This window comes from Diospyros lotus, chromosome 3 (assembly GCF_014633365.1).
Source record: "Diospyros lotus cultivar Yz01 chromosome 3, ASM1463336v1, whole genome shotgun sequence".
Classification (NCBI taxonomy): domain Eukaryota; kingdom Viridiplantae; phylum Streptophyta; class Magnoliopsida; order Ericales; family Ebenaceae; genus Diospyros; species Diospyros lotus.
In genome coordinates, this window is record NC_068340.1 from 31,506,813 (window position 1) to 31,616,275 (window position 109,463).

General features: G+C 35.7%; 7 protein-coding genes across 20 annotated transcripts; 3 read left to right on the forward strand and 4 right to left on the reverse strand.

The window, feature by feature from the left end:
- Nucleotides 1-974: 974 nt before the first annotated feature.
- On the reverse strand, nt 975-7,103 carry LOC127797463 (LOB domain-containing protein 15-like). Of its 4 annotated transcripts, none has more exons than XR_008022227.1 (4): nt 6,726-7,103; nt 6,376-6,631; nt 4,909-5,935; nt 975-1,759 (listed from the first exon to the last, which is right to left on the reverse strand). XR_008022227.1 is itself a non-coding variant. In XM_052330384.1 (3 exons), the coding sequence occupies exons 1-3, from the start codon at nt 6,737-6,739 to the stop codon at nt 5,540-5,542; spliced, it is 675 nt and encodes a 224-aa protein (XP_052186344.1). In that variant the 5' UTR covers nt 6,740-7,088; the 3' UTR covers nt 4,618-5,539. The 4 variants fall into 4 exon arrangements, 1 of the variants encoding a protein (XP_052186344.1); XR_008022226.1 differs by having other exon boundaries at nt 981-1,730; nt 6,376-6,640; nt 6,726-7,088; XR_008022225.1 differs by having other exon boundaries at nt 981-1,759; nt 6,376-6,640; nt 6,726-7,088.
- Nucleotides 7,104-28,778: 21,675 nt separating this feature from the next.
- Nucleotides 28,779-30,467, forward strand: LOC127798125 (CBL-interacting protein kinase 2-like). Its single transcript, XM_052331459.1, has one exon. It carries the CDS (start codon nt 28,779-28,781, stop codon nt 30,186-30,188), a length of 1,410 nt encoding a protein of 469 aa, XP_052187419.1. The 3' UTR covers nt 30,189-30,467.
- A 2,206-nt stretch (nt 30,468-32,673) lies between these two features.
- Nucleotides 32,674-58,981, forward strand: LOC127798126 (protein RMD5 homolog). Of its 5 annotated transcripts, XM_052331462.1 has the most exons (3): nt 32,674-32,977; nt 53,207-54,624; nt 57,548-58,981. In XM_052331462.1, the coding sequence occupies exon 3, from the start codon at nt 57,607-57,609 to the stop codon at nt 58,765-58,767; it is 1,161 nt and encodes a 386-aa protein (XP_052187422.1). In that variant the 5' UTR covers nt 32,674-32,977; nt 53,207-54,624; nt 57,548-57,606; the 3' UTR covers nt 58,768-58,981. The 5 variants fall into 5 exon arrangements, with proteins under 5 accessions (XP_052187422.1, XP_052187420.1, XP_052187423.1 ...); XM_052331460.1 differs by lacking the exon at nt 53,207-54,624; XM_052331463.1 differs by lacking the exon at nt 53,207-54,624 and having other exon boundaries at nt 57,589-58,981.
- A 553-nt stretch (nt 58,982-59,534) lies between these two features.
- Nucleotides 59,535-62,017, reverse strand: LOC127798127 (uncharacterized). The gene is made up of 4 exons (XM_052331465.1): nt 61,399-62,017; nt 61,018-61,156; nt 60,474-60,607; nt 59,535-60,379 (listed from the first exon to the last, which is right to left on the reverse strand). Exons 1-4 carry the CDS (start codon nt 61,551-61,553, stop codon nt 59,764-59,766), a joined length of 1,044 nt encoding a protein of 347 aa, XP_052187425.1. The 5' UTR covers nt 61,554-62,017; the 3' UTR covers nt 59,535-59,763.
- Nucleotides 62,018-65,915: 3,898 nt separating this feature from the next.
- LOC127796938 (uncharacterized) lies at nt 65,916-66,890 on the reverse strand. The gene is made up of 2 exons (XM_052329339.1): nt 66,458-66,890; nt 65,916-66,346 (listed from the first exon to the last, which is right to left on the reverse strand). Exons 1-2 carry the CDS (start codon nt 66,599-66,601, stop codon nt 66,212-66,214), a joined length of 279 nt encoding a protein of 92 aa, XP_052185299.1. The 5' UTR covers nt 66,602-66,890; the 3' UTR covers nt 65,916-66,211.
- LOC127798124 (uncharacterized) lies at nt 66,198-74,410 on the reverse strand. Of its 7 annotated transcripts, none has more exons than XR_008022337.1 (14): nt 74,339-74,410; nt 74,157-74,204; nt 73,238-74,079; nt 72,568-72,686; nt 72,336-72,455; nt 72,000-72,087; nt 71,108-71,199; nt 70,930-71,034; nt 69,439-69,548; nt 68,840-68,927; nt 68,712-68,747; nt 68,537-68,623; nt 67,576-67,725; nt 66,198-66,346 (listed from the first exon to the last, which is right to left on the reverse strand). XR_008022337.1 is itself a non-coding variant. In XM_052331456.1 (12 exons), the coding sequence occupies exons 1-12, from the start codon at nt 74,401-74,403 to the stop codon at nt 68,540-68,542; spliced, it is 1,785 nt and encodes a 594-aa protein (XP_052187416.1). In that variant the 5' UTR covers nt 74,404-74,410; the 3' UTR covers nt 68,092-68,539. The 7 variants fall into 7 exon arrangements, 3 of the variants coding, with proteins under 3 accessions (XP_052187416.1, XP_052187415.1, XP_052187418.1); XR_008022338.1 differs by having other exon boundaries at nt 67,576-67,766; XR_008022336.1 differs by having other exon boundaries at nt 67,576-68,047.
- A 766-nt stretch (nt 74,411-75,176) lies between these two features.
- Nucleotides 75,177-76,657, forward strand: LOC127796940 (pectinesterase 1-like). Its single transcript, XM_052329340.1, has 4 exons — nt 75,177-75,686; nt 75,798-76,004; nt 76,137-76,378; nt 76,498-76,657. Exons 1-4 carry the CDS (start codon nt 75,177-75,179, stop codon nt 76,655-76,657), a joined length of 1,119 nt encoding a protein of 372 aa, XP_052185300.1.
- Nucleotides 76,658-109,463: the final 32,806 nt, after the last annotated feature.

Sequence of the window (109,463 nt, forward strand, 5' to 3'; positions counted from 1 at the left end):
TTAAATCAAAATAAAAATAAAAAATAATTTAAAAAATATTATCGACTGAAATCCTTTAACAGAAGGTTTTAGGAGCCCATTGCTGATAGGTGCAAACCTATTAGCAACAAGGTAGTCATCTGTGAGCTCTAAAACACGAAAATGGCTCGGAACACGATTTCCAAATGATTTCTTGTTTTGAAAATGGAAAAAATAACTTGAAACGTTTTTCAAACCATTTTTGTAATTTACGAAACATTCCGAGACCATTTTGTAAATTACACAAAATGGCCGAAAACGTGTTTTTGGTGACGAAGTTCACAAATCCCCCTCAATTGTTTTGTAGCGATAACAACAAAGGAAAGGGTGTGCAACAGTTGTAGAGAGGGAGGATGCAATAATGGTTGATAGTAAGAGATGAGGCAACAATGACAATAAGGCAGAGGCGAGGCAACATGCAAGAAGAAGGTGGTGATAGGTATTTGCTAGAGAAGAAGAGGTACGGGCAACCAAGGGATGGGGAGAAAGAAAAGATAGGCAGTTACTTATTTTATTTTTAATTATTAAATTTAATTTGCTTACTGTATATTCACTTTTGGTTTACTGTATATGTCAAATAATATCCTTTACTTATATATATTTGTTTTTGGTTTTTCATTTTTTTTATTGAAAAAAATATTGACTATTAATTATTATAAAACTTTTGTCTATTGTTTATGTTTATTTATATTATATTTGAATTATTTTTATATTAAAAATTATATTTACAAAAAAAATCTCTATATTTTTTTAATTTACACTTTACTTCACATTTTCGTTTTCTACTTTTTTGAAAAAATACCATTTTTCTATTTTTGTTTTGTATTAGAAATGTTTCTCATATTCATTCTCGTGCAACCTAATTTGTGAATTATAATATACAAAGAAAAAGGAAAAAGAAGAAAAAGGCAAAAAAAAAAGAAGAATATACACAAGGAGAAGATGAAAAATGACCACAGAACTTTGATCATTCCAAATTAGATCATGCTAGATAACAACTCTTGACAACTTTGTTGACAACTCATGCCAAAATTACACCTTTACCCCAATTCCCAATTACAGATCTACCCTTGCCAAGCTTTCTTTCTCATTTTCTCTAATCTCACCTACTCGGATGCCCAAGCCTTCTTTGTCATCAACATACTCTTTCTCGTTCTTGTTCATGGCCTGCTAGACCTCCATCGCGTAATGCGTGACTAGACCTTCATCGTGGCTGACCGAACATCCATCGTTGTAGCCATTGTCGTTCACCGTTGGTGTACTTTCTTTTTCTTTCTCTCTCTCTTCACCATTGTCGCCTTCTTCCTCATTCTCACTAACCCAGGAGCTCTTGAAATCTGGAATCGACTTTTGCAAACTGCATTCGTATCTCTCTCTACATTCATATCTCTTCGGCTAGATCTAGGCAAATCATTTTTTCAGCCAAATTCCGGTGGCACTTGATCTGGATCTAACTTCTTCAGCGTATTTTCTCCCTCTCTCTCTCTTGTTCTTGCCTGCGATAGTCCAATCCTCTATCGTGCAATGTGTGACCAGCAGTCGATCTCACGCTCTCGCCGTCAATCTCTCACTCTCATCGTCCGCCCGGTACTCCATCTCGTTGTCAATCTACTTCTTTACTCTTTCTCTCTCCTTCCCCTTATTTCTCTCTTTTCTCAATCTATCTATCCGGTATTCCATTTCACTACTGGTAGTGCGTCGATCATCGTTCCCTGCAGTTGCCCTCCATTTTCAATATATTCTATAAAATATAAATATACACAAACTAATTATATATATTACATAAAAGATTTACATAAATATAAATATACACAAATATATATTTTTTAAATACAACTTTAAACAAAAAATGTATTATATAAAATTATTTGGACCAAATTAAATTTATTTTGTAACTTTTAAAAATTTTAAGAGCATATTACAATATGTTGAACTTTTTACGAGCATAGTTTGGCTTCCTATTTTTAAAAAAATATTTTGTAGTTTTATTTCATTTTTTAAGTTATAAAATGAAATCAAACTATAAGCTATAATATTATAATATTTATTTTTAATAAAAAAATATATTCATATATATCAATCACAATACAATTATATTTCTTCTCTTTACCATTCATACAAAACATAAAATTTTATATATTTTATAATTATCTTATGTATAAATAATTATATATTTTTTATTTTTTTATTTATTTATATTGTTAGAATTAAAAGGTTAAAAATTGTATGTATAATTATACAAATCATAATATCACATTTTCAAAAGTAAAATATTATATGTAAAGTTATACAATATCATAGTATTATATTTCACGTTATGCAAATAATAACAAAACATTTTTTTAACTCAAAATATGCTATTTATTTGTATCTCTATTTAGTTTATATTTTTATTTAAAAATATGTACGTTAAACCCAAAGTTATATTCAAATATATTTTCAATAAATATACTATATATATGTGTGTGTGTGTGTTAGTTTAATTTTTTAAAAATTAGAAGCAAAATGAAGCTGGTCGTCCAACAGATGTGAAATGGCGACAAAGAAAGAGTGAAGATCCAGAGAGAAAGAAGGCCTAGAGAAAGAGGAGGGAAGAAGAGCGAGAGCGAGAGACTAGGAAGAAGAGCAAGAGATAAAGAGTAGGCGAGAGACGAGTAGAGGAGATTGAAATATATATTACATTTATATATATATATACATGAGGAGAGAGAGAGAGAATGAGGCTAGAGAAGGGGAAGGAGAAAGATAGAGAGGGAGGGGGGAGGAAGGATAAAGAGAGTATGAGAAAGAAGACATGATTTCGGGCGGGCATCAAAAAATTTGGATACAAAATGTCACTATATTTTAATTATCATCAACTTCTTGCTATAAAATTGTCCATGTAACATTATCCTTCCAAATTTGTTAGTTCATTTCGTCTTTTTTGCTTTGAATCTAGAATTGATGGTCAAATATCTACTGTTTCGTTGAACCCCAGAATCGATGGTTAATTTTTTTTTTTTTTTTTTCTTCTTCACTCTGCCTCTCTTTCTCTATGTGAGTGTGTACAGAACTCACTGTAGACGAGTTCTAAGAGCCCATGACCAATGGGTTTTGGTAGTGGGTTTGATTTTTGGTAGTGGGTTTGATGGGCTCTGGAACCCACCACTGGAACATTTCCAGTTGTCACGAGATTTTTTAAAATTTTTATTACTTTTTTAGTTTGATTTAATTAAGACTTATTTTAATTTATAATTAAAATAAAATTTAGGTTAATTTAACAGAGTTAGCCATGAATCGTGAGTGTCTTTTCTAAAAAAATAAATCACATAAACTAGTAGAAATATTTTCAAAACACAAGAAGTGTCTCGACAAATGATTTAAGCAATAGAAGGTTTGGGTGTATTTTATTCTTTTTTTATAAATAATATTATATAAATATCATTTTTAATTAAACTTATTAGAGATAGGGTTTTGGGTACTGGAGTGCACATTTTCGATCTACATTGTAAGGAAGGAATTGTGGATTTGGTCACATAGGAGAGATCGTTTTTGGAGCTGCAGAGGCTCACTTTTCCCTAATTATTAGCTGGTTCTCAACAATGACAACTGTTGTTCTAAAACAGATTTAGCTCCTCCCATCAAGTTCTAAAATTTGCAATAGAGCTGAGGTTGAGCCGGCCGCTATCACCTTGAGACTCAGGGAAATGAGCCTCCAATGAACATATTACATAGTACTAGGATATTTGCTTAACTTCATTCTTTCTTATTTATATAGTAATTCCTTTTATACAGTGCAAATAACAAAGATTACCCTTCAAATTTATTTTAATTGTATAAAAAACTCCTCATATTTTATAATGTAAAAATTATAATAGTTTACTAACACCTTCTGCGTACGTAGGGATTAATAAATGCTCCTAAAATAAATTGATGATTTTTAATTGGAAGTGTTACCATGAGTTCTCTCTCTATATATATATGCTTTTTGTTTTTGTTTTGTATATGATAAGTGAGTTTTATGTTATGAAATAGATTATTTTAAAAGAAAAAAAATAACACAACCACACCTGATCAAATACTAAATTTAAATAATTAAAGATTGGAGTGAAGGCTGAAAGGGAAATCTGATCCAAGAATTAATGCTTTTGGGGAGAAATCAAATTAATTAAACTAATTAAGGTTGAAAGGGATCGCAATCTAATCCAAAACACTTATTTGGGGGAAAACAATTAAACTTGGATTGGAACACTTGAACTTGAAGTGGCTAACAAAACCTTAGCAATCCTTTTCTCAGTGGTAGTTTAAGATGATGGTGCTGTGTTCCAGCAATAGATTCCATTGTCGATGGAAACTAGAAGAGACGCATATATATTAATAATAACGTTATTATTCAATTACAGTATGACAACAATGGCCTACCAGTCGTTGATGTATATATGTTCTAATCCCTCAGCGCCGGAAGACAACAATAAACAATAAAGATGCAAACACTAACAAGTTTGTACGTAGTTGCAGATATTGTAAATATATACTACAAAATGCAAGATCTGAATGAACAAAACAGTATTACTAGCTATAAGAATTGATCTTTTATACCCCCCCCCCCCCCCCCCCCCAAAAAAAAACAAAGTGTAAATAATTTATATATATATATATCTGTAAACTACTGTAATTATATCATTACAACTCTCTTGGGGATTTTACCTCACTTGGGGTGATGCAATCGGCTCACTCTTTCATTGAGAGATCATACCCTTATCTATTAGAAAGATTACAGGGACCCAGTTTTGTTATATCATTTACCTTTTTATTAAAACTACAACTAATATATCTATTCATTCTTGAGGTTCTTTAGGACTCCGATTAACTTTTAGGATCATTTCACCTAGCAAAGATAGCATAGCATACCTTGAAAATCAAAACGCGAAATTCCTAATTAAGTAGAATGCCTTGCATGCTCGCAGTCGCCGCCATGGGGACACCGTCGACCGATCAATTTCTACCCCTCCCCACCACACCTTCGCCTCTTTATTTGCATCGATGGTTCCTCTTCGGATGTTAGTTTCGGTTCTGGAATTTTTCTTTTGCTTAACTTTCTCACTATAGCTATCTGTTTTTCTTGGGTGTTGGCCTCATTACATATTTCCTCTGATTTTACAATCCCAAAGATCGATATTAGGAAAGCTACTGGCAAAATAGCTAGAGAATTCATGATGCTCCCCATACATATATATATATGTATGTATGTATGTATGTACTGGCACAAGTAAGAGGAATAATCAAAGAAGATTCAAAAAGATTTTCTAGTCGTGCTCCGTTCGGCACCTGAGAAATTGTAAAAAAAAAAAAATGAAAACTTCAAAACCTTTTGAAGAGGTCTCTGATCCCAAGCTTTTCTTTTTCGTTTCTCTAGGCTTCTCTGCTTCAAATAGAGTTTCAACTAAACGAACAGTAAGGCCGACCACGTTGTTAAAAAGAAACATCAACAATTAACCTTATCAAACAAATTAAACAAGAAAAGATATATATGTAGCTGATATTAATCAAAATATGAAACACTGTCAGTCGAAATGGAATTGTACCCCACTCTACTAGCCACTGATGAGTACAAAGAAGCCGCAGTAGAAGAAGAAACGACGACAGATGCCGGCGGCGGAGTGGCCGGAGTTGGAAATGGTGGCAGCACAGCAACGGAAACCGGGCCGGAAGAGGCCAAAGCGACCTGAGAAGAACCGATGAAATTACTAGCAGCCTCCCTATATTTGTACTTCAAAATCTCCGCCCTCACGGCGTTCAACTCAGCCTGTAAATATTGAACCCGCTGTTGCAAGGTTGAAATCGCGCCCATGCAGCCATATACTGGATCTCTAAGCCTCACGTTCGCTTCATAGACCAAGCTGTTGGCTGCATCTGTCCTTTGGCTCTCTGGAACCTCCTAAATCAACCACAATCAGATGAAAGAAAAAGGAAATCAATTAAGAATGAGTTCATCTTTAAAAATAAACTAGGGTTTTGAAAAGGAATTACAGGGACAGTTTTTTTTTTCTGTAAATTACAGGGTCAGTTCTTAGGTGAATGCAAAAGGTTCCGAAATACTGTTCACGGAAAAGTTAAATCTCAAAAGAATTTGTTTTAGTAAAAGACTGCGATTTTGATGTGGACTCAATCACCTGATTGACCAACCCAATCAACTCAGTTGATTTTCGAGCCAACTCAATCGTTGCGATGAAAAGTATTCAGAAAATTGCCCTTATCAGACAACCCATCAAAGATTATCTAGTTACGAGGGCACACACAGACTTCTAATTACTTGTTTTGGTACCCATGTTCTAAGATAGCAAAAAAGAAGAAAGGGAGAGAAGCAAAGGGTATCACCATCAGCATCTTGGAGACATTGCTTGCGCCAAAGACTTTGTGAACCGCAGCGAATTTCTGGGGTTCTTGAGGGGGAAAATAGGGGGAAAAGGGGCATTCTTCTGCGGCGCATCTTCTTCTCAAGAGCTTACAGGCAGCACAAGGGGTGACGGTGTTCGAGCTTGTTCCTGGAGGCCCCAAACTTTGTACTCTCCTTCCCATTTGAGACGACGCATCGATCTCTCTCTTAATCTTCTTCCCTATCTCATGATCAAATCTGATCTCCCTAACAAAGTCAATCAAATTAAAACCGTTAAGAATCATAAATTAGTAAATAAGGATCAGTGATTTTGTTGGGATATCATTATTACCTTTCTTTGGACATTCAAGCATGCCGAGTTGGTTTCTGGGTTGAAGGATCTTCGACGCAGAGATATTGGAGAGGGTTTCGAAGGGCGAAGGAAAGAAGAATCAGAATGGGGAAGAGGAGTGCTTAAAAGGCAAGGCAACAAGGGAAAGTAGGTGTGGGCAAGTGAGATATATAACTTTTTTTTCTAGGAAACAAACAAAAAGAGGTATATTACGATGAGATTGTGTTATATATTGCACTGGATTAAAATGACGGTGGAAACGCTTGGAACACAAGACATCAAAACTGACTCACAGAGACGAAAAGAGAGAAACATTGCCAGCTCTGTCAAAGCTTGCCCACGTGTGAGTTCGTGAAGCGATGTATATATTGACTTTTGACAGCAAGCTAGCGATCGACAGGGATTGCTTCCCAAGTAGAGCAGCAATGGGTTCCTGATTTTCCACTTCTTGGAACTTTGTTATATGGTTTTCACATTAAGATTTGGAATTCAGGATAATAGAGCTGAATAATGTCGCCTACGTACGTAGTCACTTCTATTTTAATACGATCGTATTAATGGCGGCCAGATAAGGTTGAGTTGTCGGATGGAAGCGTGAGAAGCAGTACATCGATCAGCTACGCGCATAGAGATATATATATATATATAGAGAGAGAGAGAGAGAGAGAGAGAGAGAGAGATTCCGCCCACATTACAGAAAACGCGCGGCTTGAACAAAAACTATTTTCTACAACTTCTTTCCTGCTTCTGTTATCGTTTTTTCATACATTGTTTTTGTGTTTGCTGAGAGAACAAAAGGTGTTTTAGTTTCAGTGAACATCATGAACCCTTGTCCTGTGTGCAGCAATGGCAAGCTAATTGGTGAGTGCCCTTTCATTTTTTCCCCCTCTAATTGGATTGGGAAATAAACTCCATGAAATGGAAGATCGGATGTAAGCAGGCGGAAAGGTTGTCTTGGCGAGATTATATATTTTGCTCCTCTGTGTGTGTATAATATAGTATTTTGACATTTATAGAATTATAAATATTTGATGACAACACTCATCATAAATTATTACTTACTTTTAAAAATTATAAACTTTTTAAGATTTATAAATTAGAAATTTTGTTAATTTTTAAAGTGTTTATAATTTTTAAAAAATAAATAATAAAGTTATAAAAAAATTCCTAATTCTTTAAAAAATACTTATAATCTTATGAATATCAAAAAACTATGTACAAATAGCATTGTAGTGTGCATATATATATATATATATATTCTTAGATTACTTAAGCCATATATATATATATATATATTACGGCATTCTACAGAATTTGACAAAAAAGCTTTACCATGTGACATTTATTAGTAGCTACTACTTTTTCACATTATGAATTGTTGATTTAATTAAAACGGAAAGTATTTATCGGTACGTAGGAAAGGGCAACATCCAAAGATAAAAGTATTTGTCTATACGTAGATTAAATTAAATAAGTACAGAATATAGCTAATAATTTTTTTTTTTTTTTTTTCTGTTTGTAGGAAAGGGCTATTCAGCTTCGGATGGTAAATCCAGCTCTCAACCTAAGGCAAATTGTCAAAAAAAAATTAAATAAATAAATAAACAAAGAGTGATTTGAGTTAATTTGTTTTGGTCTTGTGTCTCTACCTGATATATATATATATATATATATAGTTCATGAAATGAATGAAGGAGAGTAACACTATATATATATACATTAATTTTGTCTCGAATTAAGAAGCAACACTATACATAGATTGAGAGAAAACTAATGAAACGATCACAAGACAGTAATTAAGCAGATGAAGCCTAGTGATGTATATAAATGAATATTAGATAAGTTCACAAATTAAATGATATGATAGATAGGATGATGAGATGCTATTCACTGGGAGTGTTGATATCAAGGCAGGTGAGGAAAATGAGAGAAACCTAAAAAAAATGGTATATTTGGAGCATTGGAGGTACAACCATTTTTAGTTTTTGTTTTTTTACTTTTAAAGTAGAGAGGCTTGCTTTAAATGCAAGGCAATCAGGCCATCAGTTTTGGTTTGACCCGTATTCTAAGGCTTAAAACTCGCCCTGTTGTCTTGTACTTCTTCTATTTGCTCTTCATTTTCATCTTCCAGTTGTCGCTGGCTTCCAATTCCAGTGATAGAAGGGATGGAAGGAGAGGGGTTCTTGAAGTCTCTCCTGTTGTTGTAGTTTAAATTTTTTCTAAAAGTAAATTCACACACACATAACATAAAAGTGATTTATGGGCATAGCTCTTTTCTTTGGGTAATTAAGAAGGTGAGCCTGATACTTGTTCCAAGGCATAATGTAAAAATACCCTAATTAACAACTCCAATTAGTCCTATAGTTGAAAGATAATAAAAATACTATGAACCCATTTGGTTATATAGTCTCTGTATATCTTTCGAACTGAAAATAATAAAAATATTTTTTTTTAAAACTGATTAAAAGTAGAGAATTTTCAGAATTTGGTTAATTAACTATATATGTCACTCCTTTCAGGACTAGGACATATATTTTGCTTAGGTAGCATTCTACGTGACACTTGGGCCTGTGTGAGGCCCATTTTTTTTTACTTATTTTCTCCTGCTAAGCTTTGTATTCTGGTGTGCGTCAGGCCCAAATGTCTTTCTATATCAAAATGTTATAACCATGATTAAATTTAATAAACCATTCTCAAAAACTAATAAAATTCTCAATAGTTTTATTTAGAGTAGAATTGTTATGAACTATTATTAATTTTAAGTAAAATTATTATAATCTATTATTATGATATTATCTTTTGAATGTTTTGTTCATTAAAAAAATCTTAACAGTTTAGCCCGCCATAATCTTCGTCGAATTGAAATATGAATATAACAAAGATGATTATTTAAAACTTATTTAGATTTAAATTTCATTTTTAGTTTTTAAAATTATTTTAACCAAAAAAAAACATAATTCAAAATGTGTAATTTGGGTCTAAGTCGTAATTTTAGGGGAAGGAGCTGAGCTTAGCCCATGACATGAACAGATGAAGAAGGGTGGTTCGAAGCAAAAATAAAAGCATGTTGAGTGACTTGATCGAGATAGAGGTGAAGATGTGCACAAAAATACTTAACCCTTGTGGTTTCCATTAGAGCTATGCATTCAGCTATAATCAAATTAAATTAATCAAAAAAATTAACTAAATAAAATCGAACTATATATAATAATTGAACCGAACCAACCGATTAATCCCAACTAACTGAAACCAAACTAATCAAAATTTAAACTAAGTTAATCGAACTGATAATCGAAAATTGATCGTGCAAAATCAGAAATTGATACATAAATTGATATAAAAACAAACCGATTTATAGAAACAACAACAACATATTCAGCCTTTATCCCACTATATGGGGTCGGCTACATGAATTCTAGACTTCCATGTATTTCTATCTTTTGTCATATTTTCATTGAGATCCATACACTTCATATCAAACTTTAATGTCTCCCTCAAAGTCTTTTTAGATCTACCTCTACCTCTTTTTTTGATTAATTGTTTTATTTCATCAACTCTCCTCACAGGAGCATCTCTTGGTCTCCTTCTTACATGACCAAACCATCTTAGTCTAGTCTCTCTCATCTTCTCCTCTATTAGCACTATTTATATCTTATTACGAATAACTTTATAGAAATTGATACAAAAATAAAGAAACAACATCAATTGATACCAAAAAAAAAAAATGCAAATCCATTTACAATGAAGAAAAACAAAAAAGAAATACACATGAGAGAATACAAATTCGTTTGAGCAAACAAAGGAAATACAAATGAATAACCCATAATGCAAACAAAGAAATACATCAAGAAACTAACCTAAATGAAAGTCAAAAAAAATGAAAAATCTTACAAAACTCTAATCTAACTGTTGATACTAACCTTTGTCAATGGTCAGTCGTCATTGATGTGGGTCAATCGTCCAAACACAAAGAAGGAAAGGAAGAAACAAGTGAATGAACGATTAGAACAGTCGTCGGTGTGGGTCTAACGAAAGAGAAGGTCGAACGACAAAGGGAAAGATGGACGCTACCGACTGCCAACGGCAAAGGCATTGAAGATGAAGGTCACCATCATTGATGGTGACAAATCGAAGGACATAATCGATCGATTTGTGCTGATCTGCTAGACACACTCTCTCTCTATTGGTCTTGGTCTCTAAACTCCAAATGAGTGGCTACCTCAGGGGGCTGGGGAAGAATTGGGTCACACGTAATAAAGTTTGGGGGAGGGGAAAGATTCAATTATTTATGTCAAAATAATCAAACTTATCAATTCATTTCGATTAGTTTGATTTATCTAACTTCTCATCACCCCACTTTCCATCCCAAATTTAGGGTCACAGATTAAAGAAAATGCTCAGATGCCTTAGTACATGCAAATGGGTGCATTTCAATTATGTGCCAGTAAGTATATATGCATTTAAATTCTTGAGTGCAAAAAGTGAAATTCCTCACTTTAAGGCCTTCCACACATTGCCCCACGTACGTGGGAGGGGTTAATCATGATACACGACAGTGCACCAGGTAGAAGATACAATACATGATGTCCACAAAGAGGCACCCCTACAGAAGAATGAAACTTTCACACTGCCACTACCATAATTCGAATATACATCCTTAAATGTAATTTGATATTTAAAAATCAACCATGCTATGCCCGCAGTGCTATATGTATTTAAATCATGGCTTATTATTAAACAGCCATTGGAAGCTTCCTCACTTTGACTTGATCGCTCGGTCTTCACTCGCATTCACGTGGTTGATGGCCAACAATTACTGCGAACAGAGATTCTCCATGATAAACAATCCCGTTGACTACATGCATAGACTTTCACCATCATATAACAATGAAAATTTTTACGGTACAATACAAAGGTGTGAGTGACATGTAATAAGTATTTGGGTGCAGTACACCTTTTGTATTACCTAGGATACCAATATACCCGTAGATACCACATAATTTTCTTAAAATAATGCAGTCTAACTCTATAAAATAATTAGAATTAAGTGCATCGTCTTCTAATGATGCACAGATTTAATTCAAGTAAAGAGTATAAATAGTATTGAATTTTAATTTAATATGTAATTTTATAATTACCGTTAAAAGAAACTAATGAAATGTTAACATGAATAATAAGGTAGACAATTAAATAGTATAAATGATCGCTAAACTTTACATAAAAGTATAAAAAAATTACTAAATTTTATATTAAAATATAAAAATGTCAACATTTCATTAGTCTTTTAATGACAATTGACGATAATTATGAAATTATATACTAAATTAAAATTTAGTGATTTTTTTATTATTAATTATAATTCAATGATCTTTTTATACCTAAATATAAAATTCAACAATTATTTATGCTATTTAACCGATCTAATTCATCTACATGATTCCCAAAACCCAACAACCCATGTCTATTTTCTTGGGATGCCCTCTCTTGTGAGAGGTCTCCGTCCATTGGCCCTACGATTCTTAACATGAGAGGTAAATTTGAATTTGATTCACACTAACGGCACATAAAATGAATTCAAATCTAGGAATCCAAATCGTCCACCACTCCCTAAAAATTAGGACAAGTTCCGAGTGTTTTGTTTTTGGTTTTATCAGGGAGCATACCCAGAGGCTATAAATCCAAAGTGCTTAATTTGAAAGCTTCACAAAGAGACATGTGGATAGCAGCATATATAAGCAACATGATTTGGAGCAGCTATTGAAGAATGTACTTGTTTCATAAATGTAATTATTAACTTACAATATTAACACATCCTGCACCAATCTATGCCCTCGTTTTACATGACACAATAGGATTCTAGGAAAAGGTTATTGCAAGCCAATCAGGAAACAGTGGCTCTCCAAACTTCCGAAACAACAACAGTCAATACCTTGATCATGCTTGAAGAGCAGCCGTAAGACCGAGACCAATCCCAACAAACTGCATGCTGAAACAAGTGATCCATATTCACGCTACTCATATGCCTTTGAATCAGAAGAGTCTTGGGCTTCAGATGTGAAACCGCCCATGAATATTACTGGAGAAGGCACAGAGCGTCAGGATGAGGATGACCAAGACGACAAAGATAATGAGGAAACAGGAGACGCTAGGCGATCAGTTTCCTCAGATTGAGCCTAGAGAGAATCATGTTGAAAATGTTGGGTATCCAGCACCTTTTGGGGGGCTTGTTTCTAGCTGATTTTGAATGGAAGGAAGGCGGAGGCCTGAGTGGAGGAAGTGATCTCTCATTGAGCTTGACCCTAGGCGTTCCCGGCTGAGCTTCCCACGTGAATGGTACACGAACAGAAGCTCCAGTATAGTAGACATCAACAGGGGAGTCACTCGGTGAGCTCTCCATGGATAGGTACCTAGACAAAAATATGTTATCCTGCCTAACTTGGATGGACTTCACAGAAAGATCCGAAGTGCTTGAAAGCATCTTCTTCCAGGTGCAAGTGCAACTGACAACAAATATCGGAAAGGGGTTGGGGTTGGGGTTGGGTTGGGGTAGATGGTAGTCTTTTTATGAGGAAGCTACAAATTCCATCCTCTGTACTTAGTTTGGTTCAAATTGATCTATCTTCTGGATGTTTCAACAATAAATTAGTTTCACGAGTCAAGCGGAGAAGATTAAGAAAATTGAGAAGACGTTGCACGTTAAATCTTAATCACATGCCTCTCCAAGAACTGGACGAACTAAAGCTTAAAAAATGCTTGAACCGAACTGCTCAAGATATATATATATATATATAAACATTCAGGAGGAAACACAGTGGAGACACATATTTTACGGGTCCGCAGTTCTAAACCTGGGGATGGCACATGTTCTGCTCAATGGATTAGAATATTCTAACCAACTACAGTTTGACATTTTCAGAAAGACACTAATGAACTACCAATAAAACCATAACTTACAGCAGCATTAACTTCCAACGTTTATGAATAGCCCCACCATGAAAATAGATATTAATTTGAACCCCCACCTAAACAGACACCCCCAGCACCCATCATCATACCATGTTGTGTAACTCAAAACAGATATTATTTTTGCACTTGAAGTTGAAAATAGATGATAAAGTAGAAGCCACCATGAGGATTAACCTGAAAAATTATACTCGAAGAAAATAAATGAACTAGTGAAACAAAAACCTCTATGAAACTCGATTTTGTGAGTGACATGAAAAATTGTTGATAAATTAGTTTGAATTTGGTTGGTTGCTTAAACTAAAACACACAATTCAATTGGAAAAACTCCCTCCCTGAACCCTAATGAATTGTGAAATCCAAAGTCAGAATTTACTAACACTGCTCTGAACCACTATGCCATGAATTCATAACCTTAAGAAGCTATATAAAAATAATAATAATTAAAAAGTGTTTAGGATGGGATCAGGCTGAGAAGCTCTGTTGAAGGCTGTGGACCATACTAGCCCAAATCAATACCATCCAGTCCAGTTTCATCTTGGCCCACGATTCAATCTCGGTCACATCTCGGCTCGATTTTGGCCCTGTACTAGTATGCAACAATCATCATTATAAGTTGGATACTCTCGCACCCATTCCAAATCCCATTTTCATTAATAGCAGATCTTATTCTTATTTAATAAAAGTCCCGTTGGTACTGGATATCCAGTCCCATCACCTTACAACGTCCGATGCAAGCATGCATGCAGGAGGAACTTTCCTTCTTCTATATAAACTAATTCTATCAAGAGTCAAGGTATGTTATTTTCTAACCTATCGATATTCTATAAATTTACTCTTTTACTTACTTGAGTGTCAAAGTACTTGTAAGTGCCAGCCACCCCTCGACAAAACAGTCACCAGAGCCTATTCTATGTCGTTGCAAACCCACACCCGACCATATTTTTAGGCTGAAAGGAACATGCCGGGATTCAGAAAGGCTAATAACTAGGGAAGCCCTGTTGACAACCGATGTTCAAGAATGCCAACGTGTTAGGGTGGAATCAGACTCATTGCAATAGTTAGATTATTTCCCTTGATGTTTGGGCAATCTGTTTTCTGTTTGTCTTTAATGAATTTTACTCTGGAAAAAAGGTTTTATAATGAGATAGGTGACCTATTAATAAAGTACAAAACTCTAACCATGCTCACACATTCGCACTGTCAACAACATCCTCAAAGTTTACCAACTGTTAGGTCCAAGGTCATGCTATGCTTGAAGACACCATCCAAACTAATAACACAAGAAGATATCCTGCGAACCAGAGTCATCTGGATATCCTTTTCACTACCCCGATTACTTTCTTTTTTTTTTATATCATATAGGAGCATCAAATCTTATATTTATAAGAAAAAGTAGATTTTATTCTTTTGTTTGCCTGTATCGAAGACAGACAGCCTAGAAATAGACAAATACAAATGTTTACTTGCCCAGAAAAAAAAAAAAAAACAGAAAAGACAAATACCGGATTCAATTTCCAACGAAGTTCACTTCATTTGTTAATCAATCAGCTTCATCATCCCCACCTCCATTGTCACCATTTACTCACTCAAATCTTTACCGATCAGAACAACATATAATAAGATGAACAGTGAGCAAAAATTCTACGACATATAAAAAAGGTACGTTGATATTTAATTTTTGTATGACTTATTGCACAAAATACTGTTGGGAGAAAAGAGATGTCAAATCATTAACTTCATATAAACATCTCTAAATATCAGCAATGCTATGTTGCCCCGCCAGTGGGCCACATAGCATTGGTGCTCTAAATATTTTGTTTTCTTTTTTTGTTGTGTAAACTTAATATCAGTTAAATTAAACAGATATAAAATAATATGGAATAAGTGTACTAATCAATCAATCACAATAATATTAAAAAATCTATGTGAAAAACCCCTTTCAATACAATAAGTAAAAATCACGATACCGAAATCCACCCAAATATTTCACTATCAAACAAATAATAAAAATATACCAAAATTTTCTTTAGCTATCAATAACTGGTGGCACATATTAATATCTCTTCAAAAATAATTATTCTTGAAATCAAACAATTACAATAAGAAATAAAAGAGTTTTTATCGAATAGAAACTCAACAACTATTGTAAAAATCTATTAACATAGTGCTTAAAAACTTATCTCCACTGTTCAGATTATAGAGTTGTGTGTTATAAACATGTTAATCAAATTTTAACTAAATCGGACCACTGGTCAAATTCCAAAGAACATCTTGATCAAAATTAGACTGCACCTTTTTTTTTAAATTTTGTACTTTTCTTCACACTTTTTCTCTTGGTGTGTATGACCACAACATTAGAGAGAGCTTTAATACTTGATACTTTTTAGGATAAAAATGTCCCTAAATCTTCCATATAAACCTAACTCATATGGACTTTACTTTATTAATTAATGATTAAATAGTAACTAATGGGCCATCTCAATAAAGGAGGAACCGAGCCCAACAAATATCTCAATGTTTCTTGGCATCCACTTGATTTTGAAGGCAAAAGAAAATAACTACTTGCAGAATCACAGAAACATTGGCTCAATTGTTAGGTTAAGGGTTCATCTCAATATGGCGTTGAAAACATAAATATTACCATCTTCAGAATAGAACCCCCTGGAGAATTCAATTCTAATACATTTTTCTTGGTCTTTTTTGCCTCTTTTGCTAAAAATTTACTCCATTGCATCTACTCTTCTCACGAGCATTTATTGATCTTTTCTCACATCACCAGACTATTTTAATTAGTTCTTAGATATTTACTTTACTTCAATAGGAGCCATTCCAACTCTATAGCATATAACCTCGTTGTTTCTCGCAGGAGCATCTATCCTATCCTCTGATCAATTTCTGTCAATATTTCTGAGTTAAATTGTTTGGAAAAAACCTCCAGAAGAATTCTAAAAGGCCAAACACCCATAGATAATAGGACATCAGAGACAAAATAACAAATAACCTGAGTGATGATGATTTTTGGGATCGACCACCACGTGTCACCTCTGTAAATGGACCTCGAACTTGGCGATGTCAGACCTCGGTGATAGGACCTGCAAGACAACGGAGTGGCAGGGCTAGGGTGCCCCGGGATGGACTCCGACGCTCAAATCAGTAGAATAAATGCAAGTCGTCATAACTGTGAGAGCTGTAGAGCTTTTTATATTTGATGAGGACCGGCCCGGATCTTTCGAACTCCGCACAAGATTGTTAACTTGTCACGTGTCAGTCTCTCGGGTAATCCATGTGACGAGCGAGGCCACTAACACGTAGGGGTATTCTTGTAATTTTAGATAATGCCACATCACTTGCCCCCCACTCCTTGAGCTGAGCTGAGAATCACGCTGGGTCGAGGAGTAACTTAATTTCTGAGGCTATTTAACTGTAGATTTTTCTCGAGATGTGCAGGAGTATTTTTAAGTATGAGACAACTAAGTCCCAAACTCTTGAGGTTAGTTTTTTCCTCTCTCTTTTTTATTTTTATTTCTTCCATTGCTTCTTTTTATTTTTATTTTATTTTATTATTTTTTGCTTTTATCTTTCTTTCTCTATTTTTTTTTTAAAAAAAAATTGCATCTTCTTCCTCGGCCAGGTAAAGGTCTGCCTAGCCGAGGTCGGCCTGGCCAAGCCTCGGCCATGGCCGAGCGCCTGGTCGAGCTCGGCCAAGGCCGAGACCAGATCTTGGCATGGCCAAGCTCGGCCATGGCTGAGGCGCGGCCAGGACTGACTTGGCCGCCCTCAGTCAGGGCTGGCCTGGCTGAGATCGGCCATGGCCAGCCTCCCTTAGGGTGCTTGCCCCCTGCTCGTTTTACTTATTTTTTTTCTTTTTTTAATACATATATATATATAGATATATTGGGTCGGCCATGGCCGACCCTTGGGGCTCTTGTCCCCCTTCCTTACTTTTTTGTTTTTTTTTTTTTTTTGTCTGTTTGCTTTTTTTTTTTTGAGATATATATATATATAAATATATATATAGGCGCACATTGGGTCGACCATGGCCGACCCTTGGGGCTTTTGTCCTTTTTTTTAATATATATAAATATATATGTTTTTTTTTTTTGTTAATAATAACAAAATAAGCCTTAACTTGACTAACCCGTTTCTTTGGCTTTTCTTTGTCACAGGTGTGGCTCGAGATTTTCCAAGGTAGGTCGCGCCTATTAAGCTCCATTTGGTTTGCGTCTAGCTGTAGTTTTTCTTCTCTAACCTTTTGCATTCCTTTAATTCGAGAACGAGTCAGGGCTCTTGACCCTTGGATTTTAGCTATTTCCGTGAGGGTGTTGATTTCCTTCCGGCCACTAGTTCGCCTTCGTCTTGGGGACAACCTAGGGCTCTTAACCCTTGGATTGTCGCCACTCCCACGCGAATGAGGGTGTTGAGTTTCTTCTGGCCATTAGTCCATCTTTGGCTTGTGAACGGCCTAGGGTACTTGACCCTTGGATTGTCGTCACTCTCACGCGAAGGAGGGTGTTGAGTTTCTTCCGGCCATTAGTCCATCTTTGGCTTGTAGACGGCCTAGGGCACTTGACCCTTGAATTTTCGTCACTCCCTCACCGAGGAGGGTGTTGAGTTTCTTCCGGCCATTAGTCCCTCTTTGTCTTGGGGACGGCCTAGGGCTATTGACCCTTGGATTGTCGCCATTCCCACGCGAAAAAGGGTGTTAGGCTCTGAATTTTTTTCTTGGCCATTAGTCCACATTTGGGGACGGCTTAAGGTTCGTAACCCTTAGATTTTAGCCACTCTCTCGCGGAGGAGGGTGTTGGGCTAGAATTTTTCCTTGGCCATTAGTCCATCTTCGGCTTGTGGACGGCCTAGGGCTCGTGACCTTTGAATTTTAGCCACTTCCTCGCGAAGAAGAGTGTCGGGCTAGAGTTTTTCCTTGGCCATTAGTCCATCTTTGGCTTGTGGACGGCCTAGGGCATTTGACCCTTGGATTGTCGTCACTCCCATGCGAATGAGGGTGTTGAGTTTCTTCCGGCCATTAGTCCATCTTTGGCTTGTGGATGGCCTAGGGCACTTGACCCTTGGATTTTCGTCACTCCCTCACCGAGGAGAGTGTTGAGTTTCTTCCGGCCATTAGTCCCTCTTTGTCTTAAGGACGGCCTAGGGCTATTGACCCTTGGATTGTCGCCACTCCCACGCGAAAGAGGGTGTTGGGCTAGAGTTTTTCCTTGGCCATTAGTCCACATTTGGGGACAGCCTAAGGCTCATGACCCTTGGATGAGTTTTTTTGTGGCCATTAGTCCACCTTTGGGGACGGCGTAGAGCTCGTAACCCTTGGATTTTTCTTTAGCCAAGTGTTGGCCTTCGTGAGATTGCTATTAGATGGAGAGAATCCGAAGTCTTGCCATTAGTCGTAAAAAAAAAGAGTACAAAGAGGTTCGAGGAAGTCCCTTCCTCATTGAAAAAACTTCCTTAAGTTTTGGACATTCCAGGTATGCTTCAAGGACTTGCTTTCCATGTCTTCTAGTCGATATACCCCCCGAACTTAAGGATTCTATCACTCGATACGGTCCTTCCCAATTCGGAGTTAGTTTATTTGGGTCTCGAGGATGGCTCACGTCGAACCGTCGCAATACAAGATCTCATGGCATGAAACTCCTAGCGTGGACTCATCGGTTATAGTACATAGTAATGCGGCTTTTTGGATTTACGACAGGTCTCGGAGCTCATCCATCCCCAGCGAGCTGTTTTCCTTCTCTCCGGGACGGTGTCCAACTTCGCTCTCGGAAGCGATCCCAAGTAGGAGACCTTCTCCTATTATCCGACTTGGACTCAACTCTACCCGAACTCACGCCTTCTTAGCCAACGAAATCTCGGAGGTAACCCCGGTTGATAAGCTCCTGAATCTCTTCTTTTAACTGGATGCAGTCCTCTATAACATGACTATGGTTGCGGTGGAAGCGACAATACTTTCTTTTGCTTCTAGTGTTGGGTGGAGACCTCAGCGGTGGAGGACGCCGCAGATAATCCTTATCCTCTAATGCCAGTAAAATCTCTGCTCGACTGGCGTTGAGGGGAGTATAACTCACTGAGCTGCCATGGGCACCCCCAAAGCCCAGGCGATCTTGAGTTCGAGAGGGGCGATAGTCCATCTTCTGTTCCATCACTGGCTTTTTCTTCTCCTTTTCTCATTCTTTCTTGTCAGGTTGTTCAGCTCGCTTCACCTTCATCACCTCTTCCGCATTGATGTACTTATTAGCCCATGTAAAGGCTTCTATGAAAGTACGAGGTGGAGTCTTGGCCAAGGACTGAGCGAATGGTCCCGCCCTCAAGCCATTCTGGAGAGCCACCATTGCGATCCGTTGATCGAACTCGTCAATGCTCAACGCCTCCTCATTGAATCTAGCCACGAAGTCCCTTAAGGATTCACCCTGGTTTTACTTGATGTTCACCAGAGCCATGGAAGACTTCTGGTGGCACTTCAAATGAGCATAATGGGCTAGGAAACAGGTCTTTAGCTCTTCCCAACTGTTGATGGAACGATGGGGAAGACAAGAGTACCAAGTCCGGGCATGACCTCCCAAAGTAATCGAAAATGCCCGGCACCACATCGCGTCAGACCCCGATTGCACCAGCATATGAGAGGAGAAAAGTTCTACATGATCATAGGGGTCGGTGCTTCCTTCATAGAGCTTGATGGATGGGATACGAAACCTTTCTGGTGGAACCTCTGACATGATGCCCTTGCTCAAGGGTTGGTTAGAGCCGAGGTAGGGCAGCTCTTCCTTTCCCTTTTTGAGTTCTTGGATTTGCCTCTCTAGGAAACGCAGTCGCCTCTCCTGCGAAGTTCCTCCTTCTCGTGAGGGGGAAGAAGTAGATCCTGTCGCCTCAGAGGGGTGGATTTCCTGGCCCGACTGACGGGATTGACGAGGCTCCCAAGTAGGAGGAGGTGACTGGTGCTCCACCCGTTGATAGGGAACATGTGGACGAGGTTGTTCATTCTGGTGTAAATAACCAGTCAACAACTTAGTTAACCGTTGGACTTGATTCTCCAGTTTGGTGAGTCGGTCCTCTGGTATTGGATTGACCGAAGGTAGTGGATTCTCCCCTTGTAGTGGGGCCTCTAAATTAGCACCAGCTTGTCTACGAGTCACATCCCTACGAGGAGCCATGTAGTTAATTATGGCCAGGAGTGAAAGTCGTGTGATACTTGTGGAAAGACCGAGGTCCGACATGAGGAGTTGAAGTTCGATGCACGAGGTAGGGAAAGAAGAGGCTGGCGAGTCTAGACGTCGGCCCCACAATGGGCACCAAATGATGATGGTTTTTGGGACCGACCACCACGTGCCACCTCTGCGAATGGACCTCGGGAATCGTACTTCAGACTTGGCAATGTCGGACCTCGGTGATAGGACCTGCAAGACAACGGAGTGGTGGGGCTAGGGTCCCCCGGGGTGGACTCCGATGCTCAAATCAGTAGAATAAATGGAAGTCGTCATAACTGTGAGAGTTGTAGAGCTTTTTATACTTGATGAGGACCGGCCCGGATCTTTCGGACTCCGCATAAGATTGTTAATTTGCCACGTGTCAGCCTCTCGGGTAATCCATGTGGCGAGCGAGGCCACTAGCGCGTAGGGGTATTCTTGTAATTTTAGATAATGCCACATCATTTGGGGCCCACCGTGGGGCCAACATCGAGACTCGCCAGCCAAAAAACTAACCTCAAGAGTTTGGGGCTTAGTTGTCTCATACTTAAAAATACTCCTGCACATCTCGAGAAAAATCTATAGTTAAATAGCCTCAGAAATTAAGTTACTCCTCGACCCAGCGTGATTCTCAGCTCAGCTCAAAGAGTGGGGGGCAAGTGATGTGGCATTATCTAAAATTACAAGAATACCCCTACGTGCTAGTGGCCTCGCTCTCCACATGGATTACTCGAGAGGCTGACACGTGGCAAGTTAACATTCTTGTGCGGAGTCCGAAAGATCCGGGCCGGTCCTCATCAGGTATAAAAAGCTCTACAACTCTCACAGTTATGACGACTTGCATTTATCTACTGATTTGAGTGTCAGAGTCCACTCCGAGGGACCCTAACCTCGCCACTCCGTTGTCTTGCAGGTCCTATCACCGAGGTCCGACATTGCCAAGTCCGAGATCCAATTCCCGAGATCCATTCACAGAGGTGGCACGTGGTGGTTGATCCCAAAAACCATCATCACTGAGCTAATATCCTTAGATTTCAAATGTAAGAAACAATCCTATGCTGCAACATCACCAAGGTACCCTCAGTTCAACATATTCACTATATTTAGCAGTTTGCTATTTTTATCTAAAACTTGCTCCGGTCCATATCTTGTTGGAGAGATTTTTAAAAGAATGATTGTAACCTTTCACTTGTATGGGAAGAAATCCAAGTCAAGGAATTAGAGGTTGTAACCTTTCAAATTCTATTCACACATGAATGGTTGTAACTTTTAGTAAAGAATTGTGTCTCACTTGTTTTAAATTTAATTTAAGTGGTTATAACATTTGGTGAAGGGGTGTACCTTTGAAAAGGGTTGTAACACATAAGAATTAGTTATATTCTTTTGTGAAGAATTGTAATATATGTGAATGGTCGTACCATTAGTGAGGGTTGTAACATTATCTATAAATAGATTGGTATCTTGTTGGATAAAAACAATTTTGAGAATTCATATGGTTTCTCTCTCCTTGTTTTTTTCTTACATTCTTACATAAAACTTCATAATATTTGTGCATACAAAAACTTATTATTTGTATTCTTTTACTACAGAATTAGAATACAAAGCTTCTTGTGTTTGTTATTAGTTCCGTGTGTTCGGGTTTGTTTTCGAAAGTTGCACATTCGTTAACAAACGTTGTTCTTGATTCTATTATATCTTAGAGGCTTGTTTGGATCCATTGTGCATTGTGTTTTGAGACAAATAAAGTCTTAAGGAAAATGAGTTTTCGTACCTTAAAATCTTTGAGTTATTTCAACATATTTATCATTATACCACCATCATTTTTTCTAAATATCTTTCATAGATCTAGAAATTCAAGCATTTTCAATCAAATGTGTACCTTCTGTGACATTGATATTACCGATAGGAAGGACATTGAGAATATTGCAGCAAACAAACTTGGTTGAGTCACTCCAGTCAGTTAAAAAGGGAAGGGAGTGGGAAAGCAGACCTCTAGAGTGTTGTGAAAGAATGTTAATGCATCCAGTCCCTAATTATTCAGGAAGCATGCAACATGAACATCCATGGCCTAAAAGTGTGTATCAAGGACTCTCTCTCTCTGGCTATATATATATATATATATAATTTACAACCAATTTTATCTGTCCTAATTACCTAGATCTGCTGCATTGATTCTATCTATATAAATATATATATATATATGGTGGGAAAATTGGGCTATTTTTTTAAAATTTAACTTAATCGTGAATAGTATCATATTGATGATCAATACTGTATAGGTGAATAGTGTATGAATAATTGTACTAAAAATTATATTAAAAAAAATATTAAGAAAGACTGGAGAGGTCACAAGCAATCCCATTTAGGATCTAGACTTCTAAGATAGATTTTTTCTAAATATGCACTTAATAGCACAATATATTACTAACACCATTACAAATATACTTGATAAAAAATTATTAAATAAACAATAAATAGAACACACAGAATTTAACAAGATTTGGCCAATTTAACCTTTGTCTTCAAACACCATTAAAAATACTTCATTAATTTTTAAAAAAAGAAATACAAATAATATAGAAGAAAGCAAATTATTAGAATGATAACAAATGAGGTGAGAAGGCCAATTTATAAGCGTCCATATCAATGATCGCTACAACTTGTTTAAAAATGGCTGCTCCTTATTTAAAAGAAAAAAAACTACACCTTTTGACATTCTTGTTTTCCCTTTCACAAAAGAGCCACCAAGTCAACAATCAACAATATATTTAAAAGTCACCATGTTCCTTGGCTTTCCTTCACTTGGATCAAGCATCACAAGCCATGCCAGCTCAACACGGTTATTGCCTTTTGATAACGTTTTGTATAAGATTCATGCTATTCTTACATCATTGTGTATATTTTAGATTATATAATGGTATAAAAAAGTCTAAAATATCTTGTGTCTCATGACGTCTCACAGACACATGGATATTTTGAACATTCTTATACTATTGTGTAGTCTAAGATATACACAATAGTGTAATATATAGTATTTTTCTTTATATAATATATAGCATAAGATTCCAAATGATGGGACATTCTTAGCATAAACAGCAAGATATATGTATATCTCTTAAATTAACTATAACTGAAATGAAAACCGTATCTTTAGAATTAAACAGAACGAAAAAACATGGCTTGTGTCAAGACTTGCTTCATCAAGTGACATAAAATTTAACAGATTAAGAAGTCATGGCTTGTTTGAATTACTCAGTGACGGCAGCATCGAATTGTTTCGAATGACATCTCTTTCAGGCATTTCCACGAACACCCGCTTCGCGGACTTCATATCTCCAAACTCGGCATACAAAATAAGCAAAGCTACCCAATCTGCAAAACCATATCAGAAACAGAAACTTTACAGGGTATCACATTATTTTCTCAGAACCCACTGTAGGAACCTAGACTTTTTTTTTACACAAACCAGAAAGGGATATTTTCAATTTCGAAGAATACTTCAAGGACTGCCGGAGTCAGTTCCACGTGGAGATCAGGAGGAAAACTTAACGTTATTTCCTAGTCCGACCAATCCTAAAGAGAAAGATTTCACTAGATTCATTAAATTTATGTGATAACATCATTAAAATTAAACATTGAATAAATAAATGTGAAAATTTTCTTTAACCCCTGAGATTGAAATTTTGGCACGAGGGAATTTAACGAAAACCCAAGTAAAAAATTTCACATCGTCAAGGTGATTTAAGGCACAAAAATGATGTTAATGTTGGGATCAATGTACCAAATCCCTTGTGAAAACTTGTAAGAAAACAAAACAATTGATCAAATACTAAATGCAATCATAAAAGTAAAGAAAACAACTAATTTACGTGAAAAACCCCCTCAATGTAAAGAGTAAAAATTATGGAACCGAAGTCCACTCAAAAATTTCACTAATATCATCAAATTCAGATTACAAAATCCTCTTAATAGTCACAAGAAATAAGAAATAAAACAAAATCAATCTTATCTCAAATCAATGAAATAACTAAAAAGATAATGAAGAATAAATCGAACTATGAAGCAATATAAAAGACAGCTCGATTCCCAAGGATCCTGGCCTCCAAAATAGATTTACACCGTTCAGATCTTAGAACCACGAGTCCATAACGTACCTTCCAAATTTCAGCTCAATGAACCCATAATAGATCATTCGATCGCCGCTATGTAAACAAAAATAAAAATTCTAACCAAACCACAAACCAAAACGAAAAATGACTCAATTTTTAAGAATTCAGGCCATCAAATAAAATCTTCACTATCCAGATCTTATAACAAGGAGTCTCAAACATACTCTTAAAAGTTTAGATCAATCGGGGCACAAACGACCATCTGATCGACTGTTCAATTATAGTTGTGCAAGCAAAAATGAAAATTTGAATTTCTCTTAGAAGTTTGCCATTTTTCTTCTATTATTTTTTTTCTATTTTTCCCCTCTTGTTATGCATGAATTTTAGACTAGACTAAAAAAAACTCTAATTCATTAAGGATATTTTGATTATGTGAAATAAAGATATTGGTAAAAGAAATCGAGATATTCTTTTATAAAACACCTCAACTATTATCGAGTCATTATTGGACCATTTTCCAGCTAAAAAAAAACTCAACCCAATAGTTAACCTGCCAAAATATTTGAGAAATACAAAAATACCTTTCTTTCCAAAAAAACCCATTGGAGGAATAGATTAAATAAAAAGCAAGAAATATATTTTTGTTTTTTAATATTTTAGTTTGATAATATCATCACCAAAAAATATATAATCTATATATCTAGAAGTCCATCTTGTATTATTTTTCTCATACTTATATATGAAAATGTTACTTGGCAAAATAAGAGAAAAAAAATATAAATAGAGAAAAGAAATGTGAGACTAAAAATAATTTAACTTAAAATTACTTCTATTTTCAAATTACATTAATTGAGAAGCATATAATGTTGAACCAGCTTTTACCTTTGGACTTCGGTAATGGGTCAAATATATATTATTAAAATGATGATCTTGAAAATATAAAGAAAGTTCAAGAATCAAACCATAATTATTAGAAAGTCATGATTGCAAATAGAAAGACAGCAAAATGGATCAGTAACACGTAAACCCCCAAAAATGTTCCAAATTAATCCCTCGATTATGATAATTGATTGTATATATGTACACTTCACGCACGCGCGCACACATATATATGACTTCTTTACTCTTTTAGCTGCCCTTTCCCTCCCTGAGGTCAAACAAAATAATTGGAAAAATAAGGTAATGCAATTTCAGCTCGTTGATCTTGCTTTGGTTTTGATTCTCATCATCGTTCTATAATTTCGATTTATTACGTTCGATCTGATAGATTTTTGAGCTGCAAAAGATAGAATGCTGTTCAGAAACTGTTTCCTGTTATTCTGACGATGTTCATCGATTTGTATGCTTCCTTGATGTTTAGTTTCGTACTCTACTAATCGGAGATTATGGGTTCAGGGTGAAAAACTGAAAATTGGTTCTGGGTTTTGCTGATATTATATATTGCAATTGAATTTTCGTCTTAGGGTAAAAGTTATCTATTGAATGCTGATACTGAGAGCACTAAGAATTGGGTGCTTTTGTTTTCGAGTGATGGTTGCAAGAAATATTTTCAGGAAACGATCTTATGGGTTGTTATTTTAATTCTCAATTGGCAACTACAAGTTGACGGCCTAAAAGGGAATCTGAATTGACCACCAATATCTTCTCTGTTTGCAAGCTAAGAAACAGAATGGAAGACAAGCCTTAGTTGAATATTTAATAAAATGAGAGTGGAAGCTTCAAAGACGCTCTTGTAGTATGGAAGCAAATGACCTAGTGAAACAGAATGATTCACAACAGTGTTAAGGTTGCCTTGTTACCTACACTCTTTGGCATGGCTCCAGTCTCCCTGTCTTAGGCTGCCAAAGTTTCCTTTCTAGTGTTTCTAGCCATTCTAACTTTCTCGGAAGCCAAACTACTCAAATTCAGAACAACAAACATGGTTCTGTGTATGCAAGACTACCAAACAGGCTATAACATCACCTCTATACCAGTTGCCGGAAATGCTCTTACAGAAGGGTTCGAATGAAACTTGAGCCAATGTCAGGACCTTACGTGGAACTTGGGGTAAAATTATATTTTGTTTCCTATGGTTGTAACAATAGGCGGGTAAATGTCGTAGATTGTAACGGTAGGCAAATAAGCAGTTAGTAGGCAGTTGGGAGGGTGTAGTAAGCTGTTAGTCTGTTGGAGGATGTAACCATCAGATTGTTAAGATTGTAACCTCCAAGGATTGGCAGGAAAGGGGCTGTATAAGAGCTCCCTATTCAATAATGGTGGTAACGAATTTCATAACCATATACTCTCTTCTCTCTCTCTTTGACTTCTCTCATTCGTTCTCTTCTCTCTCTCTTTCCTAACCCTAATTTCCCTCGCCATTGGAGAAACTCCCTGTCAGGACACGAGGTCCTAACAGCCAAGTTGGCTTGTAACAAGATGGGTAGAGGTGTGTGACACCGTATGTCCCTAAACTTAAGAATAGTTTCCACCTCCTCAATAAACGGTGCAAGCACTCAGGTGGTTATCTCTCAAGATACAACAAGCTCTTCCAAACTTGTGTCACTCATAGGTTTCGGGGACAAAAAGTGTCAAGGAAACAATGTCCACTCTAACTTGCACCGGGGGGGGGGGGGGGGATCCAACCAATGTGGGACAAAGACTCTATATAGACCATTTGAAATACCACTTGATTTACAACAGTTGGGAGGGCTCATGGCATCTATGTGAGCTGGTCTTTGGATGGCAGTGACTTGAACCTTCTGCCCTCAATTGTGTTCACAAACAAGGAGTATAATGGCAGCACACTTGAGATCCAAGGTGCTGACAGGCTTTATAGGGAGGTGTCTGTGGTTTCTGGCACCGGCAAGCTAAGAGTTTCTAGGGGTTATGCTACATTGGAGACTGCTTATGTGGATTTTTTTTTTTTTTTTTGGGGGGGGGGGGGGGGGTGGCACGTGCTGTTTCATAAAATAAAAACCAGTGGTAGTAGTACTACTTGGTTTTAGGATGGTAATTATATTTTAATTCCACCTCGAACATAATAGTAATTATAAAATAATGAAGCTGTATGTTTAGCCGTTAAATTTTTTCTGATGTGTATATGTACTTGTTTATTTATTTTGAATATCTGTTTGCAGTTTGCTGGGCTAAAATCTGAAGCACCAGTTAAGTAATCTTGCTGTCAGTGTAATGTTTTGTTTGCTTGCACGAGCCAGAACAGTATGATGAAGTTCACAATTGCTCGCTGGAATCTGATAATTGCATAAAAATTGGTGTCCAATTGCATATTTCATTTGAACCAACATCTTCTGATGACTTCTTTTGTTTCCAGTTTTTTGCCTTCTATTTTTTGTGGAGTCATAAGTGTGCACCTTGTTTTTTAAAGTTCGGGCCTGAGAGTCATGTTTGCATTAGAAATTAATTCTCAACAGTGGTCTGCTTGATCTTTGAAAATTCTACTAAGGTTCGCAAGCTGGTCTTATAAATATATTTTAGTATTCCTGTTGAACTTTGAAGAGAAACCAGGGAACACTGAGATGTGCTTGAGCACTCAGAAGCTTTTTCTGAAGTTCACAAGGTTTTGGCCTCAGAAAAGTGGCTTCTGTTCATCTTTGATGAGACTGGGCCTTTACATCTACCTCATCTATTCAACATGTCCCAAATGTGTAGTGTGATAATTTTTTACAAAGTGCAACATACTAGTGTATGGCATGTGTGAAAGATGGTTGAGGTGATGCTGCCATTAATTTCTGCAAGATAGGTCCCGAACATCACATAAGCAGGAGACAGTGAGGTTTTGAAAATCCGGAATGGATAAAGAAGGGAACATGTTGCTGCAAAGATATGAATTAGGGAGACTACTCGGTGAAGGAACCTTTGCCAAGGTTTACCATTCAAAATGTACCAAAACTGGCCAGTGTGTGGCCATTAAAGTGATAGACAAAGAGAAAGTTTTGAGGGTTGGGATCATTGATCAGATTAAACGAGAAATATCTGTTATGAGATTGCTCAGGCACCCTAATATTGTGCAGCTTTATGAAGTCATGGCCACCAAAACTAAGATTTATTTTGTGTTAGAATATGCTAAAGGAGGTGAGCTTTTTAATAAGGTGGCTAAAAGAAAGCTGAAAGAGAATGTTGCTCGAAAGTACTTTCAGCAGTTGGTCAATGCTGTTGATTTCTGCCACAGCAGGGGTATCTATCACCGAGACCTGAAACCAGAAAATTTACTGTTAGATGAGAATGAGAATATTAAGGTTTCCGATTTTGGCTTAAGCGCCCTTGCCAAGTCAAAGCATCAAGACGGGCTTCTTCACACCATTTGTGGTACTCCTGTGTATGTTGCTCCTGAGGTGATTAACAGGAAAGGATATGACGGGGCCAAAGCTGACATCTGGTCGTGTGGGGTTATCCTATTTGTTCTTTTGGCTGGTTATCTCCCATTTCATGATCCAAACTTGATGGAAATGTATAGCAAGATTGAAAAAGCAGAGTATAAATGCCCCAGTTGGTTTCCGGCAGAAGTACGGAAATTATTGTCAAGGATATTGGATCCAAATCCCAGGACTAGAATTTCCATTGCCTTAATCAAGGAAAACCCTTGGTTTAAGAGGGGATTGAACTCTAAAGCAACAAAAATTGATACAGATAGCAAGCAAACTTCTTCTCTGCATACAGGTATAGCTACTGGTCCCTGTGAATTTAATAGTGTGGCTGCTGAGGAAAAGCAAGAAATTGTACAACCCACTTGCTTGAATGCTTTCGAAATCATCTCTCATTCTCCTGGATTTGATCTATCTAGCTTGTTCGAGGATCCTCATTTAAAGAAAGAAGCAAGATTTTCTTCCAGGCAACGTGCCTCAGTCATCATATCTAAGCTAGAGGAAATGGCAAAGCATCTGAATCTTAAAGTGAAGAAAAAGGTTGGAGGCTTACTGGAATATGAGGGAGCGAAGGAAGGTAGAAAGGGCATCTTGTGCATCCATGCAGAGATTTACGAAATCACTCCATCCTTTCATTTAGTGGAGGTGAAGAAATCTGCTGGGGATACGCTGGAATATCGAAAGATTCTGCAAGAGGGTATTAGACCGGCTCTTGAAGATATTGTCTGGGCTTGGCAAGGCGACCATCACCAGCATCTACAAATGGAACTACAGCCACAACCCCTCCCAGAGAAGCAGCGACGGCAGCAAGAACAGCTGCATGAGCAATTACCTTGATGGCTTGATCATAATTCATTGCCCAATCTCCGTGCTTTGTATGGCTTGTCAATATGTTTATAACCTGTGGTTTCACTTTCACCCAATCTGTTGATCAGTTGATGGGTCCTAGTTTGTGTTGTTAACATTTCCCTGTCTGTGTACATGTGTATCACGAGTTTAATCATCTCATCAGATGCTAGTCATGAACCAGTCCAGCACTTTTGATGGTTGCTTATGTTACTTCCAGTTCCAGGATTGCTTTGATTGGTAATGGAGTTCTCTTATGGTTGCCTCTCATTTTGAACCGCCCCTTTGGTTTGTGTTTTTGTTTGTATTCGTCAAAGATAAAAGCTAGAATCCAGGTGACATCATGTGTAATGACCACCAATGGTTGGCAACTCAAGGGAAATGATAGGTCATTCACCACTTGAGTCTCTTCCACGGGTCTTACAATGCTTTGTTAGGCTTTCTGAGAAACGCATTAACTTTTTCACCTTTTAAATTTGGATAAATGCAAGGCATGGTACCATTTTGAGGTATAATAGGAGAGCAACACAAATTTACAAGGCGCCCCGCTAAAATCTTGAGTTGGCAAGTGCTCGGGGGATCAAGGAATCTATGTTGGGGAGGTTGAAATTTTAAAAAATTAATGTAATAAAATTCTTATATAATTAATGTTAAGATTTGGGTTTGAAATTAATAATAAAAGTTAATTTTAAAAAGTTATTATTTGGATTTATTTGAAATTAATAATAAGATTTGGGTGAATTTAGTTTTGAAATTATAATTTTTACGAAGAATCACACATTTTGTGAGAAGTTGTAATTTTTTTGAGTTAGGTTGTTATTAAAAAACTTTTATACTAAAAAATTAAATTTTGTAGTGGGTTATCCTAAACTTTAACTCTGGACAATTCACTAGTAAATCTGTCGTTGCAAGTACTTTATCTATCCCAATAAACTGTCATTGGATGATGGTTTAGTTTCAATTAAATGGATAATATTTGTATTTATATTTAAAATTGGTTAACACCAACTTTAAGGTTACAAATCAAGAATAGTCTAACGAAATCAATCAATTTCTTCAAACAAGGGGCTGAATGCAGCACTTTGTCAAACGAGGTGAATGGTAAATTCACCCTCTCATCTAACAAAATTGATTAATTCTATGGCTCTGCCCAACACACTCTTTTGTAAAAAAGTTACTTGTTTTGCTAGATTTTAGTTTTGAATATAAGAAAAATACAATTTTAACCTCAAACAAGTTAAGAAATTTTTTAATTACTTTTTAGGTGAACACTAACTTTATAACTATAGATCAATATTTTTTAAAAAAGTCATCTTATTTGATTAGACTTAAATAGTCAAAATGCTACTTAGCTTACAAGTCTTTATTCTAACATTTTAAAAAAGTTATAAGGGTAACTTTTTGTTTTTTAAATTTAAAACTACACACAAAATAATTAAGGATGTGTTTGATTGTACAAGAAAAAAAATAAAAAAAATTCCATTGTTTAAAAAAAAATCAAAACCAACCCCCTCTAAAAATTGATTTCCCTTGATTTTAAAGAAAATATGGTATTTTTGTACTTATGAAAAAAATTACCAATCAAACACTTAAAATTAAAATTTAACTGAAAAATATTTTATTTTATATGTTAATCAAACACATCCTAAAGTTGATGAATAAAAAGACAAATGTACACTCAAACAAACTTGAAATCCCAACAAGGTGCTCTATCTTCCTTCTTGTTCATTGTTTGCCATTTGTGACTTACCAGTCAATGGTCACCTGCTCTGGTCGCTATTATCTCCTTCTTCACATTGTTTGCCAAAAACATAAAAAGTAGCAAAATCATATCATCGTTGCCTTTCTTTATATTGTCATCACTTTATCTCCAGCAAATCTCTATCTCTCTCACCCTTCTAAGTTTTGGATTGTTCAATTTGTTTTTAGACAGTGAGTTTCAACAATTTAAATTTATTATCGTGATAATTTTTAGATCTCTAATCTATCACTTTAGATTCTATATTGGTGATATTTGTCAGTCATTAAATTTTTTGTCAATGACACGAATGCTCCTTTTAGTCTTCTAAAATTGAGGATTTTTTTATTTTTTTAATTATATATTTATATAACACAATAGTTTATAAATAATTTATTTATAACAGTGTATATATAGTTTATACAACAAAAATAAATTATAAACTATATAAATATATAGTCTATTAGTTATGTTTTTTTATCACACTAAGTGCCTTTTTAATGAATTTATTTATTTAAGTGATGTGTTATTTTTTTAACATTTTACAACTTATCACAACTTATAACATTTGTTTTAATTAAATACACAATTTTTTAATTAATAACTTAAAATAAATCTTATCAAAACATTTCATTAACTTAACACACACTGTGTATTGTGTAATTTAAAATTTTAAAAAACTTAAAATTAAAAATAATTTAATACTCTCTTCAGAAAATGCATAAGCAAACGGCCCCTTAAAGTTTCATCACCAAAACTCCCCAAATCCCTAACCCAAAATCCATCCCCAATCTGCTCCCCATAATCCCATATCATTCCTCTGTTCTCTCTTTCTCCTTCGTCCCTCTTGTCGGTCGCCCTATCATCGTTGGTGCCCCCGTCCGTCGTCGCTGCTCCGGCCTCTCTTTTCTTTCTCACATTCCTCCCTCTCGTCGTTCGCCCTATCATCTTCGGCGTCGCTGCTCCGGCGTCCCTGTTCGTCGTCGCTGCTGCGGCCTCACTCGATCTTTGCTCCTCCAGAATTTTCAGAGTCCATTATCTGGTTTGTGATTTTTACTGTGAACAAGTTTGTGGTTGGATGTTGATTATTTGCTGTGGCTGTGTGTTTTGTTGGGGTTTTCTAGATCTGGATTATTTGTTGGATATAATTCGTATATGTTAGATCTGACTCATATAATGTCAATGTTGATTATATGTTAGATCTCTGTGTGTATATAAGTTGTGTTAGTTTCAGCAACTTGAGAATAAACAGAAGAAAAGAGAAAGGGATCTTGTTGCCTTGAAACTGACATCATGGTCATTGTTTATATTTCAATAATTTGATATTTGCTTATAATCTCAATTGGTTTCATATAATCTGTTTTGTTGGATATGCAACAAGATGGCACTAATAAGGCTGGCTGGTTCACTAATGAAAAAGGAAACAGAGAGGGGATGAATGATGTTCCTGATAAGGGTCGGACCTCCACTGGTTGGGATGACTTAGTGCACTTTCAGTTTATAGAGTTGATAGAAAAAGAAATTGAGAAAGGAAATAGGCCGTGGTCTTTCATAAAAAAGATGGTTGGAAAAATTTGGTCAAAATTTTTAATGAGGGTTTCACGAAAGAAGGATAATGGAATTCTTCGTTATTGTCTTATTCACTTCCAAAGAGGCTGATTTGATTTATACACCAGCTTCCTATTAGAATTAGGAAGTTGCCAAAAACATTTAAAGAAAGATTCTAAAACCTAGATTAGGAAACCTACACAACTTTAGGATACAACAACTTATAGAAACAATTAATCTAAATCTACAAGATACACAAGATATATTCCTTATAAATCAATCAATCAATCATAATCTATAGGATTGGAAACCATATTTGCTGACACTCCCCCTTAAGATTGGGAGTAGATATCCTTCATTCCAATCTTGCTTGTCATCTTCTTGAACACGGTTGTTGGAAGGCCCTTGGTTAGCATATCTGCAACTTGATCTCCCGAGGAGATATAGGGCGTACAAATCATCCCACCATCCAACTTCTCTTTTATAAAATGTCTATCCACTTCAACATGCTTTGTTCCATCATGTTGAATTGGATTATATGCGATACTAATGGCTGATTTGTTATCACAATAGAGTCTCATAGGTGTTGTCCACTCAACCTTGAGATCCTCCAATAATATTTTTAACTATAATAGCTCACACATACCTAGGGCCATAGATTGAAACTCGGCTTCAACACTTGACCGAGTAACCACATTTTGTTTTTTGCTCCTCCATGTGATCAAGTTACCCCCCAGTAAGGTACAATAGTCAGAGGTTGACCTTCTATCCACCACTCATCCTGCATAGTTAGCATTTTTGTATGCTTCTAGTAACATAGCTTCACCTTTTTTAAATAGAATGCCCTTCCCAGGTGTGCCCTTCAGATAGTGTAGGATTCTATAGACAGCTTTCAGATGAGATTTCCTTGGAGTATGCATGAATTGGCTGACAACTCCCACAACATTTACTATGTCTGGCGAGTATGAGCCAAGTATATCAACCGCCCAACTAGCCTTTGGTAGGCCTCTTTATCAACCAAATCATCCTCTAATGCCTCACTTAGCTTATGGTTTGGATCAATGGGGTTTTCCACTGCTTTGCAACCGAGAAGCCCTCTTTCTCTTAGGAGATCCAGTACATATTTTTGTTGAGAGATAAAAATACCTTCTTTGGAATGAGCCACATTTATTCCCAAAAAATATTTCAACCTCCCCAAATCTTTAATTTCAAACTCTTTCACCAAACATTTCTGTAGCTGTTGTATGCCGTCTTCATTGTTACCAATGACTACTATGTCATCCACGTAAACGAGCAGAACTGTGACTCCCCCTGTGGCCGAGTGGTGGAAGAAAAGAGTGTGATCGCCTTGACTTTGCCGGTACCCCATATGAAGCATCACACCTGTAAACCTCCCAAACCACACCCTTGGTGACTGTTTTAAGCCATAGAGGGCTTTCTTGAGGCGACAAACAACAGGTTCTTTTGTAGTAGCAGAATACCCTGGTGGCACTTCCATGTAGACTTCTTCCTCGAGTGTACCATGCAAAAATGCATTCTTTACATTAAATTGATGTAAAGACCAATCTAGGTTAGCTTCCAACGAAAGAATCACCCTAACTGTGTTGAGCTTAGCTACGGGAGCAAAGGTGTCTTAAGTAATCCACTCCATACACCTGTGTATATCCCTTGGCCACCAATCTTGCCTTGTATCGGTCTAAGGTCCCATCATATTTGTATTTCACTGTATAAACCCATTTATACCCCATCGGATGCTTCCCCTTAGGCAATGGGACTAAATCCCACGTCTGATTTTTGTCAAGGGCAGCCATCTCAGCTTCCATGGCATCCTTCCAATGCTTATCCCTTATGGCTTCATAAAAAGTTTTTGGAATGGGAATGGTATGAAGATTGCTAAGAAAGGTTTTATGGGCTGAGGAGAGTTTAGAATATGAGAGGAAGAGATGTAGGGGATGTTTAGTGCAGGTTCTTGTTCCTTTTCGAAGAGCAATAGGCCAATCAAGATCACTGTGAGATGTATTAGTTGTGGAAATAGGTTCAATTGACTTCTCAGAATTATCAAAAACAAAAACAGATGAGGAGTTAGAGATGGAATTACTTGAAGAGGATTCCAAAAAAGAGACTAAGTTGTCAGTGCCTTTCTTGTCTGTAACTGGAGTAAAGCTAGGAGTGGATGTTGAGGCTCGCATAGGACTAGGTTCTGGTCTCTGCCTCCTTGAGTATACCTGCAGTGGTCTAAGAGTATTTGGGGACTTTTCTCTCGATGTCAGTCTCGAAGAGTCCTGTAGGTCAGTAGGTGGTTGAAGAGATGATAACACGTCCTGGTTTGAGAGAATGAACGGATACTCCTCAGTGGACATATTGAAATTCTATTCTTGAGCAGTAGAATTTTTAAAGTATGGCTCATTCTCAGCAAATGTCACATCAGCAGACACAAAAAACTTTCTGGTAAGGGGATGATAGCAGCGGTACCCTTTCTGGGTTGGAGAATACCCAGTGAACACTCATTGTAGGGCACGAGGGTACTCTATTGACAGTAGGTATATGGACATAGGCTGTGCACCCGAATATCTTGGGTTGCCAATGACTAGTTGTATGAAAATTAGAAAAATAATCAATTAGGAGTTGAATTGGACTACGAGATGCTAGGGTTTTTGAAGGAAGCCTATTAATGAGAGTAGTGACAGTAAGTGCTGCTTCCCTCCAATAGTATTTAGGGACACGGTGATGAAAAAGAAGGGCTCTAACCACAGTTAATAGGTGTTTGTTTTTCCTCTTTGCCACCCCATTCTGTTGGGGAGTGTAGGGACAAGAGGATTCATGTATAATACCTTTTTTTGGGAAAAACAGCGAGAGGGATTGATTAAAAAAGTCTTTAGCATTGTCAGATCGAAATCTCTTTATCCCTACACCAAATTGGTTTTGAATCATGTTATAGAATGTTGAAAAAATTTGGCTAACTTCAGATTTTGTTTTCAGCAAATAGAGCCAAACAACCCTAGTACAATCATCAACAAATATAACAAACCATCTTGCCCCAGAAATGTTGGGGACATTTGATGGACTCCAAATATCACTATGGATTAGAGAGAACGGAGAATCGGATTTTTTATTTGACAAGGGAAAATACACTCTTTTATGTTTTGCAAACTCACACACAGCACAGTGGAAGTTTTTTATTTCTAGATTTCTAGCTAAAACAGGAAACGTTAACTTAAGGGTATGAAAAGAAGGATGACCAAGCCTATAATGGTGCAACCAAAATTGATCTGAATCGAACTAAACCATGCATGACACTTGAGAGAAAAATCTTTGTTTGTCCTGCCCATCAGGTTCCTCAAGATAGTAGAGTCATTCTCTAGCCCTAGCAAGCCCAATCATTCTCTTCTTGCCTTGCTCCTGAATCTCACAGATATTTGAATGAAACAAGACATGGCAGTTAGTATCCTCAATGAGTTTTTGGATAGATATTAGGTTGGTGAACAGCTTGGGGACATGGAGAACATTTTTTAAAGTAAGCTCTTTATTAAGGAAAATATCCCCTTGTCCTGCAACAGTGGTGAGAGAACCATTTGCCATTGTGATTTTTCTAGAACTAGGACATGGGTAATAGGAGATAAACAGATGAGGAAAGGGAGTTATGTGGTCCGAAGCGCCAGAATCTAAGACCTAAGAATTCTGGTGCATAATTTCTGAAGCTTGTAGGGAATAAGAAGAAGTATTATCTGTGATAGCAAGAGAACAGGTGCCCTTGTCAGTCTTCTTCAGTGTTCTAAAAGGCGCTAGTCGGGCGGCAGACTAGCGCCTAGGCCCCCCCTAGGCGGGGGACTAGGCGGCGCCTAAAAAATTAATATATATATATATTTTTCTTAATATTCTCCTACTGCAACAAGCAGCAAGTTGGTGCTACTTGCTGCAGCAACGCAAGCTTGCTGTTGCAGCTTCTTTAATGTTTTTTCCTAAATAACTGGAGGTGGAGGAAGATGGATACAAACAAGAGGAAGACGAGATCGGCGATGAGAGATGATAGCCAACAGATGAGATTGGCGGCGACGAGAGAGAACGACCAACAGGTGAGGTCGGCGGCGACGAGAGAGCAGGACCAAGAGAAGAGATCGATGGTGGCGGTGAACAACCAAGAGGAGATCGAAGGCGAGAGAGAGAGAGAGAGGACCTAAGATGAACAACCAGAGAGAAAGGGAAGGGGGAAATAAGGTCGACCCAGGGATGCGCATGAGGCGGCCCAGGCCGCGCGCGACCCAGGCGGCCGCTGTGGCTTGAGAGTCAGGCCGGCGCCTAGGGGTGCCGACCAGCCCTAAATTGTTGCGGCCAGTGGCCGCCCAACGCCTAGGCGGCCGCCTAGGCCGAATTTTCGAACACTGGTCTTCTTGTCAAGGGATCCCAAGAAACTTCTCAGCCGATCAATTTCTGATTTTTTTAGTTCCTGGACCTCTCGTTGTTCTGAATCTCTTGGTTTAGGTGATTGGGAATTGGCCATGTACCCCTGTCCCTACATTGAACTTCTCACTGATCCTCCCTTAGGTGGTTTCCCATGTAGCTTCCAGCATTTGTCTATGGTATGCCTAGGTTTTTTGCAGAAAGTACACCACAAAGAGTCCTTATCTATTGATTTCTTTTCTTTTCTTTTCTAGGCCCTCTACCAGGATTATTAGCCTTCAAGGAGACTAGAGCAGAACCTTCTCTAGAAGGGTTTTTTAGCATGACACCCCTTCTTCCTTCTTCTGCTCTAATCAAAGATATAGCTTCATTCAAGGAAGGAAAATCCTCCTTACCAAGGATTTGTACTCGTACTGCATCAAATTCGAGGTTGAGGCTGGCTAGAAAATCATAGATCCTCTCTTTCTCCACAAATCGTTTGTGTAGGGCTACATCCTCACTACACTTCATCTTCAAGCACTGGTAGTGGTCAAGTTCCTGCCATAGTGTTTGCAGCAGGTTAGCGTACTCGGTGATGGTCCTTGTTCCCTCTTTGGTTGCTGCTGCCTTCGCTCTTATTTCATAGATTTGGGCTGCATCACGGAGTTTAGAGTAGGTGAGATTTATTGCATCCCAAATATCCTTAGCTGTAGTCAAGAACATAACCGTGCCACTGATCTTTGGAACCATTGAGTTCCAGAGCCAAGACATTACCAATGAGCAATGTTCGAAAATTCGGTCCAGGCGGCCGCCTAGGCGTTGGGCGGCCACTGGCTGCGGTGATTTAGGGCTAGTCGGCACCCCTAGGCGCTGGCCTGACTCTCGGGCCACGGCGGCCGCCTGGGTCGCGCACGGCCTGGGCCGTCTAGGTCGTGCGTTTCCTGGCTCGACCTTATTTCCCCCTTCCCTTTCTCTATTTCCCCTTTCCCTTTCTCTCTCTGGTCGTTCATTGCGGGTCCTCTCTTTCTCTCTCTCGCCTTCGATCTCCTCTTGGTCGTTCGCCGCCGCCATCGATCTCTTCTCTTGGTTCTGCTCTCTCATCGCCGCCGACCTCACCTGTTGGTTGTTCTCTCTCGTCGCCGCCAATCTCATCTGTTGGCTGTCATCTCTCGTCGCCGATCTCGTCTTCCTCTGGTTTGTATCCATCTTCCTCTACCTCCGGTTATTTAGTAAAAAACATTGAAGAAGCTGCAGCAGCAAGCTTGCGTTGTTGCTTGCTGCAGTTGCTCGCTGTAACAACTTGCTGCTTGTTGCAGCAGGGAGAATATTAAGAAAAAAATAAAAAAATATTAAATTTTTTAGGCGCCAGTCTGCCGCCCGACTAGCGCTTAGCGCCTTTTAGAACACTGCCAATGAGTCTTCTTCATCCCATGCTCCAAATGCTGGATCCGTCTCTTTAGGACCTGTTCCCAACAAGTGGCTGAGTTTCCCTTTCCCTTTAAGAAAGGTGCAGATTAGCTAGGACCACTTTAAGTAGTTTTTACCGTTACTTGGAGGTTTTGTAATTCTCCCCCTATTCCACTGCCATGAGTCCCAGCAAACTGAGTTTTAGTAGATGGAACCTCAGTCGCATGGCTGGAATCTCCAGATTCGGGTATAGGATCATGCATAACAGACATGATGACGAGAAGGAGAAGGAAGATGGATGATTTGACACAGGAAGATTGAAAGAATAGGCTATGATCGAAGCTGAATTAGTGCTTCTTTGGCTCTGACACCATGTCATGAGAGAAGGATAATGGAATTCTTCCTTATCGTCTTATTCACCTCCAAAGAGGCTGATTTGATTTATACACCAGCTTCCTATTAGAATTAGGAAGTTGCCAAAAACATTTAAAGAAAGATTCTAAAACCTAGATTAGAAAACCTACACAACTTTAGGATACAACAACTTATAGAAACAATTAATCTAAATCTACAAGATACACAAGATACATTCCTTATAAATCAATCAATCAATCAATCATAATCTATAGGATTGGAAACCATATCTGCTGATAGAGGGGACAGGGAAATGCTATGATGACAAACAATTGAAAAACCATTATTCCATGGAGAAGGAATGGACCCTTTTTAAGAAAATTTGCGAGAGTTTGGGTTGGGATGAAATTGTTAGGACCTTACAGTGGTTAAGGGTAGTTAGGGGGATTAATCAATGTATGGGAGGTTGTAACAAGTAGAGGGTAGTGTAACTAGAAGCTGTTAGTGGTAGTTGATACGGTTGGAAGGTTGTAACAAAATAACAGTAGGAGCCGAGCGGTGGAAGGTAGTTGTAACAATTGAACCGCCTATGAGGATGGGCCTATATAAGGGGCTTTCCCTCTCAATGAGAGATCATCGATGAATACTTTGATGCAATTACATCTTATCTCTCTCTCAATTTCTTTCTATTCTTTCTCTCCCTTTCTATTCTCTCCCTCCCGTTCTTTCTTTCTCTCTCAAACCCAACCCTAATTCTCCTTACACGAGGAGAATTTCCCTTGTTAGGTTGATACCCTGACAGAAACAAAGAATACCATTAGACTAAATATTTACATATAGTGCTAGGAAAGGCAAAATTGTTTTACAAGCCTTAGGGAAAACTTATATTTTAGAATATAACAGTTTTATATACTGTTAAACTATTATCTCTAAGCCATAAAATTAATGCTTGTCCAATACAACCTGAGATACGAAACAATTCTAAGCATTCGGGGTGACTGATGTAAAGAAGGAATTGAAAGCCCTCAAAGTTTGATTCTCTTTGTGTGCACAACAGGATATAATGCTCGTAAGCATACTCAAGAGAATAAAGAGAGGGTACTGTTTTACAAGTTCAACAATTTGTATTCTTTACATCTAACCAAAAATCAAAATGATAAATGCCACAACCCATATATGAGAAGAAGCAAATCTAACATTAAAAAATCAAAATAAAACATGTTGGATCCAAATCTAAGAAGGGCAAAAAGTAGAAGGAAAAAGACAAAAGGAGTCTTCAACCCTAGATCTAGATATCTGATATAGATCCATGTCTTCCAATATTTGTATTACATTCGCATCAAAAGTATCAAAACCACAAAATATTTTTATTGCCTTGTGGAGATAATCTTTGTTGAAGATGCAATGGACAATGATGTCACAACCCCAAGGATATATTAGATATTCTGTATTAGATGTATTGTAGTAGGTTGTACCTTGATGTATTCTAGTTGTTGTACCTTCCAGTTGTTCTAATAATTGAAAGCCTATAGATAGGCTAACACCTAGAGGATTAGAGGTTGTTGAATGATAATAAAAATCTGTTTCTCTCTCATCTTCTCTAATCCCCCTCATGATTCCCTTTGATTCTCTCTATCTTTTTTTTGTTTGAATCCTCCCTCATTTCTTCTAATTTCTCCCTCCAATTCTGTTATATCTTTCTCGATTTCTTCCAAATTTTCTCTTAAAACCCTAGGTTAAACCTAGGTACTTGACAAATGGTATCAGTGCCAATAATTCTTGACTGAGAATCTGGAAATTTTTAGCAGTTGATTAAGGTCCAGATTTTGAAGGCGAAGCATAGTGAGATGATTTTTGGCTGTGATTCCATTGAATTCTATTAGCTGCAACAAAGCCGATCGAAGAAATCTCAGGACATAACAAGTAGTCTCAGGACATAACAATTATAAATTGCCTCCCTTTCTAGATAGTGTCTCCATTTTTCCACTGCAAGGAGGATTGCCAACAACTCCTTATTGTATACACTGGGGCCCAACTGTTTGGGAGCTAATGCTTGGCTAATAAAGGCTAGGGGTCTCCCCTCTTGCATTAGGATTGTCCCCACTCCATTGTTGCTCGCATTTGTGTCCAATAAAAATGGTATGTTGAAATTTGGAAGGCTTAGTGTAGGCACTTGACTTAATGCCTTCTTCAATAGCCCAAAGGACTCCTATGCTTTCTCATTCTAGTGGAACCCCTCCTTTAATAATTCTGTTAGTGACTTACTGATGATTCCATAGTTCTTCACAAATCGTCTATAGTACCCGGTGAGTCCCAAGAACCCTCTTAGTGCTCTAACATTAACAAGCCAGGACCATGCGGTCGTTGCTTCGATTTTCAGTGGATCTGTGCTTAAACAATAAAGAGAAATAGTGACAAAATAAATCCGCAGCAAAATTGGCCTGGGCTGGCCTCAGTTCCGTGACAATTGCTTAATGTACAATTGGTTGAACCTAAGGACTTATAGTGTGGTTCTTAGGTGCTCTAAATGTAGTGAAAATGAGGGGTTGTAGACCAGCATGTCATCAAAGAATACAAGGATGAATTAGCGTAGGTATGGTTCAAATATCTAGTTCATTAGAGCTTGGAAGGTTGTTGGGGCATTGGTTAGGATAAAAGGCATCACCATGAATTCATTAAGTTGGTGGTTATTAACACAAAAATGCCAACGACTGTTTTTCTGTTTAACAAGGAGTAAGGAAGAGGCATAAGGGCTAAGTCTCGGTCTGATGATGGACCTTTCTAACATGTCTTTGATCATCTTTTCTATCTCAACCTTTTGTTTGGGGGGGTAGCGTGTCACGACCCCAAGGATAGATTAGTAATACACTAGTATAGTGTACTTAATGTATTTCTCTTTTGGTTGCATTGTAGGCTACTATAGGGTTCTACCTTCAGTTTACAACCTATAAATAAGTGTCATGTCCCTAGGAGTAATGGAAGGTCAATATTGTAATAGAGATATAATAAATGGGTAATCTTGTAATAGATTTATAATAATTGTTACAATATATTTTAGCAAGTAGTTAGAAGCACATGGGAGCATGTGCTAGGCTGTTAGAAGGCAAATATGCCTATATAAGGTTGCAGTGATGGGTTTGTTTCCCATCCAGAAATTAATGAATTGAACCTGATTTCTCCTCTGAATTCTCTCCCCTTTCTTGATCTTCTAATCCCCCTAACAATTCTTCTAATTTTCCCCTCATTCTTTAAAATCTCCCCCCTAATTTCCTTCTGTTCTTGGCCTTAGCTGAATCGGATTCTTCCGATTCCCAAATTGATCCTAGGTTAAGCCCTAGGTTCATGACAAATTGGTATCAGAGCGGTCATCATTGGCTGTGTTTTCCGTAAGGTCGTTTAGTTCTCAACAGCAAGGTAGGCTATAATCTTAGGAGATATATTAGATGGTTCCGACAGCGAATTCAACAGAGCGATCGTTCCTCAACTGTTAATTTCTAATTGCTCTTGGTGTGAATTCTAGATCCACTTGAAGAAGGAAGGACAGATCAAAACAGAGCAAGCCATTCTTGGAACTAAATGAGTCAAAGGAGGTAACTCATGGAGGTGTCACAAAGCCAACATTCCTTGGTGGTAATTCCTGCAAATAGGAACAGTAGCTCATGCGATCTTAGCAGCGGGTTAGGATTGGCGAAGTCCAACGACTCAATGTGGAACCGATTGAGCAGTGACTCAAGAGATTCCACCCAACTTCTAGAGTTCTGACAACTTCACTTGGCTTCCGGCGTTGATAGGCAAGCGCGACCAGTGATCGCGATCCGATCCAAAGGATGTTGATCCATAGCGACTGATTGCAATTGAATTCCAGCACTCTTGGGTGTTAGTTGCGTTTAATATCCAAACAAATTTTTGACGATTTTGGGTCGGAATTGAGGGCGAAGCTAGTCAGAAGTGACGGGCATGAAGTGGACCAAGTTCGTGCCGAGGTGGGTAGACCCAAAGCGATCACAATTGTCAAAGATTAAGCAATCTTGGTTGAAGATTCAAAGCCAGTGATTCTCAGCGGCTCCCAAGAGCAATTCAGCGACAGAGAACCCACAGTTGCATTGGCCGATTGGCTTCGAGGGTGATCAAAGTCGGTTTGGTGGAAGTTTGGCAATTCTTGTTTGTCATTGGGAGGTGAAGTAGGTCAGGTGAGTCCTCCGACCAGTTTTTGGTGGCTCTGAAGGTGGCGAAATAGGTCTTGGATCTCGGCTAAGAAGTGCATCAATTTTGGTATCTGATTCCAGCAAAGCTCGGAGCAGCTAGGAGTGGATTGTTGAAGGCGAATTTGGATGGGTGATTCTTGGCTGTGAATTCTGGCGCTCCTTTGCGGTAATTCCGATCCGACTTCATTAAGGTAGATCATAACGGAGTAGTAATTTCAGGCGGTAATTCCAATCAAATTCTAGGCTGCTAGTAAGGTAAGCAAAGGGTAATCTCGACTTTGAATTTTGGTTAACTTTGTTTGAATTGGAGAGGCGAAGAAGAGCAGTATGTATATAACTCCTTGGTCTTCAAAGTATGCTGATTGTGAAAAATCGACCATGGGGAGCAATGCACGTATAAGACCAAAGGAGTCTCAATTGTAGCCGAAGGATGCTGCATTTTCATCATGTGTCTTGCTCGTGAAGCCAAGGGAGGCAGTGCACCCATGAGGCAATTAGAGCCTCAATGGCAACAGAAGAATGCTTCATTTTCAATTGGAATGGAGCCTTAATAGTAGCCAAAGAAGGCTGCATTTTCAGTTGGTAGCAACAGGGATAAGGAGCAGTGTAGCCAGAGGAATCAAACATGGGGAAATAAGTTTGAGAATGAGTCTAGCCAAAGGGACAAAGGATCAAGTAGTGGGATTCATGAAGAGTGTGAGGAATTTGGCCGTATGTTCCTCGAGAAGTTGCAGGAGTTTGCGATGATACTGATTGAGACGTATTATTACAACTTCCCGCTAAATACTTTGATGATTATCGCGAGAGTTTTACTAAAGATAATTCCTTAAAATGGAGCAGCCGAAGGAGAAATTGAGGAGGTGGGAAGCAGATTCACTGCCTACCTCCAATGCGGAGTGGAAGAAATATATCGGCCTACGTGGAATGGACAAGAAAGGTGACGATAATGATAGTGCTAGCATCAATAGCAGCATTTGCGGGGGTTCGGTACAGGGTGTGTGAGCAAGAGGAGAATTAAAGGAACACACTGGTTCCTTTGGAAAAGAAGTTCCCGATGAGGATGTTCCAAATGATACTCATGGAAGGCCAAAATTAGAGCTGAATGATGCAACTAGCTGGATGATAGAGATAACAGAAGGCAATCAGGAGTTTTTGGAGTTGGGAAAAAATTATTCGACTAAGATTGACAAGATAGAAGAAGAATTAATACATCAAAGGGAAAATACCAAAAGGTTGCAAGAGGAAAGCTGTGAAGTATTTGATCAAGTGACCAACGAAACTGTTATTGTTTTGCTCGAAGTAATTGTATGCTGGAATTTTGGAAGAAATCATGAAAGAATAGAGTTGATCAGTGGCAGTTAGTTTGCAGGATTCAAATGTAACTAATTGTTATTAATAAGGGTAGTTTTGACTTTATATAAGTTAGTTATTTCCCTTAGAAAGTTCCGCCCCCCTAGTTTATAAATAGAAGGGTGCAGATGTTGGGTAGATCATCAATCAGCCATTCATCTCATTCCCTTGTGTTCGAGTGTAGTGAAAAGCGAGAAAGAGAACTGTGAGAATATAGTTCTTGTTGTCATCGTTTAGAGGATTGTATTCGAGAGGCAAGTGGAGGCGAGTGAGGGGTATTCTTGTACTGATTTCATACATTCTTAGTGGATTGGTCTCTTCTTGGATTGCTAGATGTAGTGCCATGTAAATGGCATGAACCAAGGTATATCGTGTGTTCTGTAATCTGGTTTGCTTTTCTATTCTATTTCAATTCTATTCTTATTGTTTACTTTCTATTTTAATCGTGATTGATTTTGGTGAGATTATTGAGTGATTCTTGGATCATTTGAGCACTCGGTTTTAACAGAAACCACGGCCAACTTGTTACCCTTGGCATCTAATGCATGGACTGAAGGATTAGATAACGTGGAGGGTTCTTTATCAAACGATAAGAGGAAGATAGCACCAGCATAAGGAAGACTTGCTGATCCTAAACGATGCCACCGTGTTGTTGCCAATTTTAAAGATGATGAGAGAAGGGGAGCCTATGTGGTAACCTGTCAGATGGGTGAATTTTGAGATGACCATCATTTGAAGGCTTTAGGGTGGCAAGTTTCAGCTGTCACCTGCGACAAGAAGCGACTAAATTCATTGAAGGCACTAGATGTGGACATATTGACGGGATTTGGCATCATATTGGATCCTCAGACTATAGGTACCAACAATCTTAATTTGGTAGCTATTGCAAACCCAAGGGAAATGGTCTGTTACTCCTTGAAGAAAGATGCAGCGTTGATTGTAATAACCATCATTTTTGTTCTAGTTGATGAGAACTTAAGAACGATGAAGAAGAGACGTAGAAGTAGAAAGAAAGAAAGAAGGATAACCCACATAGAGAATGTTGGAATTGGATGAAGAGCAATAGCTACTTGTGGCAAATTTTAGGGGACAAGAACTCTCTCAAGGAGGGGGAGAATTGTCATGTCCCTAGGAGTAATGGAATGTCAATATTGTAATAGAGATATAATAAAGGGGTAATCTTATAATAGGTTTATAATAATTGTTAGGATATATTTTAGCAAGTGGTTAAAAGCACATGGGAGCATGTGCTAGGCTGTTAAAAGGCAAATATGCCTATATAAGGTTGGTGTAATGGGTTTGTTTCTCATCCAGAAATTAATGAATTGAATCTAATTTCTCCTTCTCCGAATTCTCTCCCCTTTCTTGATCTTCATCTCCTTCTTTTCTGTTCTTTTAATCCCCTTAACAATTCTTCTAATTTCCCCCTCATTCTTTCGAATCTCCCCGCTAATTTCCTTTTGTTCTTGGCCTTAGTTGAATCGGATTCTTCCGATTCCCAAACTGATCCTTGGTTAAGCCCTAGGTTCATGACAATAAGCTAATGTAGTTAGAGAATGTATGCTTTGAATGATAATTGAGGCGAGTGCAGAGCGATTGTTGATCAATGACAATTGTGATCATAGATGGATATTTGGCCAACTTGGAGGTGATTGATTATCAGTAGATCTATGCGAATCCCTCCGACTTCTCTTGCTTGTTGATTTCCAACGCTCTAGGTTGCTAATCTCTATTAGTAAGATTGCTACAGAGGAGAGGCAATTCCAATCCAACGGTCTTGGTAGCAAGCAAAGATAGGTGAATTCCGAATGTGATCTAGATCGGCAGCTCTGGCGAAATCCCTATGACACAAAGAAGCAAAGTTTCGAAGCAAATTTTGCTTGTTCCGTGAACATCGACTTCTCCTGCCCCTGATTCAGATTTGACTGTTGAAAGGCGATGGAAAAGAAGTTTGATGATGCAATCAGCCGAATGCATGAGGAAATAGGTAGTGTGATACGTGAGGAGATGCATAATTTTGTCGTGATGTTGTCTCAGATCTATTAGGTCAGTATTCCAGTTGAATTTTTCTATAAGTTGAGAGGAGATGTTTTAAATAACTATGACTCTAACAGATAATTCTTGGAGGAGAAAATTGTTAAAAGTGAACTTCAGGAATATTTCGGCAAACATAAAGAAAAAGATGTTAATGGAATAGCATTGGATCAAGCAAATTTGACTGAAGGACCATCCATTTGTGCATATATTGGTGCTGGAGTCCTTTCTTAGATTTTGGGCTTATTGAAAATTAAGAAACAATCGGATTTGGAATGAAACATTGATCCATTAGATATGCTGGTTTTGAAATAGGCCGGAGTTGAGAATGGCAATGTCTGTAACATCTATCCTAGGCTGGGTTAAGATTGTGATGGTCCACATGCAGTTAAAGAAGGTTTGATTGAACAACTAGGACTCGAACAATCTTATATTAGCTCTATGGAAATTGATCGTAAGGCTAATGAACTTGGATAGGCATTCAACAAGGACTTGGACCAAAGGAAGAAGCCGGAGGTTGAGAAAAGATATTCTTTTGCTGGGACTTCTGTTGGGAGGAATGGTTTTGGGGAAAAAGGTCCTAAGGATATTGTTCCTTTGCCTTTGGTTTTGAAGCAGGCTTAGTCGTCCTTGGCTTGGGTTAAAGTAGGTATCAAACAGTCCTAATGCTGGTTTTGGCAGGGAAGGAACAACTTAAGCGGACATAACAGAAGGACTGCCACAAGGTTTGGGAGAGGATGGAAGAGGAGGTTGCTGTTGGATTGTTTATTATTACAACTTACTGGCATAATTGCTGTATAAAGACTCTTGAAGAATACATTTTACATTTGCAGGAAAAGCAAAACAGAAGGAACATAAAAGTGAAAAGGAAGTGGCCTAGAAGGAGAAAGAAAGAAAGAAGAATAAACTAGATAGAGAAAGTTGGGATTAGATGAAGAGCAATGGCTACTTATTGTATGTTCTTGGGGACAAGAACTCTTTCAAGGAGAGGGGGAGTTGTCACGACCCTAAGGATCCCTAAGAATAGATTAGTAATACGCTACAGTAGTGTATTTAGTGTATTTCTCTTTTGGTTGTATTGTAGGCTGCTGTAGTGTTGTACCTTCAGTTTATAGCCTATAAATAGGCGAAGGTAATTAGAGAATGTATGTTTTGAATGATAATTGAGTTTAGTCATTTCCCTCTCATCAATTCTCTTTGAAGTTCCCTCTGATTTCTCTCTAATCTCGCCCTCCTTGCTGTTTTGTCTGTAATCCTTTCCCAATTCTTGTTGTATTTCCCTTCCTTTCAGTCTAATTCCCCCTTAATTCCTTTCAATTTGCTATCAAAACCCTAGGTAGGTACATGACATAGTGATAGGAATGTATATTAATAGGCTTTGAGGTTAATGGTATGGTCTAGTGGCCTTTCGGGAGGTAAAGCCGCTAGGTTCCACAAACAAGTCCTGAAACTCAACTAGGAATGAGTCAAGAGAATCAAGTTTTTGTACCTTCCAAGAAGTTGGGGGTTGGCCATCACTGATCAGCTAAGTGTTATTAAATGTGCGCCTAGGCCCAAGGCACCTCGGGGGCTTTGGGCGCCCTTGGGCTTTTTTAATTGTTTTTTAGGATTTTTATTTTACTTTTTATTATTTTATTTAATTTTTTACTATTTAGAGTTTAAATTTATTGCTTCTACTACAAATTTGACAATGAGTAAAATAGCTACTATTTCAAATGCTTCAATTGAATTTCAACTAGATGAAGATGGAGAGAGAGATGATGTGGAAGAAAATATTAGAGATGATGCTTCTAGTGATGAAAATATAAAAATATTTGATCTTGATGATGAGAATAATTTTTAGATTATTTAAAATCCATAATTAGTTAATCTTGATTAAGATTTAAGACCTATAAATTGTTTTAAGATTTAATTTAAGTTGACTTAAACACTTTTAGATTACATATTTTGGCATTTTTTATTGTTCTTTTCATTAGTATATGTTGATTTTTTTTTTTAATTTCCTTAATAATATGCTTGTGAATATGATATTAAGAGTTAGGACCTATTTTATATCTTATTCCTCAACTAAGATATATATATATTTTTTATTTTTTTTTAGTTAGCATGTGCCTAGTTCCATCAGGTGTGCACCTTGCCTTTCGCCTTAGGGTCCAACACCCTTTTGCGCTATAGTGCAATTTGGGCCTTTAATAACATTGGATTAGCTTCACTTCTCCTCCTTCCGGTTCCTCTTCCATTTGTTCCATTGCATGGATTGAGCTACTTGAGATAAATTTTTTTTTTAAAAATCTTTTGCAATTTCTTCCCCTATATCATTTTACACAACCCTACCTTTGCACTGCCCATTAGTGTTATTCTCTGACCCTCCTTTTCAAACGTGACCTCCATCTTATTGAAATCGAAATAGATTGGACTCACCTCCTTCATCCAATCAACTCCAAATACAATGCTACAACCCCTAGTTTTAGTAGCCTAGGTCAGCTTCAAACTCTTTTCCCTGCATCTGCCTACAGAATCCCCACACAAGTTGACTTACAAATTACTTTCTGACCATTGGCCACTGTGACTGAGAGGGGTTGTGTACCTGTGAGGTTGCACTGCAACTTCCTTGCTGTACCCTCGTCTAAGAAATTGTGGGTGCTCCTGCCATCTATCAATATCATCAATCTGCTGTCCTGGGCCTTACCCTCCACCTTGATTATTTTACTGTTGGTTAACCCTGCAATGCATGCAATGATATCTCCACCTTCTCCTCTTCATCAGCTTCCGTATGGCTGGTATCCTTCTCTTCCTCTGCTTCTCCTTCATCATTCCCTTCTAATAATAGCAACTATCGCCTGCATTGGTGCTCTGGGGAGTACTTATCCCCACAACGGAAACAGAGGCCGACTGGCCTCTCATGTTCCATAAGCCTCCCTGCTGACTGTTGGTGAGGGCCAATCCTTTGCTTCCTGGATTGATCTTGCCACTGTCCTTGCCCAATCCCTTGTTACCTTGTTGAGCTGATCCCAATTGCATCACTGTTCCCATGAGCTGATCCCCATTGCATCACTGTTCCCATCCACCTCTGCTTCTTCATGAGGGCCTTGACAGTCAACTCTTGCAACTTAGCACATTTGGCCGCCTGCTTTGTGGTCTTAGGCTGAAACATTTTAATTGTGGGACACAACTCTTCATTCAAGCCATTAATAAAGCTTGATACGAAGTATCTCTCCCTGAGTGTGGGATTTAGAATCAGCATGAATGCCTTGAGTTCTTCTAATTTTAGCTGATATGACTGAACATTCCCCTCTTGCCTAAGCTTATTGAATTCCTCTACAACGTCTAACATGCCCCATTCTCCGAAGCGCTCACATAGATCCTCAACAACCTCCCCCCATGGACAATTCTCCCTCACCTTACTCCATCCCTGGAACCCGGCATTGTTCAGATAGGCTGCCACTAAGGTAAACCTTCTGTTGTTCGGCCATGTTATAGATGCTGAAAATGCGTTCACAACGCTGAAGCCTCCACCTTGGGTTTTGGCCATCAAATAAGGGGATCTCCATCTTCGGCATCAAAAATCCGATCTGATTACAGACAGTTGGATTTCCTTGCCTCCTTTCCCTGTTATTCTCTCCTACCATCTAGGGCTCAACTTCAAACTCCACCAATCCCTCGGATCGGTTAGTCACTCCATGTTCGTGCAGATTGGTTTAGATCTCTCTCTAGGTGGAAATTCATGTGAGAGTCTTACCAAAGTCTGGCTGGTAAACATTACCATGAATTGTTGCATTTGATCCCTTAGGAGCTGGTTCTGCTCTCGCATTTGATCTTGCAGTCGTGTGTGCTGATCACTGCTCTCCTCGCACCACCTCTCCATTGCTCCTTCAATCCTTCTCTCCACCATCGAATCCATTGATGTCTCCAGCATTCCCAATCGGATGCATATCTGCCATTGCCATCGTTACTTGTTGAAGCTGTGTCTCCATCTACTTCATCCTTGTTCTGTTGGCCATGGATAAGTAATAGAAGATAATATAAAGGGAGAGAAGATTTGTGAATTGCGGGAGCATAGATGAAGGCTTTGAGCTACGATAGAGATGTTTTCAATTGTTGGATGAAGGCATTGAAGCCCTAAACAGAAGGATGTTCAGTTCTTATCTCCTGTGGCAGTCTTGTAAATATTATTAATAAAGGGGAATATATTGTAACCCAAACCCATTTTCATTTGGCTAATAAGGGGTAGTTTAGGTTGGGATCAAGATAGTCGACCATACCTCAGTGTCCTTGGACCTGATGAAATGAATCTTTGTTTCCAATCCATACACATCTGGTCCAAGGACAACGTGGCTTGGTCGACCCAACCCCATTCTTGATTTGAACTACCCCTTGTTAGCAGGATGAAAATGGGTTTGGATTAAAGCAAGTTCCCCTTCTTTAACAATATTTACAAGACTTCCATGTGAGCAGTGTTCTAAAACGCGTTAGGCGCTAGTCGGGCGCCAAGATGGGGCCTAGAAAAATTGTTGTTTTTTTTATTTTTTTGAACTTTTTGATGTAATGTCATATTATTTTCAAGTAACTCAAAGTAGAAAATCAACAATAATGCAATAACATATATATAATCTATAACTGTTAGTAATATATGTATATACATAGCAATAGCATATTATATTATATATATACTATATAGCAATACATATAGGCATATATAGTAATATATGTATATACATAGCAATAGCATTCTGTGACTGTGAGTAATATTGCAATAATATATATTATATATATAGTATATAGCAAATAGAATTTCTATTTGTAAATCGAGAAGAACAGCGAATTGAGTGCAAGATGGCTACTGCAAATCAGGAAGCACAGCGAGAGAGAGAGAGAGAGAGAGATACTGGTGGTCGAAGGAAGAACAGCTTCAGCGAGCGAGAGAGACGATTGGTCCAGGCCAAAGGAAATCGAAAAATCGCGGCCAAGAGAGATGATGGTCGGCGGCGGAGGCGTCAGCGGCGATGAGGATGAGCTTTCGAAGAGAGAGGCGGTCGTGGTTGGGAGAGAGCAATCGGGGCAGACGAGGAGAGGCTGCTCTGTTTTGTCTCCTCTCTTTAAAACCCTACAAATTTAGAAGTAGGCGGCCTAGGCGCTGCCTAGGCCGCTTGGGATGCCTAGGCGCCGCTGACGGCCGATTAGGCGGACCGGCCCCTAGGGGGGCTGACTAGGCCAAAATCGGGGTGGCTAGTGGCCGCCTAACGTCTCGGCGGCTGCCTAGGCCGATTTTTCGAACACTGCATGTGAGATAAGTGTCATGACCCCAAGGACATATTAGTAATTATAGTAGTAATGCAATTGTTGTATTGTACTCTATTACTGCTATTCATGATTATAAGTTAAACACTAAAACTGAAAGATAGAAAGCCTATAAATAGGCTAAGTCTAGAGGATGGGAAGGGTTGTTGAGTATTAACAAATTCTTTCCCTCTCAAATTCTCCCTCTCTCCCTCTGTTCTCTCTGAATTCTCCCTCCATTCTTCTTAATTCTCCTTCCCTTTCTATTCTCTCTCTCCCAATTTCATCCAAATTCCATAACAAACCCTAGCCTAAGTCCAGATACGTGATATTTGGTATTAGAGCCAATCTATTCTCAGTTGTGAGTTAGGTGATCTTCAAGCGATCTTAGCAGTGAACTGGAGTCAAAGTTTGAGGTGAGCATTGGTGATGGCAGAAGGTACTTGAATGAACCAGCTTGAGGCGAGAATGGAGGCAATGGAATTTGGATTGAGGCAGATTCAAGAAGAAGTTAGTCGTGGCAGAGAAGAAAGCACTGCAACCGGTTACCAGAGAAAGTATACATGGAGAACTTGATTAAAACAAAGTTTTGATAGTTTTGGCCAAAGATTGAACGAAATTTTCAACATGCTTTCGAAATTGCCTTAATTTAGTTTACCTGCAGATTTTCCACCTAGATCCAATCTTGCCTGGTGATGGAATTCTTCCTTGAGTTTCAGGATTGCAAGAGGCTGAGGAATTACCGATCCTGGAGCCAGCAATTCAGGTAAGAGGTTCTTCCCAAACCTCTCATTCTACTCCAATGCCAAGGCTAGAGATATCTTTTTTTTGAAGGAACAAAATTGAGATGGTGGATCTGCAAAGGTGAGAGGTTTTTTCAATATTATAATATAGTAGCAAGACAGAAGATCAGTCTTGCAGCAGCCTATCTCAATGATACATCTGACTCATGGTATCAAGGTTGGATGAAGATGAGGAGATTTGAGGCTAATTGGACCAAACTATGTGACTGGTTTGGAGAGAAGTCTATGACTGATGTGGTTGAAGAATTTAATAAACTAAAGCAGAATGGATGGAGTATCAAATCCGGTTTGAAGAATTAAGGTCCTTGATGTTGACTACACAACTTGTAACAGAGCAATACTTTGTTTCCAGTTTCATCAGTGGCCTCAAGGATGAAATAAGGCCAACTGTCAAAATGATGCAGTCTGCAACTGTTAAGCAGGCTACTGAGAAAGCAAGGTTACAGGAGCTTGCATTAGAAACAATTTTCAAAAAGCACAAGATCCTCTCAAAAAGTCATCTTTCGATCAGTCAGGAGTCTGAAGAAAATTGCTGGACTGCAACCTCAGGACCGAATCAGGGAAATGTGAATCCTAGGGTTTATACTAACCCTAATTTTGTCAAATCTCCTATTATGGAGCAAAGGAAACAGTTAGGATTATGCTGTGGAGAAAAATTTAGTCCAGGACACTAGTGCAAAAGACAATTATTATATATGGAAGGAGTAGATGAAGAAGAAGAGCAGGAGCAAGTAGGGATTGGATAAAGAAGGCTATTTCTGTAATATCTTGGGGCCAATAAATTTTTCAAGGTAGGGGGATTGTCACGACCTCAGGGACATATTAGTAATTGTAGTAGTAATGCAATTCGTGTATTGTACACTATTACTGCTATTCGTGATTGTACCTTTCAGTTAATCACTAAAACTGAAAGATAAGAGCCTATAAATAGCCTAAGTCCAGAGGATGGGAAGGGTTGTTGAGTAATAACAGATTCTTTCCCTCTCAAATTCTCTCTCTTTCTCTCTCCCTCTGTTCTCTCTGAATTCTCCCTCCCTTTCTATTCTCTCCCCCCTGATTTCTTCCAAATTCCAGAACAAACCCTAGGCTAAGTCTAGATACCTGACAATAAGAACATGGCATTCTTCTGTTTAGGGTTTCAATACCTTAGCCCAGCGGTTAAAGCCATCTCTGTCGCAGCTCAAAGTCTTAATCTGTTCTCCTGCAGTTCACAAGTCTTCTCTCCCCCTTTTTTTATCTTCTGTGTCTTACTCCCTCATAACCACACCTGCAAACTATCATTGTTGATGACACATCATCATATGCCGCCTCTTCAGTAAAGATATCTCCAGAAGGTAAGAAAAGTATTTTATGATTTTGATGCTTCTGCTGCAAATAGAATACATCTTGGAAGACATAGATCTGTAGTAGATATCTAGGTCCAGGGTTGGATTCTCCTTTTGCTTTCTTCTTTCTATTTTTCCCCTTCTTAGATCTAGATCTGACACGTTTTAATTTTGATTTTGCTTTTAGTGTTAAGATTTGCTTCCTCTCATAAATGGGTTGTAGTATGTTCTTTATTTTGGTTTTTGGTGCATTTAGATGTAAAGAACACAAATCATTGAGCTTCTAAAATTGTACCCTCTCACAACTGTTATTGTGTTCAACCTTAATTCTCTCGAGTATGTATACAAGCATTTTATCCTGCTGTGTGTTTGAGGAGAGCCAAAATTTGAGGGTTTTTTTTTTCTTTTTATCAGTCACTGGGTGCGTAGAATTGTTTTGTATCTCAGGTTTTATTGGACAAGCATTAGTTTTATGGCTTAGAGATAATGGTTTAGCAGTATATAATAGTGCAAAACAACTATTGTCTGATAGGTCCACAACTGTTATAATCTAAAATAATAGTTTGTCCTGAGGCTTGTAAAACAAGTTTGTCTCTCTTAGCACCATATGTACACATATAGTCTAATGAATTGGTTTATATTTGTTTTTTTTTCCCCAATGATTTTTTATGGCTATCAATCTAGAAAATGTATTCCAACTTTTGAATGTTTTTATTGTATTTTTATTTATGTTTATTGATATGTCTATAGTGTTGTGGTTGATATGCGACCATACAAAAAAAAAGATAAAAATGGAAATTGTGGTGTAAGAAGTTGAGCATGAATAATATATAATTCTCATTGAAATCTAAGAATAATTATCAAATGGAAATTGCAATTTGGCATATAGCTGAACCATTGAACATGCAATTGATAAAGGAGAATTTTCCTTTGGGGGAGACCAAGGGGAACTTAGTGAAAAAAAAATAAAAAATCCTTAAAACTTCACATAGGATATAATCACCTTAGGGAGTATATGAACCCCATATAGTGGGATAAAGGCTTGAATGTTGTTGTTGTGTGTGGAGGATATGATCACGGATGGGGATGAGTAGAGGTTTAGAATGCATGTAGCCTGACTCCACCTAGTGTGATTAATTAAGGTTTGTCATTGTTGTTTCCTTGAGATATCTATGCCAATTGTACTTGTATTCTCATCAAAGATCATTATTCTTGATTGGTTTGTGGATATGATATAAATGGCTTGGATTATATCATCCATTTTTAGTTTGCACATGCTTTTGTGCTTTGCTTGAGTGATAAATACTGTGGATCTGGTCTCTATGCATTGTTTCTTTTGATCTGAAATTCGTTAGTACAAATAGGTGCTCTTGAAATTCTGATTTTCTTGTTTAGCATATAAGAGTTGTTGCTTTTATTACAATTTATATTTATTAGACTTCACGAAATAAATTACCAGTTATCTTAAAGCTTGTAGTTTTTTACTTTAAGGGCAACTAATAATTTCATTGGAGGTGGGCTGAAGGTGGTGGTTTTCCTAGCATGATCATCAAATAATATTTTATTTTCCTTTTAAAAAAGTAATACCAATTATAAGTTGCAATAATCATATTTTTAAAGCAGTTCGACTTCATAACACTAACTGCATGGTTATTTCCTAGATCCTTATGAGGTGGAACTGGATTTTAATGCATTAACGTTTTTCCCCATCATTTACCAGATCCATAAATTTCTCTCAAGTATTAATGACTTGCAAGTATTCAAAACAATTCATTACAAGCATATCAGAATAACTCAATATAAGTGCTCGCTTTACCAAAACTCAAATTGTTGTCATTTAGCTGTAATTGTTTAATTTTAACCATATTATGCATATATTGTGCAAATTGATGCTAAGCTTGCACTCGTATCCCACTATTTACGTAATCCTGGTAGAAATTATTTTCTTTTTCTTTTTTGTTTCTTAAAACTATAGAATAGAAGATTATGTACATTGCAAATACTATTATTATTGTGGAATTCCCTTCTTATTTCTATGAGGTTGAGGGTTTAGTCATCTACTACACTCATTTTCATGCTTTTCCCTGCATCAACTTGTCAGGGTCTTGAATCTGGGGGACCAATTCTCTTCTGTTGATGAGAATCGGAACGAAATTTGGGTGAGAAATGAGAGAAGAATGGAGGGAGATAAGAAGAACAGGAGGGAGCAAGAGAGAGAAGGTTCAGGAGGGAGAGAAATTGAGAGAGAGATCTGAAATTGGATAGAAATTCCTGATACTTCTCATCAGGCTGGGTTAGTTGCTTATATGCCAATCCTAAGGCGCCAAACCAATTTACAGGGCACAACCCCAAACAGCTACCTGAAGGTACAATCACCCACTAACTGCCATATAAAAAATAAGAAAAAGAACAAGGAATCCCTTTATAGAACATTAGGGTTCCTGACACAACTCTTCCCCTCCATTGCCCTCCTTTTTTCCTCTTTAAAATTCTTAGGCCTCATGGCCTTTCCCATTGTATCCACATATCATCAACATTGTTGCCTACATTATATCTGAGAACATATTTTGTAATGGAAGAAACATGCTTCTTTCTACATGGAAAAAGTACCTTAGTGCCACTAAGTTTCTGCCTTTTTTCCTTTGGATTCTGAACTAGAAGCTTAAGAATTTCAAGACCTTCATGTCTTCACCTCTTGCTGTTTGTTGGGCTCTTGAACTGCTTCCTGTTGATATTTTGCAAATTGATAGATGTTGTGGATGTCTATGCTTTATGATTTTTCTGTTAATGTCCATATGCATATGTTTTGTTGACAGTTTATGAGTAGGAATTTGATGAGAGTTTAGTCTGAATGCTTCCATGTTTGTGATTTTTTTCCCTTTTTGGTTAGATCCTCAGTAAATTTATTGTGCTTTCAATCCCTTTCTTCCAGCAATTTCCAGTTTGTAAAATCCCTTAAAAACCAATCCAAAGTGTGTTTGACAGTATAGAATGGAACTGAATACCATCAAAGATGCATTCGATCGTGTCACAAAGAAGCAAAAACTGTCTTCTTCCAAATCTCAAGAATTAATTGAACAGCTTGGCCAAGAAATAGAGCAGGCACTTTTGGAAATAAAGTCGGTCAATGACACTACATCCCAGTATGATCATAAATTGATCTTCACTGAACTAGCGACCAAGTTGAATGATATTGCTCCACTCAGTCAGGTGGAGAGCACACAGAAGGAGTTGAATATAGCACTCAGCAGGTACCCAAAGATCCTCGAGAAATCCTTCAATCCAGACATATCCAAAGCTTATCGGAATGTCGACTTTGATACTCACACAGTTAACCAGATCATTGCCAGCCATTTCTACCAGGAGGGCCTTTTCGATATTGGTGATTGCTTCATTGATGAGGCTCATGAAACAGATGCGGCTGTTATGAGAACTCCATTCCTAGAAATGTCCAAAATACTTGAAGCAATGAAGTATAGAAACTTGGAGCCAGCACTGAACTGGGCTGCTACCAATCATGATAAATTGATTCAATGTGGATCAGATCTGGAGCTGAAACTTCATCGCTTGCAGTTTGTGGAAGTACTACAGAAGAGAGGAAGAGATGAAGCTCTCAATTATGCCAGAACATTCCTTGCTCCATTTGCTTCCAACCATATGGCTGAAGTCCAAAAGCTTATGACAAGTCTACTGTGGGCTGGAAAGCTTGAGAGTTCCCCCTACTCTGAATTGTTGTCGGCAACCCATTGGAGTAAATTGGCTGAGGAGCTGACCCTGCAGTTCTGCAATATCTTGGGACAGTCTTATGAGAGCCCATTGAGCGTGACAATAGCTGCTGGAGTGCAAGGGTTGCCAACCCTACTGAAGCTGATGAATGTGATGACAGTGAAGAAGCAAGAATGGCAGTCAATGAAGCAGTTGCCTGTGCCAGTAGATTTGGATCGTGAATTCCAATTCCACTCTGTCTTTGTCTGCCCTGTGAGTCGTGAGCAAGCAAGTGAAGAGAATCCACCAATGTTGTTATCGTGTGGGCATGTGCTGTGCAAGCAATCCATCACAAAGCTGTCGAAGAATAACAGCACCAGGCCCTTCAAGTGTCCATATTGCCCATCTGAGGCCGAGGTAGGAAAATGTAAACAGTTGTATCTCTGATTGGCACCCAGTGTCTATGCAGGTGGTGTCGGGCCCCTTTCTCTCAAGAATGTACTGAATCATGTTATGTGGAGAGAGTTGGTATGGTGAATATTTCTAGTCAGAATTTGATTTCGTTGATGGTCTTTTACTGCAAGGGGCGGTCGTTTATATCCCTGGACTTATAGTGTACTTCGTTTATGATTCAGTGTATGTATATAGATATTCTTTGGCATATTAACATGTGGGGGGGAATGAGTTCAGCAGCTTCAGTTTGTATCTTCCACTTGAGCTCTGCCTCTGCTCGTGGTCTCGGCCTCTAGAAGAATTACTTGAAAGTTCCAGAGACTTTCACCGCTAATCTTCTCTAGGTTAGTTCCCAGTTGAGTCGAGGTAGGAGTGTTCCGCTATCTTGTTTGTCCCAATAGGAAGCAGATACATAAACTACGTATGTTCCTTCAAGCGCCACATGAAGAAGGGATACGGACTACAACTTATTTCATTTCTCTTCGTTCCCTGAAGAGGGGGCAACTGGGGATTTTGTTTGTTAAGAATGGCTAAAGCTAAAGCAGAAGAATTAACTGCAACTTCTTTTTTCTTTGTTGTTTTTCCAAAGTAGACCCATTTCCCTGGACGGCATGGTGCCGTTTTAAATACCTAAATTATACAGTAAGGTGTGGTTTCTTAGATCAAGAAGCCAATAATAATAGAAACAAGGGACTTTCGAAACAAAACAAGGAAACCAGGTTCAATACGTGATAAATGCTGCCAAGAGTTTTGAGCAAAATGAAACAAAATTAAGAAGCCAGGTTTGTGGAAATGTATCCAAGTGTTCCATTATTATAGTTTTGAGCAAACAATGACAGTTACAAGAAGTATCACATACATAACCCACTGGAGATGCCTGCAAATGTCTACCTACCTGAGGATGCAAACATAGTGTTTTCTAAGTAAATATACATTTGCTTCTGTTTATTCTTTATTCAACCTAGGTTGCAAGTTCAAACCACTCTACATTTAAACAGAAATGGGAGACTCTGTCAGGTCAATTATTTCGGGGCAAGCATTCCAGACTTTCCTCTTCTTGCTACTTGAACCAGTAGTTCTGTAGCCAGGCGAGGGGGATAACAAATCTATAACCTCAACCTCGCACGGGACTTTTGGAGGCGGATCAGTATCGGCAGCTCTGACGGCAGACAATTCTTCTCCTGCTGGCTGCTCCTCCATCAATACAGAGACATCTCTGCCTGTATATGTTAGACCTGAAGTCGACAATTGTACTGGGGATGTAGACAAAGAAAGCGGCTGCATCTGATTCTTATTTGAACTAGCCAAGTCCCCTGACAATCCCGTGCCAGTATCTTCCGCGCGTCCACTGTGGTCAGCAGTGGACAACTCCTTAATGCTCGTCAACCGATCTCTCTGACCGTCAACCCTGTCAGTTGGAGATCCACATGGACTACTACTCTTGTCGCCCCACCCATCTTCATCTTCATCTTCATGGAGGCTCCCAGTGTAGCAAGGAAGCTCATCCATTGAACAAACTTGAACCCTCATGTGTTCTGGTAGGCTTGGGCAACCAGCAGAATACTTTGTGTATTTTGTCGACAAGAAGTTCACAGTGAGGTGCAGGCTGACAATAAAAGTAAAAGACGGAAGCAATGAAACGGCATGTGGAGAAAAAACCATGAATAATAATCAGATTCAAGAGGAAGTGTCATGCATACTTCTGCCAGGCCGGGAGGGTGAGCATTGTATAGACAAGTTTGATCTTATTGGCAAGACCAGAGAGGGATTTAAGAGTTGCAGCTGCCTTTCGCGCTGCGAGTGATTCTCTTGGGTGCTGCCAGGCCCATTCGAACTACAAGTTCCAAAATAAAATCATAACCCTTTTATCCCCCAAACAGATATATGAATGACTGAGCCACAGGGCTAAGACACTTATGACTGCTGATATTAGATAATCATATAGATTCATTAAAAATTATGTAAGTGTTCCCTATCTCAAACCACTCAAAGTTGAAATCGAATTAAATTCAGCAGTCTTTGCATATGCTATAGTCTGGAATTAGGGGTTTACAGGGGAAAGGAAAACAGCATGAAAATAAAATAAGTCGCATTCATAGATTTTAATGGATAAGCAAAATAATAGATAATTTTTGACAACTGAGTAAGCGAGTAAAACTAACCCAAATTTAATCCCACTGTCAACTGACCAGCTTCAAACAATAATCCAAGAGAGGAAAATGTTCAAAAAAAAAAAAAGTTTACCTGAAGAGCAGATACGTTGGTAGGGAAACCATAGATGCACAAAACCATTTCCCAAGGGCGCTTTCTCTTCGTCCTCCAGGCACCACACCTTATTTCCCCGTTATGCTGCCGAATTCGACGACGAGGATTCACCGTAAATCTAAGATTTGAAACAGAGGAATCAATACAAACTGATAAACAATAATTCATCAAATATTAGATTTAGATCCGACATGAACGATCCAGAGAACAGAAAGACGGAAACAGGGGAAAGAAAATTAGGGTTAGAGGGTCAATCGGCTACAATACATATTAATTAATAAAGAAACCTGAGTTTAATTATGTAGAAATGTAGGAAAGAACAATTTAATTAATTGAGAAATAGGAGATGAAGAGACGAACCCTATGTATGTGTGACCTTTGTGCCTGGGACTGAGCGAAGTGAGCAGATAGCAAGCAAAGAACCCTCCACCCACTCTTGTTTCTTCATCTTCTTGTCCCTGTCCGACAGAATTTAGGGTTTCTGAGACCTCCAATTGTGATTTCCTCGTGCCCATCTCTCTCTCTCCTCTCTCTCTCGGGTAGAGAACTCAGAAAATTAGACCGTTGCGACTAGCCAGTCAGGCAACCATGATTTGAAAAGATCTTTTTTCTTTTTTTTTTTTTTTGGGAAAGGTTTCAACTTGCAAAAACTCATCATTTAACCTTTCATTTTTTTTTAAGTAAATTATATGAACCTCTTAGAATTATGTATAACTTATACCCAGTATTTTTAATTACATGAAAATATTTCCTTACACTTTATAAATATTGTAATGAGCCATCATCTATTATTATCATACAAAATTTTGTATAATTTGTTAGTTGACCAACATAAAATTCTATATTTTTTTGATATACAAAATTTTGTATTTTTTATGTAGATTGCTATATAAAATTTTGTATAATAATAATGGATGGCGACTAATTGTAATATTTAAAAAGTGTAGATGATTTTTTGGTGCAATCAAAAGCATATGGAAGTAAGTTACACATGATCCTAAGTGTAAAGAGATTTCATATAATTCATATATATATATATATATTTATGTAAATTTAAACTTTTTGTTATTTCAATTATACCCTCAAATCTTACATTTTCAAGTTAGTTGAATATCTTATCGGAATTGAATTAGAGCGTGCAATACATGCCAATTGAAATGCACAAATTATCTCTTCATCATTTGCAACCCATTTCTAAGAAACCATCGTTGTCAACTCTCGTATCTTCACCATAACTTCTTTTTTCAGTGATCAATGACTATTGGGATGCAGAAGATGAAAAAGAAAATGGGTTAGGACGAAAGGAAAATGGCTCGTACTTGTTGGCCACCATCTCTACCACACTTTTTTCTCCATTCTTTGTACTTGTTGAGTTAATTGCACATCTCACCGTGATGGTTTTCAGTGAGTTTTGGCAGAGAAAGAGAGAAGGGTAAGTAACGTTTGTGCTGAGAGCGGTCAATTAATGGTGGTTCTTGATAAGATATGGTTTAAAAGAGATAAATGGCCGTATTGATCGGCAATGAAAGACGAGGAGAAATGGTGGTTTGCGGTGGAAGACAACGAATCATGCTAGAAAACTAGAAATCTTCAAACACAAGAGAAATGATAAGTACATAGTAACAAGTTTTGACCAATGACGATGACAATAAGAGGTAGCGGCAAACAAATGTACCAAATATGCCCCTAAAAATATCAAAAGTGGTCAAAGCTATAATTGTCTGTACCCGTAAAGAATTAAAACATGACAATGGTATAATGACAATGCTGCAATAGTCATTGATCAAGAAGGAAATCCAAAAGGAACTCGAGTTTTTGGTGCTATTGCTCGGAAATTGAGATAGTTAAATTTTACTAAAATAGTTTTATAGGCTCTAGAGATATTATAATAGTATAGCGAGTGAGAGAGGTTTCCACATAGAATAAATTGATGAAAAGGTGAAAATTTGTTTATATATGGCATTTATGTAATTAGGAAAAATATATGAGAGTAAAAATATAATTATACCACTTATTTTTTCTGGCAACTAAACAAACCCTTATGAAAATCACATTCCCTTCTTTCTCCCTCACTTGTCACTTATTAGACTAAATCTAACATTATCTCAACTCACTAGGGATACTTTAAACAACGCATAAAAATCACCAAGAAAGCTCACAAGAATACGAACCTTCCCAAATACTGGTGAAAACCATGGTGTCATGAAAATTGATAGGCATACTACCGAGTATAAATCCATGAGAGACTCGAGGTTGGTTAACTTATATTTTAGCAGAAGGAAAAACCAACCACAACCAAAGAAAATGAATTTAATTACAACAAACAAACAAACTAAAAAAACCATACAAACTAAGGTACAAGCAAACAAAGCTCTTTTTCTCACTCCAATAAAAAGCCTTCATGAATTTAATTACGAAGAAAATGATGTCATGAGAAGCATTCTTAAAGTGATTGTTAATTTAACGTACAAATCCACGCAACCACAACCACTCTTGATGAGTTCACCTCTCCCCCAATCACTTTAACGTACAAATCCACGCAACCACAACCACTCTTGATGAGTTCAACCCCCCCCCCCCCAAGTTTATAAATGTCCGAAAGAGAATTTATTCAAATTAGAAGACAAATGAAGCAAATTAAAAATGACAAGAAAATCTTCTTTTTGGAAGCTAGCAGCCGAGGTGACCATTTTCGCAATCCTTCTAGTAGTAGCAACACTCCCTTACACCTAAGTCATACGAAAATGCAAAAATGGATATTCTTCTAAAAAATAAACATAAATAGGATTTGAAACGAAAATGAGAAATGTTTCAAAAACAAGAAATAACTCGGACAATGGAGCCCCAATGTGGGCCACTAAGGCCAAGGTGAAAAGCTAGTTCCAAGAGGACGTCCAACTGGTTGCCTCAAGAAAAGATCTTGACTAGAGCTCGTTGAGATTGAGAAACGCGAGCCCAAGATAATCAAGATCAAGCAAGATGGCTTTGTTAACTTCAAGACCATCATGAAAGCCTTAAAAAGTATCCCCAAAGGCAACAAACAACAATTCATCGTTCATATTGGTAGTGGCATGTATAATGAAAAAATCATGATTGACCGAACCAAGTCATTCGTCACGTTTTATGGATTACTTAAAATATTTCCACCATAGTGTTTAATATCACGATTCTAAAGTATGAATTGTGTTTTATGATTACTTTAATGGTGTGAATCTCATCATTTCGGTACTCTTTAGATATAAATTTATAAAATTAATTATCTTTCTTTTTTATTTAGAGATGGAGAGAGGGAGAGAAATTGTATATGATTGTATTGTGCTACTTTGATTAATTACAAAATTTGGCGCCATGAGTGGACGGGCGCCTAGGTGATGACGTTGCTAAATATATTATGACAAGGGAAGGCATTTCTTCAAGGACTGCTACGTTGTTGAAGGCATGCATGGTTGATTTCATCATTGGCAATGTCAAATCTATTTTAGATGTTTGATATTTAAAAAAAAAAAAATTAATTATGCATTCTTCCACTACACCGTCGCTGACAAAGGCGACCATGCCTACATAGGCAGAGCTTGGCTCCCCTATTTCATCGTAATTTTTGCCTACAATGAAATGAGCGACACTGTTGGGCTAGAAGGGTGGTCCAGCAACAAACATTCATACCATGAGATGTGAGCCATCTATATTCTACACACACACACACACACACACATGCATCATCTCTCCTTATCTTTTGAAACATGATTTCGGTGGTTTTGTTGCTTTTTGTAGGACATTCGTGTACTGTACGAAGAATACAAAAACAAACACCAGCGTCGGGGCCCAACCTTCCCTTGATGGTCGGGCTAAATTTGCCAAGCAACTAAGGGATGTAGAATAGAAGCAAAGCCCTATCTTAGCCTCGGCTCCATTGAGGCTTCCAAATGGTTGCTTCCGCCTCCCAACCCCTAGATTCGCCACCTCATTATCACCGGAAAAAAATTAAGTTGACGATGTAATAAATACTAAAATTTTAGAGTACGCCAATGTATATAAAGAGAGTGAAAGTAATTTTCATTTGATAATTGATACATACTAACTTATCAAGTAAACATACTAAAATAATATAAACCCCAACAAGTTCTGCTTGGACGCCGCTCGAAAAAGTTTTAAAGGGACCAGGCCTAGAGTTTATTTACTTTTTCATTTTCAGTTGATAATTGATACATACTGTTCGTATACAAGAAGCTTAACAGAGCCGTTGGAGATAATTACAGTTGCATTCACACCATTCCATTCTTGGAAAGAAGAAAGGAAATAGTTATTGAAAATGAAAGAACATCTCATCGGGGCAATATGCAAATAAAGGGGCCCTTCTGCATTCTGTAGTTTGCAATGCCACCCAAATCGACAGCTCTTCCATTCATGTGACAACACCAACATTTAAGAAATTATTGTGCTTTGAAAGCACCACATTAGGGAAAAAATCTTTTAAAACTTTTCAACCCAATGATTTGGCAGTCGCCAAAATTGTCTTATGCCTCGCGACATCTCAGGTTCCGAATCATTATCAAAACCTATGGTGCTACATGCACATGGTACATACTACGTACTACATGGTTCTCAAAATTTCTCAAACGGAAACCAGAATCAGAATTATGCAAAGAATATGAAGCTTCAAGCAGACAAATCATACCAAAGTATTATGCCATACTTGAATAAAGGTCTCGTGTTTGAGGCTTCTCGTGAGCAGCTTTTCCCCTCTAATTGGTTATCCACAACAAAGTTATCCCAAGTCTTTGGGCAATATAGACAAAAGATGCCATCATCAAATCCTAACAAGACTATTATCAGTAAACTGGTGAAAAGAGGAAAGTAAGTCAAATACTCGTTCATGCTTATGATCTTGAAATGAAGTTATTTATTGCAATACGAACATGTGTAGATTGTAAATACACCTTATGTCAACCAAACCGATGAACAATCAACACCCAGTTCTAAATCAGGCAACACAATGGGGCAAGATTGTAGGAAAGGCATTCCTGGCAACACAAAACTCTACAACAATTTTCGTTTCTCTTCACGTTTAGCATAGAGACGAACTCGAGAATCGCATAATAAAGGGCGGGAGGGGGGGGAAGTGAAATCAAACCTAAAAGCGTACAACACGTGTCGAGAAGGAAATATCGAATTATCAACTGCATCGCTTAATAGATGATTGTGATGGTGATGATGACAAAGAAGGAGATGAAACCAAATTCCTCCAGAGATAGCGGCCGCTCGCCATGTCCAAGCAGACCCAAAAGGCCATCACGATTGCTCCCCTGACCTGCAATTTCAGAACAAATCAATTGTGAGACAAAAATAGAAATCGTATTCAAGCATTACTTTTCTATCAAGAAATTAGAACAGAGAGAGAGGGGGGGAGTAAAAGAAAAACCCTAGAAGAAGTTGAGAGCGATTCAGAGGGAGGGTTGGGGGATTGCTCTTTGGGAGTTTGGGGTTGAAATTTGAGGTTCTTTAGAACGAGGAATCCTGCGAGCGTAGCCGATAGGAAGATCAGAATCAGTCTCAGAGGGCACATTCTCGACTCTCTCTAATTCTCTCAAGCTTGAGATGCAATGGAGAGAGAAAGAAGGCAGCTGACGTTACAATGAAAATATTAGTTGAATGATTACGCGAGCGAAATTCTCAAACGCGTTGTTAATGGCTTGCGTGAAACTGCACGATAGTTAGGTATTCGATAGTGAAGCCCGAAATGTTCAAACAAAACTATTCTCCTAAAGTAAATATATACAGTGATATTCTATAAAATTTATTCATTATTTAGTAAGAAATTTATCAGACCAAATTAAAAAAAAAAAAAATGCACAGTTTTTCTATAACTAATGCATGACACGTTGATTTTTGGAATAAAAACTCTAGTTTGATTTCTTTTTCCTAAATTCAAATGGCTTAAGATAAATTGGTCAAAAATACTTTTCACTACTGACTCTAAGAAAATTCGAGTCCTGGAAGCACTTTTGGCTCCTTGACTTCAAAATATAAATAGAATTGAATTAGTGAGTCGTGCGGGGATTGTTTTAATTCTTCATTGAGTGGACAAGTTGGATTTATTAAGTTAGTTGTCTTGCCGACGGCTATTTGACTTTCTTTTGTCTAATCTAATTACCCAATAAAAAACATGGAGCGTGTGCGGATATGCTGACAGGGAAATTGGACTCTGGGTGGTAATGGAACAACTGGGATCCCATTCATGTTCATGAAGTGGACAGATTTGCATCAACCTCTCCTCACCACCGCCCATGCCTGCTTGCTCACCGATCACCAATCTGAGACTCAATTAATTAAACAGAATTTCCCTTACAGGCTCACTAAATTTCGCGGGCCCCATCTTGAAATTTTAACCATCTCTCATACTTTGAACGAACGTTTAAGAAATTCATACAAAAAATATACCTACCTATGTAACGTGAATCTAGTGGCAAAAAACACTCTAATATAACTTTAGAAACAGTTAATATATAGTTAATGTAATTTTTAAAACGTGAGACGTACTGCTTGTAATTAAGCCTTGCTGCGGCAAACAAACTTCCTTCCGGGCTCAGTGTGCTTGCTGGGTTCTTTCACTGTTGAAGTACACTCTCGGTCTTTAAGCATTCCCAAAGGCGAAGTCACTATTGCTGAATGATGCAATTTTCCTGCATTCTACTCAAAAGGATTCGATACCATGACGGCATGACCCCCAACTTTAAGTCAGGTCAATTTGAGAATAACTTACAATAACCTTCAACTTGTGCATATTGCTGCTAAACAAAATTTCCTCGCTAAACAACGGGCTCCGCTTCAGAGTCCCGTTGTACAATCTGCCTAATACATATGACATTGAGGATGGACAGTGTCCCCAACCAACAACCAATAGCCAAATTTAGGACATTACAGAACCAACAGTCAATAGGCGAGGGTCAAATTGGAGTAAAGAAATTGAGGTTCAGAACCTTGCACATTATCTACCTGTAGAAGGGCAATACTGCACAAAAATGGTCGTCAAAATTCCTTTCACCTACCTACATATTCAATGAGATTGTCTAAACTACTGAGAGATACTAAGATAACATGGGACGCAAATATAGTACCTTATTATACCTATTAATATATATAATATGGGCATGTATGGTCCAGAAATAACCAAAATAAGAATAGAGTTTACTTAATAGCACAAAGAAAAAAATGTCTCAAAATTATTAATTGATTCTCTTCAATTTGAGGGTTGCGTTAGATAGCCAACAACTAACATAAAACTCATTAGATCAAACATGAAGTCTAGGCAAATTAGGAGTCATATAATCGACCCCAGATAGTGGGATTAAGGCTTGAAATATTGTTGTTTATATGTATAATAGAGACAGCAAAATATTTAGCATGGAAACAACATCCAGCAGTGGCCCCAAAATATACGTGTATATGTATAGTAGAAAAGAACAGGACATCTCTCCCAACAAAATGGTCATCACAGTACCTTTCAGAGTTTTGCAAAGCGAGCAATCTTAGTTAGAACTGTTCTTAAACTTCGGATGCCAGCTCCAGACTTCGAACTAACCATCATCTGAAATAAAGAAACAAAGTAGAATCTCATATTGCTTCCCAGAATAATTGACCTAAAATATCAAAATAATGCAGAATTTCCTTCATACCACAGGTGTAACTGCAGACTTCTTTGCCTTGAGGCTCTACATTTAGATGGTACAGATCAATTCTCATGTTCAAAGACAAAGGAGACTATTACCATGCACAGAAGCCACAGAGTTTATTCAAACTTCACCTCTTCAATTTGCATTGCCTGGCGTGCCACATCAATGGGAAAAACTAAATCTGTCTTGGTCAGTACAATTTGGTATTTAGTTTGAGACCTGAGGAATTCATAAGACTGACATAAGTACAATATAGAAAGTAATCTTATCATGAAAAGATAAAATGCTTCTAACACGTGTGAAAGACACATTCATAGACATCTGTGTAGATGAGAGAGAGAGAGAGAGAGGATCCATGACCAACAAATCAAACGGCATCATTTCACATTCAAACACTATATTAATTTTGATATTTATAATTAACTTATTTTTTGACCAATTCCTCTTTATTATTAGAATTTTGTCAAGAACATCAGTCAAGGAGTAGGATACAGCACCACGAAACCAAAATATGTCACATTGTATGAATTGGAGACTGCAAATCATTTACCAAACAGATAAGCATGCCAGAGTAAAGTAGCTGCCTAGTGTAACTACATCTCTATGCAACAAAAATTGCTAGCAGTTGTCTTTGCAACTCATTCATGAATGATCCCTGACAACCATTTAGAGGATACTCAACTTAAGATGAAATGAGGGTGACAACTTGCAAGCAAATGTATGCACATACCTTTCCATCAAATTGATCAGCTCTTGGTCCCTTGGCTTTATACCCCATTTTGTGTCAATAAGAAGGCAAACTCGCTTCATACCAACACGTGTAGCTACGTATTCCTTCACCTACAGAGTGCAGAAGTTTCAGGAACCAGGGAGAATAAGAATCATCTATATCAACTATAGGCTGCCAAAAAAGGGGACCTGCCACTATAAAGAATTCAGGATACAAGATATACTCTTTTATAGAAGCTAATAATCACGTGATAGACACAATGGCAAAATGGTTACTCCCAATTTGTTTCATATAACAGAATCAGGTAAAAGAAACTTTGTGTACTACACCCAGCTGAAGAAGTATAAAAAATACAACTGGTATGTCACTGATCCATTAGAAACGTTTTAGAATCATTTGAAACTTTCTCTACTAGACAAAGTGATATTCTTTCACATCTTAGTGATGAACATCTTTCCAAGTCACTTGAAATGATTATGGCATAAACCAATGTTTTGCACTGATAATAAGGATGTATACAACACGACAAAAGCCTTAAGAAGGGTGAAACCTGTACAAAAGAAGATAGATTATGGCACAAACTATTGCACGACACCAGTGGTCACAATATGGAAAATATCTGATAACATAAATAAATTAAGCTGTCAAAGAGATGCAATGTGCCATAGAAGTCTCAATTAAAATATTTCATCTAGTAGTTGCCACTTCGAAGTTAAGAATAGAACAAATATTTTTAATGATGACAACGCTAATTTTAAAACATTCAATTAATTGATCCAATTGCAATCTGTACAAGGATAGAAATCCTAGGTTGATGCAATGTAGTACAACTGTTGAATTTAAAGGTAATACCAACAAAAAAGATTATTGCAATTGCAACTTGTAACATGCACGCCAATGTTTTCCAGGGATGAGGATTAACCAATCCAGTGACAAGAGTAGCACATAAGTAATGCATCTCACTCTTTCAGGATTTGGCTTGTCCTTTCAAGTAACGGTAAGATTTGGGCAAGCAGTGTTATGGTTAAGTTTATTGGGCGGTAGGACCATGTGCACTTAACTATAGGTTTGCAAGTGACAACCTTGATTGGATTTGAGTTGTCTCTTCAATTGCCAAATATCCACCGTATTTCTCATTGTCCAGAAAGGGATATTTCCTAACTGCTTGATCATTTATGACATGGTTGTCAATACCAAACAAGGATAGATGATAAAGAACTGGAGTCTAAAAGTAAAAACTTATTAAAGTATCATACACCAACAAGATAGCATTGACATTTAAAATCCAAACATAAAAAGTAAAAGATCAGCACTTATGCATACTCACAAGAACCTCCCAAGCTTCTTTAACTTTTTCTTTTGCATAAGCAACAAGATAGCCTTATATTCTAGACATTTAAAATATCACATACCAGCAAGATAGCAATATGGTATTGACATTTAAAATCTACAAACAAAGATTTATAGATCAGTACTCATTTGCATACTCACAAGGTCCTCCCAAGCTTCTTTAACTTCTTCTTTTGCATAAGCAAAGCCATATCCAGGCAAATCAACCAAGCAGAGCTTCGGTCCAAGCTTGAAAAAATTAATGGTCTGCAGAAGAACACATATTTATGATTTCCATATAGTATATGCTAAAATTTCAATTTCTTGAAAACAGCATCACCTGAGTAAGCCCAGGCTTATCAGATGTCCGCACAACACCCCATTGCCTGGTAAGAGCATTTAGTAAAGATGATTTGCCAACATTTGACCTCCCTACAATAAAAAGGCACAAGCATTAATCCCACTAAGTAGGGTCACCTACATGAATTCTATACTTCCAACCATCTCTGTCCCTTATCATTCACCATATGCTCTATAAAGCCATCATGTCTTATGTCGTGTTTAAAGGTTTCCCATTAAGTTTTATTTGGTCTTCCACTTTCTCTTTTGCTACAAACTTCCTTCATTTCATCCACTCACCCCACAATTGTGATTATCAATTTAATATTTGACCTCCCTAATAAGTAAATCTATGTTAACTGAAATCTAACATTATCTCATCTCACTTCTTGGGCATACTTTAAACAAAGCATAAAAATCATAATATATATATATATACACACACATATATAAGAACGCAAAGACAGTTAAGCCCTCAAAATGTAACACCAAGAGAGCAAACAAGAATATATATGACAACCTTCCCAGAAACTAATGAAAACCATGGTCTGATGAAAATTGATAGGTATACTATCATAAATCCATGAGAGAGTGAGGTAGATTGAGCTATATCATTCTTAATTATATCTTCCTTTTATTCCATTCCCATCTCTAATAATTTTCACTTTCCAGATCATCAGAAAACATTTTGGTAGAAGACTCCAGTCATAATGTTTTAAAATATTTTCACTATTTTAGCAGAAGGAATGGAATGTACTTTTAAGTCCACAATGACATAAAACATGTTAGTACAACAATGAAACAGTAATTTTTATTACTATTTACAACAGGCTCAATAGTTCAACAAAATTAAGGAAGCATGTACAGTGAGAAGAATAATTAGAAAGTATTACCTGCAAAAGCAATCTCAGGAAGATCAGGAGGAGGAAATGACGAAGAAACATTTGCAGCAGCAAAAAAACTCAATTTATTTCTAAATACCTGCCATGAACAGTAAACCATAGATCAGTAAGAATTTTTCTTTCAGATAACAGTAGATGAAGCAGAAGCCTAAAATTCTGATGCTTACACCCTCAAAAGGTATATCATGAATATATCACTAGGGACAAGACAGGTTTTGCTTTCTCAAATGCAAAACAACATGGTCTTAGTTCCAATTTGTTCTCAAAATATTCCAGCTCTATGATAAAAAGGTATCCAACTGTTCTGAAAGTGCGAAAGAAATATACCGATTCTTCAATTCGTTCTCTTTCTGAGCTTGTAGAGGAGGGGATATTGTCCAAGGGGGCAGAAAGTTCAGTGTTGTAGCCTGCCCGGCGTAATTCAATCAAGCGCCTCCGACCCAAGAGCTGTAAATGAAATTGTCAAAAATCAAAAAGCAAAGAAAGAAGCAACAATTATTTTTCTCTGAAAAATAAACAAGCAGCAAGAAATGCTAAGGCCCTGCTATGAAAAAATTACATTATCTTCTACAAAAGAGAGGATAGAGGGGCTAGGTTTTATTGCACGGAACTGAGCATTCTTTGAAATTTCAGTGCTTTTATTTTTCTCTGTATCTTCTTTCTCCTCTTTGGTATGTCCTGAAAACAAGTAACAAGTAGCTGCATGAATGAATTCATCTAACCTAAAAGAATTTTTGGAAATTAACAAAGATGAATGACTTATGTAGAAATGGAAGTGAAGCTAAAACCTAAATATGCACACAGAAGCTGTGTGGTTAAACAATATCTATAACTTCTAAAATTCACACGGAGGATTGGTAGGAAATCAGTGCCCTATAATCAAATTCTCTTTTTTTATCATTAAGTAATCAAATAATCATACATAGGATCGGAGAATCACAAGTAAATCATACAGAATTATTGCTACACTGAGAATACCCAAGAATAGAAGCAGAGAAAGACAGCATTATGAGAAGATTGCAAGTATCTTAAGAATTTGTGAAATGAGAAACAACTTGGCCAATAGGCATGGTAGTTAAATGCAGTAAAATGGTTTCTTTATACAGGGAAACGTGGGAAGACCATGATCCAACCAAACCAAACTAACAGATGTTGTTGCACTGTATATGGTAGATTATCAAAGAAGAGGCATACACATAAAAACCAAACAACACAATCCAAACACTGACCAGTGACTATACCATCATCTAGCCGCTTGTTAGAAATGTCATGAGGATCTATCCGGATTACTCGCTTCTTTTTCTTAGGCCAATCATTACTTTCCATCAATTCATCGGCAAGGCTTTTCTTGTTATTAACTTTTTTCTTTGCTGACTTTCTAAGAGATTCAGCTGCACGCCTGTCATGATTCTGCTCCAATTGTTTCCTTGAGTCAGATTTGATTCTACCATCTTTTCTTGTTGAACTACCGTCAACACTACTGATTTTAACATATTCCACTTTACCTACAGCATTCACTCTGGATCTTGATTTCTTGTGGCCATTGTTATCAAATGACTCGGTTTCACTGTACTTCTTTGCTCCTTTTAGGACCTTTTCCTTCTCAAGTTGCTGAAAATCATGACATTTCCCCCTCGCGGGGTTCTTCTCTTTAGCGGCATCACCCCTGCGCTCAGTCCGTTTCTTAGATAAAACTTTTTTACGGGGCATCTCCACATTTTTCTGGACCATTTCTTCCTCACTTTTATCCATATCAGCATAGGCTCTCTTCCTTTTTCGATCCCTGTTTATCCTTCTAGACCCCCTATCACCATCAATCTTCTGCTCGAAGATAGTTCCATTTCTTGTCTTCGATATTACCTTCCCCCTTCTACTCTTCTCTTTCAGGTACAACTTTTTATCACTATAAGCAACATCAACGGCATTGTCCGTATCAATTTGCGTAACATTACTTCCTCGAAACTCCCTCTTCTTTGAATCTAGGATTTCACCATCATCCTTAGGTCTCTTAGATCTTCCAGTAACAAGTTTCACTTTCTTACGGAGTTTACTCTGCCTTGAGCTTGCTCCACTGCACATCTTTCAGAATTACTACTTTCCAATTCCAAATTCAAAAAACACTAAACGTTAGTCACACATAAACATTACCGTACTGCGTATGGTTCCTCCGGAGCATTCACTTCAGCAGAACGCAAACTGAAACACGGAGATCAAAGGAAAAAAGGCAAACGGAAATCGAAATGCAATCAGGCTACACCAAAAATGCGCAAGCCACATTCAAAAAGTATTATATAACAGTACTGCATGGAACCAGAGGTCTAGGGTTTTACCTCCGTTGATTCGGTTTTGGCATGGTTTGTGCCCTGCTGTTTGCTTTCTCTGTCAGCGTCACCATACGACGGGCGAAGAACCCCTGGGCTATAAAATTGTGGGTCGATTCGAAGGGCTCGGTATTCGGTGAAGCAATGGGCCCAGCCCAACATAATATCTCCAACTCTTGGACTGGTCGGTTGGGCTAACACGAACGAATTCCCAACCCATAGACTAAAGTACGTCTTTGTTACTTTATAATAAATTAATTATTATATATTAATATTTGTTATCAACCGTCATCAAAGTTCCATTCTATTAAAATTTAATTTATCTTTTAATTGTTTTTATCAAATTCTATTAATGGAAATTGGCCTGACATATACTAATGTAAAATTCAAAATTACTTGATTGTATGATTTAAGTTAATTTTAACATCAAATGATTTTGAGATATATAAATAGAATTTCAAAAAAATGATTAAATTTTAACAAATATCAAAATTTAAGAACTATGATGATAAAAATTAAAATACTAACTAATTTAGTATGAAGTATAAAATTCTACTAATTTATTCATCATTTTTCCAATGATAGAAGGTTAAAGTACCAAAAAAGAAGGCTATTTTCTTACTCCACGAAAAGACCTCCATGCATTTAACTAGGAAGAAAATGACATATTTTGTAATTTATGTAGTCATGAGGGGCATCCTTAAAAGTGAATATTTAAGGTACAAATTCATGCAACCCCGACGATCACTCTCGATCCCATGTTCCCATCTCTCCCTTTCTCAATAGAGCCTATAAATGTCTGAAAGAGAATTCATCCAAATTAGAAGACAAAACAAACAAATTAAAAATGACAGGAAAATCTTCATCTTGGAAGCTAATAGCTAAGGCAACCATTTTGGCAATCATTGTAGTTGCAGCAACACTCCCTTGTGCCATCTCTGGCGACGGAGCCCTAGTGCCCGCCACCAAGGCTGCTGTCAAGGATTGGTTTCAACAGAACGTTCAGCCCGCTGTTTCAAGAAAAGACTTGGACCCCGACCTTGTCGAGGCAGAGAAAGACGAGCCCAAGATAATCAAGGTCAGGCAAGATGGCTCTGGTGACTTCAAAACCATCACAGAGGCCTTGAAAAGCATTCCCCAAGGCAACAAAAAAAGAGTTGTTGTCCACATTGGTGGTGGAACGTATAATGAGAAAGTCACGGTTGACCGAACCAAGCCATTTGTCACGTTTTATGGGTCACCTAATGATATTCCTACCATAGTGTTTAGCGGCACAGCTCTCAAATATGGCACCGTCGACAGCGCTTCAATGATTGTGTTTGCTGATTACTTCATTGGTGCGAACCTTATCATTTCGGTACGCTTCAAATTCAAATTTTTCTATAGTTAATTACATTATTTTAGTTTTAAAGATAATTAGAGAGAGATAAATTATACATGATTGTATTGTGGTGTTTGATTATTACAGAATTCAGCACCAAGGCCAGACGGAATTATGAAGGGTGCGCAGGCAGTGGCACTCAGAGTTGGGGGCGACAAGTCAGCATTTTATAACTGTAGAATTCTTGGATTTCAAGACACGCTTTTGGATGATAAGGGAAGACATTTCTTCAAGGATTGCTACGTTGAAGGCACTGTTGATTTCATCTTCGGCGATGCTAAATCTATTTATTTGGTATCATCTTTCATTTTTAAACATGCATTCTTGCAAATTTAAATTAACTTGGTATATGTTTCTTTCGTTTTACTTTCTCACTTTAGATGTTTGAATTTTTTCTTTTTCTAAAAAGAAGGTTTTGATTGTTAGGATTCGGAAATACATGTAATTCATGGCGACCAAGAAGCCATGATAACAGCACACGCAAGGAAAGGCACGGATGAGGATGCAGGCTACGTATTCCTCCACTGCACCATCACTGGCAAAGGTGGCCATGCCTACCTGGGCAGAGCTTGGTTCCCTTACTCCACTGTGATTTTTGCCTACACTGAAATGAGTGATGCGGTTAGATCTGAAGGATGGTCCAACGACAAACATCCAGACTATGAAAAGTAAGTCATCTACATGTACACGCATATATATATATATATATATTTGTGTGTAGTTTCTCTTTGTCCCTAATTTGAAACATGATTAATTTGTTTGAATTTTTTTTTTTTGACTTTTGTAGGACGCTTGTATACGGAGAATACAAAAATACTGGTGTTGGAGCTAGTCCTGATGGTCGGGTTAAATTTGCCAAACAACTAAGTGATGCGGAAGCAAAGCCCTATCTCAGCCTTGGCTACATTGAGGCTTCCAAGTGGTTGCTTCCTCCTCCCAGCCACTAGATTCACAATCTGATTATATCATCAAAGAACTTATGTCAGCAATATAATAAATACTAAGATTGAAGACTAGGTGAATGTGCATAAAGAGAGTGCACAGATTGGCACGAGCAAACTCGAAGTATCTATGAAAAGGGTGTTGGTCACTGTTGATCAAGAGCATATCACTTTTGTTTTGTTTTGTTTTTTTTTTTTTTGTTTTGTGTGTGTTAGACAAACTATCTACCTTATTTCCAAAATTCCAACTTGAATAAAGATCTATGTTGAGTATATCTAGTGCTTTATTTTTTCTGTCCCTCTCCTTCGTACATGGCTAATAGATCCATTTTTTAATACAATAATATAAGTTATTAAAAATATCCACAAAAGTGACTTATAATTATAAAAATATTAGCACTAAATTATTCTATTGACATTTATGTTTGAATTAATGTTATGCAAAGAGTTCATTTTCTTTAGAAATTTGAAATTTTTGAAATAAAATTATATTTAATGTACTTTAATTAGCCAAATTAAAAGGGTAATACTTACAATTTTGACAATAATTAAAATATAATAAATGTAGCTTATTTCTTACAACATGTATTTGTAATTCTAATACCTCATTCGAAATCGAAATATTTTTTATTGTTTGCATGTATTGTAATAAATGCCATTATTATCTTATTGTCATAACTAACTACTCCCCCTTGTTAGTTTTAGACTTCACTCCGTTAATTAAAATCAAATTATATAAAATTTAGCTAATTTTTCTCTAATCATAAATCTTAATATATTTTAAAGTAGAAGAGTAGCTACACAAAACTTTCCCGCCAAAAATCAGATTCTATTTTTTTTTCTTTTTAAGAAATAAATTAATATTTAAAAGATATACACAATTTTTTGGGATAATCACTAATCAGCTGGAATAATAATTAATGTAATAACAATTTCTATGTCATTACATTAATTATTCACTATTATTATTAATCAGCTAGAATAATTAGATAATTAATGTTTTAAATTTATGTTATTATTAAAATGAGACATCATTTAATTTTTAATATATCCTTCACACTTCCTAACAGTCACATATTTTGGGATAATCAAATAAAATTAATTTAATTACAGCTTTTATGCAATTAAATTAATTATTCACTCTCATTATTAATCAAATAATTAATATTTTCAATTTCTATTATTATTAAATTGAAAACATAACAAAAGTATGCTCCATATGAAACTACAGCACTAGAAAAGTAAACACAGCCATAACTCTCACGTTCAGTAGTTTCGTGTTTTTTTCTCTTTTTTTTATTAGTTTAATTTGTTTTTTCTTTTTCAAGAAATAAATTAATATTTAAATTTTCTATTGTTATTATTTAAAATAACACTTCATTTAAAATGTATAAGCAATTTTTTTGGGATAATCACTAATTAGCTAGATCCAGCTTTTATGCCATTACATTAATTATTCACTACCATTATTAATCAGTTGGAATAATCAGACAATTAATATTTTAAATTTATACTGTTATTAAAATGAGATATCATTTAGTTTTTAATGTGACCTTCAAACTTCCAAACAGTCACACATTTTGGGATAATCAAATGATCAACTTCTATGCAATTATATTAATTATTCACTATTATTGTTAATTAGATAATTAATAATTAATATTTTAAATTTCTACAGTTATCTTAATATATAAAGTAGCAGACTTCCTACACACAGTTTTCCTCTAAAAAGTTGCCTATAAAATTTGCATTAAATTTATATGGATTTTTCAATGCTATTAATTAATCAAAAATAAATATTTTATGTCATATATTCTCATCAATTAATCCCTCAATCAATCAAAAATAAATATTATTTTTGATAAATATGAATAGACAACTTAAACTATTAATTAAGTTATAAAAAATTGTCCATTTATATAAAAATTTATCTTTTTTATATAATATATTAAATAAATTATAATAGTTTACAAATATTTTTTGCCTTCAAAAATTATTCTGCAAAACTATTTTTTGTCTCTAAAATTTGTATTAAATTTGCAAGGGTTTTTCAATACTATTAATTAATCAAAAATAAATATTTTATGTCATATCATCTCATCAATCAACAACAACATATCCAGCCTTTATCCTACTATGTGGGGTTGACTACATGAATTCTAGACTTCCATGTATTTCTATCTTTTGTCATATCTTTATTGAGATCCATACACTTCATATCAAACTTTAATATCTCCCTCAAAGTCTTCTTAGGTCTGCCTCTACCTCTTTTTTTGATTAATTGTTTCATTTCATCAGCTCTCATCACAAGAGCATCTCTTGGTCTCCTTCTCACACGACCAAACCATCTTAGTCTAGTCTCTCTCATCTTCTCCTCTATTGGCACTACTCCTATCTTATTAAAAATAACTTCATTTCTAATTTTATATTTTCTTGTATGGCCGCACATCCATCTTAACATCCTCATCTCTGCTACACTCGTCTTTTTCTCATGTTAGTATTTGACTGCCCAACATTCTGAGCCGTACAACAAAACTGGTCTTATAGCTATCCTATAGAATTTTTCTTTCAATTTTAATGGGATTTTATCATCACATAACACCCCCGATACATTTTCCATTTTAGCCAACCTGCCTTAATTCTATGTGTGACGTTCTCATGAATTTCTCTGTCTTATAACTGGTCATATCATCTCATCAATCAATCAAAAATAAATATTATTTATGTAAAATATGAATAGATAACTTAAACTATTAATTAAATAATAGAAAATCGTTCATCCGTATAAAATATTATCTTTAAATCCTATATATCCTATATAATATATTAAAGAAGGATAGTCGGCCAAAATATTTTGTCAAGTGGCAAACATTAGTGAAGTTTTTTCCTTCAAAAATTTGCATCAAATCAAAGGTAGTTGTAACGCCCCGCTTTCTCGGGCGCGTTATAAATTGGGACAATTTCAGGACAATAAAATTTTTCTTTTCAAACTTAATTCTAAATCACATCATACCTCGAATCCGTCCGAGAATTCCCAATCATTTTTTCTAGTAAGAGAATCACTATACACATCAAATGCGGAAGTAAAGATCGAAACCTGATATCTTAACATTAATCATAAATAAATTCTTATATTTTCAACATTCCTCAAAACGTTCAGAATCTAAAGTAGCAGAACTTAAATACAGGGGCTACGTAACATACATTTCATTTTTCATGCACTCTGCTAAGTGCCACTTCATGCATCATTTAACCTCGAATCTGCTACAATCTCCATCTGGAACGTTTGAATATTCCAGGGGCAAAACGCAAGTTAGATGATGAATCATCTAAGTAAGGGTATATAAAACATATTTCGTGCATGAATGCAATGTCTTTCCTCGTAGGTGTCAACTGCACCCCTTATGCTACCTACCATTTTTGCGGCCCCCTCTTTCGAAGCCGAGGTGTATGGGTGCACCCTTGGTAAAGTAACGGTGCTAGTTCGTACTCCCTATGGCCTCAAATGCGAGTGATCAATGATATCAACGTGTATTCATGCATTTCATAATCATGTCATGTATGCAGTTTACGTGATGGATACATATCAGGGCATGTCAACATGATGAAAACATTTTCGAGGAACATAAACTACTTACAAACCAAGCATTTCCATAAAACTAACTTTAATTGGGGGAGTACCACTTACTTTCTCAAGCTTATCGGGCTACCTTGATATTCGCGCTTGTCTCGAAATTCGTGCATCACCTCGATTTCCGTGTCAACCTCAAAATTCGCACCAATCACTTTAACTTAAGTCTCAAAACATTCTAATCACCACAATTATTTAAATAAGCATTAAAACCTATTTTTTCATAATTTCTTGCATTTTCTTTATTTTTCTTTCTATTTCTTCCTATTTTCTCTCAATAAATTCAAACTAAATATTTCTAAAATATTTTCTCAAATATTTCACTACGAAAATTCATAAAATAATATTCTTGAATTTCTAAAATTTTCTAAGAAATTTTACTTACCTTATCTTAGCATCTCTGACTTTCTCGGTATGCGTGCCTTATCCTTGAAACGCGTGCCTAGGCCGTTTTCTCGCCAAAATCTCCGAGATATTACCAAAATATAATTTCCTATTTTCTAAGATTTTCTATAATTTTTTCCCATCATTTTCCTATTTTCTTTTCCTTTCTTTCTTTTTCTTTTCTTTTTTTTTTTCTTCTTTTTTTTTTCTCCCTCTCTTCTTCTTCCTCCTCCCGCTTCCTCCTGCGTGACTTGCAACTCCCTCCTCCTTTTCTCTTCTTTTTTTTTTTTCTTATTCTTTCTTTCTTTCTTCTTCTTTCTCTTCTTCTTCTTCTTCCTCTCCTTTCTTATTCTTCTTCCTTTCTCTTCTTTCTTCCATGGCTGAACCAGCATCACCCGCAGCCGCCGCTGCTGCCAGCGCTTCCACGCGCCTCCGCCGCCAACTGCCTCGGCCTCTCGGACCGCCGCACCAGCTCGCCCACCGCCCTGCTCCGCTGCGAGCTGCCATCGCGACAGCCTTCTTGCCCAGCTGCTGCGAGCTCGCGGCCATGGCTGCCGCCGCGAGCTTGCAGCCACTCTGGCCGCTTTCGACCTTGCCGGCTGGTCTCCTCCGCGCCACTTGCCTCGGCTTCTGTCGTAGCTGCTTGCTGCGAGTCGGCTATGGTCGATTTCGGCTCTCTCTCTCACGCTCTCTTTCTCCCTTGCTTTGATGCTTCTTAATGGACCAATCCTCTTGCCTATTTATAGGCAGCGTCCACCCTCAACTCCTTTGGCCACCCTTCTTAGCATGAAGATCACGCCATTTATAGTTGCAAGGCATGGTCATTAATTTTGCAGGGCATGGCAACACTTGCGTATACATATATATATATATATATATAGTACACCACATTAATTAATCAATCTCCCTACCATACCTACGCCATGATTCTTGCAGATTGCCCTCAATTCTTGCAGCAAATTGCTTGCAAATCTTAGCCATGAAAATCTCACAGAGAATGGTCATCCACGCACACTCAGCAACACTCATATATATATATATATTATATTTTACACTTAATATATATAAAAATTACGCATTAATCCCAAATTTTAGCTTAAATTCATTAGAATAATTCTCTAATTACAATAATATTCTCAAACACTGAATTAATTTGCATTTCGATATAGAAAACGCAAAATTAATAACTTTCTAGTTACTCGATATAGACGATTTTGCTCCAGTGTCTTCACCGGGCTATTGATTCATCCCGAAACTACTGAAGGGTTGCTTATTACGCAAAACCGGAGCCCCTCCTAGGGTTCCGTTGATTTTTCGGGAGCCTCTTACAATGATTCGGTTTTACAGCCTAAATGGCAGTTATATTTTAGCTGTACCGAAAATTGTTCCCGATTCGATTTCTTTCGATACCATAAATGTTATCTCGAAACGCTCGTCGAGACCATATAATTTTCTTTAGACAATTTCACTCCGAGGCATTCCCTACAGTCGATTTGGTACTTATAACTATTATCAAGCCAATTTTTCGATATTCTAAATTTATTAAAGTTACGTGGCAATCTTATCTAAACATAGGGTATTACAGTAGTGATTAATTAATTATTAATTTTAATTTAATAACTATATTATAGTCTTAAAAATATGATACCTTGGGTTTTTTAATACTAATTAATATTTAAGATATCACATTTTCAAGACTGTAGAAAAAATCAAAATTCATATATCATATTTTCAATACTAATGGATGGGTTTTTCTATACTAATTAGGATGTAAGATATTACATTTTCAAGACTGTGGAAGAAAATTAATGCATAGTAAAAGAAAAAGAAGTCAAAATCTATATTTTTAAAGTTTTGTTATCATTGCAAAAATTAAATTTTAAGATAAAAAATTAAAAATTTTAAGAGAATTTTTAATTAGTATTGGAAAACCCATACTTTCTCACATTTAGGATTTTTAATTTATATTTATATTTATTATAAATTTATAAATAAATATATAATATAATAAATAGTTTTACTTTAATAATTAATTAATTATTACCTTTAATTTAACGCATGATTTTTTTAATGCTAATTAAGATTTAAGATACACATATTCAAGAATAATGCATGGATTTTTCAATACTAATTAAGATTTGATATATCATATTTTCAATACCATGGAAGAAAATTAATGCATTGTGAAAGAAAAATAAGTTAAAATCCATATTTTCAATGTTTTGTTATCATTGCATAAATTAAAAATTTTAAGAGAATTTTTAATTAGCATTGAAAAACTCTTACTTCCTTACGTTTAGAAGTTTTAATTTATAATTATAATTATAATTTATAAATAAATATATAATATAATAAATTATTTTACTTTAATAATTAATTAATCACTACATTTAATTTAATGTAAATATTTAATGATTTGTTGTTCAAATGTAAAAGCTTTTGTATATAAATATGAAGTTTATATCAAGATTTTTTATTTTATATAATGTTGTACAATTTAATAAAAGGTTTTTTAAAATAACTTTTCAAAATATGGATGTTAAATGTTCGAGTTGTGAGACTTTGGAAGATTTTATGCTTTGAAAATAGGTCAAAAACTTATAACATTCCCATTGAGATGATTTTCATAGACGAATATATTTTTTTTTCTCTAATAAATTTATTGTTAATTATTTATATAGATTTTGCCATAAAATTTATACGATGAAAGGATTCAAGCAACAATCAAGCGTTAGTTGGTTTGATCTCTCAAAATATTGATTTGTGATGGATAATTATGTTTTATGTCTAATTTTATACTTAGATACAATAATATAAAATATAAGACTACAAGTTACAAGTACAAATTAAACTTAATATCAAATATTATTGTTGTAGATGCTATGGATGAAAGTTTTTTAATACAAAATTTTATCTTTAGGTCATTTGCTAATATTTTGAGTGTAGTTGAACTTGACGAACATAAATTATTTGATAAGTATAAAGTTGATTATATAATTATTTATGTCTTTATAATTGATAATTTTTTTTTATTAAACATATAATTGGAGAGATCATTGACAAAGACAATATTAAGTGCCAAGAATTTTGTGAATTGACAAACGAAAAAATGTAACAATTTACTTAATGTGTTAATGATTTTTTAGCACATTGAATGACGGTATATTGATTTAAGAACGTTCTCTATTAGCACATTAAATAGTAAATAATTAATTAAACTTAAATTTTGATAAAATGTTGAGTATTAAAATAAAAAAATATATATTTATTGATTCTGTTATGATTATTTAAAATAACGAGTTTAATTTTTTATTTTTAAATTTATAAATCTAATTTAATTAGATCTTCCGTGCATGGGTTAAAAACTAGTAAAAAGTAAAAATAAGATTGAGTTGACTGATTGCTACTGGTAGTTATAAAAGCTGCCTTTCATTTTATTCCGCGTAGCCTCTTATCTACTCTCTATTTTCTATTCTGCATGTTTGCTCTACATATATACATATATGTGGATACAGGTGTTGAAATGAGCAATTTTGCCTCTTTTTGTTTTCCATTTTTGTGGTTTGAATGTTGATTTAGATCATTTTTGTGGGTTGAACGTTTGAGAATCCATCGCTGGATTTTTCAGTCTTTTGCCCTCAATTTCTGGTGAGATCTCTCTCATTATAGTTGTCTGTGGCGGCGGCGGTTGCTTTTTGATTTCTTTATTCTTTTTTTTTTGTATTTTTGTAATTAATTAAGTAGATTAGGAAAAAATTATTTAAATATAATTTAATTTGAGTCTAGTGTTTAAAACTTAAAGAAAGAAAGAGATATCTTGATAAGGGAAGAAAAATGACGCAAGGAAGATATGGAGGCAACTTAACATTTATTTTTGTAAATAGTAACTAACAAAAAAGGGTTAAAGCATAATAAATATATATGTAATGACCTTAAATTGGGTCTAGATATTTTTAATATTTAATTTTAACTCAAGTGCATTCTAAATGTGGGTTAAAGTATTTTAACAATTTATTTTGATGGCATAAAATAATTTTAGATTAATATGAAATTTTCTTGGTGCATATGATCATGAATTTAAATGTATGGATCTAATTTTTAAGAAATTAAAAAATTAATGTTTTGCACTCCATTTAAATAGTTAAATGAGTTCATGGGTTTATTAGGTGAATTAAGTAAATTGTTGGGTTGGGCTTGAGCCCAATGATAAAAGAGATTTAAATTTTATTATGTGAAAAAAAAAGAAATTAAAATAAAAATAATAGTCAAATGTCAAAAACGTCTCAAAAAAAACTTGTCTATTACAAAAAAAAAAAGAAGAAGGGGCAAATCAGTCTTTTTGGGGGGAGAAAAACAATACAGTCTAGCAGTCTTTTCTGCTGTATCTTTTATGGGTTGTGCTATTTGTACATAATGATTTTTACAGAAATTTTACAAAATAAGATGAAATGACTAGATTGATCCTCTAATAAATGACCCAATGAAACTCTAAAAGACTCTCTTTCACTCTCCCTTTACCTATTGCAGACCGCCTCGGCCCCATCTATCGCTGCCTTTCTTTCACCCCTTTTCATGACCGTCGACCCACCCTCCGGCCACCCAGTGTCGGCCCCATCCGCCTCTGCCTCTCCCTTTCACGATCGTCGGTTCACTCTCCGGTCACCGGAGAAAAACGTTGATGAAAGTGGAAACACAGCCTTAATTATCCTTTTGTTTAATTAACAAGAAAAAATTTTCAAAAAAATTCTTCATAAATATAATACTCTGATATATCTATGACTATATATACGAATCCAAAAAGATGGATTTTCTAGCTAAATTGAAGAAACTGAAGCTGTGGGAGAATTCAAGAGACAGAAGAAACTGAAGCTGAAGAGTTAAGAAATTGAAGAATAAATAGCAAAAATAAGTAAAGACATTTGACTTTTTGTATGAGCCGTTGCAATCTGTTCCTATAAATAGTTATCTACCTTAACATGAAAAATCAGAAGAAATACAAGTTCTTTGTTCTTCTTCATTTGATCTCTCAGTCAACGCCGTGATTGATTTTGCTATCAAAGACAGAAGAAGATTGTCGAGCCCAGAAAACTCGCAGAGCCCAGAAGGAGGCTGTGCACAGTGCGCAGTGGGCATTGGATAAAAGAGTTGTGCTGTTTGTATAGAGAAGAAAGGAACCGAGTCTTTGGAATCTGGGTTTGATCTCCCTTTTGCGCTTCCAGAAGCAATGATTAGAGGGAGGTAGATCTGAATCGCCAAGCATCAGTAGCCTTGCGGTGTCGATCGAAAAAGGGCAGTCACGACTCTTTCTCACGGGGAGCTTGAAGGCGATGGCTGTGGCGATATCAGAAGGAAGTAGCTTGAATGGTGGCTCGATTAAGGGATGAGGGGTTTGGAAAGAGAGGAGGGTTTCGCTTTCTCTGTTTCTCTCTTTTTCATTTAATCCGATTTCTCAACAATATATCGCGATTAGGTTGCTTCAATTTATATCCGACATACCACCAAAATCTCGCGATATATCTCATTCTATAAAATTTCTGTAAAACCATTATGTACAAACAGCACAACCCATCTTTTATTTTATGCATGGACTATATCTCTACTTTTCAGTGCCTATAACATACCCATGTTGCCCACTGTTGCATTGCATCTTCTTTTTCACTCGTTGTTGTGTGTTTTTTGTTACTGGTAGAGTTTTTGCACCTCATTAGACAAGTTCTTCTCCTCATTTATCTTAACTGTGTCTTCTGTTGAGTTTTGTGTGAAAGAAATATGTATGTATATATATATATATATTGGTTTACTACCCTTGTTCATTGTTATATTATTTCATACACTTGATCCTTGATTCTCAATGAGTGGTGGGTCTCGTTGATGTCTTAAAAGGGGATTTAATCATCCCCAAGTTCCTTCAGTGAATGGCATTTAGTTGTGTTTGAATTGATACTGAATCTCTGCTCATTCTGTATCTATGTAAAAATAAGTTGTATGCAATAATCGAATGCCTTTTCCCCATGAATTATTCGAACCATATACATATACATATATACAACTTCGTTTAAATCCCGCATATCCTATTCGACCACCCATTTATATACATACATGCATATCTCCATTGGGATGCCCCATGTTTCATTCAGCCATTTGACCCACTTATATATATATATACGTATACACTCTATTACATTAGCCATTTCAATGCGTTGCTTCTATTTAGCCACCCACTTATTTATATATACATATATACATTGTATATATTCGTAGCAGAGAAGCTGGGAATAGCTCTCCATCCCCTTCTCCGTTTCAGCCGAATACCCCATACCCTGTTTGAACCGCTAATATATATATACATACATACACGTATATACTCTGTTCGATGTATTGTGCCTACGTGAACCGTGACCCATATTTATGTACACATTCATGCTATCCGAAAACCACCCATATATTATTTGAGTCATTACATATATAAACAGCACCGTGCGTTGCCCCTGTTTCAGCTTACTGGTGACTCGCTTTTATATATATATGCTTACCCAGTTCGACTGTTTTCCCGTCCCAACTGGCCATTTATATATATACATATATACCTACATATAAGCGTGAAATGGTGACCGGATAGGAGCTTTTTCCTCTCACTGTTACATCCAACTATTCCCCTGGCCATATTCAATCCACCCATTATAAGTTCATATACGCACCAGAGGAGAGACAGAGTGGGGGCATTAAAGTTCAAGAGAAAATAGATTATTAGATTTTATTTTATTCTAATGTAAGATAATTTTCTTATATTGTAAAGGTGGACTTTTAGTACAACAGCCTCCTCCTTCTTTCTTTAATTATACTTATATATATATATATATGTATGCACATTTTTAGCACCCGTTTAGCCTCTATTTTGTTTTAATATCCATATATGCTCTCAGATGTGTAAACCCACTGAAAGCGCAAGGCACTCAAATAATATAAATAATATATATATATAAACGTATACACACTCACTGTAAGTTAAAGGCTAAATAATATATATATATATATGTAAACACATGCACCCACGCACCCTCTGTGATTTGAAGTCCCAGCCAAAAATATATATATATATATATTATATACATATATAAATATATACATAAAATAATTCCACCTCATAATCATTTTTGTAAAGGAGAATTTTTGATACAGAATTTTTTTTTATTTTTCTTTAATTATATATATATATCAGAATACATTCTATCAAATTTTGATGTCTTAAATCGAATAATTCAAATTATATGTAAAGAAAAAAATACATATATAAATGCTTGGTATGCATACAAATAAATTGTAAAGAATTCATTAGTAAATTGATTAAACTAATTCTTGAGTAAATTATTATATTTTGTGTGCATATTTGATATGAGTGGAAAAAAAACTATTCAGTATTGTGAGATAGGCATAAATTTTTTTTAAATATGACAACAGCTTATGAGATGAAATTCATGAGATTTATATATATGCGGAAGTGAATGCGTGACACGTTTCACACATATTCAGTATGATCATATTATGTGACACATTATATTATTTATCTTGTGCATCTAATATTTTGCGTAGAGGGAAAGGATACTCTAGAGCACCTGGCGCGAGATGAAGTGGCTATAGCTCGTCAGGTTGGCTTCATATTGAATATGAGTTTTTATTTTCTTGATGCACTTTGACATATGTTGTTTGATGGCTTGCGAGACTACGAGATTTGATTTTGATACCTAATTTTATATGCACATTTGCATAGTAATATATGGTGACATGATACATTTAAATTGAAACTGATAAAGCCATAAATTACGAATCTTGTATGAAATTGTCGAGTTCTGGATTACTCTTTTTGGTGTCACAATATTCTTGATTCCTGTTCGCTATTCATTGCTTCTCAAACTTGCTAAACCTCGTGACTCACTTAATCTTCCTTGCCATTCCAAGTAAAGGAAAGGCTGTTTTCGGGGGCGAGTCCAGTGGGATTAAGGCCTAAGGATAGTAGTGTACGGAGATGCGTTATAACTTGAAGATCCTGTTTAATATTTTGGTCAGGCTTTAGATAAAATGGTTTTTATTTTGTTAGTTAATATTAGAGCCTCTTAATTATTTTGTATGGCCTTCGAGCCCCAAACTTATGAGATATTGGAAGTGTAACTGAACCTTAATTTAGTTTATGCTGCTAGTAATGAATGGAGTTGTCGTTTTATTATGGTTTGTTCTATATCATCTCTGTGATAACCTCTTTTCGAATATTCTATGCTAGTGAGAATATTCGAGAGTGGGCCCCTACAATATATCATATAAAAAAATAAAATATAATTATTATAACGTAAAAAAAGTAATTAATATCACCCATTCAAGATTTGAGATCCCTTTCAATGCGACCAAAGACTCCATGTGTAACATTTAACAGGGGAGTCCATTGGCTGAATTTTTATATATATAAAAGTAGGATAATCTGGAAAAAAAAAATTTCCCCCCAAAACTTGCATTTAGTAATTTGTATTAATAATTTAAAATTTTCAATTGTTTTGAAATAATAAGTACTAATTACTGTAAAATTAATAATGAATTTTAAATACATGAGTTTTTGAATACTAATAATGGATTTTTTAATACATTATTATGTGAATATTAAATATTTAATTAATCCATCAATCAATCAAAAATAAATACTATTTATGAGAAATATGAATAGAGACTTAAAGTATTAACTAAGTCACAGAAAATTATTTATTAAATAAAATCTTATCTTTATATAATATAATAATATATAATATCTTTATATATATATATATAAGTAGGATAGTCCGAAAAAAAAATTTCCCCCTAAAACTTACATTAATAATTTGAATTTAGTATTTATTGCATTAATAATTTAAATTTTTTAATTATTTTGAAATAATAAGTACTAATTATTGTAAAATTAATAATAAATTTTAAATACATAAATTTTTCAATGCTAATCATGAGTTTTTCAATACATTATTACGTGAATATTAAATATTTAATTAATCCGTCAATCAATCAAAAATAAATACTATTTATGAGAAATATAAATAGACACTTGAAGTATTAATTAAGTCACAAAAAATTATCTATTAAATAAAATCTTATTTTTATATAATATAATAATATATAATATCTTTATATATATAAAAGTAAGATAGTCTAAAAAAAAAAAATTCCCCCAAAACTTGCATTAATAATTTGTATTTAGTACTTATTACATTAATAATTTGCATTTAGTAATTTATATTAATAATTTAAAATTTTCAATTGTTTTGAAATAATAAGTACTAATTACTGTAAAATTAATAATAAATTTTAAATATATGAGTTTTTCAATACTAATCATGGGTTTTTCAATACATTATTAAGTGAATATTAAATATTTAATTAATTCGTTAATCAATCAAAACTAAATACTATTTATGAGGAATATGAATAGACACTTAAAGTATTAATTAAGTCACAAAAAATTATTTTATTATTATATAATATAATAATATATAATATTTTTATATATATAAAGTAAGATAGTCATTGTTAATACATTTCCTGTTTAAACTGTGTTAATTTATTTTTTTTCCCAAGCTATTACTTTGTCTACATTTAGTTTATTGAATACAGTAGGTTCTAATGCATGAAAAAATAAATTATTCAATTTAGTGAATACAACAGTTTCAATGCATCAAAAAATAAATTATTCAATTTATTGAATACATCAGATAAATATTTAGGAAATAAAAAAATAAAAAATATATATCTTAGACACATTAAACAGTGATGAAAAGCTTTAAACAATTATTTAGTTTGATAAATATGATTAAATGATGGTTTCAATGTTAATTCTTCAAGCAGATAAATATTATCGAATGTGCAACTATCAATTAAAACTAGGAAGACGGGAACTTAATAAGTTGATTGTGCTAATTTTTTTTTTCAAAGCTCTACATTCAATTTATTGAATATAACAGGTTTCAATGCACCAAATAATGAATTATTCAATAATGATTTATTCAATTTAGTGAATACAGCAGTTTCAAAAAATAAATTATTCAATTTATTGAATACAATAGATAAATATTTAGGAATTAAAAAAATAAAAAAGTATATCTTAGACACATTAAACAATGATGAAATGTTATTGAAATTTATTCAATTTGGTAAATAGATTAATGATGGTTTCAACGTTACGTTAATTCTTCAAGCAGATAAATATTACCGAATGTGCAACTATCAATTAAAACTAGAAAGACGGGAACTTAATAAGTTGATTGTGCTAATTTTTTTTTTTTAAGTTCTACATTCAATTTATTGAATATAACAAGTTTCAATGCACCAAAAAATGAATTATTCAATAATGATTTATTCAATTTAGTGAATACAGCAGTTTTAATGCATCAAAAAATAAATTTTTCAATTTATTGAATACAATAGATAAATATTTAGGAATTAAAAAAATAAAAAAGTATATCTTAGACACATTAAACAGTGATGAAAAGTTATTGAAATTTATTCAATTTGGTAAATAGATTAATGATGGTTTCAACGTTAATTCTTCAAATAGATAAATATTACCGAATGTACAACTATTAATTAAAACTAGGAAGGCGGAGACTTAATAAGTTGATTGTGCTATTTTTTTTTTCAAAGCTCTACATTCAATTTATTGAATATAGCAGGTTCCAATGCACCAAAAAATGAATTATTCAATAATGATTTATTCAATTTATTGAATACACCAGGTTTCAATGCACCAAAAAATGAATTTTTAATTTATTGAATACAACAGTTTTAATATATCAAAAAATAAATTATTCAATTTATTGAATGCAGTAGATAAATATTTAGGAATTAAAAAAATAAAAAAATATATCTTAGACACATTAACAACAGATAAATATGGTTAATAATGGTTTTAACGTTAATTCTTCAAGCAGATAAATATTACCGAATGTATAACTATCAATTAAAACTATGAAGACGGAGAATTAATAAGTTGACTATGCTAATTTATTTTTTTTCCCAAACTATTACTCTGTTTATATTCAATTTATTGAATACAACAGGTTTTAATGCACCAAAAAATGAATTATTCAATAATGATTTATTCAATTTATTGAATAAGCAAGTTCCAATGTACAAAAAAAAAAATGAATTATTTAATTTATTGAATACATCAGTTTAATAAATTAAAATATATCTAAAAAATGAATTATTCAATAATGATTTATTTAATTTATTGAATACGGTTCCAATGCACCAAAAAATAAATTATTCAATAATGATTTGTTCAATTTATTGAATACAATAGGTTCTAATGCACCAAAAAATAAATTATTCAATTTATTATATAAAACAATTCCAATGCATTAAAAAATAAATTATTCAATTTATTGAGTACAATAAATAAATATTTAGGAATTAAAAATAAAAAAATATATCTCAGACACATTAAACAGGAGATAAATATGGTTAATGATGGTTTCAACGTTAATTCTTCAAACAAATAAATATTACTGAATGTGCCTACATTCAATTTATTGAATATAACAGGTTCTAATGCACCAAAAAATGAATTATTCAATAATGATTTATTCAATTTATTGAATACAACAGATAAATATTTAGGAATTAAAAAATAAAAAATATATATCTTACACACAATAAAGACCAAATAAATATTGTTAATGATGGTTTAAACGTTAATTCTTTAAGCAGATAAATATTACCGAATATGTTTACATTCAATTTATTGAATACAACAGGTTTCAGTGCACCAAAAAAATGAATTATTCAATAATAATTTATTGAATACAGCAGGTTCTAATGCATCAAAAAATGAATTATTCAATTTATTGAATACAACACAACAGTTCCAATGCATCAAAAAATAAATTATTTAATTTATTGAATACAACAGATAAATATTTAGAAATTAAAAATTAAAAAATATATATCTTAGACACATTAAACAACAGATAAATATGGTTAATGATGATTTCAACGTTAATTCTTCAAGCAGATAAATATTATCGAATGTGTCTACATTCAATTTATTGAATACAACAAGTTCCAATGCACAAAAAAATGAATTATTCAATAATGATTTATTCAATTTATTGAATACAACAGGTTCCAATGTATCAAAAAATGAATTTATTGAATAAAACAGTTCTAATGCATCAAAAAATAAATTATTCAATTTATTAAATACAACAGATAAATATTTAGGAATTAAAAAATAAAAAAAAATATCTTAGACACATTAAACAACAAATAAATATGATTAATGATGGTTTAAACATTAATTCTTCAAGAAAATAAATGGGCAATTGTACATTGCAATATCAAGAGTCTCAAGATGCAGTGGGTTGAAGATGCTAATTTGTTATAAAGAGGGTGAACAAACAACTTCGACCGCAAATGTTATATACAAAGAAGTCTTTTAAAATTTACTTTAATCACAATGAAATAAAATTCTTGTTTCTTCACTAATTCATATAATATATTAAATTTGTTGTAATGTATATTTCATATTTTAAACTATTATTTTTTACATATTTTTGTTGGATATTGTATTTCGTGCATCACACGAGTCAAGAACTAGTTGATATTAAAGACAAAACTTATTATTTGGGATGAAACCCATATAATACATAAATACTGCTTTGAGGCGCTTAACAAAATTCTACGAGATATTATGAGATTCAAAAATCCATCTAGTTTAGACCAGCCATTCGAAGGAAAAATGGTGGTGTTTGGTGGGGAATTCATACAGATTTTACTAGTCATACTGAAATGTAGTAAGCAGGATATTGTGCATGGAACAATTAATTTGTAAGGGCCCACTCTCGAATATTTCCGCTAGCATAGGATATTCGAAAGGATGTGATCACAGAGATGATATAGAACAAACCACAATTAAACAAACAACTCATTTCATTCATTAGCAGCAGAAACTATGTTTAAGTTCAATTACACTTCCAATAGCTCAAGAGTTTGGGCTCAACGGCCATACAAAATAGATAAAAGACTCTAATGTTAACTAACAAAATAAGACTCATTTAATCTCAAGTCTCACCAAAATGCTAATAGGATCTTCAAGTTAGGACGCATGTACACCACTATCCTTAGGCCTTGGTCCCACTGGACTCGCCCCCAATAATAACTTTCCCTTTACTTGAAAAGACAAAAAAGATCAAGTGAGCCACAAGACTCAGCAAGTTCTAGGATAATAAACAATGATCATGAACCAAGAATAAGATGACACTAAAAAGAGTACTTCAGAACTCGACTGATGTATACAAGTATCACAATTTAAGACTTGATCATTTCAAATTTAAATATATCATGCCACCATGTACTATTATGCAAATGTGCATATAAATTTAATATCAGAATCAAATCTCATAGGCTCGCAAGCCATAAATCAACACATGCCAAAATGTATCACATAGACAAAATCTCACAATAAATATGGAGCCAACCTGCCGGGCTATGGCCACCTCGTTCGGCGCCAGGTGCTCTAAGGTACCCTTTCTCCCTCCGCGCAAAATAGTAGGTGCGCAAAATATATATATATATATATATATGTAACATGTACATGTATGCATTATGTATGCATTTGCCAACCACCTGTATTTAAATTCTTGTTTTTGCGATATTCATATCGTTAACATCACTTACCCATACCGGGTATTTTTCCATCATCAGATAAACCCAACATATCTTACTTCATAACGTTTACCATATTCAAAATGTAATTTATGACACAAAAATGCTCGATGTAATTTACAACACAAGAATAATTTTTGAGAGATGCTATTTAATATTAAATCTCAATTCACCAGCTAAGGAGTATTATAAATTTAATAACTATTTTTCTCATCATATGATTATTGTGATTTCTTTTAATCAGTGATGGTATGCATTTACTTGCATTCGTGCTCATAACTCAAATTCATGATTAGTCCCCATGCAATCAACGACCACACCACGCGAAATTGCTGGTCAAACATAAACCTGAAATTTTTTCTAAGGCGAATGACCAATTAGAACATATTTTGAAAATGTCTTCAATTTGAAAAATTAACTCTCAGTATTTTGATAATTAGCATTAATTGTTGTAAAAATGATTTTTATTGAAATTTTCAAGAAACAGAAACTATGTATTTCGATGGTGGTGAAATTGAAAATTCGTGAATTTGTACTAAAATTAAAATTCTATTTTTTTTATGGTTATGGATTTTGATTTTTTTTTTATATTTTTATTGAATCCAAATGGGGGTATTTTCTTATTTACATTTATGTATTAAAGTAAATAAAGGTAAAATATAAATTAAGAAAAATGTAAACATTTACTTAAGTTAAGGAAAGGTGTGAGCAGCTAGCTCCCATTCAAAGGCTTATGGGAAAAGCTCGAGGTCAAAGCTTATGGGACGAGCAGAGCCGGCCCAACCAATCTAGGGGCTCTAGGCAAAAAAAATTATCGAGACCTTTTTAAGAGTATTAATTTTTTTATAAAAAAATAAATAATATTTTTTTTTACTAAAAATTTTTATCATTTCATTAAATTAAAAAAAATTAAAGTTCAATCAACTACAAAATCTGATAATTTCTTAATGATAGTGAATTTTTAACTAAAATATAATATCTCAGAGATTAAAAAATGCTAAACAACCTATTACAATAAATAAAGAAAAAATAAAACTAATTTTTTCTTGAAACTAAAGTTAATGTAACTCGAGTAAAAAACTATACATTTCTGATTTTTCTATAGAAGAAAACAAAATAAAGCATTAAACTGATAACATTAAAAAGATAAAGTTCACAAATAATGAGCAAATTTTATTCCACAAATATGAGTTAAACTATACTCAGTTTTATGTAAAATTAATTTTTCTTGCTTTTTGAGATACAAAATCGGTGATTAAATCTCCATAATTAAGTTTATCTAATAAACCATGTTCAATGGATAATATAACTAATCTATTTAATATTTCTTGTGACATAGTTGACCTCAAATATGACTTTATCAATTTCAATTTTAAAATTTTTTTTACAGCACAAGCCACTGAAACTGGAATTGTGAATAATATTCTATAAGCAACAATATATGCATTTAGAAAATAATCAACTATTTTGATGTAGTGAAGAATTTTCAATATACCATTTTTTTTTCTTTTAAAAGTTTTTCTTAACACTCTTAATTCTAAAAATAAATCTAAACCATCTATATCACAAAGTCCATCAAATTTAAGAACATTTTTAAGATTCAAACAATATCCTTTTAAAACGTCTTCATTCATTGATTTTAATTTCTTAAAATTGCATAATTTTTTTTTATATATTCCAAATTACTCAAATCTATTTCAAAGAAATAACTTGATCAATTGTATACTTAATAATCAACTCTAAAGGATTTTTCAACAGATTTTATTTTATCATCATTGATATTTTTATCAAATTGTATTTTGTATTTAATTTTTTAATAAAATATTTATTATTAAAAAATAAAAATATATATAAAAAATAAATTTTTAAAATTTGGGGCCCTCCTAATTTGGGGGCCCTAGGCGGCTGCCTTGCTGGCCTTACTATAGGGCCGGCTCTGGGGACGAACTCGAGGTCATGAGTTTGCGGCTTATGAATGGAGCTCAGGAGAGCTCGCGAAAAGGACAAACGGAAAGAGCTTGGAACGAGCGCGAGGTCATGAGCTGAACAAGAGTTCGTTGAATGAGCTAGCAGTTAAGGGGGTGGGCAAGAGCTCGCTAAACGAGCTCGCGCCAAGAGCTCGAGCTTAGGCGTGCGGCAAGAGCCCACGCAAAAGACAAGCGGGAAGAGCTCGCTGGAACATCAATGAAGCTGAACGTATATATATATATATATATAACTGGGTTTGCAGAACAGAGCAGGGTCATTCGAACGACTGTTTAAGCATGGGTATATGGTGGATTGGCTAGGTAGGGCATGGATCGAAATAAGCTTTACAAATCAGTGAAGGGTATCAGCTTGTTACGCATGTATGTATATATGTATTTATAAGTGGGTCTCATATATATGTGAACAGTATATATATATTTTCAGTTGAGACTTACGTTGTTTACTTCAAATACCTCAATGAAATCATTCAATGGTGACTTAGCATTTTACATTCAGACTCAACACTTATATATATATATATATATAAAAGAGGCATTTGGATGGACAAGAAACATTCAGCTATGGGTGAGAGCTTCCAAATGTGATGCAACTTGTATATATATAAATGCCTGAATAGTGAGCAACGAGCTAAACAAAACCCAATTGTAAGTAAGAAGAAAAGCTATTCACTAAACAAATATTAGGGTGAATCACACCCTGCTTGAGACATCAAATGGACTTCACAGCAACTAGAAAATTTATACACAAAATAGACACAGTGGAAAACACTAACAGCGAGGTGACACAATAAGCAACCGTTTGCAAATCAAGGAAGCTTGCATTGAAATATAGAATATATCTAAGAGAGAGCTTGCACTGAAAGATAACGTGGAAGTGCAAAAGAACTTGCCTGTTGAGAATGCAAAATCAGAGAGAAGTTCCACCTGGGCACATGAAGCAAACATCAACAGCAAATAGAAGTGATGGAATAGGATGGAGAAGGTGAAGAAGAAGAAGAGCATGGAGATAGACTAAAGGAGCAATGGAACAATGCATTCAAAAAGTGGGGATACACATTGCACTAAAATAGGAGATTTGTGCACAGAGGCTACTAGGAAAAAGGAGTGCGTACAATTTTGCACGCCAGCTCCAGAATTTACTAAAATAAGCCTCTTTTCATATTACAAACAAAAATATCTAGGGGCTTGATTGACAAATGCTACTTAATTTATTTTTTTTCCCCATTTTCTTATTACGCCATCAATCTCATTATTTCCAAATTATTTCTCACCATGGGCCTAAGCCCAAATCACATGTATTCCATATACATATATTCCAAGCCCACTAGGCCTAATTTTTCTACTTGGGTTAGACATGTAATACCCCGAGGGCCCAGAGAAGTTAGAATATATCGAGAATAGTGTAAGAAAGGAAACAACACCAGCTGGATACCTTTTGGGCTGAATGTTGGCAAAGAACTACCAAGTTAAGCGTGCTTAACCTGGGGTAATCCAGGGATGGGTGACCCCCCTGGGAAGTTCGTGTAGGCCCATCAGGGTAAGTTGTTCCGGTCCTTCCTATCGCTCGATCGGGATGTTACAAGACATCTCATTAACTATTTAATTGATGCCCCTTTCACTTAAATTTTTGATTCCATGCACCATAAAATAAAATTATGTAATCTAAAATTATTTGCGTGCCACCAAGGAAATTAACATTAAGTATTAAAAAAAATACTTAGTCCAACATTTTAATTGCTAATACACTGACATCAAGTATTAAAACACCTAGACCTACTTTAGGGTCGTTACATAATTTGTCTTATTTGTGGTGACACTACAAGGTGTTGAAATTGACAAAGAATATGAGACTCCAAAATCTCATTGATAACGATTATAGTGCTGCCTTGAAAGAATTTTCTAAATGGATATCAAGCATCGGTGACGAGATTTTAGGTGGTCGAAATGATGGACTTGCAACTATGGAAATACTGGATGATATTTTGATACATGGGTTCGATTATATGATTGAATCAATTATTGAGACCACTTATCCATCGTTTTCAAACAACATTGGTAATACATCCTACTTGCAAGGTAAGGCCATTCTTGCACCAACATTGAATGTTGTTGAATCTATCAACAATTACATGGTTTCTATTAGTGATTGTGAAGGAAGGATATACTTAAGTTCATATACGATTTGTAGGTCAGATACAAATGTTGATTTGTTGGAAGATCTTCATTCCACAGAATTTTTAAACAATATCAAATGTTCTGGTGTCCCTAACCACAAGTTGAGATTAAAGATTGGTATTTTGATTATGTTGTTGAGGAACATTGATCATACCGCCAGACTTTGCAATGGAACTAGGCTAATTGTTACAAGAATTGGAAGTCACGTATTGGAGGTCACGATATTGTCAGGTACTAATGCAAGACATAAAGTGTTTATTCCAAGAATGTAGTTGACTCTGTCCTATATATACAAAGTTGCCCTTCAAATTTCAAAGAAGACAATTTCCCTTTATTGTTTCGTACACTAGACTATCAATAAGAGTCAATGCCAGTATTTGACCAATGTAAGTCTTTTTTTGAAGAAACTTGTGTTCAGTCATGGGCAACTATACCTTGCAATATTAAGTCACAAGTTGTAGTGGGTTGAAAATGCTAATATGTGATAAAAATGGTGAAGAAACAACTTCGACCACAAGTATATAAAGAAGTCTTCCAAAATTTACTTTGATTACAATGAAATAAAATTGTTATTTCTTCACTAATTCATGTAGTATATTAAATTTGTTGTAATGTGCATTGTATTTTTTGAACTATTATTTTATACATGTTTTTGTTAGATATTGTATCCCGTGCATTGCACGGGTCGAGAACTAGCTATTATAACGTAAAACAGTAATTAACATTACCCATTAAAAATACATACAACTTATACTCGTAATATAAGGTCAAGTCTAAATAAATTTGAAAGTTCAAAATATGATGAACGGGCCCAAGATTTGCATTAAAGAAAATGCAATTAATTTGAACGGAACAATTAATATTATTTCACGAACCAACATTCTCAAAAATGTAATCATTTGATCAAAGCGATAGAAACTAAATAAATTGAAAAGCTATCAAAAAATTTATCTATGTATTTTTGTTTTTCTAAGTCATGTTAGTGGAGATTTTTATTTCAAGTAAATTATTTTACATGAAAAATATATATTATTTATATAATATTACCCATAAAACTTATTTTGCTGGGTAGGAAATATAAATCCTTGGGTGTCTTTATAAAAGATAATTAAAATCATAAATAAAAATAATTGAGGAAACACAATTCATGTATCCTACCAGTACGTAGTAGAACTAGCTCGGGAATATACAGCTTGTTGCCACACTTGCACCGCCATGCCTCCGGGCAGTATTCGGCCGTTACCAGCGTCCCCGGTGGCGGCACTGGGACGTGAACCAGCTTGCATGGCTTGCACTTTGACGTGCACTGTGGCGACAACGATCTCGGCCCCATCAAGAGCTGCCTCGCCGAGTGTTGATTTCTCTTGCATTCCGTTGACACTATGAACTCCTCTCCAGCCATGTCGCCTGAACCCCTCTCAAATCCCTGATCCACATTTAGCTCGTAGTTATTATAGAAATAATGTAACATCAGAAAATTACGCTTTACGCATCATAGAAATAGCTAGCACCTCATGGTAGCATTGATGTCATTTCCCACGATTGGCCCCACAAACATCACTCGCACAAATTAAAAAAAAAAAAAATTAACGCGATTTAATCTTAAGCATATCTTTATATATAATCCTACTTAATATAAAAACAATTCATTCAATTTAGATTTAGTCAATAAATTATTTTATTATTGTGGGATGATCGATATAAATAAATATTAAAGCTAAACTACACTAAAATTTTTGTGTCTCATAATTAAACTCTTGATTTTTATCTGCGGTGTACGCAATTAAATACTATACTGTAGCATTCATGATCCCCATCCGAGATTAAGACGATATAATATATAAAACAAGAAAGTCACCCACCTGAACATAAAATTCAGCTTCACCGGCGAACACTGTGCACTTGGAATCTGCAGGACATTAATATCAACAGAAATGATGTAAATTAATTAATTAAGCTCGACCCGGCGACGGAATCTGCCGGAGAAACGAAGAGAGAAGGGATTGGTCGAGTGAATATTTAATGAAGCTAGGAGATAATTGGTGAGGAGTAGATGAAATGATGAAGGCGAAGTTCATACTGGAACAAGCTGGAGTTGGTTTGCTGGTGATTCCGTTTCCTCCGAGAGCGGAGAGGAAAAGAAGGAGGAGAAAAATAGGTGCAAGCTGTCTCATCATAAAGGGCCGTAACCTCCAAGTCTTCAGCTCCATCAACACCTACGTACGAATATGATTGAAGAAGAGAAATTGATTCTCTCGATGAACAAGGTGAGAGCAAATTAAGGTTAATTTGCTTCTCTTTAGAACACCATATCTGTGCGACTGTGCCTGTTCGATCTCCTTGATCTGCACTCTGCAGCAACCTACGAAGGTGGAAGAATCTCAGAAGCCTCGGAGCGCGCGCCTTTTGTTTAATTTGCGGAGACTTGGGAATGTGAGAGGGTAACAAATACAAGTATATGGATTATGGAATGGGATTTTGATACTTTACATGGTTAACTGTTTTTATTTTATTTTTTTTTGCACGTATTGTCCTTCTCTCCTTAAAAATTGTTCTTGTCCCGAAGAACAAAAGAAAATTACTAGTGATATCTTTTGGGTGAAAAATACTTTTCTTTTTGGTCCATACACTAGAACCATACGATGAGTTAATCTTTTCGATGAAGGAGTGGGAGAAAATGCCTAAGAAGGCACACCAGTAGACATTGTTGTTGCAGAGGCTGTTGTAGTTGCCGCTGCTAGGCTATCGGGAAGGTCCTTGCTGGAATGCCAACGCTAGGATTGGCGCTATCATGGTCGCCTTCGTAGGAGCTGTTGCCCTCTTGCAGCGAGCGCTGGTTGCGTTACTGCTGTTGGTCTTGGCAGAAAAGACGATAGGTTCAAGAGCTTGGGGATGGATCGAAGTTTAGAATGCATCCTTTCGAGAGTTGACTGAACTTGGAACAACCTAGACTTGTTTTGAGTTAGGACCACATCCATGGTCGGAACCGGCTCTGATACCACTGATAGGGATGGAATTTAGGGGGAAGGAAACCTGCTGCAAATTGTAGTGAAAAGAATGATAGAGAAGTCGTAAGAGAAAGATTCAAGAGAGAGATAATTTTCTTCATTCCTCATAATAACTAATATAATTCAAGCACCTATTAAATAGATTTAAACAAATCCACTAAGCTAAAAAAATAAGAAAACACTAACAACAAACTAACCCATTAATATCCACTAATATTATCTAAACAAAATAAATAAACTTAAATAAAATAAAATAACCAAATCTTGACCCACGTAACCAAATCCATATTGGCATCTTCATTTCATGTGTTAATTGTTTTTATTTTATTTTTTTTGCACGTATCATATACATACTAATATATCACCCATGCAATGCATGACAATTGTTTTTCAAGACAGTGATTTTAAAATATTTTGAGAGTATATTATTTATAATATTTAAATAAAAAAGTATTATATAAATAACATTTTATTATTCATTAATATTGAAAAAAAATAACAACATAACTAATCCAAATTTTGAAACACCTCTTTGAAGACCAAGTTTGTGGTCGAATTGGTTGGGACTCCATCCCTATCACAAATCAACATCTTCAATCCTGTACGATTTGTAACTCTAGACATTGCAACATAAAGTTGTCCATGATTAAAAATTGATTTTTTCAGATATAATCTCACGTGGGAGAGAAATTAACCCTAACTCTTATTGATAGTTATAGCGTATTAGACAATTAACGAATATTGTCTTTGTTGGAACTTAAAAGGCAATCTTGGATATGACAGAGTTAAAGTCATTCTTGTAATGAAAACTAACTTTATTCCCTGCATTGTGACCTGAGATAACTTTGGCTTCCAAAACATGGTTTTCAAGTCTTGTAATGACCAATCTAGTCCAATTACATAGCCCAACAGAATGATCGATATTTTTCAATAATATAAGAGGAATACCAACCTTCAACTTTAGCTCATGATTAGGCACTCCGGAACATCTGATACCATTCAAAAATTGTGGAGTATGAATTTCTGATACCACAAAATAGGTTTAGGTGTTTTATTACTTAATGACAATTTAATGGCATTTGAATGTGGATCTAAGTGCTTTAATATTTAATGATAAACTGCTTTGATGGCATAAAAATAATTCTTGGGTTGTATAATTTTATTTTATGATTTATGTGATCATGAAAATGAGTGTATGGGTCAAATTTTAAGAAATTGAGCATGATATAATGGGCCACAATTAATTAGTTAATGAGATCACGAGTTTGACCTGGGTGAGAAATTAAGCCTAGTGAGCTTGATATATATATGGGGTATACGTGGCTTGAGCTCAGGCTCATGGTGATAAATAATTTGAAAATGATGAAATTGGTGGTGTAATAAAATAATAATAATAATAATAATAATAAAATAATAAAAAGAGAAAAAAATAAATTAAGTTAGCATTTGTCAATAAAACTCCTAAATATTTTTGTGATCTATAATATGAGAAGAAGAGCATTTTGGTAATTTTTTTGAGTTGGCGTGCACTCCTTTTTCTGTGTGCAAATCTCCTAATTTCAGTGCGTATCATCTCCTTCTTTTCCTACTGTTACATTGCTTTTCCTCATCTCCTTAGTGTTCTTCTTATATTTCACCATCTCCTTTTATTTCTATTCAACTCGTTGCTGCGTTGCCTTTCATTTGTGCTGGTGGAGCTTCTCTTACTTGCATCTTCATCAGGCAAGTTTCTTACACAGCCTCTTTTACATTCTGCAAACTTTCTATGCATCCTCTTTAACATTCTGTAAACTTTCTGTTGTTAATTACATACACACACAATTTTATTGAGTTGGCAGTGGGAACTCGCATTGCTCCTATTTCTTTCCAGTGAATGATACCTTGGTAGGTAAGGATGCAAACATTCGTTCATTTGGATCCGTAGCAACTAAGTTATATAGAGATTATATATATATATATATTTATATACGCACCACCCTTGCCGAATGTGTTAGCCAGAAGAGCAAACCCACTTATATATATTTATATATATACATGATCAACTTCATTACTGTTCCAACCCACTTTTATATATATATATATATAGACACACACACACATGTTCTAGTCACTCGATGCCCTGTTCCAAGCAAACCCATATATATATATATATACACGTTCAAGCCATTGGATGCCCTGTTTCAAGCAAACCTGCTTTTATATATATATATATACACACACGTTCAGCTTCATTCGAATGCCCCTATTTCTGTTCGGCCAACCCACTTATATACACATATGTATATATATATGTATATATATAAATGCCTAGCAGAGGAGCTACTCAGATGGGATCTCTCTCTCCCTCATTGCTTCATTTAAATCCCTCCCTTGCCATATTCGGACCACCCGCTTATATATATATATGCGCGCACCATTGAAACACCCCTGTACCTATTTGAGCAACCCACTTATATATACAAATATATATATATATATATTATATAACCATCCTAATGCCCCCTGTCCCAACCGACCCACCCATTTATATACTCATACATATACATATATATGTGCGACAGTGCAGCTGCTCGATTGGAAGTTCTCTCTCTCTCTCTCTCTTAATCGCTGTTGTTATCACCCGTGTAAAACGCCCCCCTGATCGAGTAGTGTACATGTTACAGTCAGCCTATTACGTACACGCTCATTGTTTGATTTTAATAACCTTTGGGGGGGGGGGGGGGGGGGGGGGGGGGGGGGGGGAGGAGGGGGAGGGTGGGTTTGTTAACTAAGATAAAGAGGGGGAAAAGGTCAGATATGGGAAGTATTTTGGATGTTTGGTCTTTTTAATGTGTTTGTTAAGCTTATCTGGCCATTTCCGAAAAAGGCCTCACATGACCTCTTATCTCCCCCTTTTAAGATAAATTTATCTGATCTCCCCATCGGATAAATTTATCTACCTCTTTCAAGATAAGTCTCAATTACTTATCTACCCCTTATAAGATAGTTAATGCCATTTAATGCATTTTAAAGATTTAAATTTATTAAAAAGCTTATTTATTTATCTCTTATAATTAATATTATTTAATATATTTTTAAATGATTATATGTTTTGACTATTTTTAAAATTTAAATGACATTATTCATTTCATTAATTTTTAAAATTTAAATTTCTCTCTCTATATATATTTTATTAACTAATATAATTCATTTCATCAATTTTTAAATTATTTTATTTAATTTTTATATTTTATTATCTATTATGAAAATATGTTTTGGCTATTTTTAATTATGTAGGTGGAATTATTGTAATCCTAACAATTATTATTTATACTTTTCAACTCTTTTTAAATTTATTTTTGAACTTGAATTTAGAAAATAAAATATTATTTTTAATTTTAATCTTAATTTTTTTGACAATTCATATTAATCATAAAATACTATTTTAATCATAAATTTGGTAATAGGGATATTTTGGTAAAAAAACCCTTATCTTGGTGCTTATCATATGTATTAACAAACACGTGGAAAGAAAAAATACAGTTACCAATGGATTCTAAAAAATTTAACAAACAGTCTGATAGAAATCTTGGAATGTTTCCCGGCCTTATCTTGATCATTCTATATCTTGGTCCGAAAAGTATCCCAATCTTATCTTAATATCACCTTATCTTGCTCATTTTAACAAACGCCCCTAAATAAATATTTTTGGACCATGTTCGGATAGCCTGCCCGACTTGAATGGCCTTATGCGCATATATTATATACATATACACCTGCACCGAATGACCCTGTATAAGCCTCTATTTTGTTTTAATAGCCTTTATATGCAAATAAATATGTAGACCCACTGGAACAGCACATAAGCACCCACACGTGCCCACTCGGATGACCCCCTCCCTGTCTTGAATCATACCTATGCCTATTCGAGTGTGGTAGTGCTTATTCAAGCACATTCCAACGTCCTGCTTTATCCGAGTACACCTTAACCTTGCCCAAATAATTATATATATATATATATACACCAGAAATACCCTATTTGATTTTCATGTCCAAAAATTAAATGACTCAAATTACATGTTTGAAAATATTTATATAAATACTCGATACGCATTCAAATAAATTATAGAGAATTTATGAGTAAATTGATTAAATAAATTTTTGAATAAATCATTATATCTTGTGTGCATACTTGATATGAGTAGAAAACTACTCACTATTGTGAAATGAGTGTGATTTTGTTCACCCCCTTTAACGAGTGTGAACATAACCCCCACTGCTTTGGGGGTTAAAAATAGCAGAGGGGGGTTAAAAATAACATAAGAGCAGCCCCCTTCTGTTATTTTTAACCCCCAAAATAGTGGGGGTTATGTTCACACTCGTTAAGGGGGTGAACAAAATCGCACTCTTGTGAAATAGATAGAAAATATATAAGTATGACGATAGCTTGTGAGATGAAATTTTGAAATGATTTATATGCGTGTAAGTGAATGCATGGCACATCATTAAGAGTTTGACATTTTTGCACAGATTCAAAATGATAATATTATGATACTCCGTATTATTTATCTTTGCGTACCTATTATTTTTGCGCGGAGGGAAAGGGTACCGTAGAACACCTAGCGTAAGACGAGGTGGCCATAGCCCGGCAAGTTGGCTCCATATTTATTTATAAATTTTTATTTACATGATGCACTTTGGCATATGTTAATTGATGGCTTACGAGCCTACAAGATTTGATGCTGACATTAATTTATATGCACAATTGCATGGTGATATATGGTGGCATGATACATTTAACTTGGAGTTGATCAAGTCATAAGTTACAAATCTTGTATATAACTATTGAGTCCTTGATTACTCTTTTTGGTGTCACTATATTTCTTGAATCCTGTGCATTTTTCCTTGTTCCTCAAATTTGCTGAGTCTTGTGGTTTGCTTGATCTTCTTTGCCATTCTAGGTAAAGGGAAGGCCGTTATTGGGGGCGAGTCCAATGGGACTAAGGCCTAGGGATAGTGGTGTACAGAGATGCATCCTAACTTGAGGATTCTGATTTGTATTTTGGTGAGGCTTGAGATGAATTGATTTTTATTTTGTTAGTTAACAATAGAGTCTCTTATCTATTTTGTATGGTCGTCGAACCCAAACTCATGAGATATTTGAAGTGTAATTAAACTTTAATTTAGTTTCCGCTATTAGTAATGAAATGAATTGTCTGTTTATTTATGGTTTGTTCTATATCATCTCTGTGATGACCTCCTTTCGAATATCCTATGCTAGCGAGAATATTCGAGAATGAGCCCTTACAACTAATGACAAGAGTGTTGTTTTATTGTGAATATGAATAACTTTTTTACAAGTCATAACCATATCATTCACTTGATTGCAAGCCAAATTAAATTTAGACATTACTAAAGCAAATCATCAATCATAAATATATTAAAGCAACACATTACCTTAAACTCACCAAACCACATTTCTTTGACAACAGAGGTTTGTCTTTTTCTAACTTGGGTACGGCCCCTCAAACTTACTTTGGATGATTCGAAAAATATCCCATCTATACAAATTGTTATCAAACCTGTTAAAACACATGTTTGTGAACTCATGTGCTAAAATAAAAATTTATTTGTTGAAGTAAAAATTGATTAGTAAAATAAGGAATAATTATGAGAAACCCAATGAACGTATCATGTGACGGTTTTGAGGGGTAGCCGTGGGCGTGGAAGAAGGCCAATCTCATCTCGATTGACGGAGATGAATGTCCCCCTGTAAAAAAAAAAAAAAAATGATTGTGAGAGGTTCGACATGCAAAGTAATAAATAAACTAAAGATAGGGTGTAGGGTGTACCAATGTGGTCCTCGCCATCACTTTTTCTGACCTAGCGACGTCGCTTAGACTAGCCTTTGTGTGTCATATTCTGTCATACAAGGCAAAAAACAGTTCGTAGGCATGTGATAACAACTTTTAAATACTTTCAAAATAAAATATGATTTATCATGTAGAACAATGGTTTATGTTATATTCATGAACTCGTATTTAAAATTGTGTTTTTGAATTAACAGATTAAATGTAAGGATAAGATTGTATTTTTTCACTATCACCTATGTAGCTATCATGTGTCCTCTGACTGCTCTCCATTATACTCTTTTTCCTCTTTGTCTTCATCTTCATCCTCATCTTCGACTTCTTCGTCGTCTAGCTCCTCATCACCCGCAACAAGGTTATGATCGAAGGAGTACTCATCCACCCATTCGAATTCACCAACTTCATCTCTAAGAGTGTCGAGTTGTTCATCTCCAACTGTAGTCGGCTGCACTAGCATTTCCTTATTTTCCTGATATGCATCACTTGGTCTCTCGATAGTTAGGGCGTGAACTGTGCTCCTAGCCTTAACTCGAATGACCACCCACTAGTCTACCAAATTTCATTGTCGGGCTGGATAAGGAGCATAATAAAATTGATGCGCTTGAGAGGTAAAGTATAAAAGGATCATACTGCCTCAACTATTCCATATTGATGATGTATTCGAGTCCCACAGTCGAACCATGTGCAATTAAACAATACCACTTGGAGTAACTCTTGAAGTATACCATAATAGTCATCTTCAAGTTGCTCGTATACTTACCGTCTAGTGAAAACTCTGTTGTTTCTTATTGACTTGTCTTGACTCCATGAATCTGTGTGAAATTTGTACCCATTGATGATGTACATATGCCATGTGCGCACTATTCTCAAGGGCTCCCATGACATGTCACGTATTTGTTGATCACTAATCTCATTAGTTAGATCATCACTACAAAAATTTGAGGGATTTACCCACACACGTAAATGTGGGTAAAAATTACCTTATGTGTCAACTATAATTTTTCTTCATACATAATACAAATGTTAAGATGTGTGGGTAAAGGGGGGTTAGACAAAAACTTTTACCCACACATATATTTATGTGTGGATAAAGCTTAATATATTACCCACATATATATGTGTAGGTAAATATTTCTGTATGTGTAGATATTTTTATGTCAAGAAGTTGTAATTGTGACGTGGCTGATGACGTGGTTCCTGACGTGGCTGATGACGTGGCTTTAATTGGATGATAATGTGGCATGACACATGTATTTGTTTATGTGTAGGTAAAGTTAAGATTATGTGTGGGTAATAATATAAAAAATAATTTTTATATGTGTGGGTAAAAATGTTATGTGTCGATAAAAAAAAATATTATGTGTGGGTTAAAAAGAATAAAATGTGGGTAACAAACATATTATACGTAGGCAATAATATACAAAATAATTTTCGTACGAGAGAATAATTTGCATATGTGTAGCTAAAAAACATATTATGTGTGGGCAAAACTAAAATTTTATATTTAAAATTTTAATTGTTGCAACATCTATTACAATCTAATTCAAACATATACGCATCTAAAAAGTTATAAAGTCAAAATAAGCATAAAATCATAAAGTCACCTAAAAAGTTCAAACATATATAAAAAAAAACATAAAACAAATTATTAAATCTCGTCGCCAAACTCTTGTCGCAGCATGTTTATGTCTCCCTGGAACTCTTAAAAAGAGACTTGTACTTGTTCAAATCTTTAACCAATTGTTTGTAGGTTAGACGACTGGACTCCTCACTAGTGTATATTGCCTCGGAAGTACTAGGAGATCGCCCCCAACCAAACAAACAGACAAATTGTCGTCCAATGAACTTCTCTAAGATATCCTTATCAGTCATTTTATTTGGAAGATTATCTCGCCCCAGCTGCATCATTTGTTCCTGTAAAAAAATGCATTTACGCATATGAAATACATGGCATAATTCTTATATTTGCAACGACAATAAGTTCAGTAATTTAAGATAGACTTACGTATTCCTTGAACCATTTTGAGAAATCAACCTCTATCCTCTTATTTACATCAATTTCAGTCATGTGTGATGCATCCG

Bases quoted from the DNA above. Each gene is read 5' to 3' on its own strand.
- LOC127797463 (XM_052330384.1), bottom strand. The intron at 5,936-6,375 runs GTGATACCCTTT...TGGTTGATTTAG, and splicing joins ATGTCTCCAAGATGCTGATG to GAGGTTCCAGAGAGCCAAAG.
- LOC127798125 (XM_052331459.1), top strand. From the start codon at position 28,779: ATGGATAAAGAAGGGAACATGTTGCTGCAAAGATATGAATTAGGGAGA.
- LOC127798126 (XM_052331462.1), top strand. From the start codon at position 57,607: ATGGAACTGAATACCATCAAAGATGCATTCGATCGTGTCACAAAGAAG.
- LOC127798127 (XM_052331465.1), bottom strand. From the start codon at position 61,553: ATGGGCACGAGGAAATCACAATTGGAGGTCTCAGAAACCCTAAATTCT. The intron at 60,608-61,017 runs GTAAACTTTTTT...TGGAACTTGTAG, and splicing joins CCAACGTATCTGCTCTTCAG to TTCGAATGGGCCTGGCAGCA. The intron at 60,380-60,473 runs GTATGCATGACA...TTTTATTGTCAG, and splicing joins ACCCTCCCGGCCTGGCAGAA to CCTGCACCTCACTGTGAACT.
- LOC127796938 (XM_052329339.1), bottom strand. From the start codon at position 66,601: ATGTGCCCTCTGAGACTGATTCTGATCTTCCTATCGGCTACGCTCGCA. The intron at 66,347-66,457 runs GTTTTTCTTTTA...CTGAAATTGCAG, and splicing joins CGCTCTCAACTTCTTCTAGG to GTCAGGGGAGCAATCGTGAT.
- LOC127798124 (XM_052331455.1), bottom strand. From the start codon at position 74,403: ATGGTGACGCTGACAGAGAAAGCAAACAGCAGGGCACAAACCATGCCA. The intron at 72,456-72,567 runs GTAATTTTTTCA...TTTCATTTACAG, and splicing joins TCTCTTTTGTAGAAGATAAT to CTCTTGGGTCGGAGGCGCTT. The intron at 71,200-71,999 runs GTAATACTTTCT...TTTTTATTGTAG, and splicing joins TCCTGAGATTGCTTTTGCAG to GGAGGTCAAATGTTGGCAAA.
- LOC127796940 (XM_052329340.1), top strand. From the start codon at position 75,177: ATGACAGGAAAATCTTCATCTTGGAAGCTAATAGCTAAGGCAACCATT. The intron at 76,005-76,136 runs GTATCATCTTTC...TTTGATTGTTAG, and splicing joins ATGCTAAATCTATTTATTTG to GATTCGGAAATACATGTAAT. The intron at 76,379-76,497 runs GTAAGTCATCTA...TGACTTTTGTAG, and splicing joins AAACATCCAGACTATGAAAA to GACGCTTGTATACGGAGAAT.